Source organism: Chiloscyllium punctatum, chromosome 26 (genome assembly GCF_047496795.1).
Source record: "Chiloscyllium punctatum isolate Juve2018m chromosome 26, sChiPun1.3, whole genome shotgun sequence".
Taxonomy (NCBI): Eukaryota; Metazoa; Chordata; class Chondrichthyes; order Orectolobiformes; family Hemiscylliidae; genus Chiloscyllium; species Chiloscyllium punctatum.
The window spans coordinates 25,960,426-26,094,779 of NC_092764.1; the positions used below are offsets into that span (position 1 = coordinate 25,960,426).

Genomic DNA, 134,354 nt, shown 5'->3' on the forward strand with positions numbered 1-134,354 from the left:
GGTAAGGTATGAATTGGGTAATGGATGGCTGGTTTGCAATGCAGAGTGATGACAACAGCATGAGTTCTATTCTTGCACTTGCTGATTCCTTTTCTCAACCTTTCCCCTTGCCTGAGGTATAGTGACCTTCAGGTTAAACCACCACCTGTCACCTCTCTCTCTCTCTCTCTCTTTGTCTCTGACGAGAGAGCAGCCCTTTGGTCTGGTACAATCATGGTGACTTTACCCATATTTTGAGTCTGGTGGTTTTAAATTGAGGAAAAATAAATAATATCTTTTGTAGTTAGAGAAAGCCTGAATGATTTCATTGTTAGAGTCAAAGGATGGTTTAGATTGTTTTGCTGAGAAAAAGTGTGAAGTATACGTGCTTGGAGACAATGGCTAATCATCTCTGAATTGACTCTGAGTCTCCCAAAGTCCCAGAATGGTTTTGTGCGTATAGAATTGTGAACAGTCCATTTACTCGTAAAATAAAAGGGATTTGAAATAAAAAATAGCTCATTAGTATTTCCACATAAATATAAGGTTATTGTGTGCAACATTACCAAGAGGAAGAGGATAGATGAAGCCATATTTTCTAAGTCAATTTTCCCTCTAAATCAAAAATATTACATGCATACTATGGAGGTTTTGTGTGGCCAACAGAGAGGAAAGGCTGCTTGATTATGTAAGATACCACAGCCAGATGCAGGAGAAAAATGAATACATTCAGGAGACAGATGAATAGATTCAGGAGGGCGATGAATAGATGCATCCTGTGCATTAGATCATAAGAACTAGGAGCAGGAGTAGACCATGTGGCCCTTCGAGCCTGCTCCACCATTCAGTAAGATCATTGCTGATCTTTTTGTGGCCTAGCTCTACTTATCAACCCTTTCACCGTAACCCTTAATTGCTTTACTGTTCAAAAAATTATCTATCTTAGCTTTGAAAGCATTTGTCAAGGAAGTCTCAACTACTTCAGTGGGCAGGGAATTCCTTAGATTCACAACCCTCTGGGTGAAGAAGTTCCTCCTTAATTCACTCCAAATTCTGCTCCCTCTAATTTTGAGGCTATGCCCTCTTGTCCAATATTCACCTTCTAGTGGAAACATCCTCTCTACTTCTATCTTATCTATTTTCTTCATAATTTTATATGTTTCTATAAGATTCCCCCTCATTCTAAATGCCAATGAATGTAATCCAAGTCTACTCAGTCTGTCCTCATAAGCCAACTCCCTTAACTCTGGAATCAACTTAGTGAACCTCCTCTGCACCCCATCTGGTGCCAGTGGGTGGCACGGTGGCACAGTGGTTAGCACTGCTGCCTCACAGCGCCAGAGACCCGGGTTCAATTCCCGCCTCAGGCAACTGTCTGCGTGGAGTTTGCACATTCTCCCTGTGTCTGCGTGGGTTTCCTCTCGGTGCTCCGGTTTCCTCCCACAGACCAAAAATGTGCAGGTTAGGTGAATTGGCCATGCTAAATTGTCCCTAGTGTTAGGTGAAGGGATAAACGAAGGGGAATAGGTCTGGGTGGATTGCTCTTTGCAGGGTCGTTGTGGACTTGTTGGGCTGAAGGGCCTGTTTCCACACTGTAAGTAATCTAATCCTTTCTCAAGTAACGAGACCAAAACTGCAAGCAGTACTCCAGGTGTGGCCTATAATTTGAAAGGGCAAAGGTAAACTTAGCAAAACCTTGGCAGGATGAAACCCAGGCAAGTGAATCCAAGACCTTGTTGGGACCCTGGAGTTAGTTTCTCATCCAAAACTAGCAGGAAGTGGAATCTGGCATAAAACCAGGATCCAGACATTAGTTAAAAAACGCTAAAATGTCTGAGCCTCTTCTAGTCCAGTTCCTCTACTCATTTTGCTGACCTGATGGTAAAGCTACAATGACTTCCTCAGTCAAGATCCCAAATAGATTAGATTAGATTCCCTACAGTGTGGAAACAGGCCCTTTAGCCCAACAAGTCCACACCAACCCTCCAAAGAGTAACCCAACCAGACTCATTCCCCTACATAAGATTATAAGACATAGGAGCAGAAATAAGCCATTTGGCCCAATGAGTTTACATTCAACCATGGCTGATGTGATTCTTAATCTCATTCTCCTGACTTCTCCCCATAACCTTTGATCCCCTTACTAATAAAGAACCTGTCTATCGCTGTCTTAAATGCACTCAATGACTTGGCCTCCTTCTGTAGCAATGAGTTCCACAGATTCACTACCCTCTGACTGAAGAAATTCCTCCTCAATTCAGTTCTAAAGGGTTGCCCCTTCACTCTGAGGCTGTGCCCTTGTGTCCTAGTCTCTCCTACCAGTGGAAACAGTTTCCACATCCACTCTATGCCGGCCATTTAGCATTCTCAGATTAAAATAATGGTAATGAAATTAATAATTGTCAAGCACCCAAGTCTCCTCATTAGACTCTCTCAAAGGCAGGTTAATTAGCAACTAATACTGAAGATTCATCATCAATGATTTCAATTCAAAAACTACTGAAAAGAAAGATTTGAATGGTGAGTTCATATTAAAATTCATGATTTGACTGCAATCCCACACAGTGTGAAAAATTGATCTAATTGATAACATCCCAACAACTTACCACCACTGTCGTAATAACACTTGTAATGGAGCCCGCACTGTTTCTGACAGTTATTGTGATATTCAACTGGTTATCATTCTTTGAGTCTCCCAGTGGTAGGTAAGTAGGTGGCAATATTGGCTGTGATCCACAGTGTAAAGGAATATCTGAAAAGACATCAGCACATCATGATTTGAAGTTCTCTGCCTGAATGTATAGAGGAAGTAGATTCAAGAGTAGCTTTCAAATGGAAATTAGATAAATATTTGAGGGGAGAAAATAATGGAGCTATGGGGGAGTGGGCACAGTTAGAATGGGTCAAATGGCCACTTCACTTAAAAGTTTACCAATCTACAATAAAGTTGAAAAATGTGGTGCTGGAAAAACACAGCAGGCCAGGCAGCATCCAAGGAGCAGGAGAATCGACGTTTTGGGCATAAGTCCTTCTTCAGGAAATACAATCTACAATAAAGTCAATTCTTGTCCAGATAACCCACAAATGAAGTAAATCCCCAGTTAAAACGTAAACTTAAATTCGGACAATATTATTATCCAACTGTAGAGAAACACCACTTCTATGTCCTTTACATTATTGCCAGTTATGATGCTCTTATTACAAGCATTACTGCTAAAATCATTTTCTATCAATGCCATATACATGAAATTTAAATATATTAATATATATATTAATATATAGTTTCCATATTTCAGCATTTATATTTGATGGCATTGTCTGCTTAATTGCTATAGCTAAATTATCATTTTGCTTTTCTAATTTCATGGGAAAAATGTTAACATCCTGAGTGGGTGGAGGTTGGTTTTAAAATAAACTATGGGCAACTCAACCTCAGCTTGCCTCCAACTCACTCATTTTCAGTTTTAACAGAGATCAGTCAGGGTTGGTTGAAAGGGTGGTGAAGGTAAACTGACAGCCTCTGTCAGGAAGTAGGCTGACCCTTAAATCATTTAAGGGAGGCCTCATGCCTCCATCTGTTACATTGTCCGTCTTCAATAATTACTGTAGACCAGGTTTCCCAAGTCTCAGGAACAGAAAGTGAGAATGTCCAGATGTCTAGTTAGTAATGTTTGCCCAACATTGCAACAGTCCTTCCTTACAGCCCACCAAACCTTAGTTTTTATCCACAGCTATGGGATCTCCACAATCAGCCATCTCTCATCTCTGCAATGGCCCAATCTCCCTAGCCCCTTGAATGGTCTGAATCCTCCTACTTACTCAAGTGTTCAATTTCTTTTGCCAGCAAAGAATGGAAGCCTAACTTACCTCCAATTTGTTATTCAGCTTTGTATCTGACAGCCAAGCAGGCTGTTAGGTGGGAAACCTATTGAAAATTTTAAGACAGGTCTGACTTTTAAAGTCAATGGGACCTGTGGGAGATTTTTGCATCTGAATTTCCCATTCCCACTCAAGGTGTTTTCAATGCTGGGGCCAATGTCTTAAGAAAAGAAGCAAACAAGGAATGTATAAAGTAGCATCTGAAATCCTTTTAATTAAAGGTGATTATTGTCACTGTCAATCATACAGCAAGGTGTCCATTGATTTTCCAAATTCTATATGTTCCAGATATTACAGAAATAAACTAAATTAACCAAACGGTCAATAGTATAAAAGGAAAGGTCAATACTTAGAGATATGGAAGAAATGATAGCAAATGTACAATTATTAAATTATCATTACTATATCTCCTATTTTGTCCCATTGTTTCATTAAAACTGGCATGAGCATGTTAATGGGCTTCTTTTTTAACTTGCTATTTTAATTGTAAAGAAAAACAGGATTTTCTGAAAATACGAAGAAGGTCCTTCAGCATATTGAAAGGAAATCAGAGATCAATATTTGAGATGTGAACCTTTCATCTATACCCTGGACATCATCAATATTTTCTCTTGACAGATGTTAACGTATTTGATCTTTTTTTTCATTACTTTTCCAGTTTGTTTTATGCTTTTTTTTGTTAAGCTGCAATTGTTTCTTTCTGAGCAAAGATTCCCCCAACTTATTCAATGTCTCATCACACTGTCCATCATTGCATAAATGAAAAGAAAAAAATAGGTAGCACTGCAAAGGATAATGGTATTATCCCTCTTTCATTGGATGAATTAATCATGGTAAATATTAATTGTATCACTCTTACAATCTTACGAGTGCTATAAAAAGGTTGAGAGTGTGTCTTTTCTCACAGCAATACTTTTGAAACCATAGGTCTTGGAATTCCAATTTTCAGTCCAAAGAAACCTAAACTCATGCCTTAAAGCAACAATACTCTTAAGCCAAACAAGTTATTACCTGGTTTTACAAAGAAACAGTAAGTAAGGTCTGAAGAATTGCAGGATGATTCAGAACTGCAGGTGATGGTGCATTTTGCACTGAATTTTGTTGTGACTGTTGATCCTTCTCTCGGAAAAACATTACAGGATGGCACTGGTAGTTGAGGCATCATACTAACAACGTAATCTTTGTATTTATATTCACCACTGTCACTCATCCCTAAAATTAAAACATACATGGTATAAATATACAATTTTATCTCGCTCCTACTGTAGTTCTAACAATGTTAACAAAGTACTTGTAAGCTCCAACTATCAACATTCATTTTCCTTGAATGACTTTCACCTTCGAACAACAGGAACCAAACCTAGAAAAGTTAAGCAATTGACCAAACTCAGGTAGACTTGTTTCCCGTTTGGATCCCAGACAACATTTGACCAACCATAGTTGGCCAGTCTGCAGAGTGTCAGTGAACATGCTTCATATTGTACACCGTAGCAATTCCAGGTTTTCCCTGTGATGTTCAACAAATGGGATCATCAGGTAATGCACCTCAGGAGAAGAACACTACAAAATCAGGAAAAAAATGTCCATTTTGAGACTCTTCACTTTTCTTTCTGTCTATACTACTAAGTGGATGGATGAGAAAAAAGGTTTAAGGAATGCAAGAGATCTTTAAATTCAGCTAATAATCATTTGCAGTTAAAGAGAAGGAAAGAAACAAAATACATGTCAGTGAAATTTAATGTCCTGGGTACAACTAGGCAAGAGTCACCCACAGGTAGACAAATACTCAGCAAACCTTTTGGAGACAACCCATCAACAGTTTTATCAAAGCTATGAGGCTGGTGTATCAAAAAGTGGCAAAACAAATGAAGGGCAAAGAAACCTTAGATATAGGCATGAGTTTAATAAACAGATATAAGTCAGCAAGCCTGACTTTTACTTTTGTTTTTTGGCTACTGAAATCAAACTGCACCATATGAGCATGAAAGAAAAGTTGGAAGATTAACTTTATCTCTGAAGAGATGAGTTTCATGCCACAGCTGGTCAATACAGTCTTTGCATATGACAGCTTTGAATCTCATGTAAGACACAACTTGCTATGATCTGATTTTTCTCTATATTAGCCCATGTAACACATACCACTGGATGTCTCTTACTGAGACAGATACCTGGAATTTTATTAATTACTAATTATGTACTAATACTAATGTGATTAATATACTAATTGGATATATCAAACTGATATACACAGTGTGGATTATATGTCTACTTATACCACCAAATATTGCAGCCTTTTGGCTGATTTATATTTGAGCTTTTTCCAACATCGAATAGTCAATCACTTCAACATTTTTCAAAAGCAAATTTGATTGCTAAGGAAACATTTGTGACCTACCGACTGCTCTCACTTTTAATACAGGAGCAAAATTAACCAGATCTTCCTTTCCCAAGACAAGAACAGCTGTGTTTTCCCTCATTAATATCAATGATTGCCGAGGAATATTTTGCTGTTTGACATTACAGGCAAGAGGAAGGTTGATCTGAAGTTAAAAAGTATGCATATTATTACATTATCAACAGTAAGGTAAGATTAATTGTAATCTTTAAAAGTGCTCTATTTGCTCTAAAGCTTTAATTATTAGTTTTTTTTCCTTTACCTGGTGTTTTGAAGGATTCACTCTATACCAATTATATTTAACTGGATTCTTGCAATCTTGACAATCAACAGTCAACGTAACATTTTTTGAAATATCAACTGGACTGCAGTTGTTCTCACATCTAAAATATAGCAGTTGATAAGTCAGGTTCATCTTCAAGTTATAACTGTTGTGATTAGACCAGTGGTGCCCAACCTTTTTGCATTGATGGGCAATGGAGACCAAAGCATAACTTTATATGGGCAAAACTCAAGATATATTTTGAAAACTTTCATACCATTATGAAATCTGTAAAGACATTCATCAGTTTTCAAATTACAATAATTGAAAGTTAGGTTTATTTACATTTTATGTATTATTAGATTTCAATTTTCACAATGTTCATAACCATCCCTTTAAAATATTTTGATTTTTAGAGGATTTATAGAATCTAACAATGCATGTTTATGGAAGATAAGAAATCAGAAAACATCTGCCTGATTAAAAATATTATACTTGTCGAGTTAGTGAGCTGTCTGAGGTGGTCTGAGAAATGATGAAACAATGTTTTCAGAGCTTACTAGGTATATTTTCATACAAGGTAAAAACAATGACTGCAGATGCTGAAAACCAAATACTGGATTAGTGGTGCTGGAAGAGCACAGCAGTTCAGGTAGCATCCAACGAGCAGCGAACTCGACGTTTCGGGCAAAATTGCCCAAAACGTCAATTTCGCTGCTCGTTGGATATTTTCATACAACCCTAGCTTATTAGATATTACTTTGATAAACAAAAATAACTGCAGATTTCACAAACTATTGGCTCTTTTTAATTGTATCCTGTCCACAATATTTATTTTCTGAAATTCTGCATTAACATGGCTGTATTAGGAAAACAACATATTAACCTGTAGTGACCACAGAGTCCTGACACAGCCAACAGTTGCAGCACTTGTGATGATTTCCAAATATGTCCCGTGGCACCAAGATGGCACCCAAGGCAAACCTTTCATTAGTCTAGGGACGGGATGCACCTGTCTCTGGGCCTAACATGGTTTCCATCCCTGATTCTGCCTTCTTGCTGATTCAGGAGGCAGCAGCTCCAACATCAGCCTGTTCTTGATTTGGCATGCTGTACTGTCAAGCTCTGGTTGGCCCTATGTAGCCCACAGTCTATAGGCTGGGCACCCCTAGGTTAGACAACTAAAGTTCCCAACAAAGTATTTACTTTTCACTGGAACAATCTAAAAGAAAATACGATGTAAATATCTTTTTATGTATCTCAATGTTATATTTTGTTTTAGAATGCTCATGTGAAGCACTTTGAGACATTTCATTATATTGAAGCATTATATAACCTAAAATGCTTGTTATATTTTGAGGATATCAAATACTGCTGCTTACTAATAAATTAGAAAACAAACTCAGATAACTTAGCTTCCCATTGTTAATAAGTTACAGGCAAATTCTCATTGCTTAAGCTCTGGTACACATTTTGTTGCATCTACTGGAGTCACCCAAAAAGTTTTTCTTGAACTAAATCACTCCAAATGACTCACAGATCTTGTTGCATTAACCAACATTTTTACCCAATACTTTAATTGACTGCAGTGATAATGAACATGCCTCTTGAGTATGAACTGATCTGCTGTGAGGTAAAGCCCTAATTTAGACACTCTACTATTTGCTAAAATCTGTTCTTTAAAACTAATATAACATGCATCTCTTAAGAAACATTTTAGCACTTTGTATCACTGAATGCATTGTTTTACAATTACCGAGAAAAATTGGTTTGAATGTTTTACGATAACATGAAACTGTAAGCAGGAACAAATCTGACTTGAAATATGAAATTCTTTTACATTTTCATTGAGGTTTGAAATATTTTGGAGTCAAGAATAGTGTGAGATATTGGAAATGTTTCATAATCTCTTGCAAACAATGAGAACCACTCTGATAGTTATACAATGGTAATGGAGAGATCTCTGAGTGTGATGGAGAAAAAAATCAATGTCAGAGTTGGCAGACAACGATATGTTTATTTCCTTGAGTCATCTCTCCCTTGTTGTCAATTCTGAGTAGACTTCAAGTTTATGCTAATTTTGTGTGGTAAATGTCCAAATTGAAAACTGATTGCAAACCCATCCCTAGTATTTTGTATGCTGGCATCTTCATCTGATACACCCTTATCATATGAAAGGACAAAATTATTTTATTTGAAAATTCAGCAATCATTGTATTCTAAAATGTCACAACCTGGGGACTGCTGTCATTATATCCATTCTACTTAGATTATCTTAACATTATTGCTTATTTCTTTGCTCATATTATTATCATCCTTCCAATGACCAATTATAAAGAAAATGCTTTTTGGCCAAAGGACCCTCTGATAATTTCCATGGGAAACAAGGATGTTCATAGTAGGTCAGTGTGAATTCAACTCTAAACTGGTATTGCTGGTTAGCATGGAGAGGATTACTGAAAGCAATCCAGAACTGGGAGCCTCTGATCTCATTTGATTCAGGATACACATCCTAAATGATGGCAATCCAGTAGGAAGTTGGACTTTGTGCCATTACCAAGGTTGGGAGACTGTTAAAAGGTAAGAAACACAAATCTGTCAGGTAACATCATCCTTCAAACTATTACAAATTAACAATACACTTGCAATCAATGCTCAGGACTATAATTAAACTGGACACATATTTATAAAAAGTCTACAGGCATGCAACATTTTTATAGAGAATGAATTACAGACTATGCATGAAAAAATGACTGAGCTCACTAACCATGCTACAAACAGAAATCTTCAATCCGAACATCACTCCCCTACCTGATATTCATCCCCTTTTTGCTCTTTTTGGTGAAGATCAGACATTTCTCTGCTGTACTGTTCATTGTGTCAGGTTTACTTACAGTTAGCTTGATTGAAATGAAAGAATTCGGTGGAGGCAGGCAAGATGGATGGATGGTCAGGTCCTGGTGAGCTGTATTAATTTGGTTATTCTGCACACAAATATCCCATAATGGCCAGCATACACCTTCACAAGATAAAGAGAGATAACATGCAGAAAAATAATGAAATACAATTTCATATTTAATTTATAATATAGATAGGAAAATCACGTCTGTTGCTCGGTTCACAGTCTGATAATTCAGATCTTTTAATACGTGAATCAGTTGCAAGTTGTTTTTGTAATGAAAAGGTATTAGTGCTAACCTTAAAATCAGCTTAAATATGCACAACATCCTGAGGGTAGACAGAGACACTCATTGTAACCATCACTATTTTATCTCACAGGTTATACAACCCACAAAGTGTATCAGCCCACCCTTAACTCCTAAATTACAAGTTTAACAGCCTAAAGCTAAAATTGTATTACACTTGAGTAGTGGAGTAAATGTACCCTAGCATAAAAATTTATAATCCAAGGTGTTAAGGTTTTGCTCCAAGATTCTTTCTGCTTTAAATAAAAGCAGCTGGTTCTCCATGGTGTTGCACATGGAAAGGCAAGACCAAAGGCACTTTGCAGGTCAAGAAGGTTTGAGGGATATGGAGCCTTGAACTATGGAGAGGAAGGAGAGGAGAGTAGAGAGGGAGGGGAAGAATAGAAGAGAAGGCAAGAGTAGAGTTTGAGAAGGGAAACCAGAGATCCTTCTGTCATTACATCATTATTTCCCTTCAACAGGAAAATAGATTTTTACTGGTACTGTTGATGGAAACAGAGTTGTCCTGAGTTGTCCAGTTGTCCTGGTCCATTTCACTTAAGTTTAAAACAACTCATTGATCACTTCAGTAGAACATTCCACTGTATAGTGGGACAGCCTGGCTAACTCAGAGTGAGAGCCAATGGTAGTGTGCAGATGCCATGGCACCACCATTGTTGGAATCACTTTTCAAGATTTATTATTGATTATCATAGACAGTTGCAGCTTTGATTTTGTTCAGTTTGTGGCTTGATAAGAGTTGAGGGAGAAAAAGAGATAACTTGTAGCCAGATGCACGTTAAACAGAAAAGTACTGACTTATTATTTATTGCAGAAGAAAGGGTAGGAACCCAGACAATGTTTGGTGACAGAGTTTATGAGGGGGAAATATGCTGGAAGATTTGCCTAGCTTGAAGCTAGGGGAAAATTCTACAGTAATCCTCAAAGTGTAAGTCCAGACCAAAGAGAATTAAGTCATTGGAGAATGAGTGTTCATACTTTTAAATCTGTATGCACGAACACAGTGAGTTCCAAGCTTAGTTTGCCAAGTCCATAGTCATGAGATTTTTGAAGCAAGGTTGAAGGGTCTCTTAGACAAAAACTAATGGAAGGGTCCCCATGAAGCCATGTACTTTAGCGAGTAGCTGCAACAGTGCAGAGTAATCAAAATGAAATCTGGAGAATTATGCATACTTGATTTCATCTCTGGAGACAAACTGAATGAACCCTCAAGATCTCATAATTTATAAGGGTGGAATTAGGAAGTGAAAGAGGAAGTTGTTTTATACTCCAAGTCTTAACAAACTAGTGTTAAATTAGTATTGCTTGATGAGCTATATGTGATATGGTTTCTTTTTAAGAACATAAAACCTTGTGGCAAACTTCTTTCAGTTAATGCAGCTCTGAAGAAGGGTCACTGGACCCAAAATGTGATTTCTCTCCACAGATGTGACAGACCTGCTGAGATTTTCCAGCAATTTCTGTTTTTGTTTCTGATTTCCAATATCAGCAGTTCTTTTGGTTTTTCTTTCAGTTAATAACTGGTGTTGTGAGAGTAAAAATGGACCATCAAAATGTAACTTTCATAATTTGACATTAACATTTGAGATTTCAGTCTAAAACTGTTTTTGAAAATAGGCACTACTATCCTAAAATGTCTACTGCGATCACCTGACAAACTCCCCTTGATAACCCATGTTTAATATAGAAAAACTGGCAGCATTACAACTACCATTTTAATCAAGTAGCACTGAAACTCAGTGAAGTGTGAAGAAATGCATATTTCTTATTTTACATCTGGTAGTGGAGAGAAAGCAGAGTTGATGTTTCAAGTCCACTGACTCTTCTTCAGAACTGATCGTTCCAAGGAAATGGTGGTATTTGTATTGAAGGCAATGATGCTGGGAGAAAGGTTTGATGAGGGGAGGAGGAGCAAGAGAATAGGCAGAGGTGGAGCCCAGTGAGAGAGAATGACAGTTAGGAAGACAATGGGATGGTTGGTAGTATGCTTACAAAAAAGGAAAGCTGATATTGAGGACTATGAGTAGGGGAAAATAGGTTGGCTGAGCTGAAAGCAGCCCATGTCATGACAAGGCCTGTGTGAGCGTAGATAAAGGACATGGGAAAAGGTGTTCAGGTTCCAAACTGATTGAGTTCAATATTGAGTCCTGAAGGCTATAGAGTCCCAAGTTTGAAGTGAGATGCTGTTCTCTCAGCTTGAGCTGAGCTTCACTGGAATATTGCAGCAAGCCCGAGACAGAGATGTTAGATAGGGAACTCAGTGGTGGGTTGAAGTAGCAGAAAATTGGAAACTGAGGGTCGTTTTTGCAAACAGTAAGTAGGTGTTCTGCAAAGCCTTCAGGACTTAATATCAAGATCAACAATTTTAGAGCCTGAACACCTTGTTCCATGTCCTTTACCAAACCCCATACCCTAGGCCCTGTCATGACCTGGACTGCTTTCAGCACAGTTTACCCATTTTTGCCTACTTTGGTCCCCATTATTAGCTGTCCTTTCTCTTGAGCTTACTATAATCCTTCTCCTTATCTTCCTGACTGTCATTCTGTCTCTCTGGATTCCATTTCTGCCTACCTACTCACTCCTTTTCCAACTGCAACCCTTGTCTTCAGCATAAATATTACTTTTTCCTCGCTTAAGTCAGGTCTTATCAGTCACTGGAAGAAGAGCTAACTCTGCTTTCTCTCTACTGATGCTGCCACACCTACTGACTTTCTCCAGCAATTTCTGCTTTTGTTTACAAAATGTTAGTTGTCAGAGCAATCAAATAGAAATTTTTTAAATTATTAAGAAAATATGTGGATAAAGTTAAAAATGTAAATCTAATATTTTAGTAAACTTGCTTGGTGGCTTGTAGAAAATACACTTCTGTCTGGATGGATGGCTGGGAACAAGTTGTGATTTACTGAGTCATGTTTGAGATACAGAGGGACTGTGCAAACGGGATGTGCTCTGGATGAACAGTGTGATAAGTGGGGTACAATAGCTTTGATTAAAACTCTTCAACATTTTACAAAATTACCCAAAAGCGAATAAAGGTATGTTTGCCTCCAAGTTCATGGATGACATTAAACTGGCACTGATAACTAATATGGTGTTAGAATGGAATATTCTTCAGGGAGTCAGAACGTTTGGGAAAGCCGACGGACTAGTTCATCAATGCAACTTAAGTAAATGTGAAGCAGATAACATGAACTTCCAAAGGGAATTGCCCAATTGACTGCAGTAATTTGTATGTGCTGAGAAGTGATGCCAACGGTACTAATACAATTTCTCTGACATTACTAAAGATATGGTGGAAGTTAATTCTAAGGCACTTCAGGATACAGAACAAGCTGAGGAATTACATTATTAAAATGACTGATACTGATTATTAATTAACATAAATGCATCAGATAAAAAAATTTGATAGTTTGGGTAGTCAACAGTTTGATAAATTGTTGGAACATCAAGCCACTCAAGGGCTATCATTAAAGCTGAAGGTAACAATCCTCTTGTTATATAGAGTTATGGTCAGGTCACATCTGGACCACTGTTTAATCCAAAAAGGCATGGTGACAAATTTAATATGTCAATGCAAGTTAGTACATTTGCACAAATCAAATTGGACTGGGGTGCACAAAGTTAAAAATCACACAACACCAGGTTATAGTCCAACAGATTTATTTGGAAGCACTAGCTTTCGGAGCGCCGCTCCTTCATCAGGTGGTTGTGGAGTATAAGATCGTAAGATACAGACTTTATAGCAAAAGTTTATGGTGTGATGTAACTGAAATTATATATTGAAAAAGACCTGGATTGTTTGTTAAGTTTCTCACCTTTTAGAATGACCATGTTGGTTTCCATTCTTTCATATGTAAATTGCAAAACTTTTTTGGAAGTTACATTCTCAAGTGAACTTTAACAATTGGTGTCATGTCGGCCCAGATAATGCAGTTAAGATGCGTGCTGCCCTGTGTGAGACTGTCTATGCCACATACACATATAAGTTTGTGGGGTGAATTTGTTTTTGCAGAATTACATTTTACCTTGCTCAAAAACTACCTGAATCCATGTTAGGTTCTGTAAATCCTTTTTTTAGATTAGAATCAGTGTGACCATTATGGCACAGACAGTCTCACACAGTGCTGCTCACACCCTTAAAAGCATCATCTGGCCGACATGACACCAACTGTTAAAATTTACTTAGATTAGATACAGTGTGGAAACAGGCCCTTCGGCCCAACAAATTCACACCGACCTGCTGAAGCACAACCCACCCAGACCCATTCCCCTAAATTTACCCCTGCCCCTAACACTACGGGCAATTTAACATGGCCAATTCACCTAACTTGCACATTTTTGGACTGTGGGAGGAAGCCAGAGTACCCAGAGGAAACCTACACAGACATGGGGAGAATGTGCAAATTCCACACAGACAGTCGCCTGAGGTGGGAATTGAAGCTGGGTCTCTGGCACTGTGAGGCAGCAGTGCTAACCACTGTGCCACCCACAAAGCCTACTACACCTGGTATCCCCCAGGTGGTCTCCCATCCAAGTACTAACCATGCCTGAGTCTGCTTAGCTTCTGAGATCAGACAAGATCGGGCATTTTCAGAACAGTATGGCCGTAGACCCAGACTAGTATGGCAGTCGGCTAGAGATGGGCTGCCAGAATGATGTGATCACTGGCAGTGGTGTTGAGAATGTAACTTTTAAAAATGTTTTGCAATTTACATATGAAAGAACTGAAACCAACATAGTGATTCTAAAAGATGAGAGACTTAACAAACAATCCAGGTCTTTTTCAATATATAATTTCAGTTACATCACAGTGTAAACTTTTGCTATATATTTTGTGTCTTACAATCTTATACTCTACAACCACCTGATGAAGGAGCAGCGGTCCGAAAGCTACTGCTTCCAAATAAACCTGTTGTGTGATTTTTAACCAAGTTAGGTTGTGATTACTATAATGCCATTGTCTTTGAACTAAAATTAATTAGGATTTGTTTTAAAAAAATGGAATTGCAAAGTTTTTAACAAAAGAGCATTGTTAAATTTCAGATTTTTCAGTTACATACCACAGGACCACTGGAAAGTCATTTCACTATGGTCATCCATGATGTGACGTTTCGATTTTCTCGCGCTCAGAACAAGCTGGGAAAAAGGATTTGCAACCTCCAGTTGTCCCCCATTTATTTTAGCTTGAAATTTTTCAAACTGTGGTTTCTCTTCTGGATCCCCTTTCAGAAGTGACTGGAACAAGAAAAAAAGGGCAAACCACTTGTGGTCAAGTTGATAAATAGATACAAAATGGTGACTCAGTATTTTATTTGCAAGACAACAATATTGTGGAAGAAGAATCTAGAACTGGGGACTACCCTTTTACAGTGAGGCAGCTCCTGATCAGCACAGACGTGAAGAGGATTTTACTTTCTCAGAGGGCTTTTAATCTATGGAAATCTCTTCTTCAGAGAGAAATGGAAATTATTGAACATATTCAAGGCTGAAAGTAACAGAGGTTGGAAATCTAAATGGAGTCAAAGAGTTATTGAACCAGGCAGGAAAAGGTGGTTTGAGACCATGACCAGGTCAGTGATGAAATGATTGAATAACAGGCCAGACTCAAGGGACCAAATGGCTCAACTCTGCTCATATTTCTAATGCTCTCATGTATGTGATAATGTGTTTGGCAAAAGTAGAAATGGCAATGTGAAGACAAATATTTTGATGCATCATAAGGCCAGGACTGAAATACACCACTAAAAAGAGTGTAGTGAAAGCAGAATGTACAGGGGTGTTCAAAAAGATAATCATCTGAAAAGAAAATATCTGGGGTCTCCGTGTAAAATGTAAGGGAGTGTGACCACGTGACTCCTTCTTGCAGAGAACTGGTGAGGACATAATGAGGCAAAAAACCTTTGCTGTGCTGTAATAAATCCACGGACTGGATTTTACTGCTTTTCCCAGGGACAGCTTAACAGGTGCAGGGAATGGGAGGTACACAATTGAGTGTCATGTCATGCATGCCAATCCAGATGGTTTCCCATCTCCCCCATGCCTACTGTAAATTTCCAGACTATGTGGAAGGTATTGGGAAGCTTGCTTCCTCATGGGCTCATTGAGGCTCTTACGGGGCTAATTACTGCCCAAGGTCTCCATGTGCCAGGAGCCAGGCACAGTGTCCCACCCGCCAGGTCTCAGGAATGCTTCCTTCAAAAGCCTCCTGTGCTAATTACAGGCCAGCATCTCAAGAGCTTTCCACCTTGTGTTTCCTTCTGTCTCAAATTCTGCCCACCTGCTCACCCCGGTCCCTCACTCTGGTGAAAGAGCTTAGCCACAGCAAGACTGCAAACTGACCTTAAAATTCAATATGGTAGACCGAACAATAACTGAGATGAGTGCTGCTGGTCAGTTGATTCATGAGTAGCTCTATGATGGGGGCCTACTTCCCTGGTAGGGGGCAGAAAGCCATCCTCAAGTCAACTAACAGCCCAACAACTGATAAATATTTGTCGCATGAACTGGCAAAGTCAGATCAAACTTACCCCTGATATTATTCTATTCTTGACCCCCAACAATAAAATTCAATCCTACAGCAGAGGAGTGGGAGTAGTACTTGTAGAGGCAATGACCCACTGATGTAATCAGACATTTATAATATTGAAAACATATCCAAATGGAATTGTGTAATCATTTTCTATGTAGTGACTGAGGGTGTAATATTACAGGAGATTACCAAGTGGATGCCCAAAATTATGAAATGCTGAGCTAAAATGTGTAATATTCTGATTACATTATCTTTACAACCCGATAATATAAGATATCTGATCTTCTGAAAACCTGATTATAAAAGTCACTGTGACCATATCAGCACTAAACATTCTGAGACAGTTTCCATGGCCAAGAAAGTTTAGATTTCCAACTGTTGAAAGGAACCACAGTAAAGGCCAGAGAAATTAGACCAATCCACAGCTGCTGATTTTCTTTCTCACATAAGTTTTAAATAGCTACAAATCAGATTATGCATATTAATCACTTACTTTTGTTGGAGACAATTTGGCTTGGTCCTCTGTTTTATTAAGTAAGGAAGCTGTTGGAATACAAATGTAGGAGGTTAAGGCAATTCGTTCTGTCTACAACAATAACTTGTATTGATATAAAAACAGAAATTGCTGGAGAAACTCTGCAGGTCTGGCATTATCTGTGGAGAGAAACAGAGTTAAGGTTCAGGTCTAGTGACCTTCTTCAGAATGGTTTTGAAGAAGGGTCACTGGACTGGAAACATTTACTCTGCTCTCTCTGTGTAGATGCTGCAATACCTGATGAGTTTCTCCAGCAATTTCTGTTTTTGATTCAGATTTCCAGTATCCACAGTTCTTTTATCTCTTTTGTAATTTTTTTTGTATTTATGGAGCACATTTGATGCAATAAAATACACCAAAGAATTTCACAGGGACATGACAAAAAGAAAATACAACTCTGAGCCACATAAAGAGACATCAGAATGGATAAACAAATGGAAGAGACAGGTTTTAATGAGTGTCTTAAAGAGGTAAAAAGAAGAGGCATAGAGAAGCAAAGACGCTAAGGGAGGGAATTCCAAAGCTTTGTGCCCAGGAATCAGAAGGCATGGCCATCGTTGGGTGAGCCATTAACATTGGGGACGCTCAAGAGGCCACAGACAGAAGAGCACAGATGTACCAGAAGGTTGTGAGGTTGGAAGAAGCTGCAGGGATAGGTGGGGGCCAGGACATGAAAATAAAACAGAATTTTTAAATTTAGACATCTCTTAGCTGGGAACCAACATAAATCAGTGAAAACAATGGTGATGAAGTGTGTAGCTCATAGGCAGCAGAGATTTGGATACACTTATGCTTTTGCTGGGTAGGATGGGGGAAGTTGTTCTGGAGTGTGATAGAAGTCAAAAGGGAGCAGAAGTATTTTTGTGGGTTTAGCAGCGTGTTGAGATGGGTGGAGCTGGGAAATGTCACAGAGGTGGTCTTAGTAATGATGGTAGTGGTGCAGTTATGTTCTTGAAAATACATCCTGAAATCAAATATGAGTCCAATAAGGCAGCAGTGTCATGCAGCCTCAGTCAGTTACCAGGGCAATGGATAAAGTCAGTCTTTGTGACAAGGATTAAAGGCATTAGCTCCAGTGATTAAATGAGAAAAAGATAATCTTTATACATTCTTAAAATCACATGACAGACAAAAAAAAATATGCTGGCTCTAATATAATATGTTGTCAGGCTCTGCTCATAGTAAGAAAGCTCAGCTAGTGGGTGAACAGTAGCCCAGATCTGCACTCAGCACAACGAGATTTTATGCTGGGAATAGAATTGTAAATGTAATCAGACAGAGCTTGTTACACATATAAACTTGAGTAAAGCATTCCTTCATGAGTCCGATGACAGCAATTAAGGGTTTGAATTTAAGTTAATCTATCTATAAATAGGCTTCAGAACTTGGTGAGAGATTAATCAGTTCCCACGTTTTGCCTGGGGACTGTTTTTTTTTAAATGCAAGACTCCAAGTAAAAAATTGAAGCCCAAATTTAAAATAAAATTAAAAATTGAATTTCAGTTTCGGATTCTTCAATGAGACAACTGCTTGAACAGACTTTTATTCAAAAGAATCACAGATGGATTCTATGATCCTGAATTTATTTAAATGAATGACTGAAGATTGGTGAATGATCTTTGAACATATTTATTTATGAAGTTTAAATTGTAAAAATAAACTATCAGAGCTTGGTAACATGATTTTAAAATTAATTAAATACAGATTACACCATGATAGTACATTTTTGAGCCCAACCAGCCCAATTGGAGTTCATTTTCCACAACAACAGTGGTCTTCACAGAATTTCAGACTTGTTACAGTGCAGAAAGAGGCCATTCAGCCCATCACATTAGCACTGGCTCTCCAAATGAGCATTGTGAATTCGTGCCATTCTCCCACCCTCTCCTTGTAACTCTGCACATCATCCCTGTTTAACTAATCATCCATTGCCCTCTTGAATGTCTTGATTAAACTTCCCTCAATTTTCAGGCCGTGCACTCTAGATCCTAACTACTCGCTGAGTGAACAAAAACCTTTTCGCATCATATTTACCCCTTTTGTGAATCATTTGAAATCTCTGCCTCCCCATCCTTGATCTTTTATGACTGGAAACATTTCTTCCTACCTACTCTTCCCGGCCTTTCATGATTTGGTAAACTGCTATCAAATCTTCCCTGAGTCTTCTTCTCTCCAAGGTCAACAGTCTCAACTTTGCCAACCTGCCTTAATAAACAAGATTTCTCACTCCTGAAACTATTTTCATAAATCTCTTCTGTACTTTTTCAAAGCATTCACATCCTTCTGAAGGTTTGTTGACCAAAGCTGTATGCAATACATCAACTGAAGCTGAACTAGTATCCTGTCCAGGTTCAACTCTGTTCCACTCCATTGACTTGGCTAATTACTCCTAAACTGGATTGCCCTTTGTACTTTTCCAACATCATCCTAAACCTTATGATACGATGATCACTGTTCTATACATGTTCTATCACTGACACTTGGTCTATTTGGCTCACTTTATTTCCAAAAACAGGTCTAACATTGCCTCTATTCTTGTTAGACTTGGCACACATCACTATAGAAAATTCTCCTGAATTCAGTCTAAGAACCTTTACAACTCACCTGTCTTAAAACTACCATTATCCCAGTCTATACTTAGGTAGTGAAGTCCCCTAGATAAGTTACTCTCTAATGTATACCCCTCTCTGTAATTTTCTTGCAGAGTTGTTGCATTACTCTGTTTTCGCTGATTGGTGGTCTGCAGAGTACACTGAGAAATATAATTACACTCTTCATGTTCCTTAGCTCTAGCCAAGTTGATTTTGTCCTTGAACTCTTGGAGATATAATCTGTTTCGAGCACTGCTGTGCTGTCCTGAACCAAAACCACCACCCATCCTCATTTTCTTCCTTTCCTATCTTTCCTGAACGCCCTAAAATCAAGAATATTTAACATCCAATCCAACTGTTCCTTGAGCTAGATCTTTGATATCGCTGCATCACAATCTCACATAGCAATTGCTCCTGTAATTCATCAATCTAGTTCATTATACTCTATGCAATCATGTGCATACACTATTACACCCCAAAATGAACCTATTTGGGTTAAAGAGGTGCCATCTCCCCCGGAGTATCCCAGGAAATTGAAGCCAACTCTCCTCCCACTATCTTTCCAACCATGTTTCAAGCAGTTTTATCTTCCTATTTGAATCAAATTGCATGTGGTACTGGGGGTAATCCCAAGATTACTATTTCTGAGTTCCTGCTTGCTAATTTTCTGCCTACTTTGCCAAATTCTGACTGCAGGACCATCTCTTTCTACCCATATTAGTGATAGTCCAGACCTTTGGCTGATCACCTACCATCTGACAAATATCTTGCAGCTGCTCTATGATATCTTTGACTCTTGACCCACAGGGAAGCAACATACAATTCTGGTGTCTTGTCCCCTTTTCTTTAATCACTTTTTAAAATGGATTTATTTGTGACTTAAAGTGATTACAGGATATATGGAGAGAAGAGTCAAAGCTACATTTGATTGTAATAAGATATATTAAAGGGAGAAAAGGAAGTCAAGCAGCTAGCTTCTGAAGGGTCACTTGACCTGAAATGTTAACTCTGATTTCTTGCCATAGATGCTGCCAGACCTGCTGAGCTCTTCTAGCAATTTCTGTTTTTGTGCCAGATCCTGCGATTATATCAAAGTACAGTACTATAGATGCAAAAGCTCTGAATCAATTGAACTTCACATAGAACATCATACATGTGTATTTTGGAACAACCATTTTTTTCTAAAGAAATAAAATTGCAGGAAACTCATAAATAGTGGTTCTGCAGCAAGAATCTCACAGTATTTGCGTGCATTTCAGTAATTAATTGTTGGGTAATAAAGAAGTACATTCTCCCTAAAGGACAACAGATGCATTGCCAACAGATTTAGACAAAAATCAAATATAATAGGATGAAATAGGACCTGGGTTATATGGCCATATAGGCAAAGGTGAGGACTGCAGATGCTGGAAACCAGAGTTTAGATCAGAGTGGTGCTGGAAAAGCACAGCAGGTCAGGCAGCATCGGAGAAGCAGGAAAATCGACGTTTCGGGCAAAAGCCCTTCATCAGGAATAATATTCAGTTCCACCAACTTCAATGGAAGTCATAAACTAAAAGGAAGAAGTCTGGATTTTTGGTTAGTGTTGTAAAGGCTTCAACTTTCCTTCTACCACTTGTTGGTCAGGAATCACTCTCAAGCTTGCTAATGGCCATTGGTGCATTTTGAAAAGATCTGTAGATTGATACTCAACATCTGGTCATATTGCATCTTCCTTGGCTATCACTCGTGGGATGAGACTTGAACTTCTGGCTCAGAGGCAGTGACACTATCCACTGCACAACATGATCTACAGTTATTAAATACATCATGATTTACTTAAGTGCATTGGACTGGAATCTACATTGTGCAGACTCAGAGGCAGGAACGTACATCATTGAATCAAGGCTGGCATCCTAAATGTTTATATTGTCTGAGTATGAGATGAATTGATATTGGAAGCATATTTCTATGGTAACAATGACAAAATACTGCAAATGCTGCAGATGCAAGAAATGAACAGAAGGCACTGAAGTAACTCAGTAGGTCCAAGGAACACCATCACTCAGTGAGGAGGAAGGATGCAAAAGGGCAACTTGCTTCAAACTCACCTTCCAAGTAAAGCAGTGATTTACATGTATTTCTTTCAATCGAGATTATTGTATTCCCTATTTACAATGTGATACCTCTAAACTGAGGACACCAAATGCAGAAGTGATTACCAATTTATGGAACACCTCTTCTCATTCTTCAAGCATAGCCCTGACCTTCCAGTCAAAGCCATTTCAATATACCATCTTGTGCTCATGCTCCTATTTTTATCCCAGCTCTGCGACTTCAGGGAATCTAACATAAACTGGAACGACAGCACCTTATTTTGCACCTAGGCACTTTATAGCCTTCTCAACTCAAGACTGAATACAACAACTTCAGACCATATTCTCAGTCTTCTGTTTGGTTTTGCACCTCCCCTTCTCCCACCCTGACTGACAACCCATCACCTCACCTCCCAAACCATTCCAAGTCCCTGGTTTTCATGACTGTACTTTTGCCAATACTGACATATTATGTCACTAACACTTACAATGTAATTCCCTCCTCTGTAACTAATACCACTCCATCTACCTTTTGTTCTGTGATACCCTCATCCTCTAATCTTCCTTGGATCATCCTTTCTGTTCTACTTGGACGTTTTCACTTCTCCCTGCAGTTTAAATATTGTCACATTTCCAACTCGCTCTTCAGTTCTAAAGCGGAATCATGTTGACCTTGAAATGTTAATTGTTTCTCTCTCCTCAGATGCTGTCAGACCTGCAGAGTTTCTCCAACACTTTCTGTTTTGGTTCTGTGGCACTTTATATCCTCTCTTAGCTTCCAGCCTAAACAAAGAGGTGAAAAGTTACAGGGACATGCTGATGTTATTTATCATTGAATAAAATATTACAGTATTTACCTCCATCATCCATATCATGGTGTATCAGATTTGAAGTGTTTGCTACAACAGTGATATTTCCAACATTAAAACTAACTCTAGAAAAGGCATTGATGGCATTCCCTCTCACCAAAAAAGTACCTGCAGATAGATGGAAAACAAAGTTGATATCAATATAATTAGAATCAATAGATCAACATTGACAGATGTTTCTAGATTTCACTTGCCTCATGATGGTGAATGCTCTGTTGAATAGGTGTCCTCACGAAGGAAAGACATTCAATCAAAATCACTTCCATGATAACACATTAAAGATAAAGGCCCTGAATCTTTTGCAAATTAGAATCATAGAATCCCTACAGTGCAGAAAGAAGCCATTCAGCCCATTGAGTCTGTACTGACCTTCTGAAAAGCATCTCATTCAGACCCAGTACTCTATCCTATCCCTGTAACTCCACATTAACCCCATGGCTAATGCTCTTAGTCTGCACAGCAACACTTTATACTGCTTTTTGTAAAAAATGCACATGGCAATAAATAAAGAAAATCCCTTGACAAAACAGACAATTTAGCACAGTCAATCCACCTAATATGAAGGGTTCCTCCTCCAGGAGTCAGGTGGTAACGGTTTGGCGGTGGAGGAGGTCCAGGACCTGCATGTCCTCAGCAAAGTGGGAGGGGGAGATGAAGTGTTCAGCCACAGGGCAGTGGGGTTGGTTGGTGCGGATGTCCCAGAGATGTTCTCTGAAACGATCTGCAAGTAGGCGTCCTATCTCCCCGATGTAGAGGAGACCACATCGGGTGCAACGGATGCAGTAGATGACATTGGTAGAGGTATAGGTAAGTTTCTGATGGATGTGGAAGAATCCCTTGGAGCCTTGGACAGAGGTGAGGGGAGTCGTGTGGGTGCAGGTTTTGCACTTCCTGCAAAGGCTTTCTATAGGTATGTTAGGAATAAAAGAATGACTAGGGAAGGAATAGGTCCAATCAAGGATAGTAATGGGAAGTTGCATGTGGAGGCTGAAGAGATTGGGGAGGCGCTGAATGAATACTTTTCGTCAGTATTCACTCAGGAACAGGACATTGTTGTCGATATGAATACTGAGGCACAAATAAGTAGAATGGATGGCTTTGAGATATGTAGAGAAGAGGTGTTGGAAATTCTGGCAAGGGTGAAAATAGATAAGTCCCCTGGGCCTGATGGCATTTATCCTAGGATTCTCTGGGAAGCAAGGGAGGAGATTGCAGAGCCATTGGCCTTGATTTTTGTGTCCTCTTTGTCAACAGGAGTAGTGCCAGAGGACTGGAGGCTAGCAAACGTGGTTCCCTTGTTCAAGAAGGGGAGTAGGGATAATCCTAGTAACTATAGGCCAGTGAGTCTCACTTCTGTTGTGGGCAAAGTCTTAGAGAGAATTGTAAGGGATAGGATTTATGCACATCTGGATAAGAATGATGTGATCAAGGATAGTCAGCATGGTTTTGTGAAGGGCAGGTCGTGCCTCACAAACCTTATTGAATTCTTTGAGAAGGTGACTAAGGAGGTAGATGAGGGGAAAGCGGTAGATGTGGTATATATGGATTTTAGTAAGGCGTTTGATAAGGTCCCCCATGGTAGGCTACTGCAGAAAATACAGAGATATGGCATAGCGGGTGAGTTGGAGGTTTGGATTAGGAATTGGCTCTCTGGAAGAAGACAGAGGGTAGTAGTTGATGGCAAAGGTTCATCTTGGAGTGCCGTCACTAGCGGTGTTCCGCAAGGATCTGTTTTGGGACCATTGCTGTTTGTCATTTTTATAAATGACCTGGAGGAAGGGTTAGAAGGTTGGGTGAGCAAGTTTGCGGATGATACGAAAGTCGGAGGAGTTGTAGACAGTGAGGAAGGATATGGCAGGTTACAGCGGGATATAGAGAAGCTGCAGAGCTGGGCAGAAAGGTGGCAAATGGAGTTCAATGTAGCTAAGTGTGAAGTGATTCACTTTGGTAAGAGTAATAAAAAGATGGATTACTGGGCTAATGGTAGACTACTTGGTAGTGTGGAAGAGCAGAGGGATCTTGGTGTCCATGTACACAGATCTCTGAAAGTTGCCACCCAGGTAAATAGTGCAGTGAAGAAGGCATATGGCGTACTGGCTTTTATTGGTAGAGGAATTGAGTTCCGGAGTCCTGAGGTCATGCTGCAGTTGTATAAGACTCTGGTGCGGCCGCATCTGGAATATTGTGTGCAGTTTTGGTCGCCATACTATAGGAAGGATGTGGAGGCACTGGAACGGGTGCAGAGGAAGTTTACCAGGATGTTGCCTGGTATGGTAGGAAAATCCTATGAGGAAAGGCTGAGGCACTTGGGGTTGTTTTCATTGGAGAAAAGAAGGTTTAGGGGTGATTTGATAGAGGTGTACAAGATGATTAGGGGGTTAGATAGGGTTGACAGTGAGAACCTTTTTCCACGTATGGAGTCAGCTATTACAAGGGGGCATAGCTTTAAATTAAGGGGGGGTAGATATAGGACTGATGTTAGGGGTAGGTTCTTCACTCAGCGAGTCGTAAGTTCATGGAATGCCCTGCCAGTAGCAGTAGTGGACTCTCCCTCTTTATGGGTATTTAAGCAGGCATTGGATAGGTATATGGAGGATAGTGGGTTAGTGTAGGTTAGGTGGGCTTTGATCGGCGCAACATCGAGGGCTGAAGGGCCTGTACTGTGCTGTATTCTTCTATGTTCTATGTTCTAAATCGGCAATTGAAGATCAGACTTATTCATAGGCAGTCTTTTGCTTCATAAACCATTGCTTCATAAACCTTGGGCGGCACGGTGGCAGTGGGCGGCACGGTGGCACAGTGGTTAGCACTGCTGCCTCACAGTGCCAGAGACCCGGGTTCAATTCCCGCCTCAGGCGACTGACTGTGTGGAGTTTGCACGTTCTCCCCGTATCTGCGTGGGTTTCCTCCGGGTGCTCGGTTTCCTCCCACAGTCTAAAGATGTGCAGGTCAGGTGAATTGGCCATGCTAAGTTGCCCGTAGTGTTAGGTAAGGGGTAAATATAGGGGTATGGGTGGGATGCGCTTTGGCGGGTCAGTGTGGACTTGTTGGGCCGAAGGGCCTGCTTCCACACTGTAATGTAATGTAATCTAATCTAATCTAAAAAAACATTCTTGTCAGTTGTCTGTGGCTTTTGGGTGGCATATGATTGATATTGACTAGAAATTTTACTTTCACTGTTCATGTTCAATTAATTACCTCGCACCTTCACCCCATGGAATATTGTGGGCTATTTCTATTTACTTACAAGATAATACATGGCTTGGAAAGGGTGGACACTAGGAAATTGTTTCCGTTAGACGAGGAGACTAGGACCCGTGGACACAGCCTTAGAATTAGAGGGGGTAAATTCAGAACAGAAATGCGGAGACATTTCTTCAGCTAGAGAGTGGCGGGCCTGTGGAATTCTTTGCCGCAGAGTGCAGTGGAGGCCGGGACGCTAAATGTCTTCAAGGCAGAGATTGATAAATTCTTGATGTCACAAGGAATTAAGAGCTACGGGGAGAATGTGGGTAAGTGGAGTTGAAATGCCCATCAGCCATGATTAAATGGCGGAGTGGACTCGATGGGCCAAATGGCCTTACTTCCACTCCTACGTCTTATGGTCTTATAGTGGGGTGTGGACTGGTGGGCCGTGTAGACCTGACAGGGGAGTCGCGGAGGGAATGGTCTTTTCAGAACACAGAGGGGTGGGGAGGGAAATATATCTTTGGTGATGGGGTCTGTTTGGAGGTGGCAGAAGTGGTGGAGGATGATGCGATATATGTGGGGGTTGTTGGGAGGAAGGTGAGAACCTGGGGCTTCTGTCCTTGTTGAGCAGGTCCTAGTGGTCCTTCTGTCCTAGCAGTAGTGCTAACCACTGAGCCACCATGGTGTCCAATTATCTAGGTTTCTTGCAGAGTTCCCAAAGGTGAGTTTATTTGACTAAAATTGGGTGTCTATATTATTTGTCCAGAGTTTCTGCTGGTCCCTCTTCCCTAATGTAGGGTCACAGTTTTGATAAATTGATGGATATAAGTGTACCGTGGTCTTAGTTAACTTTTCCACTTCATATAAATCCTGGTATCTTGATTTCCTGATTCAAGTCAGTCCTCATTTAATGCATAATTATTTGAAAATAACCCAGTAAATGCAGACATTTTGGTAAATATTTTGGAAAAACAGCAAGTGTGTTACCTTCAGAATTCATTGGAATACTGTAAGCCCCAAGGTTTCCATCAGAAATTTCAATGGCTTCAGAAAAGGTTTCATTAGGGCCAATAAATTCAAACTGTAGCTCAATTGGGGCACCACTGAAGACTGAGATGTTAACAGTGAGATCATTTCCTAACTCCAGAACAGCGGAATTTACCGTAGCCTCCAAACCTTTGATTGGCTCTACCAACTGAATCGTAATGTTCTGAGATAATTCGTGAGTTGTCACATTATTCTTAGCGAGAACAGCTAGTTGATGTATGCCTGGTCCTATCTGAAGCTGAGCAGGACTTTCTAAAGTGAAATTCTGAGGAATGCTTCCTCTGAAAACAGTAAACGTATGAAGGACAACAGCTCCTGCTCGTACAACATAGGTCACATCTGTACCTGTATAAAACAGAAAGCTGAGAATGATTATTCTTAATTTTTTTAATCAGACTCATTGAACAAATCTGATTGCAAAAAACAAAATTTATATTATTAACATGTATAAATGTTGTTGATTAACTTTGCAGAATGTCCCTTGTCATTTTGGCAGATCAATAAAAAACATAGTTCTGGGGATTCTGCTGATTTCTGCCAAAGTTTCTACAGTAAATCCAGAGGTCCATTAGAATCACTAAGTTGTGGGATTTATTGGCAGTAGAGACAAAGTAGAATTCATTTACAAACAACTATAAACATTCACTAATTATTCTAGTTGTATCTATGCAATTATTGTTACTGAACCAAATATATTTTCCTTGGGCCAAAAGATTGTTGGGAGAGGCAGAAAATGTGTAGTCATTTCTTGGTCATCAATCATAAAATTCCTGTCAATTATCTTTTCTCAATTGTCCACTTTCATATTCTGTGACTCCCCTGGTGGCATCCCTTTACTTACAAATCACAATTCCATGGTGCTAACATTCTATCTGAACACTTTTCCATACTTCTCTGGCACCTCACTTAAGGAGATAGGCCTATCCAGTCCTTGTCATTGCCCATCTTTCCGATCAGCACTGTCATTTATTTACTGAGATCTGCTCCCTATTCTTCTTCTTTGACCTTTGTAACGTCTCATCAACACAGATGTCATGGATATTTTGGAGGAGTTTATCAGATCTTTACTTGTCAGAGATGTACATTATTTGACATTTATGTGAAACACATATGATCTGTTTCTCATCTGTCCAGGTCTCACAAAGGCAGCTATAGGCTATTTTCCCATTGAGCATTTCTTTCATTATGGCCTACACTGCTTATTTAATGTGAAATGAAAGTGACTTTATATCACAGGATAAACAGACACACAGAAGATGCATATATTCACAACTACACCTGGAAAAAAAAAGTACCTTCTTCAACTTGAAACTGAATCCACAAAGGATCCCCATACAGAACATTGCAGTTATTATCTTCTGATTGATTAACATTACAGCACTTGATTCCAAAACCATTGATAGGTTGTTGGATGGATACAGTTTTCTGTGCCACCACGTGCCAATCGCTAGTTGTACATTCAACATTGACAGTGAAGAGTCCTGGGGTCATGTACCTGTGAGTCACATTGCTAGAAGGCCTTTACAAAACAGCAAAAATAATCCAGTTGAAATCTACAAGTAAAAGTGAGGTGAATCACTTTCTAATGACTAACTTTGATGTAGGTAAATCAATTTTGTCTCTAAGATAAAGATATTTCCGAAGATAAAGGCGTTTGAAATGTATTGCTGCCATTGTGTGGTCATTGGTGATGATTCAAAGTTCATCAAAAAGTTTAAATCTGTCATCTCATTAGTTTGCGTTGTCATAGGATTTTGTATTTCACAAAAATATAAATAATCTTTCATAGAATTTAATTCCAGCATTAAAAAAAGTGACAGATCTATTTTACGAGATATGCTTCTGTACTTTGGAGTCACTGACTGCCAAATAAAGCCTTAGCCATTAAAAACGTCTGCTTCCACTTTTCAATAATACATGCTGCTGGGATTGTTGGCAGTGATACACTTTTAACTATTATAATCTGAACTGTACACACACCAGAATAATTGAATGATTTGACCATTTACTACTACTTGCCATGTAAAATCAGAGAAAATTACATCAATAATATAGGTCTACAGCAGATAGGCAGATAGGATGGATACATAGGACATGAATTTCTGCTTACATTTCACTTAAGTTATAGTGAATTCCAGCAGAAAACAGAATTATATTCTGGGAGAAATTTACCAACTCTCCACATCTCAGGGACACCTCCATTATTCTTTGCAAGCACTGATGCAAAAGAGCTTTTGGAAGATTAACAAGTACTTGAGGCAATGTAGTACAGGTGAAGTGGACATTCAGGAGGCCTTTGGAAATGTGTCCCATCAGGGACTCATGATGAACCAAAGGTCAGGAAAATATGAGTCAGAATTGATTGAGAGAAGGCTACAAAAAGAACAGGTGGGCTTAATGCACATTCCTGAAACACTGTCCCACAATGTTCTTTACTGGCATCATTCTTAGTTTCACATCTATCAACTCATGGGATTCAGAATTTTGAGGCATGCTGTTGACATTGGGACCCACCAAAGTGGGGTGTGTAGCATATAATGTGGAGGACTGAACAAACAAAAGTATTAACAGGTGAACATTGAGTGGATAAATGGCAAATAAGGTTCAAATAATGAAGAACACTTGGATCCAAATTTAGAGCGTTTGGAAAAAGGAAAGTCATGCAAGTCTAGCTTCTTGATTTGTTACGAGTCATTTGCTTGTACAGAATTTAAATGTTGCTGACAAAAATAAGTACTTTTATGGAAACTCTTTTGGTACTGAAAGTCTTTTGAAACATGGACATTCATTAACTTTTAAAAATGGCATTTAATGTTCATATTGCAAAATATTTTACTGGAAATACATGGCGCTACTTCAAAAATCCACACGTTCTTGATTATACAAAGTGTTAAACATATAGAACTGTGAACAGAGTGACTTTTTTGAATTACACACAAAACAACTTCCATTGTTAAATGAAATAATTCTAAATGCTGAAATGGACATGGATAATTTTTTGGCAAAAACAAAGCTTACAAACATGGTATTTAAAATGAAGAACATAGTCCTGAATCATTTATACTATCTTGAATGGATACAGTTCTGTGAACATCAATCATATTCTAAACAACATTATTCCCAAAAATCAAAACCAATATCTACCGTTATCACTCCTTGATCGCAAGATAGCAAGAAGTGATATAGGCAACAAACAGAAACCTAAAATCTGAAACCTGAAAACTACATGTGGTAGTTCAATTTTTTAAGTGGATTAAGGTAGCCATTTGTTCTGAGAGGATGAGAAGTGAATGAAATAGAGACCTGGGAATAATAAATGTTTGTTTTCTTATTAAACCTGAATCTGCAGCATTGAGTGATTGTGTTTCAGTGCAAGACTATTACAACAAAAAACAAAGAGTAACATCTGCTCTATCAATCCAGATGTCATTAATAACATCAGCTGGGATCATAACAATATACACATGAAGGAGAAGGGAACAACTGAACAGCATGGGAAGATGTGATTAGAAAGAGATGAGTCTTGTACAGCGTATAACCGACAGCAGAGATCAATTGGGCTAACTGGGCAGTTTCGATATAGTAGAAGCAATGCAGTATCAGCTCAATCCTCATCAGGTTGACACCACATTTTTAGTTGTAACTTGTGGTCATCCTGGCATATTCTCCTCCATGATTTATCAAACCCGAATTTACTTGGTGGCGTTGGTAGAGTGAATAACATGTTGGGCCTTGAGCTTACAGATTGTGGTGGAATACAATTTTGTTACTGATCTATAGTGTCTCATAGATGCTCATTTTTTAAAAATGTGAGACCTGGTTTGAACCCATCCCAGTTAACATAGAAGCACTGCCCAATAAAATAGAGCATGCCCTCGGAGTAAAGGTGCGACTTTGTTTCCACGAGGACTGTGCAGTGTTCAGTCGTACAGCTACTGTCTTGGACAGGTACATTTGCCACAGGTAAATTATTGAGGCTAAGCGTGGTACTCTCCTTGTATTGAGTTTCTCAGCCTCTGCTGCAGGCTCAATCTGGCAGTTACCCATTTCAGGACTTAGCAAGCTCAGCAACCAATGGTGTAATGCAGTCACTCTTTTTGATGAACATGTGTACATTCTGTAATTTGGCTACACAAGATGCTCCTTCCAAGTGGTGTTCACTTTACATCTCTGCCTAAGTTAAATAAAATAAAATACGTTGGTACCTGTAGATGATTGGTGGTTGGCATTTTGTTGCAAAAAAATTGTAATCAGCCTTTCATTCCATTTGGAAATAACAAAATAAGAATAGAAGTAATCCATTTGGTCCCTCGGGCCTGCTCCAACATTCAATAAGGTCATAGCTGACCTTGTGTTCAAATTCCACATTCCTCTCCTCTTGATAACCTTTGATTCTTTTGCCTAATAGGATTTTTACCAACTTTATCACAAAATATTTTGAGAATGCTGATGAACAACAGGTCATTCATGTCAAGTGTATCACTTCAGGATTTAGGCAGGAAAAATGTTCAAAATAAAAGATGAATAGGAAGTGTGGTCAGTTGTTGGGGTTGTTTGTTAGTAAATCAAAAGATGTGCAAACTCCAGGATACCTATACGTGCACCCATTATTCCTGCTAATCTTATTTTCAAGCATTACTCACAGCAGTGGGTTGTAGGGATCAATCACAAAGCCATCGCCAGTGTTAAGTGCGCAGGTGAGGTTTCCAGAATATGGATGTAGCAACCAGTTTGGAGAGATGGTGACATTTTCTAGGACTGAGTATACGTCATCCACCAGCAAACGGAGACCTAAGTAAAATATTATACAAATTTTAAGTCTCATGAAGTAATTAATGCTATGGAGTACTTTCATTGAGATGGGTTATCAACATGAGAGCATGTCTCACATGTCTTTCAACTTATTTTCAAATGGTCACTCTGTCCATGTTCATAAGGCCATAAGAAATAAGAACAGAATTAGGCCTTTCAGACCATTGAGACTCCTTCGCTGTTCGATTGTAGCTGATCGTTTTCTCAACCCCATTCTCCTGCCCTCGCCCCATGACCTTTCAATAGACCATAAGGTACAGGAGCAGCCCTATGTTGTTGAGGGTTTTCCATTGATTACAGAAGCAAATTTCAAATGTCTTGATTGAAATAGTAGAAAAATGATTTCATGCAAATATCTAAGATTGAGTACACTAGTTTCATTCAGTATGATTTAATGCTGCTAGTGTTTTTTTGAAATTGTTGACGAGAAAATGTGTTGTTGCATCTCCTACCTTCTTTGCAGTGGTAGTCTATGACAAGATAATTGCCTAATCTTGGACAAAGGTTTCCAAAGGTTGCCTGATCGGCTGTAGCTTGGCAAGCCTGTAGCCCATGGCACAGTCCTTAAAGATAAAAGTCGAGGTTATATTTGTTTCCTAAAGAAATAAGATATTCGCCAACTTCCCAAAATGAACGTTATACCAATAAATCCACATTATTGTGCAACTGTTTTGATGTAGAAAACTATTATTCACAGCAGTGGATTATAGAGATCAAGCACAAAGCCATCATCCACACACAATGACGTACTGATAGATTTAACCATGATTTACTCAATGCTGTGAAGTAAACAAAAGTCCTTGTCTCTGTTCAGCATCACTTAGTGACTTGCACTAGACTGTTACTGACACAGCACTCAAGGCTGGTCACTTGACTCTGGTCTCAAATAAGGAATAGCTTTTGAAGCAGAAGATCATGAATGAAGAAAAGTCACTTGCAGAACATAAAACATCAAGGAAGGAAACAGATTACTGTTCTAATTATCTTCTTAGGATATCAGTACTGGGTTGATGTAAAGTATGAACATCCAAAATGTCCATCTATTATTTTAAACAGACAGGAATATAAGGTAAATAAAAAGACTAGGAAAATTTGAGCAATTCTACATATCTTAATCTCTAGACAGTTATCACAGAACAGTTACCTGCTACTTTTTCTTTCACATCAATCCAGCTGCATTCCTGTGACTCAGTTGGAGCTACAATCTCAGAGGAACAGTAAGTGAGAGATTTACGGCCATAAAAGCTACTATCAATTTCAATCACATTGCCAGATGGACACTGTAGTGTGGCATTAAAGTGGTCACAGGCAAATGCTTGGTCAGACTCTGTGATAAAGACAACACAATTTGAGAAAAACAAAATTACCATATAGAAAACAGAAGCATCACGTCATTAATTGTCAGCTCAAACCAGCCTTCTTACTACCTTGTGGTGCTTTCTCAACCACTTCACAATTGTACAACAACTAAAACGCATAAAGCATTTAAAATAAACATTCTGACATTAACTCATCTCAAATTCAAATTCTTCCAACAATTGGGGTAAAGAATCTGAGAATTCCAGGTTTAGTAAGAGTTTCCAATTTCAGGGAGACCCCTTCAGAACCACTAAAGTTTTATGCCACCCTATCTGGCCTTTGAAATGTACTAAATTGCTAACAAATTCTAGAAGATACTCAATGGACATAGCTGCTCTCACTTCAATTCCTCATTTCCAGTTGCAGTACTCAGGAACAGATGTTCACTTGAGGAATCTCACATTGATGCACAGAAACCTCATTTTCATATACCTGCTTCAGTTAAGCTTCCTATCCCAGGCCCCTTTACCAAAATGGTGCATAATAAGCATACAGTGTGAAATGTGCACCTGCTGCCTCTCAAATTAGAGGTTTCAGTGCATGACAAATTGTATGGCATCATTAAATTTCTTGGTCTCGGTGCCTTAAGCAACATGCAGTTAAATACAAAAGGTTGAATAGTAAAAGAGAGCATGTATCAGAAACAAGAGGCTGGATTTTATTGGGGTGAGGGGCTGGGCATGGAATAGATTACTTGACGCCGCCAACCCCAGCACCATCCCTCCCTGACCTAGTAATTGTTCAGCACTTTCCAAGGTGAAATGTGGCTGGCCTGCCATGATAATACACAGGGAGTGGCTTTAATTAATGCAGACTAAGACAGGTCACGGAGCCCTAGAGTATTGCTAATCAATCTGACTGGCTGGCTGGCAGCTGTCTAGTTCCAGCTGTGCTGGAAGGCAGTAGTGGCCATTGCTGGGACTACAGCAGTTCAGAGTAAGAAGTGAAGATGGGGACCAGACTTCAAGGGGATCTTTCATGGACATGGCTGAGAGATGACAATGAACAGGAGGAGTGTGTGGAAAAGCTGAGGCATGGGAGTGAGTTCCTCTAAAGCAGATATCTAGCCCATTCTGTTCAAGCTGTTGGCTGCCTTCCTTGCTTCTGCTTACCCTCCAGACCAAACATTTGCTGAGGAGGGGGGACACTCATTGTTCATTTAAGGGCATTAATGAGCCTAAGGGTAGGTTTTCTTTCTGACATATAGTTGCCCTGCCCTCGCCCCACCCCCCACCCCCGCAGTATGTGGGACAAGATGGGAAGAGGCAAAAAAGCAGCATTCTGACCATATGCTTTATTTTACATGTACCTCCTCTGCTGTCAAATATGCCATCAGGAGGCCATATAATTCACTGCAAGTGGATGCTGGAAGGCTTCCATAAGATATTTGGAGACAAAGTGAGGTTTAGGAACCTCAGAAATAGGAGCAGGAATTTGTTCTCTGAGGTGTGCCCTGCTATTCAATAAGGTGCCACAATGGTTAACACTGCTATCTCACAGCACCAGGGATCCGGGTTCAATTCCAGCCTTGGGCCAATGTCAATGCGGAGTTTGCACATTCTCCTGATATCTACATAGGTTTCCTCTAGATGCACCAATTTCCTCCCACAGCCAAAGATTTGCAGGTTTGGTGGATTGGCCATGCTAAATTGCCCGTAGTGTCTAGGGATGTGCAGGCTAGCCATGGGATATTAAGAGTTACAGGGATAGGGTAGGAGGGTAGGTCTGGGTGGGATGCTCTTCAGAGGGTAAGTGTGGATTTAATGGGTTGAATGGCCTGCTTCCACACTGTAGGGATTCTATGAAGATATGGCTGACCTGTCCCAGGCTTCAACACCTCTTTCATGACAGCTCATCATAGCCCTAACTCCCAGATATCTCAAAAATCTATCTCCTGCCTCTTTTATTCCTTGCAGTGATCCAGCTTTAAGAATTCTCTGGGATGGAGAAGTTCAAATATTCAATAACCTCAGGGAGAAGAAATTCCTTCACACCTCTGTTTTAACTGTGTCCCCTTATTCGGTAACTATGTCTCTTGTTGCCACTACTAGTGGAAACATCTTCTCGCCATCTACCCTGTGAAACCCCTTCAGAACCTTGTATGACACAATATGATCAATAAGTTAAAGACTCCTTGTAAAATTAAAACAAGTACCACAAAAAAAAACTTTGCAGAGAAGGAGCAGAATTTCAACAGAACGATGGAGAGAAGGAAACTAGGAGATAGCTACTAAAGGGATTTCTTGTTTGTGTACAGCACTCTGTTACACTTAACTAGTAATATCATGTCATACCAACTGTGCTATTCTAGAGTCTACATTAACTGCAGTACTGAGGAAATAGAAAATAAATCTTGCTTACTTAATTCACAAATGAAGTAAAACTCTTGGTTGCAGTTGGTTGTACCCATCCAGAAGTGTCCAGAGTTCTTGAGGATGTAAGCACAGGTCACTGCTGAAGAAGACTGATGTTCCGGGGACCAGTTATTATATGTGACGTTGGTACCATCAAGCCAGGCCAGGCCTTTTGTTCAAGAAACGTTTATAGACAAAGTTAATATAAGCTTAACGTGTACATTTATTTTTTAAAATTGCACAGATCTTAATATATTATGCATGATGGTTTGCTGACAATTTTGTCATATATAGCCGCAGGTATAAGTGCTAAAATGGATAGAATCAAGTAGTAAATTATAACTATTCATTTGTACATATGCTGAGATCATTGTTGCCCTTTTTGTTACTGCAAGCATTCCAATTTTCTATGAACAAACACTCAGGAATTCTGCCTTTAATTCCTGAGTCAATGCATGAAAACCAAAAGCGAGTACTCTCCAGGCTGAGACCACCTCAGCCTCCCATGCCATTACTTGCAATTTGACAGCACAGCAGCAAAAACTGAAGAGTAGGCAGGGGTACAGGAAGGTAAATGACCCTGCCAGAATTTCCACTAAAATAGTCAGGTATTAGTAGGAGCAGAAAGGAAAGCAGAGCCAGCAAATCTTTCTAGGTCTGGGTGGGATGCTCTTCAGAGGATCAGTGTGGACTTCATTCGCCAAATGGCCTGCTTCCTGATCACGGGATTCTATCAGGAAGGGATTCTATCAGGAAGAAATTTGACAGCCTTTTTACTGACTTCGAATAGCTGTTTACGTAGCCACAAAAACTCCATGTTGTATTCACTTTCTGCCCTAAGGATTTTGAAATTGACTGAACTAAGATTGACACATAACTCTTCTTCTCTCTCTCCAAAGGTTCTGCCAGACCTACTGAGTTTCTCCAGCACTTTGATTTCATTTCAGATTTCCAGCATCCATGGTATTTTAGATTAGATTAGATTACATTACAGTGTGGAAACAGGCCCTTCGGCCCAACAAGTCCACACCGACCCGCCGAAGCGCAACCCACCCATACCCCTACATTTACCCCTTACCTAACACTATGGGCAATTTAGCATGGCCAATTCACCTGACCTGCACATCTTTGGACTGTGGGAGGAAACTGGAGCACCCGGAGGAGACCCACGCAGACACGGGAAGAACGTGCAAACTCCACACAGTCAGTCGCCTGAGGCAGGAATTGAACCCGGGTCTCTGGCGCTGTGAGGCAGCAGTGCTAACCACTGTGCCATCGTGCCACCCAATGTGCCACTGTGCCGCCCAATGGTATTTTGCTCTTATTTTAATGGAATATTGTTTGCCAGTTAAAATTAGTGCATTTTTCCTAAATGTTAATACATTTTCAACTAATTTTATTCATGTTCAGAAACTATTAAAGTGAATTCGCTGTCAGTGTAACAGATTTCTAAAGATTGTACAGAGTGGTTTGGTTGTTGATGAGTAAACCAACTTTTGGCTCTACTGCTGGAAGATTACAAAGATGCTGCCAAAAAAAAACCCAAACTGAAGTCTATTATTATTTGACCTGAGACTCCCACAGCCAAATATTGAGCAAATTGTTAAGTTAGACTATGTTGGTAAAATTTCTGCTTCTTCATTCCTGCACACACAAGAAACATAAAATGATGGGCAAGTGTTAACAGCATGTGCAAAACCGATGATGCACAACTAATCCATGTCTGTTCCTTCTAGTGCAGGCAGAGCAGTGAGGGAAACTTTCAGTCCAGAGTTTGTTGAATTGCATGCTTGGGAATCCATTGAGACAATTGGCTGAGGGAAAGCAAGCTACCCAATCCTCTAGCAAACAAAAGATTTTATCTAAACTTGGACCCCTTTAGGCTTGGCTTATAATGTTACTGTATCCGGCCTACTGTCATCAAACCTGGTCTGCCTACGTCAACTACTAGCTTTGGTTGGATCCCGTGATCAGACATAATGGAGTCAGCTGGTTTTCCAGCAGCTCATTAACACATGCATTTGCCCATTTTCTATCATTTTTCTGCGGCTACACACTCTGGGAATCCCATTGAAACTGGCCATTATCACCCTGGTTTTGACACAGTCAACCAATGGGTTAGCTGGGACTGGTGGAAAACACATAAGTAAACTTTTCTTCAAAACATCCTGGTAAGGGGAGGCAATAGCTTATCACGAGACTGTTAATCCAGAAACTCAGCTAAACAAATTCTGGAATTAAGAATCTACAGATGACAATGTCGATTATGGGAAAAATTCATCTGGTTCACAAATGTCCTTCAGAGAAGGAAATCTGTCATTTTCACCTGCTCTGGCCCACATGTGATTCCAGATCCACAGTAATGTGGCTAACTCTGAATTGCTCGATGAAATGGTCTAGTAAGCCACTCAGTTGCATCAATCGCTACAAAGTCTTAAAAACGTCATGAGTCTTTTTGTCTTATTGTGGGCTTCTTTCCTTCATGGAATGAGACAGAGGCAGGTATTATGGAAGATGAAAGTGAGTGGCCCAGCTCAACTTGTTGGAGGTGGGAGGTGTCCTGTGTGAGTAACTAGGCAGTGCTGAGTGCTTGCAGAGTTAGATGCGGTGGAGTGGGTGAGAGTGAGTGGGGAAGATGTTGCAGGTAGTTCTGAGAGTGGTCATGCTTGAGACTAGCTGGGAACTGGGTATAGTAGCAGAGGCTGAGTGAGTATGAGTTATCAGGGAGAAGATGATGGCACTTACATTGATAGATTGATGAACATCATTGACCTTTTTACACTGTTGGGCATTTCTCTGAATAACTGAGACCACTTTAACTCAGTTAGCAACCATGGACCAGGCTAGCACGGTCTGGCCCTGTGACCTCTAATGCGAGTTCCTCGTGGACCTCAGGACCTGGCTGGCAAAGTAAGACACCAATTTACAACTGTCCGCCATGTTTGAGGCAAATGTAAGCAACCATGCAGGGCAGCTCCAGACTGACAACGCTAGTCTACATGCACAACAAACTTTTAAAGCTGGACTGGGTGCAAGGGGTGGTGGCGAATTCTAGGATATCCACTGAGTGGTGAGCCATTCCAAGAATAGCGCATGTATGATGGTGTGTAAATGGGATATGAGAGATGCCAAAGCAGCTTGCCTTCATTGCTCAGTGCATTGAGTACAGGAATTGGGACGCCATGTTGCAGCTGTACACAACATTGGTGAGGCCACTTTTCGAATGCTGCATTCAATTCTGGTCTCCCTCCCATTGGAAAGATGTTGTTCCAATGTTCCAATGTTACAACACTAGCATCAACTGGATAATGTGGAAAATTGCCCAGGTATGTCCTGTACATAAAAAGCAGGATAAGTCCAACCCGGCCAATTACTGACCCATCAGTCTACTCTTATCATCAGTAAAGTGACGGAAGGTGTCATCAACAGTGTTATCAAGCAGCACTTGCTCAGCAATAACCTGCTCAGTGATGCCCAGTTTAGGATCTGCCAGAGCCACTCAGCTCTTGACCTCATTACAGTGTTGGTTCAAACATGGACAAAAGAGCCGAATTCCATAAATAAGTTGAGAGTGGCAGCCCTTGTATTCGACTGAGTGTGGCATCAAGGAGCCCTAGGAATACTGGCATCAATGAGTATCAGGGGGCAAACTCTCCACTTGCTGGAGTCATATCCGACACATGGGAGGATGGTTGTGATTGTTGAGGTCAGTTTTCTCAACTCCAGGATTTCTCTGTCGGAGTTCATTTGGATGCTGTCCTAGGCCCAAACATCTTCAGCTGCTTTATCAATGACCTTCCCTCCATCATAAGGTCAGATGTGGGAACGTTCACCAATGATTGCACAATGTTCAGCACCATTTGTGACACCTCTGATTCGGAAGCAGCTCATGTTCAAATGCAACAAGATGTGGACAACATCCAGGCTTGGGCTGATAAGTGGTAAGTAACATTCATGCCACACAATTGCCAGGCAATGACCATCACCAATAAAAGAAAATCTGACCACCTCCCCTTAATATTCAATGGTGTTGCCATCACTGAACACCCCAACAAACAACATCCTTGGGGATTATCATTGAATAGAAACTCAACTTGACTCACCACATAAACACATGGGCTACAAAAGCAGGTCAGGGTTAAGAATTCTGTGGTGAGTAACTCACCTCCTGATCCTCTAAGGCCTATTCACCATCTACTGGGCATAGGTCAGCAGTGTGATTGAACACTCTTCACTTACCTGGATGGGGTCAGCTCCAACAACACTCATAAAGTTTTATACAGTCTAGGTCAAAGCAATACACTTGATTGGCATCATAAGCCTCCACCCTCTCCACCACTGATGCTCAGTAGCAGCAGTGTGTACTATTTATAAGATGCACTGTAGAAATTCATGAAAGGTCCTCAGACAGTACCTTTCAACCCCTGACCACTTCCATCTAGAAGGAGATGGGCAGCTGATACATGGGCACTGTATCTTCAAGTTCCCCTTCAAGCCACAAACCACTCTGACTTGGAAATAAATCACCATTGCTTCACTGTCACTGGGTCAGTATCCTGGAATTCCCTCCCTGTGGGTCTACCTATAGCACATGGACTGCAGCGGTTCAAGAAGGTAGCTCACCTTCACCTTCTCAAGGACAACTAGAGATGGGCAATAAATGCTGGCCCAGTCATCCCACAGAAATCTATTTTAAAAAGGGTATTCTTATATCACTGGAGTCTTTGGGCTGCTGATCTCCAACAGCAGCCTGAAGGCCTTGACTTCAAGTTCAACCTGTTGTTGCATTCCTGAGAGCTCATGCATACAATTTTTAAAAATGCATATCTCAGATTAGAGTAGGTCTGCCTTTGGAATTCTATTGAACTGTGTAAGTGGCTGAGGAAGAGGAGAAATGTATACACTCTTGTTCCATTAGGCACTACACCCTCAGATCACTCTGAAGTGGTAACGAGCTGCATGCGGAGAGAATCTGAACTTCAGGCTAAGATAGGTCACAATAATTATCAGATAAATAAAAAGGAAAGGGACTGAAATAACATTTAATTATATTAAATATCACATTGACTTCTACAGAGGGGAATACAAAATATCCATTGTGAGTAAAAGATAGTCAGATGACTGAAGTTGTGTACTGTTTCAAAACTATTCGTTGATATAAAATTCACTTTATTTAACTCAGCTGTTACTTCTGTTGATAATGCCACATATTTAAAATCAGCTTGTACCTAGGAACAAAGAATACATGCTACTGTACAGTCACAAAAATTATTGAAAATAATGAAGCAGCCTAGCAGTCTCACCAGTGACAAAGGGAAAACATTGCCTCTACAAATTATAACTTAGGCTTTAGTCAAGATTTACAGAGATGCAGAACTATTCCAGATAATAACAGATTAGTTCATAGGAAAAGTTTAGAATATTTAATTAAGGATGAAATGACTAAACATCTGAATGGGAACATTGTTTCCTATTTTAAAAATGTCAACATGGATTTTAAATTGAAAGTTTGACAAATCTGACTGATACAGTATTTTGTATAGGTGGCAGGTTTGGAGGATGTGGCCAACACAGTAGATGTAATCCACACTAGGACCTTTTACTATATTAGAGAAGCATTTGCTGTTACATGGACTTCCACAAAGCCTGTGAGAAGGTAGATAATTGGATTAAAAACTGGCTAAAAAAGAGAAAATAGACTGGAATTAATGTTAGTCTCTCCATGTGTTTGGATGTGATAGGTGATCCCACAGAATTCTGATCTGGTCATTGTGTACATTCTTGACTTGATATCAGGCTAAAGGCAATGATATCCAATTTTACAGATAATATTGTACTGAAATAGAAGGTAAAGTAATTAGTTCTGAAGAATAAATGAAGCTGCCAAGGAATATTGATAAGCTGTGGAAAGCCAAGAAAGAACAAATTGAATTCAATGTCAATGAATATGTGAATGTATATTTGGGTAAAGAAAATAAAAATAGTAATTTTACTTTGAATAGGGAATTAATTATTGAAAACAGGATTTGAAGGCTCCACTTCACAAAACCATAAAGTCAGTACCTCAAATTGATAAGATCATTTTTAAAAAGCCAGAATGTTATGTTTTATAGGAAAAAGTTGAGAATAGCTAAGTTGAGATATAATTTTGAATCCACAGCAAATTTTTGTAAAACCAATCTTGGAGCAATATGTGCAAATTTGTGCTCTACTCTGGAAGAAAAGATGGTGAATCAACAGTGAGGGCACACCAGATATTCACTGGGAAGGTTCAAAGTATCAGGATGTAAAGAAAGATTAGGAAAAATAGAGCTGCTTTCATCAGAATAAAGGAAATTATGAGGTGATTTGATAGATCCATTTCAAATTAAGTGACTGAGTAGGGGGATTGGTTAAGGCAATTCTCTGCTGTAAAACAAGAGGCCATTGATACAATTTTAAATAAGTAAAGAGAAGAATCAATTGAGAGCATGTGCGTTAAAAAAAAACTTTGGCAGGATTATGCAGCTCTTTATTTAGGCTTTTTCCTGTTTTGTTGGTGTTCTGTAATGATGCTGAAAAGAATAACCAAGGAGGCTTCAAGCCAATCCATATCCACAATGATTCTTCCCAGTCACCATCCATTTTATTTCCCCTTCCCACTCCCTTTCCGACATGACCAACCTTGGCCTCCCCCTTTGCCACAGCAAATCAGACTGCAAATTGAAAGAACATCTCACTTTCCACCTGGGCAGCCCACAGCCCAGAGGACTCAACATTGAGTTCTCCAATTTCAAATAACCTCCCTTCCCATCACCCTACTCCCTTCTCAGCCCCTGCTCCTCCCTTCCATTTCTTTCATCGACCCTTCCTTCTAGCCACCAACTGGATTCATTCCTACCCATCGACCAACCAGATCGTACCCTCTACTTGTCTTCACCTAGCCCTACCTCACCATCCTGCCCTCCCCACCCCTTTCATCTGCAGCTCCCCCTACACCCACCCCCAGTCTTGAGGAAGGATCATACCCGAAATGTTGACTTCTTCACCTCCTGATGCTGTCTGACTTGCTGTGTTGTTCTAGCCTCCTGCTTGGCTACCTGGATTCCAGCATCTGCAGTTTTCTTTTTGCCTCTTTTTGTGGGCGGTACGGTGGCACAGTAGTTAGCACTGCTGCCTCACAGCGCCAGAGACCCGTGTCTGCGTGGGTTTCCTCCGGGTGCTCCGGTTTCCTCCCACAGTCCAAAGATGTGCAGGTCAGGTGAATTGGCCATGCTGAATTGCCCATAAGGGGTAAATGTAGGGGTATGGGTGGGTTGCGCTTCGGCGGGTCGGTGTGGACTTGTTGGGCTGAAGGGCCTGTTTCCACACTGTAATGTAATCTAATCTAATCTAATGTCCACAGTCTGCTCTGAAATCCCTGTTGACATTTCGACGAAGATGCCAAATTGCACAAGAGCAGCTGAGACAATTTTTAAAAATCCAAATTGATCGATAACATTCACAACAAAACAACTCAGTACATTCCAAAATCAAAGTCAATTTTCTCTGTCTCTCAATATTAACAGACCCTTAAAAAATTCCAGGATCTAGATCCAGATCCACATCTTCACCAAAAACTAATGAGTTCTTTCTTGGGCCATATTCATGCATGTAATAGGGTTTGTGGAAATCTGTCCATTAGATTTTGAGATCTTTTTTTTACTGACAAATAGACTAATGGGCTAAAACATTATCTTTTACACTAATGAAAGAGATTCAGAACAAATGCAGGGGGTGTGACTCTGTGGGTTACTAAATTAGCACATGATGGAAACAGAGAACATCAGGCAAAACAAAAGCAAAATACTATGGATGCTGAAATTTGGAGTAAAAAAGAATGCCAGAAACTCCAGAAGCCCAGCCATCTTTGGATCACAGAATCATACTGTACATAAGAAGCCATTCAGCCCTTTAATTCTCTATTGCCAAAAATATACTACTAACTGCACTAGTCCCACTTTCTGCACTAGGCCCATGGCCTTGAATGTTATGGCTCTCCACGCGCTCATCTAGGTACTTTGTAAAGATTGTGACATTTGCTGTCTCAACTAACCTCCCAGGCAGATCCCCACCATCCTCTGGGCTAAAAGATCTTTCTTCAAATCCCTTACAAACTCATCTGCCTTTAAGTTAAAAATTACACCCCCCCCCCCCCCCCCAACTATTGACCCCTCCACTCAGGGGAACAGCTGCTTTCTATTCAATCTATCCATGCTACTCACAATTCTTTATTCTTCCATTAGGTTAACCCTCAATCATCTCTCCTCTAAACATAACAACTCAAGCCCTTCTAGCCTCCTCTCACAGCTGAAACACTCCGTCCCTGGCAGCATCCTGATGAATCTCCTATGCACCCCCTCCAATGTAACTATATTCTTCCTGTAGTGTGGTGACCAGAACTGCGCACAGCATCCCAACCATGACGTAATCAAAGTTCTGCACAGCTGTAAGATGACCTGCCCACTAGAGTCAGAGAGTCGTAGAGCAGTACAGCACAGAAACAGACCCTTTTGTCCAACTTGCTAATGCTGACTGGATATCCTAATTTAAATTAGTCCCATTTGCCTGCATTTGACCCATATCCCTCTCAACTTTTCCTATTCATGTACCCATCCACAGGCCGTTTAAATGTTCTAATTGTACTTGCCTCCATCACCTTTTCTGCCTGCTCATTCCATACACGCACCACCCTTTGCATGAAAAATTGCCCTTTGGGTCCCTTTTAAATCTTTCCCCTCTCACCTTAAAGCTATATCCTCTAGGTTTGGACTCTCCTATCCTGAAAAAATGATATTGTTTATTTACCCTATACATGCCCTTCATCATTTTATAAACCTCAAGAAGGTCACCCCTCAGCCGCCGACACTCCCAGGAAAATAGCCCCAGCCTATTTGGCCTCTCCCTATAGATCAAATCCTCCAAACCCAGCAACATCCTTGAAAATCCTTTCTGCACCCTCACAAGTTTAACAACATCTTTCCTATAGCAGGGAGATCAGAACTGAGTGCAGTATTCTAAATGTGGCCTAACCAATGTTGTGTACAACTGCAAAATGACCTCCCACTTACTCTCTTATAATCTATGTCAACCATCTTTAGCTGCTTCATCAAAGACCTCACCTCCATCGTGAGGTCAGAATTGGAGATGCTCATGCATGCTCACTGTGACTCCTCACACACTGAAATGGTCCACATCCAAATGCAACAAGACCCTGAGCTGACAACTGACAACATTTGTGTCACTTTAGTTTAAGACAATGGCCATCTCTATTGAAAGAGAATCTAACCATTACCCTTTCACATTTAATGGAATTACTATCACCGAATCCCTCACTATCACCATCATCAGGCATATTATTCACTAGAAACTGAACTTTACTAGTCATATACTACTAAGGTGACAAAAGTAGTCAGAGGCTAGGAATCCTGCACTGAGTAACTCACCTCCTGACTCCCCAAAGCCTATCCACCATCTAGAAGACACAATTCAGGAATGTGATTGAATACTCCCCACTTGCCTCGATGAGTGCAGCTCCAACAACACTCAAGAGGCTTGACAGTATCCAGGACAAAGCAGCTTAGGTTGATTGGCACCACATCCAGAAACATTCAGTCACTTTACCACCAATGCTTAGTAACAGCAGTGTGTCTTATCTATAAACTGCACTGCAGAAATGCACCAATGCTCTGTGGATAGCAGCTTTCAAACCCACAACCACTAACATCTAGAAAGACAGGAACAGTAGATGGATTGGAGCACCATTCAGTGCACGATCCCCCTCCCCACCAACAAAACCATGCGCCATCATGATCTGGACAAATATAAGCTTTTTTCAGTATTGCTCTGTCAAACCCCTGGAACATTCTTCCTGGATCAGTATTGTGGGTCTTCCTAGAGAATGTGGATTGCAGCAGCTCAAGAATTATTTCACCATTATTTTCTCAAGGAAACTAGGTTTGGGCAATAAATGTTGGCCCAACCAATGACATCCACGTCCTGTGATTTCTTTTAAAAACAATATTACTGGCAACATCTTAATGAATGGAAATATAATGAGCTTCATATCATTTCTTTGTTCTGAACGTTTCATCAGGACGAATCCTCATTTTCCCATTTGTGGAAATTACATTTTTATTAATGATTACAAGCACTTGGAGTTAGGTAGTGTCATGATTTGTACTCTTGTACTTTCACCTTACGTACCTGGAGCCAATGCTTTCAGCTCAAACAACATCTTGCTTACTTTGAATAAAAGTTTTCAATGAAGGACCACTGTTTAATCCTTGCCAACTTGAATGATTGAAATCAAGTCTTCCCACTTAAACTAGCAAAGATATTCATTATTATTTTTTGAATTTATGTTTGTACTTTTGCTTAATGCAACAGTTATATAAAGAATCTACTAAATGATAACAAGCAATCAGTGGAAACAAATATTGATAAAAAGCAACTAGAGATAATAGGCCTACTCATATATTTATAAAGACTGACAAATTTAAGGGTAGGATGATATTTCAAATTTAGATTTGGATTGCATAGGATGTAAAACTCAAAATGCAAGTACGAAGTTCAAATTTTCAAAAACTAGTTTTAGTTACCTGCTTATGGTCAATGAAATAAATCCCTTGCATGCCAGGAGTGACAGGTTCTTTGTGATGCACTACAGCAAAAAATTAAGCTTTATTTGACAATCCCATTATTGTATAAGGTAATGATTTAGAAAGAGCTAATACTGAAGTTGTATTCAGCTTCACTGAATTTGATGATGTCTCATTCTTTGGACAAAGTTTCGGGTAGTCTTGCAGAAGTTCCCGATGTGTTCATAAGAACATAAGAACTAGGAGCAAGCCCTTCAAGATAAGCCATAATAAGATCATGGCTGATCTTTTCATGGACCCACCTCCATTTACCCACACTCTCACCGTATCCTTTAATTCCTTTATTGTTCAAAAAAAATCTATTTTAGCTTTAAAAACGTTTACTGAAATAGCATCAACTACTTCACTGGGCAAGGAATTTCACAGATTTACAACCCTCTGGGTGAAAAAGCTCCTTCTCAATTCAGTCCTAAATCTGCTTCCTCTAATCTTGAGGCTAAGCCGTCTTGTCCTAGTTTCACTTGCCAGTGGAAAATCCTCTCTAGAAGTGACTTACTTAAAAGCAAAATATTGCAGATGCTGTAAATTTGAAACAAACGCAGAGGAGGTTGGGAAAAACCCAGCAGGTCTGGCAGCAACCATGGAGAGGCAAACAGAATTAATGTTTTGAGTCTGCTATTATTCTTCTTCAGAAATATGATATACACATGTATGTATATACATATAATTGCACTAATATATGTATAGCATATATATACTATGGCTTGTTATATAAGGCAAGTGTCTCTTCTTGTAAAGACTCATCAGTGGTTTCTCCTCTATCCATTATAGTTTGCGAGGCTCTTTAACTCAGTACAGAAAGCACAGTTGGTGACAACACTCTATCTGTATCGGATTCCAATAGATTGATAAAGGTAGCACCTCTACATTTTCCTCCACATCACACACACCATCCTTCTTGGATATATACTGTCATCCTTTCATCACCATTAGCACAAGGACGGTAATAATTTAAGAAGGCAATGTATCACCAAATTTCAAGAAATCCTGGGGTGAACATTAAGTACAATTAAAACTATCACAGTTATTAAAATAGCCAGACAACAACAGATAGAAAATAATCACTTAAATACTTATTTTTCTTAATTTTATTTATCATTTAAGATCTCCTTCAGCTCTCATGCTATTTGTTAACTAGAAAGGTACCAATGGAATTAGCCTCCACTTTTAGTCACACTCTCCTTCTCTAATTCAGAGACCCAGACTCTGATGAGGAATGCATACCCTACATAGTGTCATGGATATGAGTCTTAAACACATTATTCTGTGTTTACCACCATAAAAACTTAAGGCTGATCTGAATTGTGCAAAATCAAAATACTTCAAAAACGTACAGACACCTCTTGCCAGTCAGCAATGTTCTACCGTACATTAATGCAGAACTAAGGTGACCTCGTTTAAACTATGAGAGGATCCAGTCTGCAACATGAGAAAAACTTTATAAAGCATTCTCAACATTGTAAACATTCAGCATCATGATGAAGGAAGATAAAGAATGTTTTTTTTTCTCATTCTAATTCTCATATGGTCTTACTTACCATCTGTGGCCATTTCATCCTGGGTTAGGTTCTGTTTCCATGGAGCCAGCCCAATCCACCAGTCTTTATCTGCTGCAAGGTGCTTCTGGATAAACCCTTGAGTTTCTTCATTCAGGATGAAAGCAACATGTCCCCCACCCCGCTCACACCATTTCTGAGCATCCTGAAAACTACGCTCCATCTGAACAATCTCATAGCAGCTCCTTTCGAAGGCCAGCTGTTGCTCTAAGCAATGATCTGAATACGTTGGAGGACTTAAAGTAATGGTAAAAACTAAAAAAAGAACTTTCAAAATCAGCTGCATTTTTGACTAAACCACTATCATACTAAGTGTTGAAATGACTTTGAGTAGAGGCAGACCCTGAACTGACTCCAAGCTGTGCGTAATTCTTCTAAAAATCTGCATTGAATTTAAACTGACAAACATTGATCTGCATTGCATATAAACTGACAAAAATTAATCTGTCTGGTTTGTTTTGAACATATTAAAGAATTGTCAGCCCCATAAAACAGCAAAGGTGTTGAAATACACAATCCTATTAAAAACCATTTAAAGCTTTGTCTAGATTTGCCACAATTGGCTGTGACAACCCATTAAAGGTATCAGTTTGTCTCCAAGCCTCATGAAAGTCAAAGATAGCACACATATATATTATTCCTTCTTTATGAGGACATGTGCAAGGTTGAGATTATAGTCCTAAAATTAAGAAGACAAACTATCATAGGCAGGCTTGTTTACATGATAAACAAGAACACAGTTACAATAGTCACTGTCAAATGACCAGATGTAATCTTTATTGTAAATGGAGCCACTGACCTCATTCTGTCACTGGTTCCAGAAATTAGCACCAAACAAGTTTATCCTTTATTGATGCTTTGCCTTGTTTCTGTTTTAGCTCTCATCTTGCCACGATGCTCTAACACAACATTTTTATCACTAGTCCCCTCAGCAGACAATTCCCCAGCCCTATTGAACAGCATTGTTACCTGTTGGAATTTATTTGGGGAGGAATTCATGAGAATTTAGAAGATTTCCTAAGTCTCCACGTTAATGACTATTACTTTTTCCTGAAGATCTTATGCAGTTTCATGGAAGCCAATCTGCCCATCCTTCCTCCTGCATTCAAATCTGTTCCCAACTTCACAATCATAACATGTTTGAAGGATTAATGGTTAACTACTACATCTGGAATTCATGGAGACCAATGCTTGGAGTTCTTATTTATAATCAAATGAATATTTTAATTTAATGTTTGATTTGTGCAAGAAGTAAAGGTTAGTTAATAAAATTAAATCAATGTGACTGATTAATAAGTTTTGGTTTGCCTAAAAAAATTTACTTAATGTCTTTCACAAAAATAGGATGGTTCAAAGTGCTTTGCAGGTAATGAAAGACTTTTGAATTGTCCAAAATATATCATGCAATTTGCAGACAGTAAAGTTTCACAAATAACAATGTGATAATGGTCAGATAAATTGTTTTAATGGTGTTGACTGAGGGATAAATATCACTCCTGAACGTCAGGGATAACTCCCCTACCATTCTTCCAAGCTTTACCACTATTCTTCTACTCTGATGCAAAGGGTAAATGCAGTCTGGTTTTAACGCATCTTTCAAAACCAGGACCTCTGGCAGTGCAGCATTCCCTTAGTACTGAAGTGGACTGTCAGCCTCAAATTTTGAGCTCTGATCTTTGTGTGACATGTGAATTCACAACCTTCTGGTTCAATTGTGAGAGTACTACCAACTGAGGCACAGCTCATAACTGCTGACCAATTTCGTGTAATATTTCAATTTTACTCAGAGCTAAAGAATCATTCATGTTTTATCATTGTCATTTTTTGATAAAATCAGGAGCTAATTGTAGCATGAACTTACTTTACGGTGATACAAGGTAGCAATGTAGAAAATGAAAATGTATTTTCACTGACAATTTTACGTGTATTTCATATAGGAAACCACTAAAGGTCACAAAGGTCACTATGAGCCCATTTCCATGCCATGTTGCTACTTCCCATTTAGATTTAGATCTAAATCTAAATGATCACTATGATCATTGTGACATGTACTCAAGCACAGTGTACAAGAGTACAGTCAAAACTGTACAATGTCACCACACACAGCGTCATCTTAGATACAAATGTACCTCGGTACAAAATCTTAGTTACAAAAGCAGGAAAATAAAGAAACAAGTTAAAAAGTTTATCACTACAATCTTCTTTGTATAAAAGTAGAAAAATAAAGAAATAAAGTTAAAAACACAAACATTACAGTGCTTTCTTAAGCCATGGGCCTGCAATCGCTCCAAATTGGGCTTTCCCCAAGAAGTCTTGGTAAAAACAATGACTGCAGATGCTGGAAACCAGATTTTGGATTAGTAGTGCTGAAAGAGCACAGCAGTTCAGGCTGCTCCTCGGATGCTGCCTGAACTGCTGTGCTCTTCCAGCACCACTAATCCAAAACCCAAGAAGTCTTGCTCTGCCCCATGCTGGGTTAAGACCAATCCGTGCTCGCCAGCTGCATTTGCTACCAACTGGCTCTGCTGACCCTCATCGGCCATACCAGGCTTCACTGTTGCTCTCAAGCCTTCAGCCTCGCTAGCTGCTGCTGCCATCTGGGCTCAAGCTGGGCCTTAGCCACTATCACATTCTCTTGCCGTGTTAGCCACCTCACTGCAGAGTCCTGCTCTGGACATCAATGAAGCCACGATGCTGCTGACCACTACAGAGCACATCATGGCTCACTGTCAAAATCCCCCAGCTGCTGCCACTGTCATTGGTGCTGCTGCCTCCACAACTGAGTTCTCTCCAGAAAGGTAAGTAGAGAAAGAAAACATCTAAAGAACTAAAAGAAAGACAAAAGCGAGAAAAGAAGGAGAAAGAAAAGTGGATGAGTTCCAATCAGGAGCCTTACTCCATCACCACCTTGCTTATTGACTTAACAGGCAACAAAAGATTGTGACCTCAAAGCTCTTGGTACTGGTAACGGTATTTCTCAGTTTCTTCTTAATAGGAGATTCAGGGAAAAAAACTAAATCCTGCCAGAATTCCATCTTGGTCAGAACAAGTTTTTAATATCCAATCAAATTCTTCAGTTTCTCTAAGATATTTCGCCCTTTACACCCTAAAAGGCCTTACACCTGTTGAATTCTCATGTCGCTCCTTTTCAATCCTCAGAAGAGCCAAGGCCTTCATTAAAGAAAAATCTACTATTCTCGAGGAAATATGTTATTTCTTCAAAGAAAGTTGCAAAATGATCTCTTCTATCCAAAATATTGTGCCTCAAACAATGCATAGGGAATTCAAATATTGCAGTCATTCCTCACCGTGGTACTGGAATCTCAGAACTGAATGGGGCAGACTTTCTGAGACTGCCTAAGAATCTCTCCTCCTTTAGATTACCTGGACTGCTGAGGTGCTACTAGGGGAAACTGGCATCGATCCCTGGGACATGAATCTACCTCTCAGTATGACAATATCTGTGATCCCACCACTACCACTGTTTCATAACAATGTTAATGAACCAGAGCATTCTCCAGAGCTAAGGGAGCTGATGACGTTCAATGAAGTATATATTTAAGGAGAGGTTCTCCCCAAGAAGCAGAGTTGGTTAGAAATAGGAAAGAGCAGACTAGAGGTTGCATTGAGCTATAAAATGTAACTAATCAATTGGAGAAGACAGATGAATTCCTGCATCTTGCTCTGCCATATGGATAACTAGCAATACAACATGCAAGTGTCCTGCTGTTGCCTACAGCCAGACTAACCCAAGCTAAGGAAGTGCAGCCCAAAGCCAGATCCCAAACCCTGAAAATGCTCAAGTGCATCCTTGCAGGCCATCTGCAGTTTCTTCCAGTGAAAGTCATCAGCCTTCTCCCAACCATGCTGCAGTAGTGAGACAGTACTGTGTCGATATAAGGAAAAATGAATCTGCAAGATTGGAACAAAGGAAATGGACAAAGGTTTGTACAAGTACATTATTTTGAGAAAAGGATGAACTGGGAAGGTTATTAATGATGATTTTTATAGCAAGGTATTGACCAGTGTTGGAGGGGGCAACATGGGGAGGCATGATCCCCAGGGATAGTGTTAGAGGACTCTGTACCTAACTTCTCACCTGAATCTTAATCAATGCCTGCATTATGCCCTCTTTACGGAATTACATATCTTGAGCAGATGCTTTCTGAGACGGACTGTTAGGATAAAGTGATTTACATTGCTGGGCAATTTAGAAAAATAAATCACAGGTAAGAAATAATATAATTGAAGGTAAACATCTGTATGAACTAGGAAATTTAATTGGGCATAAGCCCAACATTTGCTGATAGAAAAGTAATTGTTTTAAGAAAACAATGAAGGCTTTATTTTTATTCTGTGGCAATTAAAATTCAAGTTAATGTCATTATTGTTAGATTGCTATCCATTCTATAGTGTTACAGATGTCTGCAAAATGCAGATAAAAGATATAGCATTCAAGTCGTTAGTCACTTAACAATGTTTCAATTATCAGGTAGATGTTATAATCAATGTTTCAATAATCATTCTGTTTGTAGTCTGCTTGTATTATACAAACTGAGAATTAGATATTAATTTCTCAACAATAACATTACGATTATAAAACAGGCAGTAATTTCATTCGCAGGATCTGTCACATGGCATTTTAAACGTACTTTTCCCAAATAGGATTAGTACAATATGTAAAACAAAGTTCAAACGCTTTAGCAAGAAAATAACTTACAGCAACTATCTTGCTGCTTTTTTTGGGAACCAGAGATCCCCCAATCGTCAATCATCTTGTATTCTCACATGCTCTGTAAAATGGAGCCCATATTATAAATAAATAGGTTTAGGTTAATTTTAACCTAACATGCCCAATGGTAAATTGATGACATCAGGTCTGCCACCTATTTTCTATTGAAATTAAAACCAGGTAGTGGGTTAAAACAATGACCAAGCTGATTATATCAGTTTTGCATTAGGCGACTTTTAAAAAAGTCAATTCTACATTTCATAATTATTCCAAGCATTCAGTTGAATACAGGGAGTAAAGAGTAGATGGCAAATTGCATCAGTTTTATGTATTATGTTGCACTTCTCTCATGGGCATTAAAACAAAATGCCTCAGTAGTGTTGGAGAGGAGAATTCTCCTGTCCTGACCATCCTCTATTAACCTCAATAAATCTGGTTACTGTTACTTACCTCCTTGGAGGAACCGTCCTCTCTGCAAATTAGTCATGGCGAACCACTGCAAGGCTGTCAAAGTGTCGACATGGATACTACCATTACACGTAGGGACACCACCCACCATGTATGCGGCTGGTACTCATGGGACTCGACCAACATTGTCTATCTCTTATATAAGCTGCAGGGAAGGATGCCCTGAAGCATGGTACATTGAGCAAGACCACGCAGATGCTAGGACAATGGATGGGTGGACACTGTGCAACAATCACCACATAGGGATGTTTCCTCCCAGTTGGGAACACTTCAGCGGTCAGGGACATTTGGCCTTGGATCTTCAGGTGACTTTCGTCCAATGCGAACTTTGGGATACACAACAATGCAAAGTGGCTGAGCAGAGGCTGATAGCCAAGTTCAGTACCCATGTGGGTGGCCTCAATTGGGACCTTGAGTTCATGTCACACTACAGGTGACCCCACGACATTGTACATTCACACACACACTCAGACACAAGTACACATACACACACCCTCTTACATACTCTCACACTCACACAAACCCACTCTCATACACACTCTCTCTTAGTTAAACACACACTACCCACCCTCAAACTCACATCCATGCAAACACCCTCTCACAGGCATATACTCCATCACACTCATGCGCACATATACACACACACACATACAAGTCTATGGGGTGAATTTGTATTTGCAGAATTGTATTTGCAGATACATTTTATTTTGTTCAAAAAGCACACAATCTGTAGGCAGTCAATATTTTTTATAATCCATGTGACATTTTATAAATTCCTACTTTGGAAATAGAACCAGTTTAACTCAAGATTGGAATGCACACAGACTCTAACCCCAAACCTTTAATGCATTGTCTGAGCTGAGATGTCACCTTTTTTTAAATATAACCTTAAGTTATCTTGGGAATGTGACTTGAAAGAAGTTCTGAGATTTACATATTCATGAATCAAAACCTGCAACCCATTCTAAAAGATGAAAGACAACAGCAATCTAAGTTTGTTCAATACATTGCATCAGTATATGACACTATGATCTTTTGCTATAAATTCCATGTCCTATGATCCTACTCCACTAGCTACCTGATGAAGGAGCAGCACTCTGAAAGCTAGTGCTTCCAAATAATCCTGTTGGGACTGTAACCTGGTGTCGTGTGATTTTTAACTCTGTTCACCCCATATCATCAGATTGATTTCACTTCAAAACTCTTCATTGGCTGGGAAATGCATTGAGTCATTAAGTTGTTACATCACCCATGACTTGCTAAGATTTTCCAGCTTTTTTTCTTTATTTATTACTTTTAAGACTGCACTGATTTGTACTATATTTGCTTATGACCTTTGGAAAAGGAAAGACATATTTGTTTATTCATTAAATGCTTCATCTAAGATTATCCTCTGTAATCTTGTGTTGTAAAGCTGAGTTTGAGTTTGAGTCTGCCACATGATCCTCTGAGGTTTTTTTTGAACAGGACACAGTCACACTCCTCAGTAATTGGACAAGTTCAAAATTCAAATATGCTAGTTTCAGACGGGCATTTACTTTAAGCTTCACAGTCCACTTAATTAAAGGAAATATTTTAACTAGATTAGAACAAGATTAGTGAACAGGTTAGTTGAAACCTCTTATACAGTGGTCTTACTAAGGATTTAACAATTCTAACTAAATACTCATAAGAATTAGAATTAGGTGACAAGATTATTTTGTTACATGCAACATCAACTTTATTGATATAGTGCCCTGTGAAATAGGAAAGCACTCTGGTGATTCTTTCAAAAGAGGATTATAAGACTTTGAAAATTACCTGAGCAGAAGAAGGACATTGGACGAGCTTGGTCAAAATTCCAATGTCAAAAAATAGATAGGTGAAAGTGTTAGGGGGAGTATGCACAATACTTGGCATACTTTGATTTAAGCTATGAACTAGATATTGTTATCTGTAAATACACCGCCATTATTGGTTTTCAGTCTTTTTCCTTTAATTCGATGTAGTCTTAAAATCTGCTGACTCAACATGTCACAAATTACTTAGTTCATTTATTCCAGTCAGTAATATTTAACGTAATCACTTCTAACAACATTTGACAGTATTTTATGGTATAGAGTATTAAATAATCTATAAAACTTTAAAATATAATGGATGCAAAATTATCCAATTTCTGTCCATCTGTAAAATAATTCTGGGTCAGCAAAAATGCTGTAACTTTTACAATTCTTTATCAATATATATGGATTACACAAAATGATGAATAATAATTGTACTTTGTTAGTTTGATTATAACAGTTAGTGTTCTTTAATTCTGACTGATGACAGAAATTTACTTGTGTTGCTCCAAACTATGAAGTTCTTGCAGTTTTATTTTATATTTGATTCAGGCTCCAGCCAGTGACTGTTGGAAAAAGGGGTAGAGGTTATCTTTGACATTAACTAATTGCTGCTGCACCTGTTATCCTTACTCCTTTGAGGGTCCAATAAACAGAACCTGGTTCTCCACTGTCGAAAGCCATGTGGCTGGTGGGGAGACAGCACACAATTCTTGAGCAGCAGGAATTTGCAGATAAATAGCCATAACATTGGACCGAGCACAATACAAGAATTTCTAGTAAATTATTCTGTGCTTTATTTCTCATTTGCCTCATCATTTGTTAAAACCTCAAAATTTTCTGTACAGTAAATGAGTTTTCTTTTAATTTCGGTTACTTGCACACTTTATATATTTTAGATGACTGTTATATAATAGTCTATTGTTAATCCATACAAATCACACTATCTGAACAAAGTCATAAAATAAAAACAAAGTTAGCTAAAATCATTTGGCTGAGGCAGCATCATGACATCACCAGAAGATTAGATATGTTTTAGGTATTCCTCAGTTCACATTGCATGTGAACATGCCCTATCAGATTGAAGTTGCAGATCCCTCCACATTACCTGCAGTTTAATAAAATATCATCCATTGTTCGCACTTCACTATGCCATTGTGTAATTGCAGCTCTGACTTTAACCCAGATAGTTCCACTTCTGTATCAGTATTCCAAACGTACTTTCAATACATTTATGTTCCTGGTTATTATTGCATTTCACTTGATTCAGTGAGTAGGGTACATGTCATGAGGTATGACTTTGAGTCACACAGACTTCGAGTTTACGAGCATGTTGCCTGGTATGGAAAGTGCTAGCTATGAAGAAAGGTTGAGGTGGTTAGGTTTGTTTTCATTAGAAAAAAGGAGATTGAGGGGGGACCTGATTGAAATCTACAAAATCATGAAGGGTATAGAGAGGATAGATAGAGATAAGCATTTTCCCAGTGAAGGATTCAATAACAAGAGGTCACCCTTTCAAGGTGAAAGGTGAAAAGTTTAAGGGGGATACACGTGGCAAGTACTTTACACAGAGGGTGATGGGTGTCTGGAATGTATTGCCAGCAGAGGTAGTAGAGGCAGGCACAGTAGATTCATTTAAGATGGGTCTGGAGTAGGTGTAGGTGGGGAGCAGAGGGATACAGATCCTTAAGAATTGGGCGACAGGTTTAGACAGTAGATGTGGATCGGCTCAGGCTTGGAGGGCCGAAGGGCCTGTTCCTGGGCTGTTAATTTTCTTTGTTTTTTGTTCTACCATTCTAATCACAGAAATGCCATCACCACAGATGTTTTCAGAACCTTTTGTATTAGTTTTGACACTGCACTAAGCAGGTCCAGTGTACTGGTAAGACCTTAGTCAATTGTTTCTGGAGTTCAAACTACATTCAAGTGGTAGAGAAAAGTGACACTGTAAGTTTATAACTATTCTACTTCCTCTCCCCAATTCCTTTATGATCCACTTTCCATCATCCTTTCCAGTTTATTTCTTGCCTTTATCAAAACTTTATTCTATTGTTTCCTGTCATGCTAATTTCTCTTTTTGTACCCTTTACTTTGCAGCTTTCTTTAAACTTCTCATACTGTTGCAGTCTCACAATTCCAACTGACTGCTTCCTGAAAGTGAATTCAGACATATTGTTTTATCGGCAACCTTTCTATTTGAATTCTTGCACGAGGTGACCCAAGCAGTGGATATGAGCGTAATACTGGAGATGTTGTACATTTGGACATTCAGAAATCATTTGAGACAGTGCCACCTGATTTATGGGGGCAGCACGCTGGCTCAGTGGTTAGCACTGCTGCCTTGCAGTGCCAGGGACCCAGGTTCGAGTCCATCATCGGGAGACTAGCTGCACGGTGTTTGCATGTTCTACCCATGTCAGTGTGGGTTTCCTCAGGGTGGTCGGAATTCTTCCCACAATCCAAAGACATGGGTGTTAGGTGGATTGGCCATGCTAAATTGCCCATAGTGTGCATTGGGGGATGTGCAGGCTAGGTGAATTAGCCATGGGAAATGCAAGCTTACAGGGAGAGGATAGAGAAGGTGGGTGTGGGTGGGATGCTCTTCAGAGGGTGGTGTGGACTTGTTGGACCAAATGGCCTATTTCCACTGTTGGAATTCTATATTTAAAAAAAGATAAGATTGGTTAGCAACTTAGAAACATTTTGGGATTGATGGATCCTTGGCCACATGGCTTATGATGGCTAAATAAAAAGACAAAAGAAAAAGAGGATAGGTATAGATGGGAGTTCTTCAGACTGAAGACACATTGAAAGTAGTGATCCCCAAGGGTCATTGTTAGGACCCATGCTTTTTCTGACTTATATATACTTATTTGGAGAGGAGTATTGAGGGCAAAATCTCAATTTGCAGACGATACTAAGCTAGGGAGAATAATGTATTGTGAGGATGACGCTGAGCGACTTCAGTTGGACATTGACAAGTTAGCTAAATGGGCAGATACCTGGCACATGAATTCAGTGTGGAGAATTGTGAGGTAATACAAGAAACAGAGAGAGATAATGCAGGCTCGATGGAGCAATTTGGAGGGGAGTATAGGAGCAGAGGCTCCTTAGGGTTCATGTGCGTGATTCTCTGAATGTGGCCAGGCAAGTTGATAAAGATTTTAAGAAATCATACAGGATCCCTGAGTTTATAAATAGAGACACAGAGTATAAAAGCAAGGAAATGATGTTATATCTCTACAAATTATTGGTCAGACCGCATTTGGTGTATTGTGTTCAGTTCTGGGCATCTTACTTAAAGGAAGAAAGTTATAGCCCTGGAGAGAGTTCAAAGGAGATTTAGTCGAATGATACCAGAAATGAGGGATTTTACATACAAGAAAGATTAGAGAAATTGGCCTTATTCTCCTGGGAGCAGAGAATATTAAGAGGTGACCTTATTGAGGAGGTCAAATTATGAACAATTCAAACAGGGGTAAAGAAGGATTTTCTGTTTCCGTTAGTTGGCACGCCAGTAACAAGAGGCCACAATTTCAATATTGCCAGCAAGAGAGCTAGGAGTGAGATGAGGAGAAACTTCTTTATTCGGAAAGTTGTTCAGATTTGTAATGCACTGTCTGGGACAGTGGTGGGAGCAGATTTCATAGGAGGTTTCAAAAGAGAGCTGGACATATATTTGAAAGTGATAAATTTAGAGGAGTTAGGACTAGAGAATGGGACCAGCTGGGTACCACTTTAAAAAGCCAGTACAGACATAATGGGTTGAATGGCCTTCTTTTGTACCATAAAAGTCTAAGATTCTCTGGGAACTGTTGATCTTCTACTAAAATCTTTATCAATAATTGTTCACAGTGCTTTAATATCATAAAAAAACTCTAATCTTTGTCCTCCAAACATCAATCCAGTCCCATTTTTAACCTACCAATTAACCTCAAATCTATTCCACAATTCCATGATGATACAAGGTTATTTTTGATTGTTAATCTAACTCAACTGGTTGTACTTTGATCACTGAGCCCATCCTTGATTAAGAAATTCTATCAGATAATTCTCTTGATTGTTGCACTTTGCAGGTTTCAACTTGCATTGAGTTCTAATGCTAGAAACCCACAGAAGTGGTAGTTACGTGGGACAGAGGTTTCTTGCTTTTAAATTCTGCCTCATTAGCAGCTTTACTTGAAAGTAGCAGTTGTAATCAGCTACTACTCTCCTCCAGAGACTGTAGTTTTTTTTTTGCTTGTAGCTCCTCTTCAGGGATGAAGATACCATGCAGATCAAGATGCACATCAACACTAACTGAAGCACGACCAAGTTCTTTGAAAGTCTTTGCATCAAGTATAAGCAAAAATGAAGATTTCTTGGCATCAGTAGAAACGATGGAAGAAAGTATAACACCTGAAAAATGTATTACAAATGTTAAGTTTTAACTTTCTCTACATTTAATAATGTTTGAAACAAAGCCCTCAAGTCTTGTGTCAGTGTGAAATGGGTTCAGTTGCACATTGGCGCTAAACCTGTGTGGTGCATAAATAAGACAGAAAGATTGAGATCTGACAGCATCTGTGGGGAGAGAAACAGAGTACATGGATGGAATTCAATGGTTGTAGCAGGAAGTCCATCCGCCAACTGGAGAACTGGTGAAAACCTGACTATGGCCATTCCCGAGAACCCAACTGGGATTACGTTCCAAATAGCAAGCTGCCCCCACTGAATTCCCAGGCCCACTGCAGGGGGAATTTCCCATTGGACCTCCTTTGGTGTGGAATAGATGTCTCATTTCTAAGAGCTGCCAGTTAAACAGAGGCAAGAGGGTGGGAACTTAGTACATGCTGGCAGTAGGTCAGATAATGTTCCTGGTCCCACCAGAATATGTTCACAACCATCAAAACTTACTTTTTGGGAATGGTCTCCATCAGTTTCTTCAAGAATCACTGGTTAGACCTCTGAATGCCAGAATAACTGGGATTGTTATGCCTTCTGCATACCTCATCCATTTCCCAATGAAAGTTTGTACTTGAGCTTTTGCATTAGCTTTGAAGCACCTTTGTACAGTTCAACAGGATTCTGTCTCTCTCAAAGACTTGCCTAAAGTTGGTGCAGGAAAGCACATCGTTTCCAGCATATTTTCGTCTACTGGCAGCCAGGTTTTCAAGTGAGGACTGAGATAATTGACTACCTATTTAGCTTTAGCACTTTCCAGTCACATTTTGAATGTCCCTTCTGTTTCTGTCCTACCTTCAATACTGTCCGACAATAGATAACTCCTGGAGCTATCCCACCCAGTTTAATTTCAACTAACGTTTTAATGTATTTAGAGTGAATCAACCACAACCCCATTTGAGGTTTTCCCTTTTTAAACTTCTCTAGAACTCTCTTCTAATACTTGTATTAATTATTGTAATTGCTTTCAGTTAAGAACTCCTTACCATCGTCCTCATCTTTGCTGTCAGGAAGTTTGACAAACACTGGTTCTGCTGGCCAGCAATGTTCTTCTCTCCACTCAAGGCAGCTTCTGCTCTGAATATCACATTTAATTACCTGGAAGAAGATTTAAAAATATATGTATATGTACATTTGTGTGGAGAGGAACTGTAGCTCTAATGACCCAAGTTCTATTTCAAATGTAAGCAAAATAGAAAAGAAAATTAATTAACAGAGTATAATGTGGGCTTGATAAAATACACATTTTGGTAATACCTGATGCAAGGATGTGAAATGAGCACTGTTTCGCTTCACCCTCCCTGTGCTCACCTCAACCCTAAAAAGATGAAGATCCTTAAAATGCAACAGTGCCAAGAAAACAATATAATTTTTGCATTTTAGAAGAACATGTGTCTGCAGGAGCATTGCACAGGAACAGGAGGTAGGAGACCAGGCCCATGGCTCCAGCTCAGATGCAGCAGTTGTGGTAGCACTGGCCTGGCAGGGCGCACCTGTAACTGAGACCCCGACCAATGTCAAGCAGCAGCTGGAGAACATCACAGCACAGGAACGGGCCCTTCGGCCCACAATGTTGCCCCAAACATGAAGCAAAATTAAACTTACCCCGTTTCCTTCCCCTGATCCATATTCCTCCATTCCCTGCATATTCATGTGCTTATCTAAAAGTCTCTTAAACGCCCTGATCGTATCTGCCTCCACCACCGCCCCTGGCAGTGCATTCCAGATTCCTTAACATTCTCTACATTCGGAGGTCATCAAATTTCAAGTTGATGTGGGGTTGGGGGTAACAAGCAACTGGAACTAAATAATTTCACTGTCTTAAAGGCACTGATCCATTACTCTTTCTCCCCTAAGGAGAAAGCAGACAGGGAATGGTTGCTAAAATAACTTTACAGAGGCTGGTAACCCATCACCAAGTCACTCATTACTTATACATGGACAGTCCTTGACTTTAGTGCTGTCTCTTTAGAGTCAGCTATCAGAATGGCAGTATTGCTAACACTCCCCTTCTTTTTTTTTTGACAAGCAGTGACCTTCACACTAAAGGGCAAAGCTGTGTGATCAAACAATGAAGGGGAGGGTACGGACTAAATGAAAATAGAGTTGGAGGGGGAAATAATGCACTCCACTCCCTGCATCGCCCACCTCACCCTGAACAACTCCAGGGTGTTGGATATTCCTGTTCTTTTTTTTTTCTTTTTTTAATTTAATTTTTTTTCTTTTTTTAAACCCCCACACTACCGCCTAACTGCGATAGTGCTTATTAACACTCCCCTTCTTATCTGTCAGTGAGGGCTCCCTGATTGGAACAGATTAACAGCCCCAAATGGGGAACTCATATTCTATGAGGTCCAGCTGGCTGACCTTATTCTAATCACTACAGCTACCAACCCCTGAAAACCAGGCACCATTTGAGGATGAACATAGGTGCAGGATTCTGTGGGGGTTATGTGGAAAAAAGATGGAAATATGGGACATGGGAAAATGACTGTCCATTTCGGCTCCAGAAATGAGGATAATATCAGCTAGGGCCTCTATTTGAACCTATATCTTTAAATTTGACCTATACACAAACTTCAACCCTCACCAGCGTAGGGACAGAACTATAAGTTGTGAAATGTCACATCAGGGAGGTTAGACACAAAATTTGCTTGGCACTCATCATTCTGGTAGGTTTTAGAACTTTATAAACTAGAACAAAATCTGTTTTACATGAAAGGACAGAAAGCATCCCTGTAAGTTTTCTTATGGCAAGCAGACTTGATGGTAGAAAGTGTAATTCAATGGCAAAAATATTGTGCTGCATGGGATTAACCAATGAAATATCAAAATTCAGCCCTTTATGAAACTTACTACATACATCTAATCCAGGAACTTCCTTTGCATGTACTGCCAATAATGGAGGGGCAAATTTTGTACACAGAGGGTGGATCACATTTGGAATGAACTTCTTGAGGAAGTGGTGGATGTGTGTACAATTACAATGTTTAAAAGACAATTGGATAAATGCATGAATGGGAAAAGTTTGGATGGATATTGGCCAAGAACAGGCAGGTGGGACTTGTTTAGTTTGGGATTATGTTCGGCATGGACTGGTTAGACCGAATGGTGTGTTTCTGTATTGTATGATTCTATGACTCTATTAATTTGAGGCCACCAAAGAAAGGGGGCTGAATCTTATGATTTTCTGCCTGTGACAGTTTCATTGAGTTTCATGGGAGGTTTCTCTTTGTGACCCCTAGAGAGTTTCCCTGTATTATCTTATCAAATGCTCCTTATTAACTACCTCTCCCACCCTTATCCACCCCTCACGTCCAATGCTAGCCCAATTCTACCACATGCCACAACCGGTAGAATTCACCATTGCCAGGATATCCTGAAACAGATCAGCATGATGTCACTGCCTCCACATTTAAATGATCGTCGTGTACCTGGCCAAGCTCTGTCACTCTGGGAGTGGATTGGCATAACAAACAAAAAACAATACAGCACAGCAACAAGTCCTTCAGCCCTCCAAGCCTGTACCTATATATTTTGGCCCTTCTGTACTAAAATGGTCTTCACCTACAGGATCGGTATTCTTTCATTCCCCTCCTATTTATGTATTCCTGACATTTGCTCAGACATGGGTGATAAGGAGAATTTATTCTACTTTGCAGACACATACTTGGAGGTTCTGATGGAGTAGTGATGCAGAAGAGAAATGTCTCCTTCCTTCAGGACTGCCAGAAAGAGACCACAACATCAAAGCATGACAGTCCAGTCCAATATTGCTACCTGGGTCAGTGTAGTTTTAACTGTCTGGATGAACATCCAGCAGCATAAAAAGGTCACCAACTTTGTTTGGCCAGCAAGGTAAGTGATGCCAACTTCTCTCCAATACCTTATATTCAACATAACATCTCTGTTACTGTGCCCAGCTCCCATCAAGGTTAATGATCTATCACTCTCACTAATGCATGCAGTGTAATTCCTCATTCTCACCCACCTAATTCCACCACACGACTATTTCACAGTCTGTGCTGCTTCCTCAATTCCTCGCCACCTTTTCACCACCTGCTCTAATACTAACAACTGCACCGGCCACTTTCAGCTTCTTTAATCAGTCCCATTCTCTCATTCCATAAGAAAATAACTCATAATAATGCACGTGGGGGGTGGGGTAGGGGGAGTGCCATTGGCTCTTCGTCCCTTACAGGGGAGATCCTGACCCTGACCACCTTGAGTGGCCAACTGACTGTGTCCGAGCCTCTTGGCTTAATACGTTAGCACCCCATGGCTGAAGAATACCTCCCTTGATTTGCCAGATGACGGCTGACAATCATGTTAAACTTCCCTGCTTTGTGCCTGCACTAAATGACAAGGTGATAAAGGAGTATGCAGTTCTATCTGATAGTTGATACTGCAAAACATCCGAGCAAGGCAGGGCGAGGTGAGGCAAGGCAGGGGGAGGTGAGGCAAGGCAAGGCAGGGGGAGGTGAAGCAAGGCAGGGGGAGGTGAAGCAAGGCAAGGCAGGGGGAGGTGAAGCAAGGCAAGGGGAGGTGAAGCAAGGCAAGGCAGGGCGAGGTGAGGCAAGGCAAGGCAGGGGGAGGTGAAGCAAGGCAAGGGGAGGTGAAGCAAGGCAAGGCAGGGCGAGGTGAGGCAAGGCAGGGTGAGGTGAGGCAAGGCAAGGCAGGGCGAGGTGAGGCAAGGCAGGGGGAGGTGAGGCAAGGCAGGGTGAGGTGAGGCAAGGCAAGGCAGGGGGAGGTGAAGCAAGGCAAGGGGAGGTGAAGCAAGGCAAGGCAGGGGGAGGTGAAGCAAGGCAAGGCAGGGCGAGGTGAGGCAAGGCAGGGGGAGGTGAGGCAAGGCAAGGCAGGGGGAGGTGAAGCAAGGCAGGGGGAGGTGAAGCAAGGCAAGGCAGGGGGAGGTGAAGCAAGGCAAGGGGAGGTGAAGCAAGGCAAGGCAGGGCGAGGTGAGGCAAGGCAAGGCAGGGGGAGGTGAAGCAAGGCAAGGGGAGGTGAAGCAAGGCAAGGCAGGGCGAGGTGAGGCAAGGCAGGGTGAGGTGAGGCAAGGCAAGGCAGGGCGAGGTGAGGCAAGGCAGGGGGAGGTGAGGCAAGGCAGGGTGAGGTGAGGCAAGGCAAGGCAGGGGGAGGTGAAGCAAGGCAAGGGGAGGTGAAGCAAGGCAAGGCAGGGGGAGGTGAAGCAAGGCAAGGCAGGGCGAGGTGAGGCAAGGCAGGGTGAGGTGAGGCAAGGCAAGGCAGGGGGAGGTGAGGCAAGGCAAGGCAAGGCAGGGGGAGGTGAGGCAAGGCAAGGCAGGGTGAGGTGAGGCAAGGCAGGGCAGGGCGAGGTGAGGCAAGGCAGGGCGAGGTGAGGCAAGACAAAGCAAGGCAAGGCAGGGCGAGGTGAGGCAAGACAAAGCAAGGCAAGGCAGGGGGAGGTGAGGCAAGGCAAAGCAAGGCAAGGCAAGGCAGGGCGAGGTGAGGCGAGGCAAGGCAAAGCAGGGCGAGGTGAGGCAAGGCAGGGTGAGGTGAGGCAAGGCAGGGCGAGGTGAGGCGAGGCAAGGCAAGGCAGGGCGAGGTGAGGCAAGGCAAAGCAAGGCAAGGCAGGGGGAGGTGAGGCAAGGCAAAGCAAGGCAAGGCAAGGCAGGGCGAGGTGAGGCGAGGCAAGGCAAAGCAGGGCGAGGTGAGGCAAGGCAAAGCAAGGCGAGGCAAGGCAAGGCAAGGCAGGGGGAGGTGAGGCAAGGCAGGGCGAGGCGAGGCAAGGCAGGGCGAGGCGAGGCAAGGCAGGGCGAGGTGAGGCAAGGCAGGGTGAGGTGAGGCAAGGCAGGGCAAGGCAAGGCAAGGCAGGGCGAGGTGAGGCGAGGCAAGGCAAAGCAGGGCGAGGTGAGGCAAGGCAAAGCAAGGCGAGGCAAGGCAAGGCAAGGCAGGGGGAGGTGAGGCAAGGCAGGGCGAGGCGAGGCAAGGCAGGGCGAGGCGAGGCAAGGCAGGGCGAGGTGAGGCAAGGCAGGGTGAGGTGAGGCAAGGCAGGGCAAGGCAGAGCAACGCAAGGCAAGGCAGGGCGAGGTGAGGCAAGGCAAGGCAAGGCAGAGTGAGGTGAGGCAAGGCAAGGCAGGGCGAAGTGAGGCAAGGCAGGGCGAGGTCAGGCAAGACAAGACAAGGCAAGGCAGAGTGAGGTGAGGCAAGGCGAGGCAAGACAAGGCAAGGCAGGACGAGGTGAGGCAAGACAAAGCAAGGCAGGGTGAGGCGAGGCAAGGCAGGGTGAGGTGAGGCAAGACGAGGCAGGGCACGGTGAGGCGAGGCAAGGCAGGGTGAGGTGAGGCAAGGCAGGGTGAGGTGAGGCAAGGCAGGGTGAGGTGAGGCAAGACGAGGCAGGGCACGGTGAGGCGAGGCAAGGCAGGGTGAGGTGAGGCAAGGCAGGGTGAGGTGAGGCAAGGCAGGGTGAGGTGAGGCAAGACGAGGCAGGGCACGGTGAGGCGAGGCAAGGCAGGGTGAGGTGAGGCAAGGCAGGGTGAGGTGAGGCAAGGCAGGGTGAGGTGAGGCAAGACGAGGCAGGGCACGGTGAGGCGAGGCAAGGCAGGGTGAGGTGAGGCAAGACGAGGCAGGGCACGGTGAGGCGAGGCAAGGCAGGGTGAGGTGAGGCAAGGCAAGGCAAGGCAGGGATGCAGTGAGCGTTCAGGTGGATGCAAAGTGAGCGAACACTCAGACACCAAGCAAGGAACCTTGAGCTGCAGCCTGCTCCAAACTATGAACAGGGCACCTGTCCCTGAAAGTGTAATATTCTACCTTTGTTGGAATTGGTCGCCACCGAACCTTGGATGCGTAAATATATCTGTACTTGCTGCCATTGTAATCATAATTTATTTGAGGTAGTTCTATTCCTGGGGGAGCAAGTAAGAAGTCAAATTAATTTACAGTAGAAACCCCATTTTTACGGATTCGGTTTCGGCAGTTTCAGTTATCCACAATTTACTGCAACCGAAAATATTACATGGAACATTCCAGAAATAACTCCAAGGGGCTGCTTGGGTAGTAACTTTCCCATTTAAATGATAGGGTTCACTGTTAGTTGCGGATTTGGGCATCCACAGTAGGTGTTGGAATGTAACTCCCACAGATAAAGGGAGAACACCTGTACTTTATTTTTAATTTTCATGGTTGAGTTTTTCAAATATATATATTTAATAGTATTTATAAATCTTTAAACAGATATAGGATCAGCAAAGTATAATTTGTAATGTTACTTAGGAATCGTTGTACTTAAGGAAGAGGGTGGAGCTCATAATGGTTAATTATGTACTCCATAACTGCCTGTTTGTAAATATGTCAGACCCAGATTTTTACTCCTAAGGTGGTTTCCAGAGTTGCTGTATCCACATCAGGAGAAACTTCCTGATTGGAAGGATCCTTGTTCAGGAGGGAAGGGAAGGGATCATGGAGGGTGTTAGATGCAGAATGGACATAAATCAAAAGCAGTCACAGGGAGGCATTCTGAGATGACCTATTTACAAGACTCAACTGAGTTGTTGTTAAGTTTATTTTAGTTACTCCAACACTTATCTCCATCTCAACCCCATTCTTCCCTACCCTACCAACTGCCCATCCCATCACAATTCATTTCCCTGCCCACCCTTAATGGATCCTCAAACTCTTTATGCCAACCCATGACTCACCTGCCATTGTGGTCTTCTTACCCTCCACACCAACTCAGGGTGTTAGTGCCAATTTATGTCAGTCCACCCACTACCATTAACTTGTACATCCACAGTGCCAATTCACCCAAATAATCACTATGGGCAGACCTCAGGAGCCAAATTAGGATGAAATAGCAGAAATATCTAAATACCAATTACAACCATCGCTATGATTTAAAACACTTTCCATTCATTAAAGCTCATTTAAATTCTTTTACATTTATTCATGTGCTTAATCTCTTTTTAAAAACAAACAAATTCCACTTAACAACCCCATACCAAAGATAGATAACACCTTAATTACTTCTTTGGGCTGTCAATCAAACTGTGAACTCAGAGAACCATGCTGAGATAACTATAGGTTGAGAAAAGCAGGCCTGGGAGGTACGAAAACAGATCTTTTGATGTTTCATTGACACAGTCAAGTTGTTCATTTAAAAGTTAAAGGTTCCTGGTGTTTAAATAACTTCAAAATTTGGCACATTTTTCCATTCTTCAAGGGCATTTATGATTACACTAAAATTTGTATCTCCCAAACTGCAGATTGAGGTCATTGTAAATGGGGTTTGTTTGAACTCAGCACTGACTACAAACCAGCCGGTTGCATCAGCCATACAGGAGAAAACAAGATCTGTTCTTAATACGTTGGACTGTGTATTCAGCTCCTGCCTGCCATTTTAGGAAGTTCAGGTAATCTTTATGACTCCACAAAAATCTGGGCCATTAATAATGATTATTCTTTCCTTCCCATGTGCCTTCAAGGTTCTATCTCTCTTCCATAACATGCTCAGACTGCAGAGAGAAGAATGTACATTTATGCAATGTATTATCATTTCTGCAAAGAAAGGCAACAGATAACTCAAAGTATCGGTCGCTGTTTGTCACCCATTTTCTGCACTTGTTAATCCATTTTTGGTGGTGCTGATTAGGACAATGCTGAGACATTGGAACGATCCCTTTATACGTCATTGAATAAGGTCACCTGAATCAGCAAACAAAGATCAGCAGTTATGACGAACAGTCATAAAAGAGTCAGTCTGGATTTTGTGCTGAAGTCTTGAAAATACCTACAGATTGAAACATTCTCATTTGGGTTATCTTGATGATATCAATAGTTGCTGCATCTGCCACTTATGCTGAGGGTGGAACTGTGCAACTAGTATAACAGCTCCTTATAAACTGCCAGCTCATAATTGTGCATTTGAGTTGGCATAAGAGCAATTGGGCGAAAGTGGGTACTGCAGATGCTGGAGATCAGTATTGAGATTAGAGTGGTGCTGGAAAAGCACAGCAGGTCAGGCAGCATCTGAGGACTAGGAAAATTGACATTTCGGGTAAAAGCCCTTCATCAGGAATAAGACCTATTGGGTCTCTTGATATTCTTTTCTTTTTATTCATGTTGTTACCATTCACTTTATTACCCCAGTGGAATGCAATGTCAAGTCGGGGTATTTATAAGCATAGCAGCAATCTGATGATCATTGCCATTTCTTGGAAAATGATGTTAATAATTATTTATAGAATAACCCAAGGTTTAATTAGCATTATTTCCTCTTACTTACAATTATTTGTAAATTGTTGTAAGATTCATAGGCAAAAGAATGACATTAAAAATTTTCAGGCCCATAACATTTTAGATCACAAGAATATAGACTTCAACTGAAATTGACTTTCTGTGGTACCAAAATGATTGTAATTGAAGTCCCATATAACATTTGATGTGACTGTGATAAACTGTCCCTACTCATCCTTGATTTCCAACATGCTTGACCACATTATGCTCCTCTGGTGCTTCTCCGCCATTGTCCATGGTCATCGGAGAAGCATCTACAATAGTTTTTCTTCCCAATGCTCTGGTATCACTCAAATATTTATATGTCAGCCCTTCTATTTCCATTTACATGATTTCCTGCACCATCATCTGAAATCAGGTTGGTTCCACAAAAGCACTGATGACATCTAATGCTAACTCACTACTGCCATTCTTGACCCCTCTACTGTTGCTAAATTGTCAGACTGCAGGTACCACAACAAGTACTGAATAAACAGAAACTTCCTCCCCTTAAATATTGAAATGACTGAAGCCATTGTTTCTGGATCTTGGGAGAAACATCATTCCTCAGTCATCCTTCTTCTTGGCAATTGTCTGGCATTAAACCAGACAGCTAGTAAACCTAACGAAGTGTTTGCCCCCACCAAGGTGAGTTTCTGAGCACATATCTGCACTGTCATGAAGATTGCTTATTTTCACATTGGTAACTTCACCTGACTTTGTCACTGCCTCTAACTCAACTGCTGCTGAAAGTCTCCTCAATGCCTTTGCTTGATATTAATTTCACTATACAAAAGCATTTCTGGGCAGACTCCGACCTTTCAAAACTACTACTGTCCATATTTTAGTTCACAACAAGTCCCAATCACTCATCACCCGAGTAAGGCTTCCATTTTAAAAATTCTCATCTTTAATTACAAATCTTTCCATGGCTTGCCCTTCCCGATCTCTGTCGTCTTTGTCAGCCCTTTAAAATCTCCACACTTCTCCAGTTCTGGCTTCTGGTGCATCCCAAGTTAACCATTCCATTACTGGATGGCAGCTTTTTACTGGCAAGGTCCTAAACTCTGGAATCCTCTTGCTACCACTCTCCATTTCTCTACCTCGCTTTCTACTTTTAACATACTCCATATCTCTGTGAGCAAGTTATTGATATCTGCCCTATTTAAATTGGTATGAAGTGCTTTAGAATACTGTACTATACAGAGGAAGGTTGGTTTAGCTGGACAGTTGAGAGTTTGGTGCTGGAAATGCATACAGGTCAGGCAGCATCCGAAGAACAGGGGAATCGACATTTCGGGCAATAGCCCTTCATCAGGAAGGGCTTTTGCCCGAAACATCAACTCTCATGCTCCTCGGATGCTGCCTGACCTGCTGTGCTTTTCCACCATCACACTCTCAATTCTATTCCCTAGCATCTGCAGTCCTCACTTTTGCATTAGCTGGACGGTTGGTTTGTAAAGCAGTTTGATGCTGACAGCATGGGTTCAATTCCTGCACCAGCTGAGGTTATCATGAAGGACTCTACTTCTCAACCTCTCCCCTCACCTGATGTGTGGCAGCCCTCGAGTTAAACCACCACCAGTCATCTCTCTGTAATGAGAGAGCAGCCCTACGGTCTGCTAAGACTGGTGACTTGCCTTGATGATACAGAAAGTACATAGATATTTTCTATTCATCCCACTCAGTTGTGTTATGACACATCTCTGAAGCATGAAGGACTTGAACCCAGGTCTTCTAGCTCAGAAATAGGGACACTATTACTGCAACACAAGAGCTCACTGCAGGCACTATGTAACTATAAATTATTGATATTACCCTCAAACAATACTTCAGGCTTGCAGTAAACGGATCCATCTTTTTCCTTCAGTGCATATGCTGTTGTGTTCCCAAGTGTGCACATATTTCTGCTCAACTCTGTCGTCTGTAAAGGTAAAGAAAGCATTTAAAAAGACTTTCCTTCCCACTTTCTCCTCAAAGGCCCAATTTTAAATGTACATTAATTGTTCCAGATTAATTGACCACAGAATAGGCAGAATCATTAACATCAATACGCTAGAAAAGTGTGATCACCTTAAGTCCACACAATACAATTTCCAGTTGTGGGTCACAGATCGGCAATCACACGCTTTTCCAGTACTACAGCAGTATTACTATGGCCTGTTGCACCAACCTACTATTACACCTGCTGAGAGTGATTCATCCCACATACATCAGGAGTCAAACATCATGCCTTCTTTATTATATCAATCAGTGCATTTACTTTCTCTACTAAAACTGTACAAGTGTTAGATTTAGGGTTCTGAAGCAGTCAGGCCAAACTCAAAACATTAACATCGTTTCTTTCCCCACAGATGTTGCTAGACCCGCTGAGTTTCTCCAGCACTTTCTGCTTTTATTTTAGATTTCCAGTATTTCGAGTTTTCTCACCAACAAAATCCTTTAAGCATTTGGAACATTTGGGTAACTTGATGTGTGTGTACTCCCAGCATAAAGCTTCATCATTCGGCTATGCAAATTGGGAACTTGGGGACATGCTCTCCTCAATTTCCTTTTCAATAAATTTAATAGACAAGAGAAATTAAAAATCTACCAGTTGAGATCTGGTGAATCTTGCAGTAAATGGGCATCGTTGTTGAAGTTTTATTTATTTAAATCCCCATCTCATGCCATTCATGCACACCAGCCTTGTCACGCCACACCATCCCATACTTTCCATCTGTCTCATATTGCTGTAGTCCATTTCCCATATCAAACCTTATCTTTACATCTGCTCAAATCAGACAAGTGATTGAAAATTTATCAAATATTACCATTTATTATTTATGCTCGATGCACTTATACTCCTGTCCAATGTTAGTTTAACAGTGCAGGCTCTGTACCCAAGCTGCACAGGCATTGACGCCATGGTAAAATTCATGGGATCCTTTCTTAGACATCCCATGCAGATGTCTTAAACAGATATTAAAATGCCTTAAGTTTGTAAATTTGGAACTGAGCTTATGTATGAGCTTTTATTTTACATTTAGCACTGATACTTAATACATGCATTTGGGAATTTCTTAATCAGGTTTCTTTCACAGTCACCATAACCCATAAGTTAATTTTTATGGTTTTGTTTTTAAGGTACCTGTGAAGTCAGAAGGAGAACAAGTGCTCATCTTCTCCAATCTCTTATTTCGTACAATTTACCTGAAGGTTGCTGCTGGCAAAACTGGAAGCCAAAACTGACACCTCATTTCAGGGAAAATGTCTGCACACTTGCTCTGATGAGATCTGAGGACCATCTTTTATTGATTCACTGAGATCGTTTTGGGGCCAAAATGAGAACAAGGTCAGGTGCAATTTTATCCTTCAGATATCACACAATGGACTAACCAGTAGAGAAATACAAACTGATCACAAACGCACTTTATAACCACTGGAAGACTTTGTAGGCTTGTGGAGATGATGTCCAGAAAATAAGCAGGCTGCTCGTTGTCAATACAATTGGGTAGCAAACTTGTTAGTCAAAGTAAAGTGAAAACAAGGATTATGGATTGCACTCATGCCCCCTACAACCCTGATTCTCACTCTGGGTTAAAGGCAACCCCAGCAATGCCTCAGTGGTTACTAAAAACAACGGACTCATCGTCTTTGAGAACTGTTTGACTGCACTACTACTCACTGCACAATTTTAATTTGTTGCAGAAAAGTGGCAAAACGTTTACCTTGTCATGATCCAAAGGAATTATAAACCTTCTGCAAGATGGTAGACTGAAGGTTTTGCCTTTTATATCAAATTTTTGATTTGACGAAGTCATGTTTTCTAAATAGAACATTTCGTACAAACCGTTGTCATCATATGCAATAATATCGAAGACCACATGATTGTCTTCCTCATAAGCATTGACATGATGGTAAACAATGAGTGCATCTGTGTAGAACTTTACTGGTAAAGGCTTCTTTGTTTTTCTGTCTATGATATGAATGTAAGTCTGAAAAACACAAAATTCATGTTATAATGAATTCAATAAATATAAATTGAAATTCTGCTGTTCCTCCAATGGAAGCACTTACGTCTCTGAATTACAAGTTTTTGAATTCAATCCTCACATTTGGCACTTGAGCTAATAGTCCAAAGCAATGTAATATCACATGGCTGTTAGATTGTCAGAAGGATGAATGTTGCATTAAATTGAGGCCATGTCTACCTGGATAGATGTATGGTCCACATAAGGCTTCAGATCTGGATTCCCAGAGTTGATATTTACTTTTCTTTAGCCACAGCCACAGCCATCCTCCCTGCTCCCTCAGTCAACATCTTTCCACCTTACAAAGTGTGCTGTGGCTGCTATCTCGGGGGAGACCCAATGCAATCTTACAGTTTATAAATACCCAAAAGGAGCATGCAACTAATTCTAAGCATCCCCCAATGCACAGGGGCACCTATTACCTTTGTGCAATGAAGGGAGTCCCCCTGGCCATGGATTGCTATCTGAGGTCAACAACAAATATTCAAGATGGGTCCAGTCTAGCTCATATATTGAGATGCAACCTTCACTGATTTTCAGTCTTGTGATGCACTCCAGAGACTTTATACAAGCAGTAATGAGCCATTATATAACAGACTGTGGCTTGGAATTTAATCCAAGAATCAGGTGATACATCTAAATCAACGTACAATGATAAAGATTTGAATGGAAGTGAAAACTCACTGTGGTCTATGATGGGAAATTGAGATTAACAAGCTACAAGCCAAAAGACCTGACTCCATACTGTAGGACTCTGTGACAAGGCCCTAGCATAATTGCAAAATGGCAGCCAAATGTATCTATATTTTAAAGGGACAATATGAAGGATTAGGTCATTATTTCAGACAAGCAAATTTCCAAAACAATTGGGAGTAGAAAAACCTTCAAATCACCACACTTGAAGGAGTAAATATTTATATACATAAATTAATTAAGATATTTATGTGGGAAATCTTAAAGGTATTGTATAAATGCAAATTATTTTATTTAATGTTCTCACAAGCTACTTCATGAGTTAGACTTCCAAATAACGGAGAATAATGAGAACCTAGCTTTAAACAAAGGCACTTAAGATTCCTAGCTATATGGCACATCTCTGGGACACCCGTACCAATCAACCACATCGCCCTGTGGCCCAACATTTCAACTCCCCCTCCCACTCTGCCGAGGACATGGAGGTACTGGGCCTCCTTCACTGCCACTCCCTCACCACCTGACACCTGGAGGAAGAATGCCTCATTTTCCGCCACGGAACACGTCAACCCCAGGGCATCAATGTGGACTTCAACAGTTTCCTCATTTCCCCTTCCCCCACCTCACCCCAGTTCCAAACTTCCAGCTCAGCACTGTCCCCATGACTTGTCCTACCTGCCTATCTTCTTTTCTACCTATCCACTCCACCCTCCTCCCTGACCTATCACCTTCATCCTCTCCCCCACTCACCTATTGTACTCTATGCTACTTTCTCCCCACCCCCACCCTCCTCTCATTTATCTCTCCACCCTTCAGGCACTCTGCCTGTATTCCTGATGAAGGGCTTTTGCCCGAAACGTCGATTTTACTGCTCCTCGGATGCTGCCTGAACTGCTGTGCTCTTCCAGCATCACTAATCTAGTATATGGCACACAGGAAACATGAGGAAAAAAGGAAATATTGTTCATAAAAGACAGCACTAGAAAACAATGATGTACGTAGGCTTCAAAATCAGAATATGTTTGATTAAAGAACAATAGATGATGATTATGATATTGGACATATAGTACTGGACTTCAAATATTGCAAAGAAAATATAGGAACAAGTTTGCAGCCTTTAAAACAGTGATAATGGGAGAATTTGAATTATGCTAAAAAGACAGGGAAAAGAGAGGGAGGAATTCCTGATCAGTTTGTTTCAAGCCAAGGGGAAAGGAGTCATAGAGTCATAGAATCAGAGAGTCATAGATTTACAGACATGTACAGCACGGAAACAGACCCTTCGGTCCAACTTGTCCATGCCGACCAGATATCCCAACCCAATCTAGTCCCACTTGCCAGCACCCGGCCCATATCGCAACAAACCCTTCCTATTCATATACCCATTCAGAGGTCTTTTAAATTTTGCAACTGTACTAGCCTCTACCACTTCCTCTGGCAGCTCACTCCGTACACGTTCCACCCTCTGTGTGGAAAAATTGCCCCTTAGGTCTCTTATATATCTTTCCCCTTGCACCCTAAACCTATGGCCTCTAGTTCTGGACTCCCCTACGCCAGGGAAAAGACCTGATTATTTATCCTATCCATGTCCCTCATAATTTTATAAATCTTTATAAGGTTACCCCTCAGCTTCTGACGCTTCAGGGAAAACAGCCCCAGCCTATTCAACCTTTCCCTATAGCTCAAATCAGCAGTTATAGAAAGGTACAAGGCAAAATCAAATATAAAAATGCTCAGCTAGAGGAAGGATAGTTTCAGTGAATTGGAAAGGTGACCTGCCTGAGGTGGAATCACAGATTGACAGGGAAAGCTAAGTGTGACCAATGCAAATCCTTCAAAGATAAGATTGTTCTGGTCAAGATGAACACATTCTGTGGCAGACAGGACTTGGACATAAATGGAATTGGGACCTCCACATAATCCTAACATCCAAGAATCGTATTATTTGAGAAACATTATCCCATATTCAAAATGAAAAACTGAATGGCTAATAACCCACAAATCTACTTAAAATCTGCTGTCCCAAAGACAAAATAAGTTACTGCATTTTCATGTTTATCAAGAGTGATACACCATCCAAACATGTCATTTGAAGTTGAAGCTTGGTTAAATGTAAGAGTACCTTGTCATCTGGGAACCAGCCCAGACAGCTGGCCCAGTTCACTCCTTTGAAGTAGGCTGTTGCCATTTTAAGAATATCCAGTTTAAATGGCTGTTCAATGAAGACAACATAGTTTGGGGTCATACCAAAACTGTGGTAGTAACTTGGACTGAACAGCGAGCGACAAGGAATAGAACACAATACTTCACAATTTTTAAAGCATGTATTCTTCTTCTTCTCATCTGTTTGTTTCAAAATAAATGAACAAAATAAAGTAACTGACGTCAGAAACAGAGGCATACAAGATTCAGAAATACCAGCAATGGTTCATGTGCAGGTATCACAGACTCATTACCATAGAGTTATAGAGTGAGAATTGGCCAACATGGAAACAGACACTTCGGTCCAACTCATTCATGTTGACTGGATATCTAAATTAATCTAGTCTTATTTGCCAGCATTTGGCCTATATCCCTCCAATCCTTCTCATTCATGTATCCATCTAGATGACTTTTAAGTGTTGTAATTGTACCAGCCTCCAACAGTTCCTCTGTTGAAAAATGTGGTGCTGGAAAAACACAGCACGCCAGGCAGCATCCGAGGAGCAGGAGAATCGACGTTTCGGGCATAAGCCCTTCTTCAGGAATGAGGCTGGTGTGCCAAGCAGGCTGAGATAAAGGTAGGGGGGGAGGGGCGCTGGGAATACGACAGGTGGAAGGAGGTGAGGGTGATAGGCCGGAGAGGGGGTGGGGGCTGAGAGGTCAGGAAGATGACTGCAGGTCAAGAGGGCGGTGCTGATCCTGAGGGTTGGGACTGAGGTAAGGTAGGGGGAGGGAAAATGAGGAAGCTGGAGAGATCTACATTCATCCCGTGTGGTTGGAGGGTTCCTAGGCGGAAGATGAGGCGCTCTTCCTCCAGGCGTCGTGTGGCCAGGGTCGATGGACAAGGCCAAGGACCTGCATGTCATTGGCGGAGTGGGAGGGGGAGCTAAAGTGTTCAGCCATGGGGCGGTTGGGTTGGTTGGTGTGGGTGTCCCAGGGGTGTTCCCTGAAATGATCCGCAAGTAGGCGGCCTGTCTCCCCAATGTGGAGGAGACCACATCGGGTGCAGTGGATGCAGTAAATGATGTGTGTGGAGGTGCAGGTGAATTTGTGACGGATATGGAAGGATCCATTGGGGCCTTGGAGAGAGGTGAGGGAGGAGGTGTGGGCGCAAGTTTTGCACTTCTTGCCGTTGGAGGGGAAGGTTCCAGGAGTGGAGGTTGGGTTGGTGGGGGGGTGTGGACCTGATGAGGGAGTTTCGGAGGGAGTGGTCTCTCCTGAATGCTGATAGGGGAGGGGAGGGAAATATATCCCTGGTGGTGGGGTCTGTCTGGAGGTGGCAGAAATGACGGAGGATGATCCGATGTATCCGGAGGTTGGTGGGGTGGAAGGTGAGGACCAGTGGGGTTCTGTCCTGGTGGTGACTGGAGGGGCGGGGTTCAAGGGCGGAGGTGCAGGAAGTGGAGGAGATGCGGTGGAGGGCGTCGTCGACAACGTCAGAGGGGAAATTGCGGTCTTTGAAGGAGGAGGCCATTTGAGTTGTTCAGTAGTGGAATTGGTCCTCCTGGGAGCAGATGCGGCGAAGGCGAAGGAATTGGGAATATGGGATGGCCTTTTTACAGGGGGGGCAGGATGAGAGGAGTTGTAATCTAGGTAGCTGTGGGATTATATGCAGATTACACCTCGGTTCCTTCATCTAAATTGTTAATGTATAAAGTGAAAAATTGTGGCCCCAACACTGAGCCTTGCGGAACACCACTTGCCACCTGCTGCCATCCTGAATAGGACACATTTACCCCTACTCTCTCCTTCCTTCCAGACAGCCAAGCTTCTATCCAGGCTAGCACCCTTGCCTCTTACATCATGGGCCCTTATCTTACTCAGTAGCCTCCTGTGCAGTACCTTGTCAAAGGCCTTCTTGAAGCCCAGGTAGATAATATCCATTGGCTCTTCTTGGTCTAACTTGCTTGTTACTTTGGCAAAGAATTCTAGCAGATTTGTCAGGCATGACCTCCCCTTGATGAAACCATGCTGACTTTGCCCTTGTTTATCATACACTTCCAAGTATTCAGAAATCTCATCCTTCACAATGGATTCCAGGATCTTGCCCACAGCTGAGGTTAGGCTAATTGTTCTGTAATTTTTCATCTTTTGCCTTACTCCCTTTTTAAACAGGGGTGTCACATTAGTGATTTTCCAGTCCTCTGGGACCCTCCCTGATTCCTGAAAGATCACCACTAATGCCTCCACTATCTCTTCAGCTATCTCTCTCTTAGGGTGTAGTCCATCTGGTCCAGGTGATTTACCAGGCTATTCAGTTTTTCTAGCACCTGCTCCTTGGTGATGACCACCATACTCAGCTCTGCCCTTTTTAGATCTTTTCCCTCTCACCTTAAACATAATCTTGCTTCTTAAATTCCACTTGATTCATACATACTGGTTGCTTGTACTGTGCTAGGTCAACCACAACAGATGATCTTGTCTTAAATTAAGAATTTGCAACTTAAAATTTGTAAGTCAATACCATTTTAAATCTCAGAAGCCCTAAAACTTACAATGGATATTTCACTAATTCTCTTTTTGGCTGGGTGCCTGTTTTAATGAATGCAGCAAATGGTGCATTGTTGTGCTTGGGATTGGACAGAGCTGAGTTGTTTGCAGATATAGTCCAAATATTGTCCATGTGCAGGGCCTCAGAATACCTTACTAACACCCTGGGGACACTATTCCAGCTGGTTGCCCCAGTGTTGCCCACTTGAGATTGCCCTATTTTGAGTTTTGGATATTGAAACTGGATAATTTGAACTTTGCTGCAGTTGATTTTCAACCTTTACCTAATTAAATATCTAGACCATAAGATATAGGAGCAGAATTAAGCTATTCAGCTAATTGGGTCCGCTCCACCAATCAATCATGGCTTACCTGTTTCTCAGCCCCATTCTTCTCGTAATCTTTGACCCTGTTACTAATCAAGAACCTAGTTATCTCTGTCTTAAAGATTCACCTCTGGCTGAAGAAATTCCTCCCCATCTCAGTTCTCCTCAGCTGCAGCATATTTGTCAGCATTTTAATCTGATTAATAAAATAACATTGAACTAAAGGTGTAATTGTCATTTATTGCTGATGTGTCGAGGAGCCCTGAAAGCATCAGCTTGTTCCTCTCACCTCAAGGTCAATAATTCCAGATTCAGACCAATTTAGAGGTGACCATTGACTGTGGTCAATGCTGACATTTCAGTAAAATCCAAGTGTCTCCTTTAGATCCTGACCTAGAAGTCAGTTCATAATCAGTTCACTCATGTTAAGTCTTATGCATATGTAAAGCAGGGGTCTAAACTGCCTAAAAGGCAAGTTTGAAGTTTATCTTACTTCAGAGCCAAGAGGATCAGGAGTTCTTCTCCCAGCTCCTTATTAAATCTAAGGCCTACTATCAGCCACCCCTCCCAATTGTCTCCTGCCTTTCCAGAAAATCTAGGTTATGAGCTGACCAATCTTGTCATTTCCCATCGCTGTTCTCTCCACCAAACTCCTCCACCCCCCCCACAATAACAATACTATAACCATTGAGCTGTCTTTAGGATTGAAGTCAAAAAGTGTGGCACTGGAAAAGCACAGCAGTTCTGGCAGTATCCGAGAAGCAGGAGAGTTGCTGCTTGGGGCATGAGCCCTTCATCTAGGCTCCTAACTGACAGCCGAAGCTCACTAGCAATAACAATCCTGATCAGGCAGGCAAACCAATGTTCCCTGGTATTGTTGACAGTCTTATTAGGTCCGACACACCAGGATCACACTCCAATCCAAGAGCACTTCACTTTCTAAGCCTTCACATCTGAAGAAGTGCAGAGGACTTGCTGTTCAATTATCCTCTTTCAACTATCGTCATTCATGCATGGGACATGGTCATTGCTGACAAAGACAACATTTACTACCCAGCCCTAACTACCCTCTAGGTGGTGGTGGTGAGCCTGCAGAACAGTAACTGGACTGCAAATATGATCCCTGGGACTACCTAGGCTCATTATAATGTGTGACATGGAAGGAATTTCTTTCTTTTCTTATACTTCCAGATTATTTTTTGGCCAAAGTAATCTCAATAAGCCTTTACATTATCACACCCTGCTGTAAAAAGTTAATAAGGACCTCAAATACAGAGAATCTGAATACTTCACATCCTTCAGAATATTGGACAACACAAAGACATTAAAAATAGTTTAGTCAACAACTGAACCATATGGTGCGGTACTGAATTATAAAATAGACTCATCTGGACTCTTACTTCTACTACAATAACACAGTGAGAACATTGGTGTCCAAGTCTGACTTGTAATGAGTGGAAGGTAAGGACAGAAGGGATAAGTCAACAGATTGCTACTAGATGCAACTACTCTAAGGAATAATTTATTGAAATACAAATACTGACAGAACACTTTGGTGAAATGAATTACCGACATCACACTGAATCATATGTGTAAACTAAAATTAAAACCAGTCTTCAAATTTTCCAACATTATAAATCTCCATCAAGGTACCTAGCTTTGTATTTGGTATCTTCACAAACAGGTATTTTGTTTTGCCCTTCTCAGCGATGGAGGTGCCCATATTGTAAGTGTTTCCCTCTCCATCATAATGTGGATGCGATGTTGCCAAGTTCAGAGAAACATATTTTGTGTAGTCAACCTATATAAATATACCAAAGATAATCGATGCAACTCTTCATCTTTAACGTACACTACCATTTACTGTTTTAATGGCATACATTTCATCATGGTTGCGCACATATTAAAATGTTATACCAGAAATTCAATTGCAGAGTATTAGAACATCAGGAGAAATTAAAAATTAAAGCTGTTTATTACGCTTCCACCCATAAAACTGGTGACACACTGACTGGATCCCGAGGTATTCTATCATGAAATGCAGGATACTGCGTGACACAAATGGCTGTTCAGAAGGCTTCCATTGTCTTCCCCACTAAGTAAGATGCTCACTTGAAGAGTTTGTGCAGAGTCAATCAGTCAAATGGACTCCTTCTGCACTGTAACACATGCGTATTGCATTTCAAGGCTCTAATATGTTTGTTCCATGATAAAGTAAAAGCTATCAAGTAAAATCTAGACAATCCTCAGAGGAAGGATGAAGTGTTCAGAGATACTCAAAGGGATTAATCAGCTCAAGCAGAATAGAGTAATCTTTTGCCTACTCACTCACTCAAATTATATCACAAAGGTTTGGAAGTGAAAAGCATAGACATCATCATTCCTTCCAAAACATGGGGTTTAAAGCCATTGGAGTGATAACTTTAATTCAGGAGGAAGGTTAAAACAGAACCATTCCTGATTAACTGGTGCAACTTAAAGACATCTAAAGTATTTGACTGTTGACAGTGTGTTAATTAAACATTGGCGACACATGTAAACACAACAATTCATTGAGTTGTCAAATATAATTCTTCCAATAGAGCTTTATTTTAATAAATCTCACCTTCTCCAATGTTTCGAGAGTTCTAGGATCTATCCTTCTGATGTAGTTGACCTCTGATGAAGCAAAGAAATCCTCACCATATTTAATTATATTGATCAAACAGTTATCAGTGAAATCAGGAATAGCGTGTGTGAGATAGGAAACTGCTCTGTAAAATAAAAACAAAGGCATGTTGCATGCTTATGTTTGTTTCCCATTTTGAGACAAGGTGCGATGGAACAATTTATGGAACTGAATGTATAAAATCAATTGTTTCTGCAATATTGGTGAAACTCAAGTTGCATATGTTACTGGACCCTAAAGATATATGATATCACGAAGATCGTTGAAAAAAGGCAGAGAACAGACAATAAAAGCTTTGAGGCCATAGGAAAATGGGGGGGGGGGGGGTAAATCATACAGAAACAAATAAAATTATGAAGGTAATAGATGAGATAGAAGTAGAGAGGTTGTTTCCACTGACCGCTGAAAAGAGAACAAGCGGGCATAGCCTCAGAATATATGCCAGCAGATTAAGGACTGAATTGAGGTGGAACATTTTCTCCCAAAGGGTTGTGAATCTATGAAATTACCTGCCCAGTGAAGCAGTTTAGGTTACCTCATTCAAAGTTTTTAAGGCAAAGATAGATAGATTTTTGAACAGTAAAGGAATCAAGGGCTATGGTGAGAGGAAAAGTAAATGGAGCTGAGTTCTTGACAATGTCAGCCATGATCTTATTGAATGGTGCACTAGCTCGATGGGCCAGATGGCCTACTCCTGATCCTATTGTTTATGTTCTTGATTCTTGTTTTAAAATCCACCTTAAACATTGCAAATTTTGTTACTTAACAAGACACTAATTGGCAAGTGGTCAAGAAGGAGGAGAAGGAAAAATTCAAAGACCGGCAAAAATTCTAATCAAGTTGTAGGCAAACCATTGATGAATTTACCAGTTTATTTGCAGAAATTGCATACTGGAGAGATAAAAGGTGCTCAGCAGAGGTGTTAAATATAAATTATCAGAAGATTTTTAATAATACATTCCATGAGAATAATTCAGGTGTATGGAATATGAAGAAATACAACTGCGAGGACAAGAAGATGGCAGCCAAGAAAACAAACGTTAGGATCATTGAGTTTTGCTTTGACCACAGGTAGTAGTATTTCTTCAATAATGGGTTAAGATTTGTCCTTGATATGAACACATAATTGTGGCTGCAAATTTGCTAATAAAACAACATGAAGGATTATAAAATAATTAAGGAAGGAATGGACAAGATAAGAGAATAAATGATGCAATTTCACGTGCAGAGATGCGGAATGATATATATGCAAGAAAAATAACAAGGAATGGATATTTGTATTTGGTCCAAAGACTCTCAAGGCTATGGGATTTAGTGGGCAGAGATCTAGAGATCCAAACTCCCTTCGTAAAAACATTTTGGGTCCATCTACATAAAATGGACTTGCAGTGGTTCAGGAATGAAGCTCACTATCACCTTCTCAACAGAAGCTGGGATGGGCAATACATGCTGACCCGACCATCAATGCCCACTTCCCATGAATTAAAAAAAGTGCCAGTGGAGATAGGTAAAGTCATAAATCAAAACTTTTTTTTATAAATAGGAGCATGGAGTGCAACAGTCATAAAATAATAATGAATTTAAGCAGCAAAGTTGTCACATCACAGTTTTTGTGTACTGTGTACAGTTGTGGACACTTTTTCGTCTTAAAGCCATTAAAGCCATTGAGGTATTTGACACAAATCTGCCAAGATGTTGGGAAACTACTGTTTAAGAAGATACTTGAGAAACTTTTACCATTTTCACTGGAACATAGAAGGCTATAAGATATGCAATGCAAGCTTTTTAAATGACAAAAAAGTTGAATAGGGTGAATAGGGTCAGACTAGCTTCTCTACTTGGAAAGTTGATGATAAAATGTGTTACGTTCAAATCATCACTTAGGGAGTGAGAAACAGTTTTAGCTGGAAGAAATAGCTGTGCCTGAGGTCTGATTTGAGAATGGAGTGCTTAATGCTTCCTTTTTGTTAAACAGAGTTAATTTTGAAGCAGATAAAGGTAGAAGGCCAGAACAGTAATATTCGTTGGGTTGCTCTCAGAAAGAGTTGGCATTGCATAACTGGCCTGATTGCCATCCTTTGTGCTGCAAATTTCAACTATTCCATGACAAGGATCAATTTGTTAACCAAAATAAATAGGAACAATCAGTAGATTTCTTCATGCTTACTTGGAAAAAATGTTCTTGCACGGATCTGGGTAAGCCATTGTGCCAAATTCTGACACCACAATCCTATTAGCTTCTATGTTAGACTTGTAAGTGTCGCTGCGAAGATACCTACTTCTGTAGAACACCTCACCTAGATTTAAGAATATAGAAAATGCCAGTAAACATTGTGGCTAGTAGAAATCAATTTCCAATTACCCATTCCAGTCTAGGAAGCTTGGAATCTGAACTTTGTGATGATCATTCACATTGTGTCTTGCAGCTTTATGCAACATGCTGCATTACCTTCAATTGCCACCAGTGGTCCTCCTTCCAAATGCAAGTACACCCAATTCAGGTTTGGAAATCATTGTGTCTAATTAATACAATAACATTAACTGCATTTAAAAAATGTGTTTTTAAATCGGTAGCTGGAATTAGTTTTAGTCCCTGATTCACTTTGAGGAAGCATTTTCCAATGAGTATTAGTTAGGTCCCTTTTGGAATATTGCATTCAATTCTGTTCTTGCTGCTATAGGAAAGATGTTGAGAAACTTTGAAGTGTGCAGAAAAGATTTACGAGAATGTTGTTGGGGTTGGAGGGTTTAAACTGTAGGGAGAGGTGAATAAGCTGGGACTGTGTTCCCTGGAGCATTATAGGCTGAGGGCAGACATTATGGAGGTTTATTAAAATCATGAAGGGCATGGATAGGATGATTAGCCAAGGTCTTTTGCCCAGGATAGGGTAGTCCGAAACTAGAAGGTATAGGTTTAAGGTGAGAGGGGAAGGTCTTAAAAGGGATCCAAGGGATTAAAAGGAATCTGCCTTTTTGAGCAAAGGGTGGTGTGTGTATGGAATGAGCTGCCAGCAGAAGTGGAGGAGGCTGGTACAATTACAAATTTTGAAAGGCATCTGGATGGGTATATGAATAGGAAGGGTTTAGATGGATATGGGCCAAATACTGGCAAATGGAACTAGATTAATTTAGGACATCTGGATGGCATGGACGAGTTTAACCGAAAGGTCTGTTTCTGTGCTGTACATCTCTATGAGTTATCTTTTGACAAGCATTTCAGTGGAATTTTTCCTTTGATTCCAGTTTTAAAGTAGAACAACAGTCAAACAATGATTTTACACATCTCAGAATATTTACGGATAATTTCCCTTTTGTACATGGGATCTAGAACAGAAAACAGTCCATTACATTTGTTTGTAAAGGTAGGATAAGAATTTATTTTTCTTACCAATTTTTCATCGTTACCATCCTTACCTAAGGACATCTTTCTGATAATTTTTCAAAAAATATACCTTTTAATAAAAGAACTATGGGAAAGATTGAAGAAGTGGAAAAAGTTGTAGAGCATTCCCAAATGTAGAGCTGGGTTAAACATGTGGGCTGAATGGTTTCCTTCTGTATTGTGGTTGAAGGTTATTTGGCATCCATGGGTGCGGAGATGTGGAGCACTGTAGGACTCTCACAGGGAAAACACAGGGAAAGAGAAAGAAGAGGATAGATGATGTCAGAGTGGTGGACGTGATCGATCGGGACTTTGGTGAGGCATTCGAAAAGCCTCCGCATGGTAGAGTGGTTACCAAAGTTAGATCACATGGAATACAAGGAGAACTATCCATTTGTATGTGGAATTACACCTGGAGCCTATGATGCAACAAACAACGTGTTTGATGACGAATCCTGACATTGTAGTTCGACTCTTGCTTGGCTCGAGAGCAACGGAGATTTTGGGCGGCATGGTGGCTCAGTGGTTAGCACTGCTGCCTCACAGGGACTCGGGTTTAATTCCCACCTTGGGTCACTGTCTGTGTGGAGTTTGGACACTCTTCCCATGTCTGTGTGGGTTTCTTCCGGGTGCTCTGATTTCCTCCCACATTCCAAAAGATGTGCAGGTCAGGTGAATTGGCCATGCTAAATTGGCCATAGTGTGAGGTGCGTTAGTCAGGGGTAAATATAGGATTGGGGAATGAGTCTGGGTGGGTTACTCTTTGGAGGGGTGATGTGGACCTGTTGGGCTGAGAGGCCTGTTTCCATACTGTAGGGAATTGAATTGAATCTAATCTAATCGGCCCGAAGGTAGGAGACACAGAGTGGTGGTGCAGGTTTCTTTTCAGGCTGGAGACGTGTAACCAGCGGTGTGCTACAAGAATCAGTGCTGGGTCCACTGCTTTTTGTCATTTGTTTACATGATTTGAATGTGAACAAAGGAGGTTTGGTTAGTCAGTTTGAAGATAACACCAAAATTGGAGGTGTAGTGAATAGCAAAAAGGTTACCTCAGAGTACAGCAGGATCTTAAATAGGTGGGCCAATGGGCTGGAGTAGCAGATTAAGTTTAATTTTGATAAATGTGAGATGCTGCATTTTGGAAAGGCAAGTCAGGGCAGGACTTATCCACTTAATGGTAAGTTACGGGGGGAGTGTTGCTGAACAAAGAGACCTTGGAGTGAAGGTTCATAGTTCCTTGAAAGTAGAGTCGCAGATCGATAGAATAATGAAGGAGGCTTTTGGTGTGTCCAAATCATTCCTTTATTGGTCAGTGTATTGCGTAAAGGAATAATGCATTTAATTTTGGTCTCCCTGCTATAGGAAGGATGTTGTGAAACTTGACAGGGTTCAGAAAAGGTTTACAAGGATGTAGCCAGGGTTGGTGAGTTTGAGCTAAAGAGACAGGTTTAATAGACTGGGGCTATTTTCCCTAGAGTGTTAGAGGCTGAAAGGTGACCTTATAGAAGTTTATAAAATCACGAGGGACACAGTTACAGTGAATAGCCAAGGTCTTTTCCCCAGGGTAGTAGAGTCCAAAAACAGAGGGTATAGGTTTAAGGTGAGAGGCGAAAGATTTCCAAGGGACTTAAGGGGCAACCTTTTTCACACAGAGGTATGTGCGTGTATGGAATGAACTGCCAGAGGAAGTGGCGGAGGCTGGTACAATTACAACATTTAAAAGGCATCTGGATGTGTACGTGAACAGGAAGGGTTTAGAGGGATATGGAGCAAATGCTGGCAAATAAGAATCAATTAATTTAGGATGTGGTCAGCATGCACAAGTTGGACTGAAGGATCTATTTCCATGTGTACATCTCTATGACTCTAAACAAAAATGCTCTATTCCAGAATGTCATTTAGTGAAGGTAAAATCTGGAGCCAATCATTGTACATTGTTATATTTATTTTGTGGTTACAAATTGGACACAGAACCACAACAACGAGCACCCGAGCTACAAATCTTCTCCCAAACTTTGAATGTTCACCTTTTAACACAAAAGTATGATTAGTTCGTGTGTACTTATACCTTTTTGGATCCAGTTAGAAAATTGCTACTAACTAAAAGTTAGATGTACAATAGTTGGTTCTGAAAGAGGCACCACTGATATACTGCAACAAAACTGTAACCTTCCAGGAAACTTTGTCAATCAGATGAATTAATATTTCCAGGTTGATGATGCAGTTCAGTTTGCTTGGTGCCCACTCATCATGGAAAGCCTGTAGGATACTGGCACATTCTCAGTTTCTCTCCAGGGCAACCTGGCGTAGATATCATCCTAAAAGATTGTTAATTAAGTCACATCATCTCTCAACCACCCACTGCCTGGAGTTGTTGATGAGCACCTTGACCATGCCCAGTCACAATCCGACATGGAGGTCTCCTAGACTGTCCATTCCCTCCAAATTGGGGGGGGGGGGGCATGGTGAAGAGGCAAAGGTCATGGGAGAGGGACTGAAGTATCTCCAGAATTGAGGAGTAACCTCGTTAGTTAGTGGTAGAGGGGCAGCAACCTCACACATATTATGTAGGTTGATTAGGGGTCAGTTAGCTTAGTTTGATGGACAGAGGGTTAGGAAGGTGGGATCTTCATGGTCACTTGAAGAGTCATGGTGACTGAGTTGGTACGCTACTGGTATCACTCTGTATTGCAAACCAACTGCACCATGAAGATCAGTCACCATGAAGATCCCACCCTCCCAACCCTCTGCCTGTGGCATGATGATCCTCAGGTTAAACCACTGCCGGGTATCTCTCTCTGATGAGAGACCAACCTTATGGTCCTCTGGGACTATGATCACTTTTGCGATGTAAGTGTGGAACACAAATTCTTCCAGGTTATAGATATTACAGTCCAGGAGAATGTGAACTGGCTTAACCATATATTACATCAGGATGCTGAGTTAATATCCTTTGCTCCAAATCCCTGGTGGGCACAGATGAAGGAGACTCTTGCTCTCGAGGAATTGCAGCAAAGGTTTACCAGGCTGATGCGGGGGATGGCGGGACTGACGTATGAGGAGAGATTGACTAGGTTAGAACTGTTTTCGCTGGAGTTCACATGAATGAGTTCACATGAATGACCTTCACATAAAGATCATAGAGACCTTTAAAACTCTAACAGGACTAGACAGTGTAGATGCAGAGAGGATGTTCCCGATGATGGGTGTATCCAGAACCAGGAGTCTAGGATTCAGGATAGATCATGTAGAAGGAGATGAGGAGATATTTCTTCATCCAAAGAATGGTGGGCCTGTGGAATTCATTACCACAGGAAGCAGTTGATGCCAAAACATTGAATGTATTCAAGAGGTGGCTAGATATAGCACTCGGAGTGAATGGGATCAAAGGTTATGGGGAGAAAGCAGAATAAGTTGGATGATCAGTCATGGTCATGATGAATGGCTGAGCAGGCTCAAAGGGTCTCCTCTTCTATGTTTCTGTGTAATTAGATATGGTTAATATAGAATTAATAAATTACAAGCATAATGGACCAATGGAAGCCGACAGTGAAGCTGGTCTTTACAACTGAAAGGTGAAATGCTTGGAACAACACATTCTGTATTTTCAATTCAACTGCAAGTTGAAATAATGCAGAATCCTTTCTTCCACCTGCTGCCAACAGCTAAACACAAACTGTCAGACTATCTAAAGAAGCACATTTTTTAATCTAGAACTGCTCTTGCATTAAGCAGGCACTGCTCTCATAGCACAGCTATTAGTTCTACTGCCTCACAGTACCAGGGAACCGGGTTCAATCTTAGCCTTGGGTGACTGTGGAGTTTGCACATTCTCACTGTGGCAAACATGAGGACTGCAGATGCTGGAAATCAGAATCTAGATTAGAGTGGTGCTGGAAAAGCACAGCAGGTCAGGCAGCATCCGAGGAGTAGGAGAATCGATGTTTTGGGCAAAAACTCTTCATCAGGAATGAAGGCAGGGAGCCTCCAGGTAGGAGAGATAAATGTGAGGTGGGTGGGGCTGGGGAGAAGGTACCAAAGAGTACAATAGGTGGGTGGGGATGGGGATGAAGGTGATAGGTCGGACAGGAGGGTGGAGCGGATAGATGGGAAGGAAGATTGGCAAGTAGGGCAGGTCATGAGGATGGTGCTGAGCTGGAAGGTTGGAACTGGGGTAAGGTGGTGGGAGGGGAAATGAGGAAACTGGTGAAGTCCACATTGATGCCCTGGGGTTGAAGTGTTCCGAGGTGGAAGATGAGGCATTCTTCCTCCAGGCAGCGGGTGGTGAGGGAGCGGCGGTGAAGGAGGCCCAGGACCTCCATGTCCTCGGCAGAGTGGGAGGGGGAGTTGAAATGTTGGGCCACGGGGCGGTAGGGTTGATTGGTGCGGGTGCCCCAGAGATATTCACTAAAGCGCTCTGCGAGAAGGCGTCCAGTTTCCCCAATGTAGAGGAGACCGCATCGGGAGCAACGGATACAATAAATGATATTGATGGATGTGCAGGTAAAACTGATGGATGTGGAAGACTCCATTGTGGCCTTGGATGGAGGTGAAGGGGGAGGTGTGGGCGCAGGTTTTGCAATTTCTGCGGTGGCAGGGGAAGGTGCCAGGAGGGGAGGGTGGGTTTTTGGGGGGCGTGGACCTGACCAGGTAGTCATGGAGGGAACGGTCTTTGCGGAAAGTGGAAAGGGACGGGGAGGGAAATATATATCTGATGGTGGGGTACGTTTGGAGGTGGCGGAAATGTCGGCGGATGACGCAGTTTATGCGAAGGTTGGTAGGGTGGAAGGTGAGGACCGGGGGGTTCTGTCCATGTTACGGGTGGAGGGACGGGGTTTGAGGGCGGAGGGGCAGGATGTGGATGAGAAGCACTGGAAGGCATCTTCAACCATGTGGGAGGGGAAATAACACAATTACTCAGCACCTTGGGTTAATGGGGGTGTGGGATGCTCTTCAGAGGATCAGTGCAGACTCAATGGACCAAATAACTTCTTTATGCACTGTGGAGATTCTATGATCTCACAACCACAGTACACTCTACACAGGAGCAAAATCCCACTTTAAATATCTCTGGACCATCGAATGAAACCTGTACTGAAAGTCTCTCCAGGCTGTCTTTCCTCCAAGGTTACTGTACACACTAAAAGGAGGAAAGAAGTTTCATGACGAAGTATTCGAGGAAAAGGGACTAATTTCCATGAAACTGCACTCACTTAATCAGATGTTGAACAGAGAAGGATTCACATTTTTGGATCACTGGAATCTCTTTTGGGGTAGAAGTGACCTGTACAAGAAGGATGGATTGCACCTAAATTGGAAGGGGAATAATATACTGGCAGGGAAATTTGCTTGGGAGGATTTAAACTAGTAAAGGGTGGGGGGGGGGGGGGTGGTACGGTGGTGGTGGGACCCAGGGAGATAGTGAGGAAAGCAATCAATCTGAGACGGGTACAACTGAGAACAGAAGTGAGTCAAATAGTCAGGGGAGGCAGGGACAAGGTAGGACTAAGAAATTAAACTGCATTTATTTCAATGCAAGGGGCCGAACAGGGAAGGCAGATGAACGCGGGCATGGTTAGGAACATGGGACTGGGATACCATAGCAATTACGGAAACATGGCTCAGGGATTGGCAGGACTGGCAGCTGAATGTTCCAGGATACAAATGCTACAGGAAAGATAGAAAGGGAGGCAAAAGAGGAGGGGGAGTGGCATTTTTGATAAGGGATAGCATTACAGCTGTGCTAAGGGAGGATATTCCCAGAAATACATCCAAGGAAGTTATTTGGGTGGAACTGAGAAATAAGAAAGGGATGATCACCTTAATGGGATTGTATTATAGACCCCCCAATAGGCAGAGGGAAATTGAGAAACAAACTTTAAGGAGATCTCAGCTATCTGTAAGAATAATAGGGTAGTTATGGTAGGGGATTTTAACTTTCCAAATATAAACTGGGACTGCCATAGTGTTAAAGGTTTAGATGGAGAGGAATTTTTTAAGTGTGTACAAGACAATTTTCTGATTCAGTATGTGGATGTACCTACTAGAGAAGGTGCAAAACTTGACCTACTCTTGGGAAATAAGGCAGGGCAGGTGACTGAGGTGTCAGTGGGGGAGCACTTTGGGGCCAGCGACCATAATTCTATTTGTTTTAAAATAATGATGGAAAAGGATAGACCAGATCTAAAAGTTGAAGTTCTAAATTGGAGAAAGGCCAATTTTGACGGTATTAGGCAAGAACTTTCAAAAGCTGATTGGAGGCAGATGTTCGCAGATAAAGGGACGGCTGGAAAATGAGAAGCCGTCAGAAATGAGATAACAAGAATCCAGAGAAAGTATATTCCTGTCAGGGTGAAAGGGAAGGCTGGTATGCTGGATCCAGGGAATGCTGGATGACTAAAGAAATTGAGGATTTGGTTAAGAAAAAGAAGGAAGCATATGTCAGGTACAGACAGGATAGATAGAGTGAATCCTTAGAAGAGTATAAAGAAAGTAGGAGTGTACTTAAGAGGGAAATCAGGAGGGCAAAACGGGGACATGAGATAGCTTTGGCAAATAGAATTAAGGAGAATGCAAAGGAGTTTTACAAATATATTAAGGACAAAAGGGTAACTAGGGAGAGAATAGGGCCCCTCAAAGATCAGCAAGGCAGCCTTTGTGTGGAGCCACAGAAAATGGGGGAGATACTAAATGATTATTTTGCATCAGTATTTACTGTGGAAAAGGATATGGAAGATATAGACTGTAGGGAAATAGATGGTGACATCTTGCAAAATGTCCAGATTACAGAGGAGGAACTGCTGGATGTCTTGAAACGGTTAAAGGTGGATAAATCCCCAGGACCTGATCAGGTGTACCCGAGAACTCTTTGGGAAGCTAGAGAAGTGATTGCTGGGCCTCTTGCTGAGATATTTGTATCATCGATAGTCACAGGTGAGGTGCCGGAAGACTGGAGGTTGGCAAACGTGGTGCCACTGTTTAAGAAGGGTGGTAAAGGTAAGCCAGGGAACTATAGACCAGTGAGCCTGACCTCGGTGGTGAGCAAGTTGTTGGAGGGAATCCTGAGGGACAGGATGTACATGTATTTGGAAAGGCAAGGACTGATTAGGGATAGTCAACATGGCTTTGTGTATGGGAAATCATGTCTCACAAAATTGATTGAGTTTTTTGAAGAAGTAACAAAGAAGTTTGATGAGGGCAGAGCAGTAGATGTGATCTATATGGCTTTCAGTCAGGCAGTTGACAAGGTTCCCCATGGGAGACTGATCACTAAGGTTAGATCTCATGGAATACAGGGAGAACTAGCCATTTGGATACAGAACTGGCTCAAAGGTAGAAGACAGAGAGAAGGTGGTGGTGGAGGGTTGTTTTTCAGACTGGAGGCCTGTGACCAGTGGAGTGCCACAAAGATCGATGCTGGGCCCGTTACTTTTTGTCATTTACATAAAGAATTTGGATGCAAGCATAAGAGGTACAGTTAGTCAGTTTGCAGATGACACCAAAATTGGAGGGGTAGTGGACAGCGAAGAGGGTTACCTCAAATTACAACAGGACCTGGACCAGATGGGCCAATGGGCTGAGAAGTGGCAGATGGAGTTTAATTCAGATAAATGCAAGGTGCTGCATTTTGGGAAAGCAAATCTTAGCAGGACTTATACACTTAATGGTAAGGTCCTAGGGAGCGTTGCTGAACAAAGAGACCTTGGAGTGCAAGTTCATAGCTCCATGAAAGTGGAGTCGCAGGTAGATAGGATAGTGAAGGCGGCATTTGGTATGCTTTCCTTTATTGGTCAGAGTACTGAGTACAGGAGATTGGTTAGGCCACTGTTAGAATATTGCGTGCAATTCTGGTCTCCTTCCTATTGGAAAGATATTGTGAAACTTGAAAGGGTTCAGAAAAGATTTACAGGGCTGGAGGATCTGAGCTACAGGGAGAGGCTGAACAGGCTGGGGCTGTTTTCCCTGGAGCGTCGGAGGCTGAGGAGTGACCTTATAGAGGTTTTCAAAATTATGAGGGGCATGGATAGGATAAATAGACAAAGTCTTTTCCCTGTGGTGGGGGAGTCCAGAACTAGAGAGCATAGGTTTAGGGTGAGAGGTAAAGATATAAAAGAGACCTAAGGGGCAACTCTTTCACGCAGAAGGTGGTACGTGTATGGAATGAGCTGCCAGAGGATTTGGTGTAGGCTGGTACAATTGCCACATTTAAGATGCACTTGGATCGGTATATGAATAGGAAAGGTTTGGAGGGATGTGGGCCGGGTGTTGGCAGGTGGGACTAGATTGGGTTGGGATATCTGGTTGGCATGGATGGGTTGGACTGAAGGGTCTGTTTCCATGCTGTACATCTCTATGACTCTATGACTAAATGAGTATAATATCTATAGAGTGGTATTCTATGACAAAACAACCTCACATTAAGCTGTTAATTGAACTGTCATGAACTTTGTCTCAGTTTTACTGATTTTTCACTATTATGTATGACTTCTATCATTGATGTCGGTGTTGTGCTGGGTGACTTATAAAACTTTTCAATCTATTTTTCAAGCAAAAGCACACATGACAATACATTTCTATTCTATTCACTGTGTCTGACAGCCCATTTGTAAAACTGTTCCCACAGATTTTGCGTGCAGATTATATGCTTGATGGAAAATGCACAGTATATCAAATCAAGGCAAAGGGAATGTCATAATGACAGTCTTGGTAAGTATTATTTCCACATCTGGAAAGAGATGAAAAGTATTCTACAGTAACTTACCATTTTCAAAAGTGAAACTATGCAACAAAGACAATCCATCAAACCAATGGTTGTAGACAGTATCGCCAATTTTGTGCATGCCTGGTCCATTTCGAATGAGTGTCCCCTGCAGCCATTGTGGGATTTGGCCTATTCAAATGTAAAATAATCCTGAGTTAAAATCCACCTTATTCTGTGAACGTCAATGCCATGCGCACGTGAAACAGCAAAGGACTTGCAGAATCTGTGACACATTAGCAAGTGGATCTTAATGTGGCAAGATACCGGTGGAAGTAAAATTCTTTCCAAAGTTCCAAGAACTTTAAATCTCACACATTCATTTGTTTGTCCAGGATACGACCATAGAAGCCCCACACTGAGGAAGCAGAACCATTCAGCCCCTCATGTGAACATCGACCCTCTGAAAGCATCCCACCCAAAACACCTCCCTAACATATCCCTGTAACCCTGCTAATTCACCTCGCTTACACATCCCTGGGCAGTTTAGCACGGCCAGTCCACCAAACCTGCAAATCTTTGGACTATGGGAGGAAACTGGAGCATATCGAGCAAAGTCTACACAGGAAGAATGTGCAAATTCCACACCCTAGTCACCCGAGGCCGGAATCGAACCTGGGTCCCTGGCGCCGTGCTAACCACTGAGCCACTATGTCGCGCTCATCAGCTCAGGCAAAAAGGACAAAATTCGTGCATATTTTCATAATAAGATTGCACAGAATCTTTGCGTCAGTACGCGAATAATTGTGTTTCAGGATGAATCTATAGGCTTTTAAAAAAAAAGTGCGAAGTGACAGGGAACTGAGACCAACTTCTTCAATGTGAATGTTAATCATGCAGTTTCACCCAGCCAGTTCTGTTTGTGCTGGGTGAAGTAGACCCACGTGAGGAAAAGCGCAATTCCTTCTTCTGTCTGCGGTTGGCCCTGGTGTGGGACCCGCCCCTGGTGTGGGACCCTGATCCTACAGCTTGTAGCCCTCAGCACTACCGGAGCTCGGGAGGTTCACAGAGCGGCGGCTCCCACTGCCCAGCTTTGCTCCTGGTGTGCAAATGACTTTCCAGAAAGCTGCAGGTCCCGAAGCAAACACTAGGACAAATATTTCACCACCTGATCAAACTTTCAGCACTTTCCCAGACTGGCAAATTGGTAGAGAAGACTGTATCATTTCCGCTGCCTGATTTGTTGTTTTCTTAAGGCGCCGCGGTTTTGGAAACGTAAGCGTAGTTAACACTAAACTGAGTCCCAGATTGGTTACACAGTGATAAACAATACTTTCTCACCTTGAATTTCTGCTTTGACTGGCTCTGGAGATTCTCTTTTATTTCCTCTGAACAGTGATTGCATGGTCACAGCAGCACAGGCAGCTGACGATGCCCGTCCAACGCCTGCACTTGACCGACTTATTCTCCGTCTGTCTGTCTCTGATCTTTTCTGTACAGCTTGCTAAACCGAGAGGAGGTTCTGCTTTTGCTCACTGGCGTGCTGAGCTCATCTGAAGGAAAAGTCAAAGTCAAAACATACGTCATTGCACAGTTAGAGTTGTTGCTTTCTGCCCCCAGATTATTGTTCAAGTAGAATTTTCTGCCACATTTTTGTTTAAGCCTTATTTCGAAGAGGTGATCCTGTATTTGTTACAACCCCGGACAGTCACTTTCAACAATCTTGCAATGTGCGTCAGAATGATTGGCTGGGGTGGGGGGGGGGGGGGGGGGGGTCAGTGGCTAGCACTGCTACTTCACAGCACGAGGTGTGTGCGTGTGGAGGTGACTGTGTGGAGTTTGCACATTCTGTGTGCGTCTGAGTGGGTCACCTCTGAGTGCTCCAGTTTCTTCCCACAATCTAAAGATGTGCAGATGGAACGGTCTTGGAAATGCAGGGTCTCAGGGATTGGGGCAGTATGGACTTATTGGGCCGAACGGTCTTCTTCCTCATCGTAGGGATTCTATGGGCTAGAAGACCTCGTGGAGGTACTACACGGACCTTCTGACTTCTCCACATTACCAAAAGTGTCACATGTTCAATTTCCCTCCCAGTGTTTTTGTATAAAACTTGCTATAAATGTTAACGGAAATATGTTGCAATCGCTTGCTGATGGGCACATTGCTCCCTAAACTTATCTCAGTGACTGAAAGAGATAGAATGATTCTGTTTCTGATTGTTGGTGTGCCATTACCTATTGCAAGAAATCAGAAGAGCTCACCAGTTTCTCTGGTTTCTCTGGTGCACTGTCACTTATGAGCCTCAGCAGTGACTGATCAGAACCGTCCCACACCAGTTGAAACCTAAAACAATGAAGATTGATACATGTCAAATCCTTGCTTTATGCATTACAAAGGATAGCACTTTGAACTGTCCACCACAACAACATTATTATTGTGATGTTACTGGTTGACTTAACCAGTGACTCAGATTACAGAACTGAAAATACCAGTTGCTGGCGTGTTAAAATTCAGTGATTCTTTTCTCTAGTCTTTGTTTTTCCAAGGCTTGTGCCATGGATTGGAGAGGAAGGGGTGATTCCTATTGTGGTTCTGGGAGGGAGAAGCAGTGATGAGAGCAGATATGGATTGAACTGAAAGGCCTGTTTCCCAGACAGAGACTTGAGGATAAAGGAAGGCATGACAGAAACATTGTGCAAGAAAGTATTGTTGGAACAGATGCAACAGAAGAGCAAAAACTGGAAAAATGGAATAGGGTCCTTCAATCCTCTCTGAGTTATATGGTGCCAGAGGACTTGTAAACAGCTAGTATTGTACATTTGTTCAGGAAAGGAGAGGCCAAGTAGCCCAGTCATCATAACTTTGATGATGGCAAAATAACTGGAAAAATTCTGAGGGACAGGAAATATCTTCATTTAGAATGACATAAATGAATCAAAACTTGTCAGCAGACATCTGTTATGCAAATATCATGTTTGACAAACACCACTGAAATCTTTGAGGACTTAACAAGAAGTTGTTACTCTCAGCCTGGAGTCCGGTTACTAATGGTGTGCCACAAGGATCTGTTTTGGGACCACTGCTGTTTGTCATTTTTAGAAATGACTTAGACGCAGGCATAGGTGGATGGGTTAGTAATTTTGCAGATGTAACTAAAGTTGATGGAGTAGTGGACAGTGTGGAAGAATGTTGCAGGAAGACTTGGATAAACTGCAGCATTGAGCAGAGAGGTGGCAAATGGAGTTCAATGCAGATAAATGTGAGGTGATTCACTTTGGGAAGAATAACAGGAAGGCAGAATACTGGGTCAATGGAAAGATTCTTGGTAGTGTAGATGTGCAGAGGGATCTTGGAGTCCATGTATACAGATCCCTGAAAGTTGCCACCAGGTTGATGGTGGATTAGTGGTGCTGGAAGAGCACAGCAGTTCAGGCAGTATCCGAAGAGCAGTAAAATCGACGTTTCGGGCAAAAGCCCTTCATCAGGTTGATAGTGCTGTGGCATACATTGTGTCAGGTTTTATTGGTAGAGTGATTGATATCATGCAGCAATTATACAAAACGCTAGTAGGGCCGCACTTGGAATATTGTGTACAGGGCTAGTTGCCCCTTTACAGGAAGGATGTGGTAGCATTGGAAAAGGTGCAGAGGAGATTTACCAGGGTGTTGCCTGGTCTTATGAGGAAAGGCTGGGAGATTTGGGTCTGTTCTCACTGGAAAGACTAAGAGGGGATACAAGATGATCAGAGGATTAGATTAGGTAGACAGTGAGAGTCTTTTTCCTAGTATGATGATGTCAGCTTGTACGAGGGGGCATAGCTCCAAATTGAGGGGTGATAGATTTAAGACAGATGTCAGAGGCAGATTCTTTACTCAGAGAGGTAAGGATGTGGAATGTCCTGCTTGCCCATGGAGAAAAATCAGCCACATTAGGGAGATTTAAACAGTCCTTGGATAAGCATATGGATGATGATGGGATAGTGTAGGGCTTAGGGGCTTAGATGAGTTCATGGGTTGGCGCAACATCGAGGACTGATGAGCCTGTTCGGTACTGTATTGTTCTATGTTCTGTGTTCTAAGTTTTGATAAGGGTTGTGTATTTCATGAAGTCACACACATATTTTAGTGAGACTTTTGGTATTTTCGCACACGATTGATTAGTCACAAAAGTAAAAGGTCAAGGTAATGTGACAAGTTGGATCCAAAACTACGTCTGAAGCAGAAAGCAAAAGGCACTGGTCAATGGATGTTCTTGTCTCCGGAAGCGGTTTCCGGTTCGGTTTCATACAGCTCAGTACTACATCTCTTGCTATATATAAATATATATGGTTGATTGTGAAGCTTACAGACAATACAGAAGTTGGCAATAAAAAAAAGCTGTTGACTGTAAAAAGTATCAACAGACAAGCAAGGTGGGTAGAACAATAGTAAAATGGAGATAAATCTGGAGGTGTGGGAGGTGATGCAATTGGGGAAGGTAAACAAGACAATAACTAATGGTAGGATACTGAGAAATGGAGGTATAAAGGGCCTTTGGAGTTCACGTTTTCAGATCTTTGCCTTTATTAGCTGAGGCAGAGAATATAAAAACCAAGAGATTAATCTGGAACTACACAATACCAGTTAGGTCACAGTTTGAAGTTTTGATCACCGTAGTGTAAGAATGACATCGTTGCACCAGAAAGTGTGCAGAAGAGATAGAGGAGAATGCTGCCTGGACTGAAGAATACTATTTATGAGCAAAGACTGCGGGAGGAGCGGGGGGAAGTGACGAGGACCAGACGGGCAGCCAGGAAGGTAAGCAGTGAGTATAAATACTCGCCCATCGACGCCAACGGCCATTTTGAGTGCGAGCAGCAGTGGAGGTAAGACGAACCCAGAAGACTGCAGCTAAGGTAAGGCAGTTTTTAAAAAAATTACTTACCAGTAGCGGACAGCGGTGTTTTCCCTTTCACAGAAGGAGCGGAATAAGTGACGAGGACCAGAGGGGCAGCCGGGAAGGTAAGCAGTGACCATATATATCAGCAAGGCAGCTAAACCAGAGACTCTACAACTGTAGAGTCTCCCACCCGCCCTCCTCCTCTAACCTAGTTAATAAGGTAAGGTTCATTCTAAACTTCCTCTATTGAATATAAGTTTGTTATTGATTTTATAACAACTTGAACTAAGCTTTCTATTTTAGTACTGAGTGGGTGTTCAGATAAGTCGGGTATGGATGCTAGGGCAGTTGCTTGCTCCTCCTGCAGAATGTGGCAGGTGGAAGACATGGCACACGTCTCCGCTGGCTAGATCTGTGGGAAGTGCAGCCAACTCCAGCTCCTTGAAAACCGTGTTAGGGAATTGGAGCTGGAGCTGGATGAACTACGAATCATTCGGGAGGCTGAGGGGGTAATTGAGAGAAGTTATCGGGAGTTGGTCACTCCTAGACTCAGGACAAGGATAAATGGGTTACAGTTAGGGGGAGGAAAGGGGACAGTCAGACAGTGCAGAGATCCCCTGTGGACATTCCCCTCAGCAATAAGTATACCGTTTTGGATAATGCTGGGGGGGATGACCTACCAGAGGAAAGCCATAGCAGTCAGTTCTCTGGCACTGAGCCTGACACTGTGGCAAAGAAGGGAAGGGGGCAGAATAGAAAAGTACTTGTGGTAGGGGACTCGATAGTTAGGGGAATCGACAGGAGATTTTGTGGTCAGGATTGGGATTCCCAGAAGGTATGTTGCCAGGGTCCAGGACGTCTCCGATCGGGTGTATAAGGTTCTAAAAGGGGAGGGCAAACAGCCAGAAATCTTGTTACATGTTGGCACTAATGATATAGCCAGGAAAAGGATCGAAGATATAAAAAGTGATTTCAGGGAGTTAGGATGGAAGCTGCAAAGCAGGACGAACAGAGTAGTGTTCTCTAGTTTACTATCGGTGCCACGAGATAGCGAGGTGAGGAACAGGGAGCGGGCGCAGCTTAATACGTGGCTGCGCAGCTGGTGTAGGAGGGAGGGATTCAGATATGTAGATAATTGGGATGCCTTCTGGGGAAGGTGGGACCTGTACAAGAAGGACAGGTTGCATCTGAACTGGAAGTGGAAGGTTTGCTCTAGTAGTTCGAGACGGTTTAAACTAGTATGACAGGGGGGTGGGAACCTGAGCTATATACCGGAGGTGAAAGGTGATGCAGATGAGGCAATAGCAAGAGGTAGACCAGCTAGTGGGAAGGATTTTCCTGGCAAGGAACCAAGGTATCAGTTAAAGTGTGTTTGCTTTAACACAAGGAGTATCAGGAATAAAAGTGATGAACTTAGAGCATAGATTAGTAGCTGGTGCTATGATGTTGTGGCCATAACAGAGACATGGGTTTCTCAGGGGCAGGAATGGTTGCTGGATGTTCCAGGATTTAGAGCATTTAAAAAGAATAGAAGAGGGGGGGAGAGGTGTAGCACTACTAATCAGAAAGGGTATCACAGCCACAGAAGCTTCCATTGTCAAGGAAGATCTGCCTACTGAGTCAGTATGGGTGGAAATTAGGAACAGCACGGGAGCAGTCACCTCTTTAGGGGTTTACTACAGACCCCCCCAATAGCAGCAGGGAGATGGAAGAAAGCATAAGTCAGCAGATTTTGGAAAAGTGTGGACGTAGTAGGGTTGTTGTAATGAGTGACTTTAACTTTCCCAATATTGACTGGAACCTCCTTTGAGCAGACGATTTGAATGGAGCTGTTTTTGTAAGGTGTGCTCAGGAGGGTTTCCTAACTCAGTACGTTGACAGGCCGACGAGGGTTGAGGCCATTCTAGACTTAGTGCTCGGAAACAAGCCGGGGCAGGTATCAGATCTTGTGGTGGGAGAGCATTTTGGTGATAGTGACCACAACTGCCTCACATTCTACATAGCTATAGAGAAGGAGAGGATTAGGCAAAATGGGAGGATATTTAATTGGGGAAGAGGAAACTATGATGCAATTAGACATGAGTTAGGAAGCATGGATTGGGAGCAATTGTTCCATGGTAAAGGCACTGTAGACATGTTGAGACTGTTTAAGGAACAGTTGTTGCAAGTGATGAATAAATATGTCCCTCTGAGACAGGCAAGAAGTGGTGAGATAAAGGAATCTTGGATGACGAGAGCGGTGGAGTTTCTCGTCAAAAGGAAGAAGGTAGCTTACATAAGGTGGAGGAAGCTAGGGTCAAGCTCAGCTCTAGAGGATGACAGGCAGGCGAGGAAGGAGTTTAAAAATGGTCTGAGGAGAGCCAGGAAGGGGCACGAGAAAGGCTTGGCAGAACGGATTAGGGAGAACACAAAGGCATTTTACACTTATGTGAGGAATAAGAGAATGGTCAAAGAAAGAGTAGGGCCGATCAGGGATAGCATAGGGAATTTGTGTGTGGAGTCTGAGGAGGTAGGGGAAGCCTTAAATTAGTTTTTTGCTTCTGTCTTTACGAAAGAAACAAACTTTGTAGTGAATGAAACCTTTGAAGAGTAGGTGTGCATGTTGGAATGGATAGAGATAGAGGAAGCTGATGTGCTGAAACTTTTGTCAGGCCCGGACCAGATTTGTCCTCGGCTGCTTTGGGAAACGAGAAATGCGATTGCTTCGCCACTTGCGAAGATCTTTTCATCCTCACTCTCCACTGGAGTCATACCTGAGGACTGGAGAGAGGCAAGTGTAATTCCACTCTTCAAGAAAGGAAATGGGGAAATCCCCGGCGATTACAAACCAGTAAATCTCACGTCTGTCGTCTGCAAGGTGTTAGAAAGGATTCTGAGGGATAGGATTTATGACCATCTGGAAGAGCATGGCTTGATTAAATGCAGTCAACACGGCTTTGTGAGGGGCAGGTCATGCCTCACAAACCTTATCGAGTTCTTTGAGGATGTGACTAGAAAGGTTGATGAGGCTCGAGCTGTGGATGTGGTGTATATGGACTTCAGCAAGGCATTTGATAAGGTTCCCCATGGTAGGCTCATTCAGAAGGTCAGGAGGAATGGGATACAGGGGAACTTAGCTGTCTGGATACAGAATTGGCTGGCCAACAGAAGACAGTGAGTGGTAGTAGAAGGAAAATATTCTGCCTGGAAGTCAGTGGTGAGTGGTGTTCCACAGGGCTCTGTTCTTGGGCCTCTACTCTTTGTAATTTTTATTAATGACTTGGATGAGGGGATTGAAGGATGGGTCAGTAAGTTTGTAGATGACACAAAAGGTTGGAGGTGTCGTTGACAGTATAGAGGGCTGTTGTAGGCTGCAGCGGGACATTGACAGGATGCAGAGCTGGGCTGAGATGGAGTTCAACCTGGATAAATGCGAGGTGATGCATTTTGGAAGGTCGAATTTGAAAGCTGAGTACAGAATTAAGGATAGGATTCTTGGCAGCGTGGAGGAACAGAGGGATCTTGGTGTGCAGGTACATAGATCCCTTAAAATGGCCACCCAAGTGGACAGGGTTGTTAAAGCAGATGGTGTTTTGGCTTTCATTAACAGGGGGATTGAGTTTAAGAGTTGTGAAATCTTGTTGCAGCTCTATAAAACTTTGGTTAGACCGCACTTGGACTACTGCGTCCAGTTCTGGTCGCCCTATTATAAGAAAGATGTGGATGCTTTGGAGAGGGTTCAGAGGAGGTTTACAAGGATGCTGCCTGGACTGGAGAGCTTATCTTATGAAGAGAGGTTGATTGAGCTCGGACTTTTTTCATTGGAGAAAAGGAGACCAAATTGAGGTATACAAGATAATGAGAGGCAGAAAGACAGTCGATAGCCAGAGACTATTTCCAAGGGCAGAAATAGCTAACACAAGGGGTCATAGTTTTAAGCTGGTTGGAGGAAAGTATAGAGGGGATGTCAGAGGCGGGTTCTTTACACAGAGAGTTGTGAGAGCATGGAATGCGTTGCCAGCAGCAGTTGTGGAGGCAGGGTCATTGGGGACATTTAAGAGACTCCTGGACATGCATATGGTCACAGAAATTTGAGGGTGCGTACATGAGGATCAGTGGTCGGCACAACATCGTGAGCTGAAGGGCCTGTTCTGTGTTATACTGTTCTATATTCTAGGTACAGGATGGTTTTGTTTGGACTGAGGGAGACTTAACTGGAGTGTATAAAATTGAGGGTGTGAGAGGAGTGGGGTTTGGGAGGAGTGGATAAGGTGGCCAAATTCCTCAAGGAACAGGGTCCATAACTAAAGACACAAATTAAGAGAAGAGAAATTTGATAAGAAATCCTTTTCTACAAAAGGGTGGTGGGCATTTGGAACTCTACCTGAAAGTATGTTAAGTGCAGAATCACTCGTAAGATTTAAAATGTATTTGGATGTACACTTGAAGTACTGGAACCTTCAAGACCACAAATGAAAAGCTGAAAAGTGAAATTAATCTGGATGGCAACTTGTTGGCCATATTGAAAAAGTAGAATGATTCCATCTGTGCTGTAAACAGAATATTGTATGATTCAAAGAAATTGATAGTTTGGACATTTTCAAAGTATTAATTTATTTTAACTGAAATCTCAGTATCTAAGTTTTATGAAGTCTCAGTATTAACAAATAACACGGGATTGGAAGTAAACCAGTCTCCCAGCCCACATTTAAACTGATGTTTTGAAAATCTGAATAATTAGTTTACTGTCTCCCTTTTTAGCTTGTATCAACAAAATGCTGATTTTTCTGTGAACCAAGAATTAGAATCAAACTCACAAAATTGCTGTCTCATCAAATTTATTTTTCCTCAGTCTATTAAGCACTTGCCTGAAAAAAATTTTTAACTGAGCCAACTATTGGAAGTCATCTGACTTCCAACTGTGTTAGAGGTGAATAAACACTTCTGAGTTGATTGTAACAAACTTGATATTACAGTGTGTGCCAAACTGAGATTAAAGTGTTAGTTAGCTTTCCACTACATGGCCCATGGATTTTCTAAGCTTGAATCTGAATGTTAGAAGTAAGAAGGGCACTCTCACTCCCTCACTCTATTTAAACTGTAATGTTTATTTCAGTGACATTACTGTTATCACATTGATCATACACTCTCATCTATAGAGTGTGATGTATGTTACCTGTAAATCATATAAAGAATAGGAAAGTATGTATCGTAAATTAATCACAAAACTCAATAAAAGCAATATTTAGAAACAAATATCAATTTGATTGAAACTCTCAAATATTCACTGCATTCTAACTCCGCAATATTTTACAACTTTTAATGTGTCGGAGTATAGATCACTTTGTTCATTGGCCTAACAAAGTATTGTCAGAGGGAACAATAATTAGTGATTCATTGCCATAGATTTCAGACTGGACTGTTAACACACTAGTTATTGAAACAATGAAAAGGACAATTGTTGCTTTACAAATTATTTTAATACTAAGCTATCTGTAAAATTGATCTTCAATAAACTACATCTCCTCATACTGCAGTTACAGAGGATAAAATGAACAAGCTGAAGGAAATGAGTCAGTGTGGAGGGATTCAAAAATGTTTAAATTCTGAGAGAGAGAGAATGCGCCTTTCTTTAACAATAGACTGATAGAGGACTTGATAAACTGTGCAGCACTACGTGCATTTGGTTAGTAATGATATAATTGTAATGCGAAAACACAATTCCTTTCTGAGGTAATGGTCCAGTGGTAAGGTCACTAGTCTGGTGTTCATTGGACCCAGTTTAAAACTTATGGAGGTAACAGGTTATTCAAAAGTTTGTGAGAAGATTTGTAGTTCGGGTGCTCGTTGTTGTGGTTGTGTTCGCCGAGCTGGGAATTTGTGTTGCAGACGTTTTGTCCCCTGTCTAGGTGACATCCTCAGTGCTTGAGAGCCTCCTGTGAAGCGCTTCTGTGATCTTTCCTCCGGCATTTGTAGTGGTTTGAATCTGCCGCTTCCGGTTGTCAGTTCCAGCTGTCTGCTGCAGTGGTCGGTATATTGGGTCCAGGTCGATGTGCTTATTGATTGAATCTGTGGAGGAGTGCCATGCCTCTAGGAATTCCCTGGCTGTTCTCTGTTTGGCTTGTCTTATAATAGTAGCGTTGTCCCAGTCGAATTCATGTTGCTTGTCATCTGCGTGTGGGGCTGGTCGTGTTGTTTCGTGGCTAGTTGGTGTTCATGGATGCGGATCGCTAGCTGTCTTCCTGTTTGTCCTATGTAGTGTTTTGTGCAGTCCTTGCATGGGATTTTGTACACTACATCGTTCTGGTGATCATGAGCAAAACCAAAGGACCCAATACCCAGCATTATAGGACAAGCAAAACAGAACAGCCAGGGAATTCCTAGAGGCATGGCACTCCTCCACAGATTCAATCAATAAGCACATCGACCTAGACCCAATATACCGACCACTGCAACAGACAGCTGGAACTGACAACCGGAAGCGGCAGATTCAAACCACTACAAATGCCGGAGGAAAGATCACAGAAGCGCTTCACAGGAGGCTCCCAAGCACTGAGGATGTCACCTAGACAGGGGACGAAACGTCTGCAACACAAATTCCCAGCTCGGCAAACAGAACCACAACAGGTAACAGGTTAACCTGTGCTGCTGGTGGAATTTAAATTCAAATCAGCTAATTAAAGTCTGGATAGAGTTAAAAGTTGATTTTGGCAAAGGCTCCATGAAATTATAATCAGCTGTTGTTAAAAATCCAACTAGTTAATTAATATCCTTCAGGGCAGGAAATCTGCCACTCGCACATTGACTCCAGACCACAGAGTATGGTAAACTTTTTATAGACATACTGTTGCACCAAACCACTACAAGTAGTTCAAAAAGAAATAGAAACTGACCAACAACCTGGCATTCATGAAGGCACTGGAAAGATCAACAATACATCCCTGTTTCTCTCATCAACCCTGTCCAGTCCTCCCTCCATACTAACACCTGAGATCTTGCATCAATATCAGAAGAGCTGTCAAGCAACAGCTTGACATAATCACACTCATTGAAACATACCTTACGACCAATGATCTAGACACCATCATCACATCCCTGGCCATGTTGTGCCCCACTTTCAGAATTGCAGTTGCATGGATTCAGGAATAAGTTGTCCTGGTAGACATCAACAGTAACTCCATACCCCATGTCAAAACATCAATTTAAACGTGGGCTGGGAAACCTCTACCTATTATTTACCACATACCACCCACAGCTGATGAATTAGTACCTTATCTATTGAACATGGCTTGTAGCAAGCACGGAATGCAGCAAGGGCACTGAATGTACTCTGTGTGGGCAGACTTCTACTATCTAAACACTGAAGGACAAATCTGCCAGACTTTCAAATGGCAGGTGGTAAGGGATCAACAAGCGGTCAAAATCTATGAGACCTCATTCTCACTGATTTACTTGTGGAAGATACATCTGTCCATGACAGTATATATAGGTATGGCTAGTGTGTGAGAAGCTAGGGAAGTGATTGCTGAGCCTCTTGCTGAGATATTTATATCATCAATAGTCACAGGTGAGGTGCCAGGAGATTGGAGGTTGGCTAATGTGGTGCTACTGTTTAGGAAGAGTGGTAAGGGCAAGCCAGGGAACTACAGACCATTAAACCTGATGTCAGTGGTGGGCAAGTTTTTGGAGGGAATCCTGAGGGACAGAATGTACATGTATTTGGAAAGGCAAAGATCGATTAGTGATAGTCAACATGGTTTTGTGCATGGGAAATCACGTCTCACAAACTTGATTCAGTTTTTTGAACAAGTAATGAAGAGGATTGATGAGGGCAGAGTGGTAGATGTGATCCATATGGACTTCAGTAAGGTGTGCGACAAGATTCCCCATGGGAAACTGGTTAGCAAGGTTTGATCTCACGGAATAAAAATTTGAGTCACCATCGTGAATCATAAGAAACAATTACATGAAGTGTAGACTTATGAAACAGAATGAGTGACATGGAAAAACAAACTTGGCAAAATAACTAAACCAAATTTCAAGCTTTTATTCATTCAGCAATACATGCACTGGCTGTACTGCAAATTGCTCTTTTAATCAATTATCTTTTATGATGCTTAGATAGATTGTCATGGTCAAAATTAATTGAAGCTATCCAAGAATGCTACATGTGCACCACCTAGTGGTAGGATGCTGACATTAGCCGGAGTAAACAATTGGAACTTTTGGATCTTCAATTATAGCACAGAGGGCTAAAGTGAGGACTGCAGATGCTGGAATCCAGAGTTTAGATCGGAGTGTTGCTGGAAAAGCAAAGCAGGTCAGGCAGCATCCGAGGAGCAGGAAGTGATGTTTCGGGCAAAAGCCCTTCATCAGGAATAAAGCTCTATTCCTCATGATGGGCTTTTGCCCGAACCGTTGATTTTCCTGCTCCTCGGATACTGCCTGACCTGCTGTACTTTTCCATCACCACTGATATGAAATCATAGCACAGATCTCATTATAACTGTAACCTCAACTCCACTTGCCTGTCTTTTGTCTCATAACCCTCCCCGAATCATAGAATTCTGAATGAATTAGAGTGAATGTAGGGGAGAAGTGGAGAGATATCAAAAAGCACTGCAAACCAAAATAACATGACGGCAACTGAGAGAAATAGAGTTAGATGGATCAAATCTTCTCAATTCTTCATAACTAAGCCCTTGATTAACAGAACAAGATCAGTGAACTATCTGAAATATTTATATCCTTTGCCAATAATTTTATTGTTGTGGTTCTGTTTGCTGAGCTGGGAATTTGTCTTGCAAACGTTTCGTCCCGTCTAGGTGACATCGTCAGTGCTTGGGAGCCTCCTGTGAAGCGCTTCTGTGCTGTTTCCTCCGGCATTTATAGTGGCCTGTCTCTGCCGCTTCCGGTTGTCAGTTCGAGCTGTCCGCTGTAGTGGCCGGTATATTGGGTCCAGGTCGATGTGTTTGTTGATAGAGTCTGTGGATGAGTGCCATGCCTCTAGGAATTCCCTGGCTGTTCTGTCTGGCTTGCCCTATAATGGTAGCGTTGTCCCAGTCGAATTCATGTTGCTTGTCGTCTGTGTGTGTGGCTACTAAGGATAGCTGGTCGTGTCGTTTCGTGGCTAGTTGGTGTACACTAGGAGGCTCCCAAGCACTGAGGATGTCACCTAGACAGCGGACGAAACCTTTGCAAGACAAATTCCCAGCTCAGCGAACAGAACCACAACAACGAGCACCCGAGCTACAAATCTCCCAAACTTTTGAATAATTTTATTATTTGATAGTCTCCAAATGTGACTTCACCACTGCTTTGTATAGCAAAGATTTCCTAACCTTTATATTCTATTGTCCTTGAAATAAACCTCAGTGTTCCTAAATACTTGATGTACTTACAAACTAATCTCTTGAGACTCTCATTGCTTCGTACAGAGTAATTTCCTCCTATTTAAAAGTAATTTTACTATTCTTTCTGCCAAAGTGGACAAATTCACATTTTCTAGCAGAATACTGTTATCTGCCAATCTTTTGCCCAATCACTGAGCTGGTCTTTGTCCTTTTTACCTCTAGTCAATTCCCCATCTTAGTTTCAAGTTACCATGTCGGACTCTTCATCCGAATGATTGATATAGATAGTAAACAGCTGATGCCACACTGAACTTGTGGCACTCCATTACAGTTTGCCTCACCAAAAATAATCCATTCATCTTCACTGTTCCTTGTTTAAGAATCAATACTCTGTCAATGATATTTTGTTGTTACCTCTTAGAATACATGCTCTTTTTGCGTCACAATCTCCATTTCTTCTAATAAAAACAGGAAATTTCAGAGAATTTAAATTCTTTATTTCAAAATATGAACACATTAAAACTATGTCTGAAAATAACTTTAACAGTAATCTGGACATAAATAATCAAATTACCCAAACAAAAATCACAGCCCAACTAAAATAAACATTAAAATCAATCACACAGTATAGCAACAGAAAATATTTATTTCAAAAGAATATAAAATATTACCAGGCACCTACTCAAGTGTTTGGAAAAATCTAAGCAGCAAGCATAATGTCATTACCATTATACATTTAAAATACAATGAATGAATGAAAGCATACCCAAGCAAAATATTGCAAGATCCTGAAAATCTGAAGTAAAAACAGAAAATGCTAGATAGTAATTGGCCATCTGTAAAGCAAAAGTGTCAATATTTTAGGTCACTGACCTCTCGGCAGCTCCAAGTCTTCACTGATGCTACCCGAACGGAGTATTTTCAGTATTTTTTTTAATTTCATGGATTTCAGCCTTTTCCGTATTCTTAGAACAATTTTTACAGTTAGGTAGTCTAGCTTACAATGCTTTTCAGCATGCAGTTCTAACCTTCATTGTCTGTGAATACTTTAGTTTATACTAGCATTCAGGCACCACTGCAAGAAGGTTGTAAGAAAATAATTTAAAGGCATTAATTGTATATTATATTAAGTGATGGGACAATGTTTTAGCACTTGAGCAGCAACTTTAGTGTCACCATTGGAGATATTAATCGGTTTTTAAACAGATTAAGCAGAGCAAATTTCCTGATTGTTTTAACCACTTAAAATTTTCAAAACGGCATCCTGCTTTGGATAAGGAATCATACCTAATTGTGTTTAATCCAAGTGGCTAAAAAACAAACAGCAACCCATTGTGAATGCAGAGTGCACTTCCTTAGCGTAGAGTTCTTGCTTAAAATTTTGATAGACCACTGAATTCCAGAAAGAGTGATAATCTTAATATTCAATGTTGCTATTTTTATTAATAAGACAAACATTGTGTTGAAATTGATTTGGATGCATTTCAATTTAATTATGTTATAATCTAAAGGTTGCTGAACTAGTTAAAGCACAACTGGATGAATTTAGGCCACCTGCTGAAATTGGCTATAGCTTAAAATCAAAGCTACACCTTAAATTAAACAATTGTTAAGCATTTATGACAAGATTTTACATGTCAAAATAAAGTATTTAAACCAGATAACATGCAACTTCCACAGGACAATGAATATTTCCAGAAAGTTTAACTTCTGTAGGCAAACTCCAAAGACACTATTACAAAACTTGCGATTCTGGTCTTATTGTCATGAACATTCACAATGACCGTTTTGACAATTCAGGATTATATGGCCTATTCTTCTTTCTCCCACTCAATGATCTAACTCTACCAAGTCTGAACTGCATATGTTCAAGATAAGATTTGAAAGGTATACACAAATAAATTTTGCATATTGTTTTGTATTCCACAGTGAGGATGCACCAACTATTTGAGGTTATAATCAACTGCTTACTGAATTCAGAGTAGTCACATAACCAATATTTCTGCAAATTAATAAATATATCATTTTAAGAAAAAACAGGGCACACATAACAGAGGCACTTTTAAAATAAGGCCAGATTGTTTCAAATTCTTAGCTGCCTATATAGTTCTAACTTTATCCTTGCTTGGTCGGCAGAGCAAAGGAAATAAATCCATTTCAGAAATATTAGAGGCATGAGGTCCACTCACAGAAGACAACCAATTGGTTATCGAAGTGCATATAAACCAAAAACATGCATGGCTAAAGTATACCACAACTCTATTGTCAACTGTAGAAAAGATAAATAGATTTTGTCTCCTACTGTTTTGACCCAATTGCTTGTTGCACAGAAATCAGCATACTTTACTGAAAATGGCAGCCTACAGGAAAAGTTTACAAACTTTGCAGGTCATGTTCACTTCAAAAAAGGTACACAGAAGAATATTTCATCCTCACATGGCAAATGTTTTCTTTACATCCCATCCAGCTAGACACATGCAAAATTCTGTAAATCAATACTCTGAAAAACAAAATCCTTCCCAATTCTCTAAAAGATTAATAAAACTTCAGATGGTCACTGATCCTGCACATTGCCCCAGCATCAGCCAAGCTGGTCTCAGAATCAAGACAAATATACACAGTCTATCAGTATGGTTCTGAAGCTTACAAATCAGTTTGCGTGTATACATAATAATGTAAAAGGATAAAGGGGCTGTCTGTCAGAAAAGGTTTATCTCAAATTCAGTGATAACAGTCATGACTATGAGAATCTATATAGTTAACCCTTTAATATACTTTTTCTAAATTCAGACTAGCTTTTATAAGAGTTTAAAAGTGAAAGTAGCTAATCATTCTAATGTATGTATAATGAAAGTAAACGTTTTTGGCCATTATACATATTGTACAAAAGTCACGCAGGATCATACACAGTCCATCAGTTGAGATTAGAAGCCAACTCCTCTTTCAATTCCTTAGAGCAGCCAACCTGGTAAAGAACATTGAAAAGTCACAAGAGGATCAGAAAACAAAATTATGTATACACATTGTTTAAACATTTTAAAATTGTAAAGTTTGAACTATAGGCTACGATAAATAAATTTGTTTTTTTTCCACAGGATAAGGTACATTACTATGTCATTAATCATTTTAGTGAAACAAATAAAGTATAGAATATAGTATCCGACAGTAGATACAATTTCACAATTGGACCACACTTAAGATACCACAAATGTTGTTGTGGACAATAAAAACATGGGAGGTAGTATATTGACATGGATTGAACATCTAACAGGAAGCAGCAAGTAGGCACAAGTGCATGATATTCTGGTTGGCAAGATGTAACAAATGATTGCCACAAAAATTTATGTAAATGACTTGGAAGAGACCAAAGTCCTGTTGTTAAATACATAGATAACAAAAGATAGGTTGGAAGATAACATATGGACACTACAAAGGGATTTAGAGGGGTTCCACAAATGGAAAGGCTCAGTCAAATGAAGTATATTGTGGGAAGATGAGAGTTGTACACATTGGCAAAACAAAAAGCATATTATCCAAATGGTAAGGAGGTTGCAGTGCTTTGAGGTGCAGAAGGCGCTCTGTATTCTGGTACACGAATCAGAAAATATTAGAATGCAGGTACAGCAAGTGATTTGGAAAGCTAATAGAATATTATTTATTGTGAGGAGAATGGAGTAGAGTGCAGACAGATTATGCTTTAGTTATTCAAGACATTGGTGACACCACATCTCAAGTACTGTATAGTTTGGATTTCCTTATTTAAGGATGTAAATATGTTGGAAGCAGTTCATTGAAGATGTATTAGACTAATACCTGGAATGGGCTGTCTTATGAGGAAAGATTGAACAGGATTGGGTTCAGTTTAGAAAAGAAAATGGCACCATGATAGAAAACATACAAAATCCTGGGGAAGTCTTGACAGGGTGAATCTGAAAAGGATATTTCCCCCTTGTGGGAGAATCTGGAACTAGCAATGACTGTTTACAAACAGATGAAGCAGAGACTATGAATAATGTTAAGGCAGTGGTATACAGATCTTTGAGAGGCAAGGCAGTGAAAGGTTATTTAAATTAGAAGAGAAGGTAGTGTACTTGAATTAGCAAAGATGTTGTTATATGACTAAGTGGTTTACTTTTGCTTCTAAATTTGTATGTATTTGCTAAATATTCCTGAGCATTTAGCGAGTTTGAGGTTCTGGATGTAGGTTTGCTCACTGAGCTGGAAGGTTCATTTCCAGACATTTCATCACCTTATGTAACCTCTGGGCGAAGCACTGTTGATAATTCCTGCTTTCTATTTATAGGTTTGGGTTTCTTTGGGTTGGTGATATCATTTCCTGTGGTGACATTTCCCGTGTGATGTCATTTCCTGATCTTTTTCTCAGGTGGTGGTAGATGGGGTCTAACTGAATGTGCTTGTTGATATAGAGTTCCAGTTGGAATGCCATGCTTCTAGGAATTCTCGTGCATGTGTCTGTTTGGCTTGTCCTAGGGTGGATGTGTTATCCTTCCTTATCTGTATGTAAGGATACTAGTGAGAGAGGGTCATGTCGTTTTATGGCTAGTTGATGTTCATGTATCCTGGTGGCTAGTTTTCTGTCTGTGTGTCCAATGTAGTGTTTGTTACAGTCCTTGCACGGTATTTTGTAAATAACATTAGTTTTGCTTGGTAACCTTCCAGCTCAGCGAACAAACTTACATCCATTCCCGAGCACTTAAAAATTATATTAAGTGAAGATTGTCACTGGCACACACTGAAAGCTATATACACTAATACACATGACCCTTCATTTTGCAGACAGAAGTAACATAATTGCATTGTGCCCTTTTCAACTTAACCAAAAGATGGCAACCATTGTCTTGTTCACTACTCAGGACAGTGCCTTGACCAACCAAGTGATTGTTTAAATTTAGGAGAAAGTGAGGACTGCAGATGCTGGAGATCAGAGCTGAAAATGTGTTACTGGAAAAGCGCAGCAGGTCAGGCAGCATCCAAGGAGCAGGAGAATCGACGTTTTGGGCATGAGCCCTTCTTCAGGAATCCTGAAGAAGGGCTCATGCCCGAAACGTCGATTCTCCTGCTCCTTGGATGCTGCCTGACCTGCTGCGCTTTTCCAGTAACACATTGTTTAAATTTAAACAAGTTTGGTAGGTAACTGCCATGGCAACATATCTACCAGAGCCCATATTCCAATCTTTGAAGCCATTTATACTTTAATGAATTTTTAAAAGAAGCCAAACACAGAGCAAAACTAATGAAGAACTTGAATTTTACTGTGCTTTAAAAACAGACTTATTTTCAGTCCTTAAGACTTGGCTGTGGAAGCAGGGGAGAATTTGGACAGATAGTTAACAAAACAGTACTGAAAACAATGACAGTCGTATTAATATCAGACAGTGGGTACAAGATAGCAGATAAGAAAAGGCAAAAGGCCCTTGAATAAATGGAAATCCGCGTGGACAGGAAATAGAAGAGGCAACCATGATGGAGGTTGAAAGGGGTGGGAGGTGGAGTCTGATCATTTTATGGGAAGGACTAGGGGAAACTTTTTTAAAAGAAAAAGTCACCTTTAAACAAAATGATTAACAGAAGAGTTAATAAACCAGAAATTGCCAAGCTACAAGATGAAACTTGAGCCTTCTCGAATCATTACACCCATTTCATTGACAAATCCATTAAACTAACATTCCAAATACAGATAAGACGTCTCAATGGACTGTGGCAGGAAATAGCAAAGTTGTTAGATCGATTATAATATACATTTCACAGTGCTGTTGGAAATGGCAAGACAAGCTTATTCAAGCTAACGTAAATAAGATATTTACATTACTTCTCTCATGTCCATTAAACAGTTAGGTTTAAAGTCTATGATATGTTTAAATGTTATATTAAAACTGTTTAAAATGCAAGAGTCCCACATCTCCCACCTTTTTGAAAGCTGGTCTTCCTTATCCTGTTCACGTACAGAGGATTCACCAAGGGATGCTGCACCTTCTGGAAGTTGGTTTAGTTGGTCCATGACCTCAAGACCGTTCTCCTCTGCTATCTGCATAATGAGACTATCCACTTGTTCTTGAGGAGTGGTCAATGTCATTGCAGAACTCATCGAGTCCTCCATCACCTGCAAGTACAAAATTTCCCAGTTAGTAACAGGTAGTAATAAATTAAACAACAACTTGTACTTAAAAATACAGGCAGAAAACACAAGGGAAACAATAAGAACTATTCCAACTGTCTATTTACAATGAACTAAAACATTTATAGAAGAAAATAAATAATAGTAGAAGATCCAAAAAGATGCATGCAAATTTCAGATTTGTTGTCCACTAAAGTACTTACTGATGTGTGCACATCAAGGTTCTGAACCTGCTGCTCAAATTTGTCCATTACAGCTGAAATTTTTTGCAAGTCCATGGATTTCAGTGCCTTATCCAATCCTTGTGTTACACGTGCCATATTCTTCGTAACCTAGAGATGAGAGTGGAAAATAAGTCTTAAATCTGTCAAAAGGTTGATCCATCTCATGAAATATAGATTGTTACCTTGGCCTTGATTACTAATTCCTCAGCATGCTGTACACATCCCAGGATCCATTTTATCTACTTAGCCTTAGTGCACATCATTGGCTTTAACTTTTCCACAATTAAATATACACCCACTATACCCTCATGTCACAAGGAATCTAGAATCTGTGATACATGCTGAGACAACACAGCAACATTACTGCACCTTCAACAAATTTATAAATGCACACCACTGTTCACAGTTTATCTCCACCTCAATAACTACCTCAAAGGAACTTGCGCTTTCTCTTGACCTTTTGCTTCACTGGCATTCTAAGACGTATTATCATACCACTGCTGCTACTTAAAACATGAGGATTACTAGCCTAGCAGTCCTTGCATTGTGAAATAAGGTTTAGTAAAACAAACTATAATTTCATGTTGAAGTCAACTCAAGAACAATTGCCTTGAATAGAAGATTTGTGTAATTGAGGGGCAAAGAGGCAAGAAAGTGTGGCAACTACCCTGTGCATGCCAAGTCCCAGCTTGTACAACTGCTGCATATTCTTAACAGTATCAAATCCAGTATATGGAGTACAGTAATGAAGTTCTTTGAGAAAACCAGCAGTTATTTCATACCCCTTTCATCGTAACTGCCGTCTGCACTTTCGATGCTACAGCATCTACCCGGGAAGCTGTTCGTAACCAATTCAGTCCCTCGTTCTTCTTTCTGATTGCATTTTCTGCATAGATCTTTGCTCCTTCAATATTTTTTTGTTGAAGAGCCTTGAAGAAAGAAAGAAAGAAAGAAGGCGATTACCATTCTTATAATCCTCCTTCGCACTTTGCCACTTAAGACTGGAAGCATAAGGAAAAATATTGAACAGTTACAAAATAAGAGCTAAAATAAATTAGGTGGGTTAAAATGGATGAATTTTCATATTCCTTTAAGTGACACTTAAGTAGCATACACGTGACAGTAACACTTCAATAGTGACAATTATTTACACAGTTGTGAAATATAAAGTCAGTATTTTTGACAGTTCAACTTTATTTCCAACAGTTACAAGTAGGACCTACCACCAAGCAATGAAACCAACGAAATACTACCTAGCCTATCTAACTCACTCATTCTGGTACAAGATCAGATTTATAGGAATATGCAATATAATTAAGGTAGTTATATTTGGGAAAACTAAAAATATGCAAAACACGCACTAACCTTCTTCACTTTAGCTTGCTCAGCTTTGGAATCCTTTTCTGCTTTCTTAGCCAATCTCTCTAGCTGTTTTGAGGTAAACTGTAAAAGATTTAAAAGAATGATAAAATACTTTAATGCAATATATAAGCAAAGTAATTCTTCCAGTGATCAGTCTTCCCTCCTGCGTTTTTTTTGGGCATGGTCCCTTAGTAAGTTATTCAAGATGCAGTTTCCACATATGACCCTGAACAGAGTGGCAACAGTAATATAGCTTCAGAGCTGAGCCAGAGCAATTCAAAAACACAAATCTTGTTTTAGTGGCAATTAAAAGAGAAAGGATCATCAAATCCAAGCACTACAGATGGAGATAAAAGAAAAACAAATGGAGAAACTCAGTTAACCTGGTAACATGTGCTTCGGAACACTGAAGAGAAGTCAAACTGGACTCAAAACATGAACTGTTTCTGTGTCCAAAGATGCTACTAGATCTAGAGTTTCTCCAGCATTTTTTATATTTGAGGAGAAGAATTACTGGATAATGAATTCGAGTGGAAGTCCTGCCCCTTTGCTTTCCAATTGTAGGCACATGGTGCCGTCCCCGAGCTTTTCTGGTTAATATCCGCTAACTCAGCAAGACCAAGAATTGATTCAAGTTTCTAAGCCTGACAGTATATATATTTTTTCTCCTGGAGGGAAAAAAAGACAGGTATAGCCTCACAGGTCGTGGGCCCTAAAGGAGAGGTGGCAAAGCAGGATGAATTAATCAATTCTGTTGCTGTAAATAGGTTGAAGCCAATACACACATTATATATGTACACAATGAGAAAACCTACCACATTACTGTACTCTAATCACATCATAGGCAATGTGAAATTTGTAAATTAACAGTAATTTTTAAAGTAGGAGAAGCAAATTAAATTTTTGGTCCTTACCCGTAACTGAAACAAAGTATCTGTAACAAACAAAAACAGACAGACAATCACCATGACTGACATTTATTTGTTATTGCAAGTGTCAAACACGTACAACACACATTTAAAACAGTCGATTTGTCAAGGAGAAGGCATCTGTTTTCAAGTACAGCATCCTTTCCCAACCTCAGGACATTATTGTAAACTAATAATTATTAATGCATCAGCAACACTGAAGCAGTGTTCAAATCCCACAACATGAAGTTGTGAACTGGCTATAAGTACAGCCTCACAAATGTTGCCAAATTTCTCATGTCAAGTGGAAAGAGAATGAGGAAAGCAACAGTAGAAATAAATAAGGCCAATTCCATAGCTTCAGTACATAGATATATTGATGACTGGAACAGATAGTTCAAAACTTGCAAATTCTTCTGCTAATCCCGAGTGGGATATGACCAGGTAGATGTTGAAATGATGTTTCCTCTTGTGAGAGAATCTAGAATCAAGGGCCATGATTTAAAATTAAGGGAGCAGCCACTTAAACCGGAGATCAAGAAACAATTTTTCTGAGGGTTGACAGTCTTTGGAATTCCCATCCTCAAAAGGTAATAGATGCAAAATCTTTAAATATTTTTATGACAGAGGTAGATTCTTGATTACCAAGGGAATGAAAGATTATCTGGGAAATGCAGAAACAGAGTGGAGGTTAAAATCAGATTGGCCACGTCCTTATTGAATGGCAGAGCAGGAGGTTGAAGGTCCAAGTGGCCTATTCAAGGTCTATGCTCGTATGCATTTTGGATCATCAACCACACTGCAGATCAACATGACTCTATGTTAACTATCTATAATGTGATACAAATATGACTTCCAGCTTCAATCTAATAGAATCACATTGTCTACACAGTTTCATGGCTGGCTTTTAAAAAGATTCAAGTACAACTTATATTTTCAAAGCTAAGCATATCTAGATGAGAAATTAGATACCCAAACTCAGCCTTCTGCACCTCAGTACTTCAGCTGATTAATTCAAAATGCTGACATTTCTCTCCTTTATATCTTGATATACATTTCTTTAACTCAGATTTTTATTTTAGAGTGCAGACAAGTATTTGAATCTACTTACACTAGATACAAATAGAACTTCAGTTTGGATACAGTCTTGTAGACATTGTAGTAAATTTTCTTGCAATCAGCATAAATGTTCATAAAAAGGCACTATTGTAGTAACACAACAAATGTTACACTCGACCTTCCCATGTTTTCTTACAAGCTGAAGTGATGTCATATGTTTATCACCTCATCCCACTGGGTGAGGCTTCAGAAAGAAACCAGGAAGTGTCTAATTTGTCAAGTGGAAAATCCAAACAAAAAAAAGTCAGTATAAGTCAAAAACTGCAACATACTAGATTTTTTTTTCTTGACCAGATTACTTTCAATTAAGTCATTCTATGGTTCCAGGCCCATCAACTCAATTAGAGCTGATGATTTTTAAAACTTTCTGTTGTAGCCAGTGTTTCTTGTCCATCCCTAGCTACCAGTGAGAAAGTGGTCATGAGTTGTTGTCTTGTACCACTGTAATCCATGTGTTAAAGATTCAGAAATCTGAAACCACTAGTTAAATTAGTTTTCAGGCAAAGCTAGATGAACGGAGCCCAACAAGGGCACAATGAAGTAGTTGCCTCAACACCAGAGAAAGATCCCTCACTCTAAACATTACATGTTAAAATTATATAGTTCAACTGAATGCAGTTCAGCTTTTCACATCCAACCACACTCTATTGATTTACTATTTGCGAGAAGGCGATGGCCTAGTGGTATTATTGCTGGACTGTTAATCCAGAGACCCAGGTAATGTTGTAGGAACTCAGTTTCAAATCCTATCATGGAATTTGAATGTAATAAAAATCTGGAATTAAGAGTCTAATGATAATCAAGAAACTATTGTCGACTGTGTAGGAAAATCCACCTGTTCATTGATGTTCTTTAGGGAGGGAAACTGCCATCCTTACCTGGTCTAGCTTACATATGATTCAGATTTACTGCAATGTGGTTGATTCTTAACTGCCCACTGTGATGGGCAATAAACCAATTCTGGCCTTGACAGTGTCACCCTCATTCCATGAATGAATTGAAAAAAAATCAGATTTTCATGATAATGCTCACTAAATCCCCAATTGGAAATTGTTCACTTATGGACAATAAAATTTCACAATCTTTAGGTTATTATTTGAAGGAATCACACCTACTTAATCCTGTTAAACAATGCTACAAGTATAATTTGGTCAAGAGATTCACTAAATAATTAAAAATATATATAGAAGTGAATCATAGCAGACCAATTACATCAACCTAAAAAGGGTATCAACATGGCATTCCATTTAACCCTAAAGAGAGGTTCAACCCCACATTCTTTTCATTGCAAAAATCATTCATCCCAAATCCTAGATCATCCATTTTTCCAATACCTAGGTCCATTTGGAACTGAAATCCTCACTGGTACCTTTTTCACCTGTACACTCCATATTCCAAACCTGTCCTTAACACCCACTATAAATATTAGTCATTCTAAAGCTCTGCTGTCTATATCCCATCCTGCACCTGATGCATCACCCTTATCCTCTCTAATCTAGATCAGTTTCCCAACAGCTCAGGTTTAATATTCTTATTCCTGTTTTTAGATTTCCTCATCTCCTCCCTATCAATCATTTTTCTCTCTTACTGACAAAATCCTTCTTGGAAACAGCTCCTTTGGACTCTGGGCTCTTATGGATGTCCTATTTATTTCTATCCATTTTAGCTGGCTACACCTTAATTCCACATTCTAGGATTCTCTTCCCAAATCCCTGTTTTCCAGCTTTACGAGTCCTCTTAAAATAACTTCAAACAATTTTTGGTCACCTTTCACAATATCATGTTCTTAGGCATCAGGGTTAAAAATGATCAATGAGCCAATGTAGCACCTTGGCATTCTCTTAGACAAATGAACTACATGAAGGAAAGTTGTTCTTTGCAGTTCGCTGTGGCTTAATGGCTAGCATGCTGCCCTCAGAAAGGCATGGGTTAGCTACTCCCACAAAAAAAAATCAAGCATTTAATGAAGGCTGATATTGTAGTACTGAGACAGTGTTGCCTTTCAGATGAGGCATTAAGATGAGTGCCTGCAAAATTGTTGAATGTTTACAGCACAGAAACCACTTGTCCAATTATGTCTGTGATGGCTCTCTGCAAAAGTTCACTTTGTGCCACTGCCCTACTTCTCCCTCTGTTCAGACCCCTCATGATTATATTTAAAAAGTATACTGATGACACAGCAACCTTAACAACTTGGAATTCACTTGGAGGTCACCACTGATGTTACCTAGCCAGGTAATGAAACGTCTGGATATCAAACCTACAGCTCAGCGAGCACACCTATACTCTAAACCTCAACCTGAGCTACAAACCTTCACAAACCTTAACAATTAAACAAAGGATCTGTCCTGCCTAACCCTTAACCCTCAATCATTACATCAAACACAAGATAATCTGTTCTCCCAATTTATTTCTGCTTATGATGCTTTCTTGTTTGCAAGTTAACTGGACGACATTGTCTAAAAACTTCAGATGCAATTCATTACTTGTGAAGCAGTCAGGAAATAAGAGCCATTTTACAAATGGGAGCTTTTTTTAAACTTTTCACTTGAATCTCTCTAAAAGCATGTTGCATACATCTCCATTTTGCTCTCTCCCTTCACTTCAAGTACCTATTGCACAGGGACAGATGAGGGTGCCCCATTCTTTCTCACTTCCAGCTAACCACCCACCCTTCATTCACCCCCCACAACACATAAACACCCTCCTCCACTCTCTGCCATTACTCCCCACCTCCCCATTTTTTACTTGCCTCCTCCAGTACTTAGTAAAAAACAATGACTGCAGATGCTGGAAACCAGATTCTGGATTAGTGGTGCTGGAGGAGCGCAGCAGTTCAGGCAGCATCCAAGTAGCTTCAAAATTGACATTTCAGGCAAAAGCCCTTCCTGATGAAGGGCTTTTGCCCAAAACATCGATTTCAAAGCTATTTGGATGCTGACTGAACTGCTGCGCTCCTCCAGTACTTACCCCACCCACTCTCACTTACCAACCCCACCTCTCACTACCCTCATTTACTCCCCCACCCCCATGTACATCCCACACTCATTCCCCATCTTCACTGCTCATTTATTTCATTTCCTTCCCTTCCCCCGTTTATTCCCACCTTATTTGTTCTCCCCACCCTCACTGCTCCCTCATTTATTCCCTCCCCAATTATTTACTTCCCTCCATGGCTAACACTGCTAGATCTACTTCCAGGTTAACACTGAGGGCTGACAACCCCCTTCCACTCCAGCTAAGATAACACCGGGGCAAGGATAGAGCGAGTGAACGGTACACATGGACGCGGCCCGCCGCGCTCACATTTCCCAGGAGCTGTCAGGTTTGAGCGGACCTACCATCCATGGTCTCCCAGCGAGTGTCCCTGAGCGGCTGCTTCCTTCTTCCTGCAGGCTCGGACCCCGGCCTCCACGATCAACTCTCGCGAGGTTCCCCCGTGACGTCAGGACCACGCCCGCACGCCACATTTCACGTGACACGGCACGCGGGTGACGTCAGCCCCAGCGTCACAACGGTTCCTCTGACAGTGCTGCAGGTTGGTGGTAGGGTAATTGTCTTGGTTTACAAGACTTCTCCCTTCCCTCCCTGGTCGTCATGGGCATCTCAAGCAGCAACAGGAAACGTCGGAAGGGTAAAGTATAAAAGTTAGTCCACAGTTGGCACCAAGGTTTTGTTTAAAAGATTGCGCTGTGGTTTATTTTAAAATTCTTTTATTGGTGATCCTGTTTCATGTACAATTTTTAATTTTGACCATTGGTGTGATTTTTTTTAAAGCAGCTGGTGGAAATCTTTGCTTTCCTCTATAAGTTGCCTGTTTACATCTGTTGTGTTGCTGGAAACGTTGTACAAGCAAGGAAGTCAAAGTATCTAGGATAACTAGCCAACAGCTAAGGTTCAATGCTGCAGTTAACAACCAAAAGTTGTACGTCACTTTAGCAGGATGTAGTCCTGGCAATTTTGCTGTTGTTTGTAGTGTGAAAATCAACCAAATCATAAAGGCAATTAGCTTTTATCTGGACTAAAACTAAAATAAACTTGAATTGCCATACCAACTATTCCCTATCGTTACACTAGTCTAATTGATCAACCTGAAAAACACTTGATTGGACTGCACAGTAACAAGTAATATTTGTACCTCACAAATGGCCATTACCACTTCTGACAAGACAGAATCATCTTCTCTTGAATATTAATGAAGGTATTACCATCAATGAATTCCCTCATCAACATCCTGGGAAATTACTGTGGACCAGAAACCTAACTTGATCAATGGTACAAGTTCTATGGTTACAAATTCAATTACAAATAACCGCTTGACTCTATATCATCCACAAAATGCAGTTCAGAAGTGTGATAGAATAGTCTCCATTTCCTATGACATCAACAAGTGGAGTCTATTGTATCATAATAAAATAATAGTGAATAATAAAATCCTGAGGGTGGTACCCACTTCGGTCTCACGCGTGGGCTAGCAAGTGTCCTTCTGTTGAAATCCTAGGGACTATGACTCTGAAGCTGAATCTTATCTCATTAGCAGAATTGTTCTCTCCTTTAATGGTAATTTCTTAACTCACTCACTCTGTCATTTCTTTGAAGTGTATACATGGCGTACTACTGTAGAGAAGGAATATTAATCTTGATTCAAACTGGGCTGGAATACAAAGATGTGAAAGGTTTAGGAACATAGTAACATAGGAGTAGGTCATTCACCCCACCAATGGCCACTTATCATTATTATTTGGTAATTTGCAACTTCAGTGTTGTTGGGCCAAAATCATGGAACCTCCTGACAGCATTGTGGGTATACCGAAACCAAATCGGCTGCAATGGCCAGATTCTTGCTCGGCAGCAGTGAGGTGCTAGTTGATACTTGTTATTGATTGTTAAGTGCCTTTTTTAACACCACAACTCACGTCATTAATATTCAAACTTCTACTGCAGGAAACTCACCAAACAAGCTAGACATCAAGAAAATGGAACAAAGAAACCAGACTGTGCAGCTAGTGGATTCACCACTTGCTCTGATCGATCTCCACATTAGTTACTGGGTAACAACATCTTGGAGCATGCTGAACAAGCACTAGGTGCACACACCTTCATTCCTGGACATTCTCAGCTGACATGTATCAATCCATCATTGCCATCCTGCCTCTTCCACTGCTGGTTAACATTGCAATCTGAAATCACAGTGCACATCAACATCCAGCTTTGAAAGGCTGCAATGGGGATAATTTGTACACAGGCACCCAGCTCACAGTCTGCATCCCAAGACCAACTCGGATGACTGTGTGGAGTTTGCACATTCTCCCCATGTCTGCATGGGTTTCTTCTGGGTGTTCTGGTTTCCTCCCACAGTCAAAAGCTTTGCAGTTTAGATGGAATGGTCATGGGAAATGCAGGGTGACAAAGGTAGGGTAAGGGGATGGGTCAAGGTAGGATCCCTTTTGGAGGGTCAGTGTAGACGCTGGACAAATAGCCTGCTTCCACACTGTAGGAATTCTACAATTTTATATATAAAAAAAGAAATTTGCTCACTGTGCTCATTCTTGTTGCACCTAACTGCAGACTCATGGCATCCCTGCCTTGTCTTGTGGTTCCAATGGTGCGATCATAAAAACAAGCAGCTTGCCTCATTGTTAAGCAATCCTCATCTAAGGGGGTGCAAATAGACTCAGACAGCACAGAAACAGACACTTCAGTCCAACTAATCCATGCCAACCATAATCCCAAATTAAACTAAACCGGCCTGCGCTTGGTCCATATCCCTCCAACCATTTCTTCTTCATGTACTTGTCTTTATAACTTTAGTTATGTCCACCACTTCCTCTGCAAGTTCACTTCACACACAAAACCCTCTGTTAAAATATTGCCCGTCATGTTTTTTTATATATTTCTCCTCACTGTAAAAATTTGCCACCGAGTTTTGAAATCTCCCAGGTTAGGGAATATATTCCTGCCATTCACCTTATCTACAGCCTTCAACCTCCTGTGTTAGACTGCAGTGTGTTATGTCAACCTGAGATATATACCATGTGCCAGCACCTTGCATGGAAAAGATATATATGTGGTTGGGGCTGGATAGTTCAGTTGGCTGGGTGGCTGATTTGTGATATTGAGTGATGTCAACAATGAAGGTTTAATTCCTGCAGCAGTGGAAGTAAAGACCATAACAGATAAGCCCAAGCATCACTTATCCCACACTGTAAACATTGTATTAGTGTAGTGTGTATTTTAAAGTAAGGGGATGCTGTCAGGTGTGTGTGTGTGTATGCATGTGTGAGTATTGTAAAAGTGGGGCGGCATGGTGGCTGAGTGGTTAGCACTGCTGCCTCACAGTGCCAGAGACCTGGGTTCAATTCCTGCCTCAGGCAACTGTCTGTGTGGAGTTGGCACATTCTCCCCGTGTCTGCGTGGGCTTCCTCTGGGTGCTCCGGTTTCCTCCCAGAGTCCAAATATGTGCAGGTCAGGTGAATTGGCCATGCTAAATTGCCCATAGTGTTAGGGGAACCCGGGTGGGTTGCTGTGGTCGGTGTGGTTGGGCCGAAGGGCCTGTTTCCACACTAAGTAATCTAATCTAATCTTAAAAACTGCCTTGGGTGACTCTGTGTGGAGTTTGCATGTTCTCCCAGTGTCTGCATGAGTAACCTCTGGGTGCTCCAGTTTCCTCCCACAGTCGAAAGATGTGTAGGTTAGGTGGATTAGTCATGTTAATTTACCCATAATGTTCAGGGATGTGTAGGTAGGTACATTAGCCATGGGAAATGCAGGGTTACAGGGATAGAGTAGGGAGGTGGGACTGGGTGGGATGTTCTTCAGAAGGTTGGTGTGGACTTGTTGGGCTGGATGGCCTCTTTCCAAATTGTGGGGATTATATTGAAAAAAATGCAGCAAGCAGACATTGCTGGCGGAGTAGTTTTCAATTAAGTCAGTCACGGGGTCCCGGCACAGTAAATCAAGCACATCCTTCCATACAAATTCAGGGAATAGGCTATGGTCAGGGTGGTCTGTACCTCTGTTGTCCAGGATGTGGGTCAATTCTTTGGCTCTGTAACAGCACGTCGGGAGGGGGAGGAGAGTCTTAGAGTGTTCAGGGACATGTATAGGTACAAACCAGGGGTCTAAATCCCTGACTTCAAGTAGGGAGCGGGTATCACTAAATGACTGCACCTGGCATAGTTACCAAATGCCAAGGGCTGGGTGGAATAGCTGGGTGGTATGGGCTCATGTAGGCAGCTTGGGTGGGGACTCGAGGAATTGTGAGTCCTGTAGGATCAATGGGAAAAGCTGTTAGGAAGGAGATGTGGTGTGTCAGGTCTCACAAGCCCATTCAGGCTGAGACTGGAAGCAACAGGCGGGCTCTGTTTCACTTTCCATCATGTGGAATCTGAAAGTGCAGACTGGGGAAAGAAATGGTTGAGACCAAACTGAGTGGGTTTGGGCAAGTGACCTGACCTATTGGGGAGTGGGCTGCAACAAACACTGAGCATAGGGCTTCTAACAAGAAAGAACATAGGTCACAGACCTAAGCAAGTAAACAGCTCACTTGCACACTGGCTTCTGAATCCCTGACCATAACAAAGCATTTAAGCCGTTTAAATGTTGTCCCACCCTGGCTCAGCAACTTGTGAGTAATTATTTGAGGTTTACACCTTTGCGTACACACAGCCAAACATATGGATGTTAAATGAGGAGGAACAGAGGTGTCATTGTGATTCAATGCCTTGTCTCTGCTTCATTTTCCCCGTTCTCCCAGGATGGTTCACTAACTGCCTGCCCAGACTTCCATTGACACTTGAGTGAATTGACACTTGAAAGACACAAAGGGAGTTGGAGAGCCTGGCCACCTCTGCAATTTCCTGAATAGGTGTGGGGGTGGGTGGGTATGTGTGTATGGTACCATATCCAGATTGGCTTCACCTGGCATCATCCTGTCTCCTTTTGAGGACGGGCTACCTGAACCGGTGTTAAGCTTCCCTGCCCCTCTTTGACATGTCTTTGATCCTGAGGATCAATGGGTAGGGTGATAGAGTGTAAGTGTGTGTGCACTTCTCCTGCAGGCCTTGGGAATGCCAGGTTTGGTTCTCTTGGCAGTGCCAATTTGTCTATGGATGAGTGATGGCAGGATTGGCTGCTCTGGCAAAGTGGGTCATTGCATCCCATATGCTGCTGTTGCTCTGCGCTGATTACCAAAGTCACATGGTCCTCACCTTCCTCAGGGTGAGCAGGTGCTTTGTCCCTGGTTGTCCTCCAAGTGCCAGTTGTGCATGTCTTTAATTTCTTGGCCTCGTCTGGATCTGTCACTGAAGTGTTCACTAGACTGTCTCTAGGTCTATCATTCCCTCTGAGGTATCACTATCTCGACTGGTTTGGAGTTGCGGGAGGCAGCCTTGGCAATGTTTTCTTTGAAATCAGGTTGAGGTTAGGGCTTCATCTGGAGCTTGTCGCTTTTCCATAGAGGTCATGGAGTGGGGATTAGCAGAACCTGCAAGACAAAAGACCTGTGATTAGAAGTTTTGTGCAAAGGTTGGGACCACTGGCAAGGTTAATGAAAGAGTTGCTATGGAATGAAGCATGGTACTTAGTTGTTTGGTGAGACATGTATGTTTCTGCACTCCTGCAGAACTGTTCCCAGCCTCCATTTGCAGCACCCCCTCCCATAGGGAGTGATGACACCAATCTCATGTACCCCTTCACCATTTGGGCTTGTTCTGTTATGGGCTGACTTCTCAGCAAAATGGGACAGATTACAGTGAGTAGCAGGTGCATGTGGGGATGAGCTGGTAAGGTATACTGAAGTACTGAGCAAGTGGTGTGTCGACTTATTGGTGTGGGAGATTGAGGAGAGCAAATGAAGGTCGGTATTGCATGTGATCCTGAAAGTGCTAGAGCATGATCCTTGGGAGGTGGGTGCAGTTGCAGAGACAGAGTAATTGTGAAGTAACCGAGAAAGTGTTTTGATGGATATCCATTGCTTGCTGATTATTTTCCAGGGATTGGGACATGGAAATGAAATTGAACATGAGAGATGTCATAGGCTGGGTAGGTAGTTTAGTAAGATGAGAAAATCTGCTGGGTCTCGAGCTGAAACCACCCACTCCCCCCAAAATAAAAGCTCAACACAACTCTGACTTAGCCAAATAAAGTAAGATTCAGGCTAATATTAATATTGAAATTGGAATTAGCAATTCCAGTGTTGTCTGGTTTTCAGGTTATGGTGCAGTTTGCTGAACAAAATGGGAAAGAAATACAGATCATAGAATAAATATAAAGTCAGAGGTCACGCTTTTGATTTATTAGGGAATTCTGTTAAATCTCTTATTTTATAGCGTTCGGGCTTTGATTTTGTTTTTTAAATAATTTCTTTAGATAAGATCCTCCTGTCAAAGAAGGAAGACAACGTAGACAAAATATTTTCTCATCCGACAATTGTAGTTACATCTTCATCATCTACATCTAATTGGAGAAATGATTTAACTTTGACGGTATCTGATCAAACAGAGAAGAGAAAAGATTCCATCAGAAAACATTTGATTGCCAGTATTTGGAGGAAAAAGTAATTTGAAGTTACACATTGTGGGAAGAGATTAAGTAATTTGAAATGCAATTTTTTTATAAAGATGTACGAAAGTCAATTAGTATTTTTATCAATGTTCATGTGTTGATTATGCCCATGTGTCCATGAACTGAGGTTCTGAAGAAGGGTCACTGGTCCTGATGAAGGGCTTTTGCCCGAAACGTCGATTTCGAAGCTACTTGGATGCTGCCTGAACTGCTGTGCTCTTCCAGCACCACTAATCCAGATACTGGACCTAAAATGTTAATTCTGCTTTCTCTCCACAGATGTTGCCGGACCTTCTGAGTTTTTCCAGCAATTTCTGTTTTTGTTTGAGTTCCAATGTCTGTAGTTCTTTGTTTTCTTTTTGGTTGAAGCTTTAAGCTTGCTATTCTTTCTAACTTGCCCTCTATTAAAATGCTCCTTTTCAATACAGATTGCACTAAACTCTCCATATTTAACAATTTGTGGAATATTTATCTCACCATGATTCTCAGTTTCAAAACTTCCAGCTGAAGTATATATTTTCCAGGAGCATGATTAGGCATATCTTCAGCTGTTGCAGATGATAGAGTGGTGGGCTAACTTTATCACTTCTAAGTTGACTGTGATGAAATGTAATTTTAGGAGGTTTTTAAACTTTTTTTGTTAAATAATAGACACAAACATATGTTTGGGAAGTTTATGTCAAAAGAAAGGTTAACTTTATTTACATTACACATAAAATATAAACAAAAACATGAAGTACCTCCATCTTCAAACACCTTTACAAGAAAAGATGTGTTTTAGAAATGAAACATGCAGTTAGATTGTTAGCATAATAACATGCTCAAGTCATGTATTCTTAACTAGTTCTTTGAAATGAAGAACATTAAAGGCCTAAAATATTCAATCCCTTGGCTCTTTTGAAGACAGTGGAAGTTGGAAATTTTCTACCTATTTTAGATGACATTGTGGCCAAGCTTCAGTAACAAAGAAATGATCATGCATGTGAAACAAATTAGTCCTTTTTTTTAAACTGCCTGAGTTGCTATTAATTTTAGACAAGGTTTTTTTCCTCTTCTGATTAGATGTGATTCCTCTGTGCTGATACTCCTAGACTACTCTGCTGTGTTTCCTTATGGTGTAATGAGTTGTTAACAACCTCTTCAGCTGGATGTGGTCATGTGATGCCCAACTGTCTATGTAACAGGTTGGGACTGAGGTGATGGGTACAGTGTATGAGGGATGGGAAGGGGATGATGGAAATTGAAATTCCATTTGTATACAATAATGATTAACTCTTTTTGAAAGCCATTATTTGAAATTCCTTTTTCTTGGCACCAATGAGCTTTGCAGCAATTGCCTTTTCAATCCCTTCCATTGAAATGGTGAGGGTCAGCCAATATGCATCTGGAAAGTTGTTTGCATTTTTAAGTAACTTCCCAGACATTTGTCTCTGCTTGTCCATAAACCACAGAACAAACACCACCTGATATCTAGGAAACCATTTTGAGAGGGTACAGTGAACATATTTGTTCCTTTCAAAAGGAGCACAGAGTCTACTGCCCATTATTTCAATGGGCATGATGTGATCATGACTTAAATTGTTTTGTATATTTAGTGAAATTACTTGATTCAATTTCAATTTTATGATTATCCTCACAATTTACTCTTGATACAATTGTAATTCCAGTCTATACAATTACAAAAACTGTAATGACACTAAAAATATAAACAAAATTTATATGCTGAAATTTTTGTGCATGTCCTTTAAAAATGGTGGAAGAGGGGTTCTTATGGTGCAGTGGTAGTATCCCTACCTTTGAACCAGGAGGATCTGGTTCAAGACTCACCTCTTCCAGAGATGTGCAATAACATTTCTGAACAGGTTGACCAAAAATAGATTAAAACATTTCTTAAAATTTAAAATGGTGGAAGAGCTCTTGTGGTGCAGTGGTGGTGTCCCTGTGTCTGGTAGAAACCCACCTGCCCAAGATGTGTACCTGAACAGTTTGATATAAATAATCTTAACAATGGTAGAAGAGAACATGGATGCAAAGTTCTGTCCCCATTTTGAACTGTTTAACTTTCTTCAGGAGAGAAGAAATGGGGCATGATTCACATATGGGAAATGTGATTCAGCAGTGCTGTTTGAACATTGTGCTGAGTTCATACAGAGGGTAAGTGAGGACTGCAGATGCTGGAGATCAGAGCTGAAAAATGTGTTGCTGGAAAAGCGCAGCAGGTCAGGCAGCATCCAAGGAGCAGGAGAATCGACGTTTCGGGCATAAGCCCTTCTTCAGGTTCCTGAAGAGCTTATGCCCGAAACGTCGATTCTCCTGCTCCTTGGATGCTGCCTGACCTGCTGCGCTTTTCCAGCAACACATTTTTCAGCTGAGTTCATAGAGTCCATTTTGGCTGCTGCAAGGGCTTTAAACCATAATGTGAAAATATAAATGCTCCTGATCTGAAGTTTTTCTAAGTCTTTTGCTCTGCCTGGATGGTTGGAACCACACTAACAGTTCAATTGCTGCACTGGCTGAGATTACTGTGAAGGATTCTCCTTCTCAACCTCCCATCAGGTTAAACCACCACCAGTCAAATCCCTCTAATGAGAGAGTAATCCTATGGTCTGCAAAGACTATGGTCACTTTATTTCTTTCTTATACTATTTGGTTGCAAGCTCAGATGAAAATGAAACATTAATATTTTATTTTCTTTATAGACGCTGCCTGACTTACAAGAGTTTTTTTAACATGCTGTAGTACCTCTGCCTGTGACTTTTGTATTTTAGATACATTTCAAAGCTCTTTTGGAATGTACAAATTTTATCCAAATAATGTCTCCAGAATGCAGTATGAAACATGACATTAAATATTTTTTACTATTTGTATTTAAAATATTTTTGTTAATGTAAATATTAAAATAATAAAAGGCATTGGTGCCACTACTTGAACTAGAATTATTTATTGTCTTCCCAAAACCTCACTTTATTTCCTAAATACTATTTAATTCAACTTTATATTGTCTAAAGACCATAATTAATAAAGCAGTTTGTGTTCTAATAACTGTTATTTAACAAGCCAGATCACTATCTCTTGAACCCTCCTCATTTAGTTTAACTATCAATTTTTGGCATATGTCCCAGTATTATTGTTTTTCTCTAAAATAAAGTTTCTCAAAACTTCTCCTTTTGCACAAAGCAATGGATCACCTCACCTCAATTTTTTTTAAAGAAAGTTCTTCATAGAAGGTAGTAAAAAAGGCATATGGCATGCTTCATCAGTCAGGGCATTGAGTATAAAAGTTGGCAAGTCATGTTTCAACTGCATGGGATGTTAGGCCACATTTGAAGTAATGTGCACAGTTCTGGTTGCCGCACTCTCAGATAAGTGCAGAGGCTTTGGAGAGGAAGTAAAGGAGGTTTGCCAGGATGTTGCTTGATTGGAGTATATAAGCTAGAAAGAGAGGTTGGACAAACTTGTATTATTTTCATTAGAACAATGGAGGCTGAATGGCGACGTGATAGAAGTAGATAAAATTTATGAGAGGCATGGATGCGGTGGATGGTCAGAGTTTCTTTCTCAGGTTGGAGAAAGGGGTATCGGTTTAAGGTGAGGGAGAAAGTTTAAAGGAGACATGCAAGGCAAGTTTTTACACAGAAGTTAGTAGATGCCTGGAACACGCTGATGGGGAGGTGGTAGAAGCAGATATGTTACAAAAGTTAAGTGTTTAGATAGACACATGAACAGTCAGGGAATCAAGGGATATGGACCATATGCAGGTCAATGTGATTAGGTTAAAATAGCATTACAGTCAGCACAGACATGGGGCAAAGGGGCTATTCTTGTGTTTTACGATTTTGTGTGTAATATTTTTGTTACTGTAACAAACAGTTCTAATTTGATACATAAAGTGCAATACAATTCAAGTTTTCATATACATTCTATGGTACTCTGCCTCACTACATTTAATATTCTAGGTTACATGAACAACTGATATTTCAGAAGGACCTGTCAACATGCTGATATCAAAATTTGAAAAATCAGAACAAGTGCAGCTGAGGTGGGGAAATTGGAGAAATGAATGGAAACTTGGAAGCAGGTATCAGGAAGTGTAGGTGATGCAGCTGTGGGAATCAGTGGGATTATGTTTGATGACACCCAATCTCCAGAAATGGAAGAGAAGTCAAGGAAAGGAAATCATGAGTAGAGCTTGTGAATACCAGAGAGGAATGGAAATTGGAAGCAAAGTTGATAAACTTTTCCAGTTTAGGGCAAAGTTGGTTAGTAACACCAACCACTTGTGCTGGAAAAAGAGGTGAGGGAAGGAACCAGTGTAGAACTGGAACAAGATAGTTTTCACATGTTCCACAAAAAGGAAGGACTTATCCAGGTACTCATTGTGTCACCTTTTATCTGAAGGAAATTAATGCATTTAAAAGGTCTTTTAATGTGAGAACAAGTTCAGCCAGGTAAAGGAGGGTGGTGGTGATGCATCTGGTTGAGTCTTCATTCAGAAAAGACATGGAGAGCTCTCAGTATCCCTAAGGGATGGCTTTGAACACAAATTAAACATCTGTGGTGAAGAGGCCAGGAAATTGGAAAGTATTAGACAAAGAGAGGATGTTGGTAGAGTCATAGATATAGATGTGAAGAGACAGGACAATAGGTGGAAAAACTAATTGGAAATTAATGGAAATCACTGAGCAGGGACAAGCTGAAACAGTAGTTCTATTCGAGCAGTCATGTTTGTGAAAATTGGTAAGCAGCGAGAAGTAGGCTATTGAATCTTTGGACATGATGAGTTCCAACGCCATGGGGCAAGATCTCAAGAGATGAGACCAGTGACAATCCTGAAAACAATGGATTGAGGTTTGGTAATGGAATCATAGTCCAGAGCGAGGTAGGGTAAAGTGTCTGAGAGTTGGCTTTTGGCCATATTGGTTAGAGGTTGATTTGCCAGATAACATTGTCAATGAACCTGCTGCCAAAGGTTTATAGTCATACCTAAGAGAAGGGAATGAAACAAATTCAAAGTGAGATGGATTGGAGTGAATTATCTTCCAACCTTCCCCTCTCTGACTTGAACAACATATCCTTAGAAGAAGCCTCATCCCTTTACTCCCTCACCAGAATTCTAACATATTCCGATATCCCCTTTACCACTTTGTCTTCTGATTTGGCCAGTAGTCTTCCCTCTGCACAGCAAACCATTTTATCTAGTTTCCAGTGTTTTCTCTCAATCTGGACCCTTTGCTCAGACTTCTTAGAGGTCTGGGATATCTTTCTTAAGAAATTAAAACATGACATAATAAAGCTCAATTTCTCTGCTCCTCTCATTTGCTGTAGTGTGCATGAAGGATCTGACTTGCAGAACTCTTCCTGCCATCATGTAAGCAATATCTTGATGCTTGTTTGAAAGTTCTGTTGATGAGGTATTCTGCTAATGACTGACAGCTCACTCAGGGAAGCATGTGAAGGGATCCACTACCTATTTTTCCTGCAGGGCCTCAAAGACATTACATGCAGATTTTTTTTTCTCTGATTGTCTTGTGGTTGCATTTTCTGCACAAACCTTTCTAAAAGGGACATGTGCTGTGCCAAGTATAAACTAAACTCAAATAAGTAAGCACTAGGTTACACCAATAATGATGGAAACAATCACATGATGGAAGGGGACTGAAGGTAAATGCTGTTGTTGGCCCTGGTGTGAAGTCCAAGGGTTCAAATAATTCTAGAGTAAAGATCTTAAACTCTAGACATTTCTCTTAAGCATGATTACAGCACTCAAAATTGTACCACAATAACAGCGTATGGTCGAACTAAATGAAATATTCTGTGTCAGTGTAAGCAAACCTAGTTTTTATATAATGGGGGGCAGGTAGAAGCTCTGTGCATGATGACATAAAGTGCTTGCACACTGACTACCCAGTCTCTGCACAGCTTGATGCAGGCACAGAATGGTCCTCATCTCAATTTGACCGCAGTTTGACATTGAAAGATTATGGAAAAGTGAGGAATGGGAGCAGGAGGGACCGCTTCATGTTTAAAACAACCTTGACTGCAATGTTGGGATCCACAAGGCAAACGTTTCCCCATTCTGTGTTGAGAAAAGAAATTAAATTCCACAGTTAATGACAAGAAAAGGAAATTAAAGAATCGAAATTGCTAGTGAAAGTGATATATTTCTAATATTAACAACCCTGAAGCACCATCTAGAATAAATGCGAAGCAGCATCAATGTTCAGCATTGACCTGCAGCTCTGAGTGTTAGCCACCTTCTGAATAATCTCGAGGAGGCGCAGTTGCTGCTTCCCTCACTTCGGGCGGGTCATGGTCGGCCATCAAACCCCCGGGTTAACACCGAGACAGTGGATACTCGGCCACCGACTCTCCGGGACGGAAACTGCTGTGGATTATGGCGGATGGCGGTGAGGAACCTGATCAAATCCGCTTGAAGTCGATGAAAATATGAAGGGAGCTTCACGGTGCCGACGGAGGACAAGGTAGCGCCGGTGGGCGGTTAATGAGCAGCGACCCTCCAACCCACCTCTTCATCTACCCCCTCAGCCTCACCCATTTCACTCCACCGGCCTCCGCATCTCCCCCCCCCATCTCCCCTCTCCCCACCCCTCCCCCCACTCCCCCCCCTCCTCCCACTCCTCCCCTCCCCCTCCCCCCCCTCCTCCCACTCCTCCCCTCCCCCTCCCCCCCCTCCTCCCACTCCTCCCTCCCCCTCCCCCCCCTCCCCCTCCCCCCCCTCCTCCCACTCCTCCCACCCCCTCCCCCCCTCCTCCCCTCCCCCTCCCCCCCTCCTCCCACTCCTCCCCTCCCCCCTCCCCCCCCCCCTCCCCTCTCCCCCCTCCCTCCTCCCCTCCCCCCCCTCCCCCCCTCCCCCCCTCCCTCCTCCCTCCTCCCCCCCCCTCCCCCTCCTCCTCCCTCCCCCTCCCCTCCCTCCCTCCCCTCCCTCCTCCCCTCCCCCTCCCCTCCCTCCCTCCCTCCCTCCCCCTCCCTCCCCCTCCCTCCCTCCCTCCCCTCCCCCTCCCTCCCTCCCCTCCCCTCCCTCCCTCCCCTCCCCCTCCCCTCCCTCCCTCCCTCCCTCCCCCTCCCTCCCCCTCCCTCCCTCCCTCCCCCTCCCTCCCCCCCTCCCTCCCCCCTCCCTCCCCTCCCTCCCCCCTCCCCCTCCCCTCCCTCCCTCCCCCCCTCCCTCCCTCCCCCCCTCCCCTCCCCTCCCTCCCCCTCCCCTCCCCTCCCTCCCTCCCCCTCCCCTCCCCTCCCCTCCCTCCCTCCCCCTCCCCTCCCCTCCCTCCCCCTCCCCTCCCTCCCCCTCCCCTCCCCTCCCTCCCCTCCCCTCCCCCCCCTCCCTCCCCCTCCCCTCCTCCCTCTCCCCTCCCTCCCTCCCTCCCCCCCTCCCCCTCCCCTCCCTCCCTCCCTCCCCCCCTCCCCCTCCCCTCCCTCCCTCCCTCCCCCCCTCCCCCTCCCCTCCCTCCCCCCCTCCCCCTCCCCTCCCTCCCCCCCTCCCCCTCCCCTCCCTCCCCCCCCTCCCCCTCCCCCTCCCTCCCTCCTCCCCCTCCCCTCCCTCCCTCCCCCTCCCCTCCTCCCTCCCTCCCTCCCCCTCCCTCCTCCCTCCCCCTCCCCCCCTCCCTCCCCCTCCCCTCCCTCCCCCTCCCCTCCCTCCCTCCCTCCCTCCCCCTCCCCTCCCCCTCCCCTCCCTCCCTCCCCCTCCCCTCCTCCCTCCCCCTCCCCTCCCTCCCTCCCTCCCCCCCCCCTCCCCCTCTCCCTCCCCCCCTCCCCCTCTCCCTCCCCCCCTCCCCCTCTCCCTCCCCCCCTCCCCTCCCCTCCCTCCCTCCCTCCCTCCCCCTCCCCCTCCCCCTCCCCCTCCCCTCCCTCCCTCCCTCCCTCCCTACCTCCCCCTCCCCTCCCTCCCTCCCTCCCCCTCCCCTCCCTCCCTCCCTCCCTCCCCCTCCCCTCCCTCCCTCCCTCCCTCCCCCTCCCCTCCCTCCCCCTCCCCTCCCTCCCTCCCTCCCTCCCTCCCTCCCTCCCCCCCTCCCTCCCCCTCCCTCCCTCCCTCCCTCCCTCCCTCCCTCCCTCCCTCCCCCTCCCCTCCCTCCCTCCCCTCCCTCCCCCTCCCCTCCCTCCCTCCCTCCCCCTCCCCTCCCTCCCTCCCCTCCTCCCCTCCCTCCTCCCTCCCTCCCCCTCCCTCCCTCCCTCCCTCCCCCTCCCCTCCCTCCCTCCCTCCCCCTCCCCTCCCTCCCTCCCTCCCCCCTCCCCTCCCTCCCTCCCCCTCCCCTCCCTCCCTCCCTCCCCCTCCCCCTCCTCCCTCCCCCTCCCTCCCTCCCTCCCCCTCCCCCTCCCCTCCCTCCCCCTCCCCTCCCTCCC

At 41.5% G+C, this 134,354-nt stretch overlaps 4 protein-coding genes and 1 pseudogene across 8 annotated transcripts in view; 1 reads left to right on the forward strand and 4 right to left on the reverse strand.

Moving 5' to 3' along the window:
- Positions 1-47,550, reverse strand: part of LOC140496344 (polycystin-1-like protein 2) — a 136,392-nt gene extending 88,842 nt beyond the window's left edge. Inside the window, exons 1-15 of the mRNA XM_072595961.1 lie at positions 47,299-47,550; positions 35,089-35,250; positions 32,513-32,695; positions 31,821-31,931; positions 31,200-31,347; positions 27,852-28,075; positions 26,497-26,901; positions 22,309-22,428; positions 16,744-16,793; positions 14,782-14,956; positions 9,327-9,534; positions 6,516-6,636; positions 6,254-6,398; positions 4,870-5,070; positions 2,586-2,731 (exon numbers count right to left, since the gene is read on the reverse strand). Of these exons, the coding sequence (XP_072452062.1) occupies positions 2,586-2,731; positions 4,870-5,070; positions 6,254-6,398; positions 6,516-6,636; positions 9,327-9,534; positions 14,782-14,956; positions 16,744-16,793; positions 22,309-22,428; positions 26,497-26,901; positions 27,852-28,075; positions 31,200-31,347; positions 31,821-31,931; positions 32,513-32,695; positions 35,089-35,250; positions 47,299-47,479 (2,580 nt within the window). The 5' untranslated portion in view covers positions 47,480-47,550. The remainder of the gene's footprint in view (positions 1-2,585; positions 2,732-4,869; positions 5,071-6,253; positions 6,399-6,515; positions 6,637-9,326; positions 9,535-14,781; positions 14,957-16,743; positions 16,794-22,308; positions 22,429-26,496; positions 26,902-27,851; positions 28,076-31,199; positions 31,348-31,820; positions 31,932-32,512; positions 32,696-35,088; positions 35,251-47,298) is intronic.
- LOC140453248 (5S ribosomal RNA) lies at positions 14,214-14,333 on the reverse strand (annotated as a pseudogene).
- Positions 47,551-55,109: 7,559 nt separating the features above from the next.
- On the reverse strand, positions 55,110-94,199 carry LOC140496345 (beta,beta-carotene 15,15'-dioxygenase-like). Of its 4 annotated transcripts, none has more exons than XM_072595963.1 (11): positions 93,818-94,199; positions 92,540-92,668; positions 82,564-82,693; positions 80,334-80,481; positions 79,382-79,529; positions 74,833-75,053; positions 71,715-71,981; positions 69,823-69,928; positions 65,545-65,639; positions 59,766-59,877; positions 55,110-58,734 (listed from the first exon to the last, which is right to left on the reverse strand). In XM_072595963.1, the coding sequence occupies exons 1-11, from the start codon at positions 93,879-93,881 to the stop codon at positions 58,535-58,537; spliced, it is 1,620 nt and encodes a 539-aa protein (XP_072452064.1). In that variant the 5' UTR covers positions 93,882-94,199; the 3' UTR covers positions 55,110-58,534. The 4 variants fall into 4 exon arrangements, with proteins under 4 accessions (XP_072452064.1, XP_072452066.1, XP_072452065.1 ...); XM_072595965.1 differs by lacking the exon at positions 93,818-94,199 and adding an exon at positions 93,421-93,551; XM_072595964.1 differs by lacking the exon at positions 93,818-94,199 and adding an exon at positions 92,999-93,060.
- A 12,962-nt stretch (positions 94,200-107,161) lies between these two features.
- On the reverse strand, positions 107,162-119,893 carry chmp1a (charged multivesicular body protein 1A). The gene is made up of 7 exons (XM_072595967.1): positions 119,777-119,893; positions 115,323-115,342; positions 114,412-114,489; positions 113,829-113,975; positions 113,026-113,154; positions 112,614-112,807; positions 107,162-109,651 (listed from the first exon to the last, which is right to left on the reverse strand). The coding sequence occupies exons 1-7, from the start codon at positions 119,781-119,783 to the stop codon at positions 109,630-109,632; spliced, it is 597 nt and encodes a 198-aa protein (XP_072452068.1). The 5' UTR covers positions 119,784-119,893; the 3' UTR covers positions 107,162-109,629.
- Positions 119,894-132,297: 12,404 nt separating this feature from the next.
- Positions 132,298-134,354, forward strand: part of cdk10 (cyclin dependent kinase 10) — a 41,064-nt gene continuing 39,007 nt past the window's right edge. For both annotated transcript variants that reach the window (XM_072595969.1, XM_072595970.1), the window contains exon 1: positions 132,298-132,481. The gene's annotated coding sequence lies outside the window, so the exon portion shown is untranslated. The remainder of the gene's footprint in view (positions 132,482-134,354) is intronic.

Coding starts and splice junctions, on each gene's coding strand:
- LOC140496345 (XM_072595963.1), bottom strand. CDS start 93,881: ATGCAATCACTGTTCAGAGGAAATAAAAGAGAATCTCCAGAGCCAGTC. Junction 82,694..92,539: donor TAGTTTCACTTTTGAAAATG/GTAAGTTACTGT, acceptor TCTTAAATCTAG/GTGAGGTGTTCTACAGAAGT. Junction 80,482..82,563: donor TGCAAGAACATTTTTTCCAA/GTAAGCATGAAG, acceptor TTTATTTTACAG/AGCAGTTTCCTATCTCACAC.
- chmp1a (XM_072595967.1), bottom strand. Junction 113,976..114,411: donor AGCAAGCTAAAGTGAAGAAG/GTTAGTGCGTGT, acceptor TCTTTCTTCAAG/GCTCTTCAACAAAAAAATAT. Junction 113,155..113,828: donor CGGCAGTTACGATGAAAGGG/GTATGAAATAAC, acceptor TCTCATCTCTAG/GTTACGAAGAATATGGCACG.